We start from the raw sequence: 131,225 nt of genomic DNA, 5'->3' as shown, positions 1-131,225 counted from the left end.
AATCTCCAGGATAGCTTCCCCAGAGTTCTGCCTGCCTTTCCAGTAATAACATCAGAAAAAGTATCTGGCCCCAAGTACCCTAAGGTTGTCAAAGAATATTCATGGGAGCCCATAAATATGACTGATCTAAAGGAAGTTAAACAAGCAATTGTAGCTTATGGACTAAATTTGTCCTTTGTTAGGGAAATGGTCAAAACATGGGCTTTCAGTAATAAACAATGACTCAAGATTGGACTCAGTTAATCTCAGCAGTCCTAGAAAGTGGACCACAATTATTTTGGAGGTACTTTTTAAAAAGGAAGCTTCTTCAGTATGAATGATGTTTAAGTTTTCCACAATGAGCAATAGATTTTCCTACACCTCCTTTTCTTGCAGTAATCGTTGAAGTTTCCAGGAAGAAGATGAAGCCCCATAGCAACAACTCCACCCAGTTGGGATGACATCATTATGCTGACAGTACTACTATAAGACCGTTTTGGGGGTACCAGCTGCTGAAATGGTGCACCTTCTCAGGACGTTCTGGACAGAACTCCAAATAAGAACTTTGAAAAGACAAAACAAAACAAAAGCCTATCAGCTGCTCAGAAATTGTTTGCAACTATACTAGACAGTAATTTTGACACCTAACCATCACTTTACTTTTGCAGAATCCCATTAAGAGAACATCGCCCCCATGACAGCAAGAAGAAATGCTAGAGGACGACACCCCCTATACCAAAAAAGTTTGTCCTTAGGGTTGGGAACACTGTTTAGGGTTGTTTTATTATTACTTGTACTAGGTAGAGGGTTGGGGTGAAAACTATATTTGTTCAAAAAAAAGGATAATAGTGGGTAATAGAGTGAACACTTGTGAGCTATTATTTATGGATAATTTGCATTACATTGATATAGTTTTGCATATTAATACAAGTTCAAATTATATTTGTTATTTTAATTTACATTATTTGTACACCTATGCAAAGTTATTCTGTCAGATTATATATATGCATGTTTCTACCTCTGTTTAGGACATTTTGTATATTGATACAACTTTTAGGATATACTTTCATATTGCATTATATATTACTCCTACCTCTGATCAACATACTTATTGATTGTTTATATTTTGAGGTCATTGTCATCATTTGTTGCACATTTGTTTACAGATTATTTAATATTCTGACATGAAGTTTTAGTCTTTAAGTTATACAGGTATTAATTATTATAGGTCAATAGTTGTTCATGTTTGTTGTACATACAGTTAGATCAATTAGGTTCTTTAGATACATAGAGATTGTATTCTGTCTAGATAGGTAATCTTCAACCACTTCAAGGATCTGTAGAACATGGCATTTAAATAACTTAGGGTTCTGTTGACATGAGACATAATTGCTCCTGACAACACCAATCTATTCCCGAGAGAATGTTGAGCACCAAAGACACTCCGCTTGGAGCTTGTTTTCTTCTTGGTAAAACTGGCCTTTGGGCAAGGAAATAGCTAATTGTCTCCATCATATATTGCTCACTTTGAAAGCTGCTTGATTGCACTTCCTGCCTGCTCAAGTAATATTATCTCCCTTCTCAGGCCTTCGATGGAGTTGAAGATTAGATAGTTGTAGTTACGTAGTCTTATGATCTAGCCAAGCCATTTCCTTTCTTCCTTCCTTCCTTCCTTCCTTCGTTCCTTTTCTTTTCTTTTTTTCTTTTTTTGGTTTTTCGAGACAGGGTTTCTCTGTGGCTTTGGAGCCTGTCCTGGAATTAGCTTTTGTAGACCAGGCTAGCCTCCAACTCACAGAGTTTCACCTGCCTCTGCCTCCCGAGTGCTGGGATTAAAGGCATGTGCCACTACCACCCGGCACCACTTCCTATATAAGACTTAGACTTCATAGGGTAGAATGTTTATTAAAATATTTAGCATATGTTCCTTGCTTAATATTGTTTATGCTGATTATAATTCTAATTATACTTGATATCTGTTCCTAGTGTATATAGTTTTGTATTGGGTTTGGATTTCTCTTATTTAAACCAAAGGGGGAGGTGCACATTTTGCCCCTTCAGCCATTAGTGTTTAAGAGATCAGCCCACTTGGATGTGGTGTCTGATACTGTAAAAAGCAGCTGTAAATGTGTACCTGTTCTTTCTTGCTTCCGGCTCCCTCCAGCTGCTAGACTCTGTTCCTCTTCATGCAGAGGACTGTTATCTAGGGCAGTCCTCTAGTGATCTGTAAGCTTTCCCCTTAAATAAATAAGCCTTTTTATTATTCATCATTCTGATCTGATGTGGGATTGTTTTGTGACTTAAGTGTCTTACCAGTTCTGTTGATGCTAACAGCACTGGCAGAGATATATGCAGGGTGATCAGCTTCTGTGGTGATGTCCGACTGCGCTGGGCCAGAGGACAAGGGCAACGGGGCCTCACTATGACCGCACACGTGGCAGGCGGGGAGGAAACCATAGGAGAAATCTGTGGGGCTGGTATGGAGCACAAGACTGGACTGCCTTGCCTGTTGCTAGTGGCAGCTAGTTGTCACTGCTCAGCATGGCTGGGTAGAAGGCACTGGTGGTGCAAGATGGGGCCCCTTGGCATCTTATGGTGGTGGCAGCAGCAGTAAAATCCTGAGCCCTGATTGGTCTCAAGGTGGCTGAGTTGACCTGAGTTGGCAGCCCAGTGAGGGAGGCTGGGGGAGGCCCACATGGTGGGAAGTGAGGGCTTAGCCAGTGGTGGGGCAGCTAACCCCGCAATGATTTAGAGCTGGGGACAGGCAGCAGCTGAAGGCTGCAACAGAAAACTCTCAAATGTGGAAAAACAAGTGTGGATGTCCTGTGTGGAGGGAGACACAGCTGGATGCTGGTGGCAGTGGTGGCGTGGTTTAATAATACCTCAAATTGGGCACCAGATGTAACAAATATCTAAATTCTTCCAGTATAATAAAATTTGGAGTCAGAAATTGAGATAAAGACCTGATAAATTCAAGGACAAAAGAAAGCCAACTGGTTAATTCTCCCTGTTTTTACAAACCACCTGCCCCAGAAATCCTCTTTCCTCTTCCTGTTCTGAAGATGAAGCAGATATCTTCAGTCCTCCAAGAACTCTATGGCTAATTCCAGCCAGCCAACCATTGACTCTGTCCTTTGACTCAAGGATCCTTTATTGGCACAGTGGAATAGTTGTATAAACAATTCTCCTGCAACAGAGGTCAGCCTGCCTCGGCTTCCTCAGTGCTAGGATTAAAGGCATGTGCCATATTTTTTTTTCTTTTTTTGGTTTTTCAAGATAGGGTTTCTTTATGTAGACCAGGCTGCCTTCAAAGTTACAGAGATCTGCCTGCCTCTCCTTCTCAAGGGCTGGGATTAAAGATGTGAGTTGCCACCTCCTGGCCACATAATTTATTTTTAATTGAAAATATAATTGTTTCTCCCAGATGAGGCTATAGGCCCAGAACATAGCTTTGATAAAATAATCTCTTGGAGTACATAGTGTGAGAAGATATTAAAGAGATACCTGTAGACACGTATTGGGCTCTTTATGGAAGTTACTCCCTTTATAGAACAGAAAGCCATGGGGTTGGCTACAAAGTCATTACTCTCACCGAGACCATTAAATGGGCACCTTTCCTTCCAAGCCCAGGCTCACCTGGCAGAACTGGAGCTCAGCAAAGGTCAGAGTGTTGGTGTCTATGCAGATTTGGAGTGTGCCTTTCTGGTTCTCTGTGCCCCTGTCATGATGTGGAAGGAGAGACATTGTACAGCAGCCTTTGCATCTCCTAGCGCATATCACCAGGACCCTGGCTGATGTGGGAGGGTCTTCTGTTTTAATAAAGAAACTGCCTTGGCCAGCCCTTAGGTGGGTGGAGTAGACAAAACAGGAAGAAGGAAGTGAGGTAGATGGCTCAGACAATTGCCCTGCCTCTACAGCCAGATGCGATGAAGCCAGCCACCAGGTCTGGCATGCTGAATCTTTCCCGGTAAGACACCATTCGTGGTGTTACAAAGATTATTAGATATGGGTTAGTCAAGATGTGAGTAAGAGGCTGAAACTAATGAGCCAGGCAGTATTTAAAAGAATACAATTTGTGTGATGTTATTTCGCGTGTAAAGATAGCCGAGCGGGAGCTGGGTGGGACGAAAAGCAGGCCTGCCCGCAGCACCTCACTACACCTGGCCAACTTTTGGTTGACATCCTCCTTCCTTCCAAGGTTGCAGCAATGTTCTGCAAAGAACCTCAGAAGAGGATGGAAGAGAATGTCAGAGGGGAACAGACTGGATGAGCAGGCAGTCAAAGTTATTGCTAGTAGCACTCCCCCTTCAGAGCCAACAGAGGCATGCCTAAGTTGGGAACATGTTCCAGAGGGGACAGGTCTACAATATTACCAGGAGGAAAGGCCTGGGACCATTCATGGGGATAGGGTGACTTCATAGAGAGAAAAGAAAATTGCTCTTCCCTGGAGCTAATCAATGAAAAATTCCTAAAATTCTTCACCAGCCCTTCTATTGGGGCAGAGTAGACCTATCAGATGGCACAAAACACTTTATCATCAGAGGAAAATAAATCTTTAAAAAAAATCATTAAACAGTTTGTCAGGAAAACAACTCATGAATAATTGTCAGTGGGAGGTAACAGGGGAGGACTGGCAAATAGACTTCACATGCCCAAGCCCAGGGACGTAGGACCCTGCTTAGAATTGGTAGACACCTCCACAACAGTTTTCCCTCCCTCCTTTCCTTCCACCCCTCCCCATTTCCTTTCTCCTCAAAAGAGACTACCATGGGAGTCAACAAAGCATGGCATAAAATCAAGTCATAAAATCAAGCTCCTCCCCCCTGCATCAAGGCTGAATGAGACATCCCACAAGGTGGATATTTCCAATACATGTTCAAAGTGACCCACACCTAGGATGAGTATCTCTTGGCTTATGGAAAAATACTGTCCTCCATGCATCAGAATGATTGGCCGCTGTGGGGCCCGAGGTCAGGTATCTGCTGGACAGCGTCTCAGTGTTGCAGTCTGATGAGGCAACAGGACCAAGGCAACTCTGACAAAAGAAAATCTTTATTTTGGTGCCTGCCTAAAGCTTTGAATGGTTAATCTGTTACTATGTCAGAGAGAACAGGGTATGCATGGTGCTGGAGCACTAGCTAAGAGCTGCATCCTGATATGGAGAGAGAGAGAGAGAGAGAGAGAGAGAGAGAGAGAGAGAGAGAGAGAGAGAGAGAGAGAGAGAGGGGGAGGGAGGGAGAGAGGGAGAGAGAGAGAAGAGAAAAGGAGAAGTGGGGAGAGAGGCAGAAGCGAAGCTGCCTCTCCGAGAGAAATATGGGAAAGAGAGCGAGATCAGGCCGGAAGCTGAAGATCAGTCTGCCTCAGCGGAAGGGGAGGGAGTGGGCGTGGCTTGTCTCATAAAGGGACCAGGAACCAAAACCATAACAGTCTTGAGCCACAAATTGAGAACTGCTGTTCTAATCCTTTCAAAGAGTTCTGTTTCCTGATGACTAAGCATTCAAATATAAGAGCTTATGGGGGTGTTGTCATTCAAACACCACATTCCATTCCTTGACCCCCCATAGGCTTGTAGCACAATACAAAACGCAGTCAGTCCAACATCAAAAGTCCCCATAGTCTGTCACAGTCTCAACACTTTTCAAAAATCCAAAGTGAGATTTTGGTAATCTCTTAACTGAAACCCCATGTAGATTAAAATGAAAAAGCAGACCTCTTCCAACAATGACACAGAGCATTACCATTCCAAAAGAGAGGGCTGAGCAGTGGTGGCACACGCCTTAATATCAGCACTTGTGAGGCAGAGGCAAGTGGATCTTTGTTTGTTCAAGGCTAGCCTGGTCTACAGAGTGAGCTCCAGGATAGCCAGGGCTATCCAGAGAAACCCTGTCTCAAAAAATGAAAGAAGAAGAAGAAGAAACAGAACATAATGAGAGGTACTGGACCAAAACTAGAACAAATGTTAGCAGCGGGCAAATTCTGAATCATCCTTGTCTGATGTCAAAGAGATCTTTAGATCACCATCTTTGTTGATTGGAACACACTTCTCTCTCTTAGGCTGGTTCCCCGCCCAGTCTGCAGCTTCCCATGAAAGGTATCTTATGACTCTGGCATTGTCAACAACTTGGGGTCACCAATGCAATCCAGGTTTTACCTTCATAACTTCATATAACAGCCTCTCTGAGCAGGACTCAAATAATGCAGGGGCACCCCTGACACATACCTGGGCTCAGTGTCTTTCCTTAGCCATGGAGGGAGATTCCATAACCCTCCTATAACTTTCTATCGTTGACTCTAAAGCCAGAACCACATGATGAAAGCTGCCATGTTCTGCTGATTGCTGGGGCTAGAATGTGGCCCCCTTCTTCACTTGCACCTACATAAGCTCTGTTGTAGATGGTTCCCTTCACTGCTTAGGTTTGCCTTTAATTCCGGACAGGTGGTAGTGGCAGCTCACACCTTTAATACCTACACCGAGGAAGCAGAGGCAGGTGGATCTCTTGAGGGGGGAGTTTTCCTTTAATTCCTTTCACCAGTTGGAAGTTTAACTGGGTGGGGTCTTGCCCTGAGGTAATCATTTATTTCATTTAGCATTAGGCTTTTCTTTAAGCGTTTTTTTATCACCTTGAGTCCTGGATCTGACTCTATTACACTCCCTGGTGCTCCTTTTCTCCTCAAACTGTGCATTTTGTATTTCACTTTATCCAGCTTGTTCCTTTTCATTATCACAAGGGTGATTGCTAACAACCTCAGGAGAGAACCGATACTCGACGGTCTTGGAATCTCCTCTGCCAGCACCAAAACTCTGCAAATTTGTAGGACAAGGACAAAAAGCAGCCACATTCTTTGTGAAAAATACTACAAGAATGGTCTCCAGGATACTTACTAATATTTGTCTCCTCTGAACTTGTTGAGCTGAGTCCCTGCTCTTCACATTGCTCTTCCCATCACTGTCTATGCTTCTACTAGGATGGCCCATTAAGCCCCACATGAAGTCTCCTACATTTTTCTAGTCCAAAATCCCAAAATCTTCCATATTCTTCAAACAAATAGTGTGTCAGGACTGTCAAAGCATCATGCCACTTCTGGTACCAAATTCTGTCCTAGTATTCTAAATATAGGAGCCTAGCAAACCATCACAGGCAGCCTCTAAATACATTAACCTTTGGCACCGGCTAACCCTGGAGGATGGATTGGCAGATAAACTCCAGGATTTTCTTGGATACAGGACAGAGAAAGGGAAAACTCTAGATCACCCCGCTGCTTACTAATGCTACAGTGTTGCTGGACTCAAAGTGTTTACTGCTAGTATGCAGTCATATAGCTTCTGTTCTTACTCCCACTACAGGTCTAGACGATGGGATTATTATATTGAAACTCTTACTAAACATACACAAAACCTTTAAGTAACACAGCTCAAGGAAATTCTCTTCTCTTAAAACGTTTTAAAAATTTTAGATTATTATTCATTTTATGTATATGAATGTTGTGCCTTCATGTATATGCACCACCTATGTGCCTGGTGCCTCTGGAAGTCAGAAGAGGGCATTGGATCCCTGGGACTACAGTTAGGATGATGTGAACCACCATGTGGACCACAGGCTAGGAAACAAAGCCTGGTTCTTTGCAAGAAAAGCAAGGGCTCTTTTTGTTTTGTTTTGTTGTTGTTTTGTTTGTTTTTTGCTTTTTACGAGACTGGTTTCTCTGTCTAGCCCTGGCTGTCCTGGAGCTCACTCTGTAGACCAGGCTGGCCACAAACTCACGGAGACCCACCTGCCTCTGCCTCCCAAGTGCTGAGATCAAAGGCGTGTGCCACCATCACCTGGCAAAGGAAGTGCTCTTAATTGCTGAGCATCATCTAGCATCATCTCTAGCCCTTAAAACATTTTAAAAATTACATTTATTTAGTGTGTGTGTGTGTGTGTGTGTTCCTGAGCACCATGGAGCATATGCAGAAGTAAGAGGGTGACTTTGAGGAGTCAATTCTTTCTCTATCATGCAGGTCCCAGGGATTAAAATCAGGTCTTCAGGCTTGGCAGCAAGTGCCTTTACCTGAGCCATCTCACTGACCTGAATTTCCCATAGTTCTGAAGTTCACATGATGAGAAAAACAGTTACACAAACAGTATGGCATCAGCTGTCCCTACTTTAGCTGAATAGACACTTGTGGTATTTTCAAGGTTGAACGCTGTGTATATATTTCTGGTAATTCTGCCAATGTCTTGTCTACAGCAGGCTTTCTCAGACCAACAGTCCCTAAATCATGATATGGAGACTTATTAATAGTTACAAATGCTTTGCCTTATCTTATGCTTGTCTCACTAGCTCTTATAACTTAATTTAACCTGTTTCTCTTTATCTACATTTTGCCTCAGGGCTTTCTACCTTTCATTCTGTCTGTCCTAACCATATCTGCCTGTTCTGCCTGCATGTATGTCTGAATGCCAGAAGAGGGCACCAGATCTCATTATAGATCTCATTATAGGTTGTGAGCCAACACGTAGTTGCTAGGAATTGAACTCAGGACCTCTAGAAGAGCAATCAGTGCTCTTTTTTTAAAAAAAAATTATTTATTTATTTATTTATTTATTTATTTATTATGTATGCAATATTCTATCTGTGTGTATGCCTGCAGGCCAGAAGAGGGCACCAGACCCCATTACAGATGGCTGTGAGCCACCATGTGGTTGCTGGGAATTGAACTCAGGACTTTTGGAAGAGCAGGCAATGCTCTTAACCTCTGAGCCATCTCTCCAGCCCAATAACACATCTTTATATCATTAAACAAATGCAGCTCAGAGTAACTCTAGCCAAACATGTGGAAGACTTGTATGACAAGAAATTTAAATCTTTGAAGAAAGAAATTGAAGAAGACACCAGAAAGTGCTCCTGGGTAGGCAGAATTAATATAGTATAAACGGCAATCTTACCAAAAGCAATCTACAGATTCAATGCAATGCCATCAAAATCCCAGCAAAATTCTTCAAAGACCTGGAAAGAACGGTACTCAACTTCATTTGGAAAAGTAAAAAACCCAGTATAGCCAAAACAATCCTGGGCAATAAAAGAACTTCTGGAGGCATCACAATCCCTGACTTCAAACTCTACTACAGAGTTACAGTACTGAAAACAGCCTGGTACTGGCATAAGAACAGACAGGAGGACCAATGGAACTGAATAGAAGACATGGACATTAATCTACACATCTTTGAACACTTGATACTTGATAAAGAAGCAAAAAATATCAAATGGAAAAAAGAAAGCATATTTAACAAGTGGTGCTGGCATAACTGGATATCAACATGTAGTAAAACGAAAATAGACCCATATCTATCACCATACACAAAACTCAAGTCCAAATGGATCAAAGACCTCAACATAAAGTCAGCCACACTGAACCTTACAGAAGAAAAAGTGGGAACATTTGGAACACATTGGCACAGGGAACCACTTCCTAAATATAACCTCAGCAGCACAGACACTGAGAGAAACAATAAATAAATGGGACCTCCTGAAACTAAAAAGCTTCTGTAAAGCAAAGGACACAGTCAACAAGACAAAACAACAGCCTACAGAATGGGAAAAGATCTTCACTAACCCCACATCAGACAGAGGTCTGATCTCCAAAATATACAAAGAACATAAGAAATTGGACACGTAATCCAATAAAAACTGGAATACAGACCTAGACAGAGAACTCTCAATGGAAGAATCTAAAATGGCCGAGAGAAATGCAAATCAAAACAACTCTGAGATTCCATCTTACACCTGTAAGAATGGCCAAGATTAAAAGCACTGATGACAACTTATGCTGGAGAGGTTGTGGGGAAAAGGGAACACTTCTGCATTGCTAGTGGGAATGCAAGCTGATAAAACCCCTTTGGATGTCAGTGTGGCGATCTCTCAGAAAATTAGGAAACAAACTTCCTCAAGACCCAATAATACCACTTTTGGGTATATATCCAAAGGATGCTCAATTGTGCCACAAGGACATGTGCTCAACTATATTCATAGCAGCTTTGTTTGTCATAGCCAGAACCCAGAAACAACTTAAATGCCCCTCGATCGAAGAATGGATAAGAAAAATGTGGTACATTTACACAGTGGAGTACTATACAGCAGAACAAAATAAGGACAGCTTGAATTTTGCAGGAAAATGGATGGAGCTAGAAAACATTATTTTGAGTGAGGTAACCCAGACCCAGAAAGACAATTATCACACATACTCACTCATAGGTGGATTTTAAATATAAAGCAAAGAAAGCCAGCCTTCAAACCACAATCCCAGAGAACTTAGACAACAAAACAGACACTAAGAGAGACTTACATAGATATAATCTACATGGGAAGTAGAAAGTATAAAAAGACAAGATCTTTTTACAAGAGTAAATTGGGAGCATGGGGACCTTGGGGGAAGTCTGAAGGGGGGGAGGGAAGAGGCAGAGAGGGGAGCAGAAAAAATGTAGAGCTCAATAAATATCAATAAAAAACAAATGCAGCAGAAACAAATCTAACACACACTCCCATAGTTAAGGTAATATTCTGCAACATAAACAAAGGTAACACACCTTTACACACCTCAGCAACACTCCACAGCACTCATCTGTTTAACAAGCTCTACAAAGACAGGTCTCAACCACATTAAACAGCACCATGCTGTCTGGTGAGCAGCTTTGGAAGGGGCTTTCTGGATCTTCACAGCAGAGAGAGGTTACCGCCTATTATAATCTTAGTGGTGAGGCTATCCATCTTTAGGCCTTATATACTCAATTGCTCTTTTAATTTGATCTCCATTTACAGTTCGTCCACACTCAGATGGTTCTGTGTCATTCTAATGCCATCTAGCTGCCCCTTGATTGTCAACTGGAAAGGGAACTCTAAACCTCTCTATGCCCAGTTTATTTGGTGCCATCTCTGACTGTTCTCTCAACTTCACTCCTTCTCCCCTAGTCCTGGAACCAGGCAAATACTTCCTGCTATGCAAGTGCCACCCACCGATGCACTTTTGCGGTCTCTTAGGCACACGTGGAAGGCTCCCTGACTGTCACTGCTCTTGTCCTCAACTTCAGAATTTGAGTCTAAAGATATGATGCTTTGAAAAAGAGGTTCTTTTGTTTTCACAGAGGATGAGACTCTGTGGATTGCTTCTATCCCAATATGGTATGATAGACCACACCCTCCTGAAAGGTTGCTGTGAACACCCTCAAAAAATTACTTCACTCAACTGCCGACTGAGATGAACCTAGCACACAGGTTACACCATGAAAGATCTAAATAACAGCGCCCCCATTCAGCAGGAAGCAGTTTGGAGAGAAATAACTGCGCCCATTTTCCCAAATATTGTTTATAAATGTTCTTTTACATTTAAAGGGGGATATGATATAGATATGAATAATTTGCATTGGTATGGATTTAAAGGTCAATTTGTTATATGTATATGTATTTCTGATCTTGATTAAGGTATTGTAATTGTGTAGTTCATTTAAAAATGTATGTATAATTAGGAAATATAGGTTGTTAATGGATAATCATTGATAATAGTTAAGCTTGTAGTCATGTTAGTTAGATTTTCTAGATATATAGAGATATACTTTAGTTAAATAGGCATTCTTCATATCTTTCAATAGTCAAACTTGTAGTCATGTTAGATTTTCTAGATGTGCATAGATATATTTCAGATAGGCATTCTTCATATCTTTCAAAGACTGCAGAATATGGCATTTAATGTTTTAATAACTTAGGGCTTTTCATGACAATGAGACATGTCTGCTCCTGGCAGCACCAATCTACTTCAAGAGAAGAATGGGCATCGAAGAGGCTCCTTATGGAGTTTGATAGCCATTTGGGCAAGAAACTGCTCTTGCCTGGACTGTTGCATAAACTGGACACAAAGAACCTGCAGAGAGAGGACTGCTGAACTTGCCTAAAGGTGAGATGGTCTCTCAGTGTTCCTGATTCATGAAAGAGTCTGCGAGACGTTCTGCAGAACACAGCAGAAAGTGACTAAACTGTCTTTGGAATTTCCTGCTTCATGGAAATGTCTGCTGGATACTTATGGGCCTGTAGGCTGAAGATGGATGCCCCAACGGTACAGAGGAACTTTGGGTGACTGTCCAGGCAACGAGTTGTCTCTGTCATTTCTAGAGTTTGAAAGTTGCATATGACTTGTTTACTTAGGTAATATTATATCCTTCTGGAGTCTTTGATGGAGTTAAAGAATAAATAGATAGTTATAGCTTTCCTTAGTTATGATAAAAGATAAAATAGATCTTAATATTGTAACTGTAATACTTGCTTGATAACTGTTTTGTTATATGTAATTTTGCTATGTTAAAGTTGAAGCCTTTCTTTTTTGTTTAAACAGAAAAAGGGGAAATGATGGAGGAGAGTTATCTGTCTATGTTACTTTCATTGGTTAATTAATAAAGAAAACTGCCTTGGCCCTTTAAGAGACAGAAAATTAGGTAGGCGGAGTAGACAGAACAGAATTGTGGGAAAAGGGGTAGCAGGCAGTGGGGAGATGCTTCAGGCAGTCGCCATAGTGAGTCTCCATGCTTCTCCTCTCCGAGATGGATGCAGGTTAAGATCTCTCCTGGTAAGCCACACCTCGTGGTGCTACACAGATTACTAAATATGGGTTAAAGGAAGATGTGAGAATTAGCCAATAAGAGGCTGAAACTATGGGCCAGGCAGCGTTTTAAAAGAATACAGTTTCCGTGTAATTATTTTGGGCAAAGCTAGCCGGGTGGCAGGACACAGCCCCTCCGCTCACTTCCATCTACAGGAGAAAGAGGGTGGAGTTGGGGAGAAGCCATGTAGCCCCGCCAGAGACAGATGCCAGAACTTTATCTCTGTATCATGGTGATACACAGATTAATGGAGAAGGGTTAAATTAAGATGTAAGAGTTAGCCAATAAGAAACTAGAGCTAATGGCCAAAGCAGTGATTTAAGTAATACAGTTTCTGTATGGTTATCTCAGGGCTGAGCAGCCAGGAACCAACAAGCTGCCTTCTACAACAATTGGCACGACAACGTGGTTGACTAAAATCCACTTAAAACTTAAAACCTGAGAGAGTTTGGGAAACAATTCTAGGGGGAAAAAAAGCAGAGTTGAGCATGGCTTAACACCATGGCTCCTTTAAGAGAGGTTTTCCTGATTCAATGGTAGCAGAAAAAAGCTGCGGTTTTGAAATGCTGGCTTTTAGGGCCGTGCTGCCAGTAAGAACTCTGACTCTTTCTGGAGGTCCATCTATGGAGCATTTAAATGGGGTTTGTGAGCAGAGTGCTACAACTTGCTTAATGGCAACATAGACCCACTGTGTGCCTAAAAATGAGGCAATATTTGGCTCTCAGAGGCAGCAAACAGCTCCGCCATGCTGGGCTGGGTGGAGTAAGCAGGCAGTGCTGTATATACCCTAGCAATGCTGCAGCTTAGTGTTGAGGCTGTGGACCCCCAGACCCTGAATTTCTTATAAACAACTTCTTTTCCTCTGCTCTGAGCAGCCTGCAGCTAAAAGATCCCAAGAGCTGGGGCATGGCCAGAGCCCTATATAAGCTGCGCCTGAGCACAATAAAGTTGGTATTCTTGGCATTCTAGTATCAAGGATGACCTGTGTCCATGCTGCTCTCTGTCTCTGTCTCTGTCTATGTGTTTAAATCTCCAGCCCCCTTTCCTGAGACTCACGTACCATACTGTAGAGCACAGAACAGATGCAGGGCTTTATAGCTTAGGTTTTTAAGAAGCACTTAGCATTTTAAGAAGCAGTCCTGGTCAGAAAATAATTATAAACACACAATAAAGACAAATTCAGATTTAAAAGACCTCTAAATGGGCCATAGTGTTGGATAAATGTATGTAGGCTTGGGAGAAAGAAAAAAAGGAGTATAGAGTGTTATAAAAAGAAGTAAATGATTTTTTAAAAAGGTAAAGTCTTTAAAGAGACAGAGTACAGACAGTCATAGATTAAAGGAGTAAATATAATAAAATAAATATTAAAAAGAAATAGAGTAAAAACAAATAAGCCATATAAAGATGGAATATACTCAAAGAGTCTGGATTATATATACTATTGTGAGTATTCTTTGAATTTTTTGACTGCAGGGAGATATTTGATTCTGGGGATTGCTGAGCTAAATCAACATATATACATTAAAGGTATTTTGTCTTCAAAATTTGGGTCTAAGGATATGTTGCTTTGGAAAAGAGGTCCTTCTTTTGTTTCAACAGAAGATGAGAACCTATGCATTGCTTCTAGACTAATGTGGTTTGATGGATCAAGACCCCCTAAAAGGTTGCTGTGTAAACCCCCCAAAATTACTTAGCCCAATAAACATCAGAAAGCAGTTTGTGGAGAACTATGCCCATATTCCCAAATATTGTTTATAAATGTTTGTTTACATTTGAAGAGGGATAAGCTATAGAGATTTGCATTGGTATGAATCTTGGTTTATTGATACAAATTTGTGGTCAATTTTGTTATACTGTATATATATACATATACATATATATATATATATATGCTCTTGATTAAGGTATTGTGTTTGTGCAGCTCATTTAGAAATGTAATGTATAATTAAGAAATATAGGTTAATAGATAATCATCTATAATAGTCAAGCTTGTAGTCATGTTAGTTAGATTTTCTAGATGGACAGAGATGTATTTCAGATGGATAGGCATTTTTCAAACCTTTCAAAAACAGAATATGGCATTTGAAATGTTTTAATAACTTAGGACTTTTCATGACAGTGAGGCACATCTGCTCCTGGCAGCACCAATCTACTTCAAGAGGAAGATGGGCACTGAAGAGGTTCCTTATGGAGTTTGCTAGCCATTTGGGCAAGAAACTGCTCTTGCCTGGACTGCTTGATGGTATGCTATATGAACTGGACATGCAGGGCCCACAGAGAAATGACTGCTGAACTTGTCTAAAGATGGGATGGTCCTTCAGGACTCCTGCTTCATAAAAGAGTCTGCCAGACATTTTGCAGGATATAGAAAAAAGTGACTGACAAACTGCTAATGTAGGCACAACTGTTTTTGAAACTTCCTGCTTCATGGAAAAGTCTGCCAGATACTATGGGCCTATGGGCTGAAGATTGGATGCCTCAACAATACAGAAGAACTTTGGGTGACTGTCCGGGAAGCAAGATATCTCTGTCAATTCTAGAGTTTTGGAAGTTGCTTACAATGCACTTTCTGTTTACTTAGGTAATATTCTGGCGTCTTTGATGAAGTTGAAGAATAGATAGAAAGTAGATACAGTTTTTGTTAATTATGATAAAAGATAAAGGGCTGAGAGATGGCTCAGCGGTTAAGAGCATTGCCTGCTCTTCCAAAGGTCCTGAGTTCAATTCCCAGCAACTGCATGGTGGCTCACAACCATCTGTAATGAAGTCTGGTGCCCTCTTCTGGCCTGCAGGCATACATGCAGACAGAATACTGTGAATACTGTATATATAATAAATAAATAAATCTTTAAAAAAATAAAGATAAAATAAATATAAATATTATAACTTTAATTCTTGTTTGATATCTGTTTTGTTATATGTAATTTTACTATGGTAAAGCTAAAACCTTTCTTTTTATTTAAACAAAAAGGGGAGGTGATGTGGGATACCCCTCTGTATGCTGTGAATACCATTGGTTAATAAAAAAAAACTGTCTCGGGCCTGCACAGGGAATAGAGGTAGGTGGGGAAAACTAAACTGAATGCTGGAAGAAAGAGGGTGGAGTCAGGGAGAAGCCATGTAGCCTCGCTGGAGACAGATAGCCAAACTTTATCCGGTAAACCACAGTCTCATAACAATACACAGATTAATGGAGACGGGTTAAATTAAGATGTACGAATTAGCCAACAAGAAGATAGAGCTAATGGGCCAAACAGTGATTTAAATATTATAGTTTCTGTGTAATTATTTCAGGACTGAGCAACTAGGAACCAACAAGCAGTCTCCTTCAACATCACTCTGAGACCAGGCTTGAACTCACAGAAATACATCCGCCTCTGCCTCCTGAGTGCTGGGGTTAAAGGTGTGCGCCACCACCATCCAGTTGATATAAGGACTTTTATGTAGATCTTCTACATAATGATGTTAACTGCGACTGACCTATTTTTTTTTTAAATACAGGGTCTCATTATGTAGTCCTGGCTGACCTGGAACTTGCTAAGACTAGGCTATACTGAGACTCACGGATATCCACCTGTTTCTGCTTCCCAAACATTAGAATTAAAGATGTGGGCTATCACATCCAGCGTGAAAAGTCCCATAGAGTGCTGAACTACATGAAGATGCTCCAGTAGTGAGCATTTTCTACTGATTCCTAATCCTAAATTGGGCTCTCTGGAAATACATTAGATTGAGAAGATACAGGCACAAGATTCACTGAGGAGTGTTAGGACTCAAACACACAAGTGATAGTTAATAGACAGACAGATTCTCTAGCTTGATCTCTGGCTGTGCCTATCAGGGATTGTCTTGATTGGGTTAAGGCCCTCCCTGAGAGGGCAGTACCACCTCAGCTTGAGTCCCGGATGACGTAAAAAGGAGAAAGCTAGCTAAGCGGGACATTCACTGCTCTCTGCTTTTTACTGCAGATGCAATACGACCTACTGCCCCCATCCTCTCGACCAGGACCTTCTAGTCACAATGGACTGTGACTTGGATGGACTGTACCCTTGAACCGTGAGATAAAATAAGCCCTTTTCTCACGCAAGAAGGTAGGTAAGCGTAGTCGGCATATCAAAAAAATTATGCTGAGAGGTATCACATAACATTCATACTCTAAGTCCTCACCATGGTCCTCAGCCTGTCTCCCCAAGGCTGCTCACCTGTGTGTGGCACACCTTAACCGAAGGCCGGGTCCAGTCTCTCATGGTAGTTTTCAGTTCAAGGATCAGGATCCCAGGGGAGACTCTCCAGACAAAGGACAGAGTGTCCCCAGCAGTCCTGAAGATGTGCAGAGAGCTGCGTTGCTCTTGGTCTCCGCCTATATACTGTCTAGTGGGTGTCGTGGAGTTCTAGCCGTGTGTCTGGCTATCTTGAGTGAGTGATGTCCCTGGGATATCAGGTGCAACAGCCAGAGTTAGCGGGGCTCCTGACTCAGCTATGTTCACATGTCTGAGAGGCATTTTTACCCTGCTCCTCACACCCTTTCTCCCTCAAGTTGCTGTAGTCAGCTGTTTTATCACAGCACTGGGAAAAGAAACCACTGCAGTCTATGAGGGAGTTTGAAGGCAGGCTCAGGCCCAGGAGAAACTCAAAGTCATATCAAAAGCCTTGTGTCAATGCAAGTTCCTGTCCCACCCTGTCCCACAGTCATTTGGCCCCAAAGAAACACAGAAGCTAATATTAATTATAAACTGTTTGGCCTATTATCATAGGTTTATTATTAACTAGCTCTTACAACTTAAATTCACCCATAATTCTTGTCTATGTTTAGCCTTGTGGCTTGGTACCTTTTCTCAGGGAGACATTCTCATCTTGCTTCTTCTGCGTCTGGCTGGTGACTGCGTCTCTTCCTTTCCTCTTCCCAGAATTCTCCTAGTCTGGTCACCCCACCTTTACTTCCTGCCAGGCTACTGGCCAATCAACATTTTATTAAACCAGTACTGGTGACACAGCTTCACAATGTCCTGCAGTAGTCTTGGTTGGTCCTATTAACTGCACCCTCTGGCGGTGGAACAGTCCTTTAGAGCTTCCCAAATAGAAGTAACAAAAGAAAGGCTACAATCACTGCCTCAATCAGTCTTGACATGTGGGCCTCGAAGTAGGGCATAAAAGTTTGGGCGACGCAATGTCCTGTCTTAGAAGGCACTGCCCAGTGAGGGAGGGAACTGTGTGGGGTCAGCAGCTGGTATTCCCGGGAGCTGGGTGTATTGGTTCCGAGAAAGGTCTATTAGGAGTGCTGTTAAACAGCACCTCCTGTGATCTGTTTGTTTGCTTGTTTTTGCTTTCGAGACAGGGTTTCTTGGCTATTCTGGAACCAGCTCTGTAGATCAGGCTGGTCTCAGACTCACAGAAATCTGCCTGCCTCTGCCTCCCGAGTGCTGGGTTTAAAGGGGTGCACCACCACACCCAGCCAAACCTGTGATCTTAACACTCAAGAGGCCAAGGTAGTCTGGACTACCTGGAAAGACCTTGTCTTGCTCCTGGACCCAATTCAACAATCATTACCATAACCAACAGTCTTCAGTCCAGTGTCTCTAGATATCTTTCGAGTTCTTCATGCATCCAAGTAGCTCATAGGGCTATCATATTACATATGAGAAGCATTGGAGAAAACCAGACAAATAGAGCTGGATTTGAATTCACTTAGCCACTGTGTAGTCATGAGGGAATGCATGGGTCAGTATTTGTAGACTAGGATCTGTTGTTCTTGATAGTATGAGGAATTTTCTCTAATTTTTTAGTGACCTTGACTGAGATCAAACTAGGATTCATGGTTTTGATACAGAAAAGAATTTCAGTATGCTTTTAATCCCAGCACTAGGGAAGCAGATCAGCTTGATTTCTGTTCAAGGCCAGCCTGGTCTACAGAGTGAGTTCCAGGACAACCAGGGCTAACAGAGAAACCCTGTCTGGAACCACTCCCTAGAAAAAGACAGGGTCTCACTATATATTCCTGGCCAGCCAGCAACTTGATGTATAGACCAGGCTGTCCTCAAATTCACAGAGGTCTGTCTGTCTATGCTGGAATTAAAGGAATGTGTCACTATACTCAGTGAGTTAGAGATTTTATTAAATATTTTTAAATTAATTAATGTATTTTTTGAGACAGAGTCTCACTTTATAGGTTCTTTCTGGTTGTCCTGGAAGTCACTATGGAGACCGAGCTGACCTTAAACACAGAGATCCACATCCTCTGCCTCCCAGTGCTGGGATCCAGGTATGTGCTACCATGCCTGGCTATTAGATATTTTAGCGTGGGTGTGGGCTTCTCAAATAGAGAGTCACAGGAAGTAAGGCATGCTTAGGTGTGGGTTCCTCAAGGTTAGTGCATTTTCTGTAGTGCTCATGTTATATCTCAAAAGGTTGCTATAGAAACTTAACAAAACAATTTCTTTCTCTCTCTTAGTAAGCAAAGTTAGAGCGGCAGAGGAGCCTTGGATGGAATTATAATCTGATAAAGTACAGCCAGGAGCCACCAAGGTTGTACAATAGTGACCGGTTAGAGTCCTAGAAAACGAAGTGTTTTTTAGCTGGGAGGAGATGGGAGCCTTAAGCAATTGCTAATTGTCTTGGGCTCTTGCTGCTTGGTTGTTGAGATGCTCCAACTAGAATCCTGGGTGAAGGGCTGCTTTTCCCTCTCAGGCTCCCTTACTTTGCCTTTCTAGCCTACCTCAGCTCTACTTTACAGTGTTGTCTTCAGGACAAGAGAACTATGTGCGCTGGAGGGTCCCTCCCATCAGCACAGGGGAAGCCAGTCCATGAGGAACGGGGGTGAAGGGCAAAGACAGAGCCTCACCAACCTCTTACACCCTAGCGTCTACATGTCAGATAGAGCCTTTTTTTCTAGGTTACACGTGTCACAGCAGTAACTATTATTTCAAAGCTGAGATAATTGGTTTTAAAGTCTCTCCCTTATCTCTTCCTCTGCAGCAGTTGTGTATCTGAGCAGACGGAGGGAGCAGTGAACTGAGACAGGGGCCCACCATGGCTCGTGCTCTGAGTGAAATCAGGACCCACCTCCAGATCCGGAGCCTCGTGGTCCGACAGTGCCTGGCAGAGTTTCTGGGTGTATTTGTGCTGCTGGTAAGTGGGGTGATTGAGGGAAGTGAGGGTCAGGGTTTCTGGCTCTTCTTGGTGTCATTTCCCCCTGGTAACCCACTTCCTTTCGCCCCAGTTTCTTCTCTTTTCCTTCTCTCAATCTCTTCTTTTCTCTTTTACTCCCTCATCTTGTTTTTAAGGTCTTGCTTTGTATCCTAGACTGGGTCCTCCACATACCTCCCAGCGTAGCCTATTTTCACTCTTTTGAAAGTTTCTTGCCAGGCGATGATGGCGCACGCCTTTAATCCCAGCACTCAGAAGGCAGAGGCAGGCGGATCTCTGTGGGTTCGAGGCCAGCTTGGTCTACATAGAGCTAGTGCCAGAACAGGCTCCAAAGCTACGGAGAAACCCTGTCTCGAAAAACAGAAAAGAAGGAAAGAAAGAAAGAAAGAAAGAAAGAAAGAAAGAAAGAAAGAAAGAAAGAAAGTTTTCTTATTTTTATACTTACCTGGCAGGGGAAAAGCCACGACCATAAAGGTGATTTTCTCAGGGCAAGGCACCCAGGATGTGCTAAACCCTGAGATGTTCCAAAATGTAGGAAACTCAACTGTGTAATTTGTGGTAGTGGTAACTCTGTTCATGCTGTCTCCTAAAGAAAAAAGAAATTACCTATTTTCTTACTATGTAACCTTGGCTGGTGTAGAACTCGCAGACCCTCCCGTGAGACAGGGCGTGGCACCACCACACACACCTGGCTGCTCCTTCTCCCTTTTGATTTTCCTCCTCTCATCCCTCACTTTTCTCTATTTCTCCTATTTCCTTCTTTCTGAGTCTCTCAGATTTGTTTATTTTTCCTAGTGGTTCCCTGCAGCTGTGCGCTCTCTCTCTCTCTCTCTCTCTCTCTCTCTCTCTCTCTCTCTCTCTCTCTCTCTCTCCCCCATTGGTCTCTTGGGAGCTCCCTCCCCATGACCTCTCTCTCCACCAGCTCCTCACTCAGGGTTCTGTGGCCCAGGCTGTCACCAGTGAAGAAGACAAAGGCAACTTCCTTACCATGTTTCTGGCCAGCTCTCTGGCTGTTACAATAGCTATCTACGTGGCAGGCAATGTCTCAGGTGAGTAGGGTGGGACCCAAATGTGGGAGCAGACAACGTGCATAGGAATGAGTGGTGGGAAAGGCAGGTACTTTTGATGACTCAGGACATGGGCATTACCTCCCTGAGCTTGGCCAGTACCCGGGACTGAGATATGCCTTTGACCTCATCAAGTCCTCTCCTAGCTAACTTCCCACCAGGTCTTATGTTAACTTGACACAATCTAGGGTTATCTGAAAGGAGGAAATCTGTTGAGACAACGCCTCCATAAGATCCAGCTGTAAGGCATTTTCTTAATTATTGATGAGGGAGGACCCAGTCCACTGTGGGTGGAAACATCCCTGGGTTGGTGGTCCTGAGTTCTATCAGCAGGCTGAGCAAGCCACGGGGAGCAAACCAGTAATCAGTACCCCTCTCCACGGCCTCTGCATCAGCGCTGCCTCCAGGTTCCCGCCTTGCCTGAGTTCCTGTTCTGACTTCCTTTGGTAGTGAATGAAGCGTGATGTGGAAGTGTGAGCCAAACCCTTTCCTCCCCAAATTGCTTTGGTTATGGTGTTCGGTTGCAACAACAGAAATCCCTACTAAGACTTTTTACAGCAGCCTCCTACCTCGCTCAGGCAGAAATCTATGCAGAGCACTGAGGATAATTACTGTTATTTTGTGTCTCACACCTGAAGCCCTCATCTCTGCTCAGGACCCCATCAACTTGTCTCAATACACGCCATGTTAGCCTGCCTGGCCCTGGCCTTGAGACACAGTGTGCTGCAGGGGAACCAGGAGACCTGCTCAGGTTCAGAACCTGGGGTCACTTAGAGAAATGTATGTTCGGGTGTGTTGCCTGTATGCAGTCTGTGCAAGTGCATGAGGCACCTGAAGAGGACATGGGATCCCCTGGGACTGGAGTTACAGATTGTCTGGAGCTGCCACGTGGGTGCTGATGACCCAAGGTCCTTTTCACAAGCAACCAGAGCTCTTGATCGCTGAGCCATCCCTCCAGTCCCCAAATCATTATCTTTTTAAGACCTAATTGTTTAAACTGTATGATGGAGAGAAGCATCGTAGGAGAAAAGCCTGGCGTTGTGAGAGGGTTGGCAGTGGTACCTAATCCTGTCTTTCCTCCCATTCTGTTGCGAAGGAGCCCACCTAAACCCAGCCTTCTCTCTGGCCATGTGCTTGGTAGGACGCATGCCCTGGACCAAGCTCCCCATCTACTGCTTTGTGCAACTGTTGTCTGCTTTCTGTGCCTCAGGAGCTACCTACATTCTCTACTACGGTAACAGAGGACCACTGCCGGGGCAGTTGCTGTGGGCAGGGGGGCCGTGCAATGGTTTGGGATAAACACAGACAGAAACTCTTGAGTCTCTTTCTCTCTCTCTCCCTCTCCCACCTCTCTCCTGAAGATGCCCTCCAGCACTACACAGGTGGGAACCTGACAGTGACTGGTCCCAAAGAGACAGCCTCCATTTTTGCCACCTATCCTTCCCCCTATCTGTCCCTGAACAATGGCTTCTTGGATCAGGTGAGTGTGGAGGGAAGGGCCCAGGGCACTGAGTCCCAGCCTTTGCCTTGTTTTCTGGGACCCCAGCCCATTATAAGGTTAGTTCTACCTTGGTATCCCTAGCTTCTGTGGGGCAGATGGCACGGAGGCGGTGGCATGAAGAGTTTGAGGGAGGGAGGGCAGGTGGAGCACCTGCCTGGCCGTTGATGGATTTCCTCCTACCACCATCACCCAAGGTTCTGGGCACCTGGATGCTGATTGTGGGGCTGTTAGCCATCCTAGACAGACGCAATAAAGGAGTGCCTCCAGGTCTGGAGCCCGTGGTGGTAGGACTGCTGATCCTCGCCATTGGACTAGCCATGGGTTCTAACTGTGGCTCTCCACTCAACCCTGCCCGGGACCTGGGCCCACGGCTCTTCACCTACTTGGCTGGCTGGGGCCCTGGAGTCTTCAGGTAGGGGACAGTCTCCCTTGGTACAGTCCTCCATTCACCAATATTAATAGCTTTGTCTGGGCTTCTCTCCCCCCTCCCCGTTTTGAAACAGGGTCTCACTATGTACCAGGCTGGCCCCCCTCAGAGATCCTCCTGCCTCCCATGTGCCACCATGCCCAGTCCAAGCTCTCCTCTTAAACTAGTGTTCCTTCAACTGACAAAGTCGCCCTTTCTTCATGGCTCTCCTGCTCCCCAACCCTTTCCATGGGAATAGCGGATTGAGAGGTGTCCTTGGCATGCCATACTAGTTCTTGGGGCTTTAGTGACCCATCCATAAAACAAGTCTATTCAGCTAGCTCCCCTAGAGGCTGGACTAAGCTGTGCTGGGGGTTCCCTCCTAAGTGCTTCCCATTAATGAAGGTGACCCCAAGCTCACTGTGGGACCTGCCTTACTAGTCCCAACTCATAGGGGAGGTGTGCCTGAGAGAAACACCTCTGACATCTCCTGTTTGTCCTTCCATTGCAGTGCTGGTAACGGCTGGTGGTGGGTGCCTGTGGTGGCTCCTATGGTGGGGGCCACCCTTGGCACAGCCACATATCAGCTCTTGGTGGCTCTGCACCACCCTGAGGATCCAGAGCCAGTTCCAAAGGTGGCAGCGGCTCAGCTCGAGGCTTCAGTCTCGGGAACTCTAGCTCAGCTGGAGTGTAAGCTGTGATTACACTTTATCTCACTCTGCAAGAGCACCACGAGCTGGCAGCTTGTGAGACGGATGTTCTCTGTGTTAATATGCCAGATTCCAAGACGCTTAGACTGGGGAGAACCAGAAGACATGATTTGGCGCTTCCTTTTTCAAGCTGGTCTTTGCACCCTGAGGGCTTCTAGGCACACAGTTCCCTAACGTGGCCATCAGGGGGTGTGCTGGCTTTGGGAAGGCTTCTAGAATCTGTTAGGTGGAGGGGTACTACCATCCTTTGAGGGGTAGGGCCCAGGGGCTTTGGGAGAGAAGCTTGTTTTCCACCGCTCTGACTCCCAGCTCCCTCACACCCGCCCTTTTCCCCTTAAGACAAGTCTCCCTATGTAACCCTGTAACTTTCTATGTAGATCATACTGGCCTTGACTTCAGACTCCATTGTAGGAGTACAGCATGTGACCCAACAAGAATGATTCTTTTTTTTTTTTTTAATCAAACAAAAAAACTCAACAAGAGCAATTTAAGCACGAGTCAGGAGTCGGTGGAGCACTCGGATCTCTGAGACGTCCAGGCCTGGCAGAGATACAGAGTGGGACCCCGTCTCAAAATAACAAATAACAACAACACCAAAACACACCAAAACCACTTAAAGTTCTGCGGCACTGGGAACTGAATTCAAGGCCTGGGCAAGTGCTCTTCCTCCGAGCTGTCTGTCTTCTGGCTGCCAGTCCAGACAATCTCAGCGCTTCGATCTTTGGCCAGACAAGGGCGCGCCTCCCCTGTACTCCAAAGACCGCAAGACGGTTCTTAGAGGGTGTGTGTGTGTGTGTGTGTGTGTGTGTGTGTGTGTATGAGCGAGACAGAGAGACAGAGACAGAGAGAGGAGAGAGAGACAGACAGAGAGAGAGAGAGAGAGAGAGAGAGAGAGAGAGAGAGAGAGAGACGGTTCTTAGAAAGGTGTGCTCGCGCGCATCACCCAAGGGGCGTGGTAAGGGCTGAGCCACCTTCCCAGCGTCTGACAACCAGGCAGAGAAACTGAGGCACAAAGCAACACCAGACAATGCGGGGCCGTGCCACTTAAGGAGGTGAAAGGCCAGGAGACGAGCCAGGGCGAGGAGGGAAGCGCGCTAAGGGGCTCCTTCACCGCCGCTCCCGCGTCAGGCTCCTCCCCGCAGATGTTCTCTGGCTGAGACAGCAGCATTCTCTCGGCCTCAGGCTTCCAAAATAAAGAAACAGCATCCCGGCGCTCTCCAGCCTCACCGAACGCCTGCGTGTCCGGGGCTGGAGCGTGGGACCCTCCCCTCCGCACCAAAATGGCGCACGCCGCGCCCCTCACTCCCCAAAGCCCCTCCCGCCCCCCGCCCGCGGCCGCCGCCGTCACTTCCGCCCCGCGGCCGAAACTGACACAAAGTAGCGGGCCGGGGCCCGGGTGGGGAGAAGCCGGGCCGCCGCTGGGGGGCGGGAGCCTGCGGGCAGCGGAGCCGAGCGCCCCCGCCCCAGCCCCCGGCATGGGCTGGACGGGGCCGCCGGGCGGAGCGCCGAGCGCCGCGCGCTGAGGTGAGGCGCCCGCCTTGGGCCGGGGGTGTGGACCCGGAGGGCCGCGGGGCCACGGGGAGCGGCTGGGGGAGGCTGGGGCGAAGGCTTCCCCAGGATGGAGAGAGCCGGTCGTTCTGCGCAGCCTGGGAAGATGGGGCGCGCGGAGAGTTGGGGTGCGAGGAGTTACCCTGGTTCCAGCCTTTAGGTGCCCGGAGAGGGAGTTTGGGGACGATCGGATTTGTCCCGCGAAGGTGGAGGGCTCTGTGCACCAGGAAAACCAAGGGTGCCAGGGGTGTTCGCGTTGGCAGCTCAGAGCTGTGCAGTGGGTCCTGGATACCGTCCTTGGCAGGGAAGGAAAGTGGCCCCTGGCATTCTTGTTTTCTTCTGCCTCGCCGACCTGCTAGCTTTCTCGGGAGAGACTCTTGGTTGGGAAAGAGCGGAGGCCAGACTCAGAGGAGGAGCCCTTTTCCTTAGTGGAGCGTTGCCTCCTTCCCAGGGCTGGCTATTTTTATCCCAGATGTGGCTGCAGAGGGGGCTGGGGTAGGGTGACGGGGCAAGGCGACGTGGCTGATGGGCCTACCCGGTTTAGAAAACCCAGGATATCCTGAGAGGGAGACCCTGTTGCCAGTGATTTCTGTTACTGTGTGTGTCCCCGTCAAGGATTGGGGCCAAACTTGTTTTCAGTCTCCCCAGGGTCTTAGAGGTAAAAGAACTTTCCTGACCCGTGTCGAGTCTTGACTCTTGATGGTCAGTTAGTTCTACTGTTAACTCTTCCAAAGGAGGAAGACTCAGATCTTAGGGCTAACGATGCTTGGTAGCCTCCCACCGGGGTGGGGCTAGGTAGGAACCAGTAATGCCCACCCTGAATCCTCTCCTTTAACCTCTGGCTTCGCTCCCCACCCTCCCATGACTCATGCTCTCGATTGGGTGGAGACCCTGGCTGGGGCCCTGGAAGAGGCCTTGGCATCACCGAAATGCGATTGAGGTTTTCTTCCCGAGCCAAGGGGACAGCACCGTTGCTTGCCACGGTCGTGGAGTGTCAGGCGTGAAAAGGACGTATGCCTCTCAGGATTGTCTGCTCTGAGGTCAAGGAGGGAGTGTGTGTTAGTGAAGGGAGAATTGGTGTGGGTGACTGGGCTGGGACCAGAGTCAGTAATTATAGAGATTGGGCAGACAGGCAATTAGTAGCTCTTGGGGCTGAAAGGAGGGGGAAGATTTTCCATCTAAAGGAAGGGTTTCCTTGGCCAGGACTTGCACCTTTTTAGGAGAAAGTTCATGAAAGGGTGGAAGGAAGCAGAGGCCTCCTGAGCCTGTATCTAGTGTCATACTGGCTGGACTAGACCTGGGGTGGGAGAAAAAGCGGACTCTTCAGCAGGCTTGGGAAGACCTCTCTGATGGCCCAAATTGCTAGGAAGTGGTTTGGGGACTGTCTGCAGGAAGTGGTGACCATGCCTCTGATGCGAACCCCTCTGGGTAGGAGGTGATAATGGGAGTCCCAGTAATGAGAGTGGGGGGCAGGGAAATTATGAACTTTCTAGAAGGGTGGGACGTGCCCACCCTGTTTCCTGATGCTCTGCCAGGTGTTTCCTGGCTCGTGTTATCTACACCCAACCTGCTGGGAAAATTGTTTTCTAGTACAGGCAGTATTCATCTCGACCAGGAGGGCACATGGGACATCCATTGTTCCTGAGGGGGATACCTTGAGGGCTGCGCAGCATTTGTCAATATCTGGTCTCTTCTAGGCCCTTCTCTGTAGGTTTTGGTTTCTATTAATTCTGAGTTTCCTCATGTTATCCAGGACAGAGGGAAGAACACCCCCCCCCACACACACACCCAACACACACAGGTATCCATATCAGCAGGAAGAGGAGAGTTTTAGTGGGTTGCAGGCTGTGGGGGATGGCAGGGCCATAGCTAGAATAAACTCCAGAAGGGAATGCAGAATTCTCGACCACGTGTGTCTGTTGCTTTCTTGCAGGGTCTCCCATGGGATTGCTGGAACCTTGCTGGGTGAGATGGCACTGTGTGCAAAAAAGCGCCCCCCAGGTAAGAGCAGCAAGGAGTGGGTCTCTGGGACCATGATCAAAGTGGCTGGCATTATGACTTAGGGAGCCAAGGGAAGAGGAATTGCTAGTATGGTTCTGAAGGGGGGCGCGGTTAAGGCTGCCAGGGAGTAAGGGGGGTAGCCTGAGAAACCGAATTCTTCATTTCATCCTTGGCTGGAACTCAGCCGTGACTGTTAATCACCAGCCCCTTACTCAGTGAGGAAGCACCTGCAGATTCTACTCTTTGGTCTGGGCTCTTGGGCTCTGGCCTCCTTTGCCTACCCACCGGAGTCCTCCTCAGTTTCCCGCGGAAGGAGGGGGGGTGTGGGAAAGCCGTTGCCCTGGACAACGCGGGCGGTTCTCTCTCCCGCATTGGCTGGGGGAGGGGGCGGGGCCGCGCGCTGGCTTTCGCCTACGCGGCACTGGCAGACTTCAGCTCTGCAGAGGGAGCAGGTGGGGCGGAGCCTGGGGCGTGGGCACCGTTCCGGCCACCCAAAGCTCCACCTCCCGCCTCTGTCCTGGGATTCGGGAGTGGAGCTCCTGCAGAGCTGGTGGTCCCAGGCGCAGGTGGCCGCGAGGATGGTTTGGGCTGCTGCGGGTGGCATGCGCGCCCAGCGGCCGGGGCTCCCCTCTGCGTGGCCGCAGCTCTTGCGCCTCCCCGGGGGACCGCCTATGCCCCATAAGCGCCGCTGAGGCCAACTACAGACAGTGCGGCTTCTTAAAACGGGATCATGACGGTCCCCAAGGAGATGCCTGAGAAGTGGGCCCGGACCGGGGCGCCTCCATCTTGGAGTCAGAAGAAGCCCTCTTGGGGGACAGGTAACGGGAGGCAGTGTCTGGCAGCTCTCACATCCGTGATTTCCCTCCTCTGACCTCCGCATTCCCTTGTCCTCGGCCTCCCTTCCTCGTTGGCCCTTTGGGATCCTCCTTCTTTCTTTGCATGGCCCTTGGCGATTAGAGTCTCAGTAGAAAGGGGACCCTCTGAGAGAAGTTTCTGGTTTTCAAATGGCTCGTTTGTCTGGTGATTCTGTGGCCTGGGGTTTGTTATTGCATTGTGCTTGTTGGGGGAAGAGGTCTGGAATATTACACTGGATTCTCGGTCAGATAGATATAGGGTGGCAGGCTTACTACTCCCTTTTAGGTCTGAGGAGGGAACCCTTCATAGGACATCTCTTATTCTTGCCCTGAAATTGGCACCCGCAGCCTGGGTCCTCAGGGTTTCCGTTAGGTGTAACTAAATAAGGGTCGGTAACAGTGACATTTCCTTTTAAGAAAAATATCTGAAAATGGTTGAAGAAAGATTGCAGTTGCCTCTCATCTTCTCTGTTCTGCTCAGTCTGCATGACCCACATCTCTGACACACACACACCCCCACACTTGAAGATGCGCTTTGCAATAGGATGATGTCATTGTCCACCAGTCAGAAACTGCTTATGGTGACATGTGACAAGAGCTCCTTTGGAGACACTGCACGTGGGCCTAGGATGCTGCCGCAGAGCAGTTCCAGGGCACTGTGACCCTCTGTCTTGGCCCCACCCACCGTGCTCCTCCCCAGATTCGGGTGAGGACAGTGCCAGGAGTAAATTTGCAGTAGTCTCCACATGGGAAGGAACTTCATACCTCAGCCCCACACCTTGACCATGATGATGGATGTGTTATTAACAAGATCAGAGGGACCTGGGGATGTGCATGGCAGTGTGGGGGGGTACACACACACACACACAAACGACTCGACTGAGTTCTCTGAGTGGAAGGCCCTGGCAGTTGGCAGAAACAAAGACTTGTCCCACACTGTGATGGTAGCACAAGGGAGGCTGAGGAGGACCGTGGCCAGCCTGCATGCCACAGTGAGACTTTGTCTCTAAAAGGGAAGTGGGGGAACAGCGTGCAGGGCCATGTGCTCTGAGCTGTTGGCAAACTGTGGACTAGAGCAAAGAGTCTAGTGATACCAAAGCTGTATTCTGGGGAGAGAAGCGTCGCTCAGTGGAACCCTCACAAAGGTTAGTTTGCGCCTTCTGACTGCAGCCTTTTTCTGTTGCAGAAGAAGAGCGGAGGGCGCGAGCTAATGACCGTGAATACAATGAGAAGTTCCAGTACGCGGTAAGTGCTCCCTCTTCCAGAGCTGGGAAAGAAGAATATCAGGAGCTGAGGCTGAGGGAAGGGGACTTGGGCGAGGCAGGGGGAACGGCTTTGGCCAGTTTCCATCTGCTGGGCTAAATTTTCCAGCTCTCACTGGAAATACATTGGTCTGGAGAGACTTTTCCTTTCCTCCTCCTCTCCCCTGTGCCACACCTGGGGTGCTGGCAGGGGTGTGTGCAGAATGTTTGGGAAGTATAAAGAAGGAAGAGGTAGCCCCAGCCTGACAACTAGGTTGGGATGAGGGGTGCCCCCCTCATTTTCTCCCCTCCTACTGCCATAGAGTAACTACATCAAGACCTCCAAGTACAACATCCTTACCTTCCTGCCTGTCAACCTCTTTGAGCAGTTCCAGGAAGTTGCCAACACCTACTTCCTGTTCCTTCTCATTCTGCAGGTAAGTGACCTGTCTTACATCTCCTGTCACTCACAAAACTGAGTTAAGCCAGAGAAGAGGCGGGATCAGGGGAAGAGCCCCTGGACAGGGACTTGAGCGCAGCGTGCCTCTCTTTTCAGTTGATCCCCCAGATCTCGTCCCTGTCCTGGTTCACCACCATTGTGCCTTTGGTTCTCGTCCTCACCATCACAGCTGTTAAAGACGCCACTGATGACTACGTGAGTTGTCACCCCCATCCCAGCCGCCTTTAGGGAGAGTTCCCAGGATGCTCCGAGCTCCTCTGATCTAGTTCCAGGTGGGGGGAGAGGGAAGGTGTCTCACTTTTCTCAGTTCTCTTCCAGTTCCGCCACAAGAGTGATAACCAGGTGAATAACCGGCATTCTCAGGTGCTGATCAATGGCGTGTGAGTGGCTGTTGGCGCCCAGGGCTCGGGGAGGAAGGAGGTTTCCATGGAAACCTTGGTAGTGACTGATGGCCTCTGCTGTCTTCTCTTTGCTGTAGCCTCCAGCGAGAGCAATGGATGAATGTCTGTGTTGGGGACATTATCAAGCTAGAGAATAACCAGTTCGTGGCGGTAAGAGCCTTTTCAGTCTCAGGGTTGTTGGTCCTCTTTGGTTGAAGGGGACAATTCCTTCCTGGTTTTCTCTTGCCTCTTATACTCATGGAAAGAGGTTTTCCAGATGGTGGCTCCTGGATCATGTTTTCATGCTCAGATTAGTTTTTCATGCTCTTTGAATTAAAAACAAAAGAATACAACCTCTATGCCAGTTACAATGGGCATGGACCTTTAATCCCAGGACAGAGGCAAAGGCAGAGACAAGGTCAGCCTGGTCTGCATAATGAATTTCAGACCAAACAGGATTGTATACAATGAGAGACATTGGGGTGATTGCCACTAAGAGCCCACAGAGGGCAGAGGTTTGCGCATGTGAGTTCTCATCGGGCTTTCTGTGTAGGCGGACCTCCTCCTCCTTTCCAGCAGTGAGCCCCATGGGCTGTGCTACATAGAGACCGCAGAACTGGATGGGTGAGTGGCGTGCTTACTGTCAGCATCCTTTCTCCTTGAGCCCTTAGGGGGAAACGACTTGTTTGAAGGCAGTTCCCAGGCCAGGGCTCTGTACCTTTTAGAAAACTGAGGCCTAAGAAAGGCTTTGGATATGTCGAAGTTTTCTAGGCCAAGACATTTAGGATCAGGTGCCCGAGGACTGATTCCAGCTTCTGGGAGAGGCTAGGACTCAAGGGTATTTATTGTTCTTCCAGAGAGACCAACATGAAAGTGCGCCAGGCCATTCCAATCACTTCGGAGCTGGGGGACATCAGTAAGCTGGCCAAGTTTGATGGTGAGTAGTCCTGGAGCAACTTTGGAAGGAGACGGTGGGCTGGGGTTGGAGTCCATTATTGTATCTTCTGGATTCTGGTTGGCTCAAGTCTCTGGACGTTTTCTGGAGGACCATGTCTGGAATGCCAGGTGGTACCCTGAGCTTTTGAACTGATGGTTATTTCAAGTGGGCTTCGTGACTGAAGGCGTGCTGAGAGAAATTCAGCACATTCCTTTTACTTATCAGCCAAGAACAGTGCTTTTCTTCGTTGTAACTCGTCAGCCTGTGTAGATGTGCACGAGAAGTCCATGTTCTCGCTTCCTCTCCAGCTCTGCCTCCTCATAGCCATATTAGCTGACAGTTTACTTACATGTGTAACCCTAAAATCTCTACAACCTGCCTACCTGCCTGTTAAATACATGTGTTTGATATATAAAAGTCTCACTAAGACCTGGCTGGCCTGGACCACCTTATGTAGACCAGAGATCTGCCTGCCTCTGCCCTCGGGGTGCCGGCACCGCCGCAGCTGCTGCACCACCGTGCCTGGCTGCCACATAAGGAATCTGCCTTGTCCTCCTTAGTGGCGGGGTGCTCGTAGATTGGCACTGTTCAGCCATTTAGTCTTTTGTTCCGGTGATGCTTAAGGACAGGTAAAAAGTGTCGTGACCGGTTCTGTATGTAGAATAGCCTCAACTTTGTGGTTTTGGGGAGCCAAGGAAATGAATCAGTTGTCGAAGTCCTTACTGTACAAGCCTGAGGCCCTGAGCTCAGATGCCCGGTCCTCACATTAAAAGCCAGGTGTAGCAGCACACATGCAGTCCCACGCCAGGTGCTCCTTAGGGTTTGTAAACATCTAGGCTGGCCAATCGGTGAGCTCCAGGTTCAGTAAGGGAGAGACCCTGCCCCAGAAAATAGGTAGAGGCTGGTGAGGTGGCTCAGTGGGTGATTTGCTGCCAGGCTTACCTACTTGAGTTGAATTTCTGGGAAGAAAGCACTGAATCCTGCAGTGGACTCTGACCTCCACATGTGCACCATGGTACATATGTGTCCACACATGCTTGTCCACACATATGTGCACACACATGAATAAGTGCAGTAGGAAGGAGTAAAGTGGGAGTGATGGAGGAAGAGACCCCGTGTGGACGTTGGCTCCATGTGCATGTGGGTGGTACATGCCGACATCACACACACACACACACACACACACACACACACACACACGGTATTTCGGGATCTAAGTGTATATTCATTTTTCTGTGCTGCTAGGGATGAACCCAGGACCTAGGCAAATGGTCTTCCATTGAGCTACATCCCTGGCATGAATATGTATATTTTCAATGTTAGTTCATGCCACCCTGTTATTTTTCCCTGTGTTGTGGACCTTGAACTCCTGACTGTCCTTTCCTGCCCTCTAGAGTTCTGGATTATAGGCAGGCACTACCACACCTAGTTTATGTGGTGTTAAGTAAGTCCTATGTATGTCAATAGCTCATGTCTTTAGAGCACACACACACCCGACACACACACACACACACACACACACACAGAGCTACTTTTCCTATTAAAACTTTTTTTTTGTGTGTGAGAAGGTCTCAGTATGGAGCCCCGTGGCCTAGAATTCTATGTAGATCAGGTTATCCCCAAACTCAAGAGATCCGCCTGCCTCTGTCTCCCCAGTGCTGGGATTAAAAGTGTGCACCACTAAGTCTGGATATTTAAATTTTTTTAAAAATTGTATTATTTTAAGATTCATGAGTGTGTGCGCGCATGCATGCGTGTCAGTGTGTGTGTGTGCATGCACGTGTGCCAGGTGTGCAGATGCCTGAAGAGGCCGCAGGGAGTATCAGATCTGGATCTAGATTTATAGGTGGTTATGAGGTACCCAAGGATGCTGGGAAGCACACTCGGGTCCTCTGGAAGAACTGGGAGTGTTCTTTAAGCCTCTCCCAGCCCCCTCACTGCCTTTCCTGTTCCCTTATCATGTGATTGGACTCTGAGCAGTGGCACTTTTGTCTCTCATCCAGGTGAAGTAATCTGTGAACCTCCCAACAACAAGCTGGACAAATTCAGTGGCACGCTGTACTGGAAGGAAAACAAGTTCCCCCTGAGCAACCAGAACATGCTGCTGCGCGGCTGTGTGCTGAGGAACACCGAGTGGTGCTTCGGGCTGGTCATCTTTGCAGGTGAGCCTCCTGGCGTCCCTCAGATGTGGCTGGGAGCACGCATGAGTCGTTCCTGCAGAGCTATGGCCCTTCCCGCCTAGTGCTCTGCTACAATGGCCCCGAACGCCAGTGTTTATTTGACTTCCCATTACTTCCAAGGCCCTGACACCAAGCTGATGCAGAACAGTGGCAGGACAAAGTTCAAGAGAACGAGTATCGACCGCCTGATGAACACGCTGGTCCTCTGGGTGAGCTGCCCAGAGGTTCTCCCGATAGCCCCTTCTGCCCCCTTGGTTTTTTCCTAGGCAGCAGCCAGGCTTGGCTTCTCAGGGGCGGTGTTTGTTTCAGACTCCTTTCAGACTTGGAAGATGTTTTAAAAGCCTTAGGAACACTTAAAGAGAGCTAAGCTAAGCCACCCTCTGTGGCTTGGTTATGGTGGCATCTGGATACGCATGGGACCTCTTAGCTCTTGCCGGGGATGAGGAGGCCTTCGTGGAGATGGAGTCAGAGTTAAAGGAAACTTCCATGGGGAAGATGGCTAGCAGACTTCTTCCCCGGCTTCTAAGAATGCAGGCTCCCAAGAGGAAGTCTCTGGGCTTGCTTTGGCAGTCCCTGGGCTCTCCTGTCTGTCCAGAATTGGGTTTTCTTCTTGGGCTTTCTCTCCCCATTTTGTGCCCCTCCTGCCAGTTGCCTGCTTCCAACACGCCATCTTGGGAAGCCTGGGGACAGCGCAGTTGAGTTGCCCCTCTTAGCTTTAAAATTTCTAGAAACCCCTCCAAGGAGCCATCCGGGTTCCCTACTCTATGTTAAGACCAAGGTCCTCCCGACTCCCCCCAGGTCCAGGAAGGTGATCAACCAAGGAGGGGAGGAGATGGAAATTTTTAAATATAAAAAAATAAACCATAGGCTGGGCGGTGGTGGTGCACGCCTTTAATCCCAGCACTCGGGAGGCAGAGGCAGGCGGATCTCTGAGTTCGAGGCCAGCCTGGTCTACAAGAGCTAGTTCCAGGACAGGCTCTAGAAACTACAGGGAAACCCTGTCTCGAAAAACCAAAAAAAAAACAACAAAAAAAAAACCATATAAGAAAAAGAAAAAAAATTTTCTCTGTTCTTGTAACAGAGTAACATGATTTAATAAAGATATTATTATCATAAAAAACAAACAAAAAATTTCTAGAAACCCAGGCTGAAGTCTGGCTAATTCCTCCAACAAAGGCTCTTCTCGCCCCCTGGTGGCCGCTCACCTGGATGATCCTTGCTTTTTCAGAGTCAGAACATAGGCGCAATTTTGGAAGTACTTGTTGGACATCAGACAGTGGACTCCATTGTTCCCTCCCTGTCCTCTGTGTCACTCAGATAAAGTCTTGCTCGGTAGCCTAGACTTCCCTTGAACTCTCGATCTTCCTAAATTAGGCCTGGTGGCGTACACCCAAAATCTCAGAATTTGAGGGCCTCAAATTGCTACAGATTTGAAGCCAGCCTTGTCTCAAAGCAAAAATGAGAAAAGGCCTTAGGATGTAACTTAGTAGTAGATTGGCTAGCATGCACAAGGCTCTGGGTTTCATTCCCAAGAAGGGGGAAAGGCATTTTATACAATAAATCTGTAGAGTATGCTGTTGGCCTGTGTGGGCTAGCACAGGGAAGAGAGTTTTAACTGTGTCAGAAGTAGCTACCCCAGTTCTAAGTCCTGGCCTTATCTGTGCTTTTAATTCCTTCTCAGATTTTTGGGTTCCTGGTCTGCATGGGAGTGATCCTGGCCATCGGCAATGCCATCTGGGAGCACGAAGTCGGGACACGTTTCCAGGTCTACCTGCCCTGGGATGAGGCAGTGGACAGTGCCTTCTTCTCTGGCTTCCTCTCCTTCTGGTCCTACATCATCATCCTCAACACCGTTGTGCCCATCTCACTCTATGTCAGGTGTGTGCTCTCTGCCGTGGCTCTCCCGTCTCCCTGTCTGTCAGGTGTGTGCTCTCTGCCCATGGCTCTCCCGTCTCCCTGTCTGTCAGGTGTGTGCTCTCTGCGCGTGGCTCTCCCGTCTCCCTGTCTGTCAGGTGTGTGCTCTCTGCCCGTGGCTCTCCCGTCTCCCTGTCTGTCAGGTGTGTGCTCTCTGCCCGTGGCTCTCCCGTCTCCCTGTCTGTCAGGTGTGTGTTCTCTGCCCATGGCTCTCCTGTCTCCCTGTCTTGCCTATCAGGTGTGTGTTCTCTGCCTGTGGTTCTCTCCAGGAGCTCAAGGGCTTCCTTGCCAACTTCTCCAGGAAGATGAAATCCTTGACAAGGAATATGGAGTCCTTTCTATACTGTGGCCATTTAATGTTACCTGTTTATTTTTTTTCTCAAAGTTTCCTGGCTTTGGATTATAGTGGGGGTAGAAACTATATTGATTTATTCAGCACCACACGTTATTACTTGCCTATTCTGGGAAATAAGCACAAAGATGAACAAAAAATTGATCTCCTTCCCTTGTAAAGCTTAAATATGATAGAGGAGGAAAGCCCTAAACATGTCACAGAATAGAAGCTGTTCTCCCATGAGTCCTTTGTGGGTCACTGGGGCTGCTAAGCTGTGCGGGTCTTCTCTGCCCTCAGAGTAGCAGGTTGGCTCACCCGGGACTAGAACCTGAGGTAGCGGCAGGCACCAGTTCTTGAGGGCAGAGAGACATTGCTCCGAGCAGTCAGGCATACTTCTCAGACGCGGAGATGACTGCGGGGGGAATGGGTGGGAGGAGGCTGGAAGCAGGAGGGAAGAGGCTGGAAACAAGGGTGTACAGACGAGAAGCTGGGGTGTTAGGAGCTGTAGGGGAGGGGTTTGGAAACGAGGATATATATCCGAGAAGCTGGGATGTTAAGAGCAGTTAGGAGCTGTAGGGGAGGGGTCTGGAAACAAGTTTCGACTGGATTGATTGGTAAGGGTCTTCAACCTTTGTCTGGGGACCTTTAGGAATGGGTTTTGGAAACACCTGAAGGCTGTGATCTAAAAGTCTTCAGGAAAGCTTTAGCAGTCGCTGGCTGGCTGTGGTGGGCAGCAAGGGTAGAAATTAAAAGGAAGGAGAATGTTAGGCAGAGGCCAGTGAGGACAGAGGAAGGAGAGGGTGGTGGAGGAGGAGTCCCTCCTACAGTGCCTTGCATTTGCAATAAGGGAGCCTGTGATCTTTTGTATTCAAATCAGTCACTATGTATCCTATGCCAGTTTAGAGCTGGCAGTCCTCCTGCCCTAGCCTCTCTAGTGCTGGGGGCGCAGGTCTGTATGCCACACCAGGCTCGGCCTATGTGTTTTTAAGGAGGTATTTATCCAGTTGCTCAGAATTCTTCCTAGCTTTCATTTCACTTAACAAAAATGCCGAGACTGCTCAGCTCTGCTCCCCAGCCCGAATCCTAGTGATGCCAACTGTGAGAAGAGGCAGGGCATCCGAGAGTCTGGGTTGACCGCTGCCTGCTTAGCCATGGGGCCTCAGGCTTGCCCCGTCACCTAGGGCCTCGCATGCTGTCTGTTTTCCTTTCCCAAGTGATGCCTGTGTCTCTTTCTTCATAAGGGTGTTTTGGTAGAAGACACTGGATTGGAAAATGCATATAAAAGGTTAGGTTAGTGTGTCAGTCTGGCCGGGAGCCTCATGCCTGTAGTCACAGCACATGGGAAAGCTGAAGCAGGGGGACTACCACAAATTGGAGGTCAGCCTTGGCTTCAGAACGAGACCCTGCCCCCCCTCCATTGCATCCTCCCAAAAAGTATAAAAAACAAAACCAACCACAACAGCAACAAACCTGGCTATCTCCCTAGCACAGCCTTGGACACTGCTTCTTTGCTAGTATTCAAATGTTTTGCTTCGGCCCTCATTTTGTTTTCCCACTTTGTGCTTTGCTGAACCTGTTCTTGGTAGCTGCCTAAGGAAGTTTTTTCCCGCGTTGTCAGCATTCAGGTTTGGGGGAGGTGGAAGTAGGGTTGGCTAGCTGCCTGGGACAGCCTTGACCACATTCCTACTTATCTCACTTTTCTGCCCAGTAGCAGGATCCTGATAGGAGCCTCAGTCACGTTGAAGGAAGGTTCCAGATGTGTGGCCCACTGCTTGGCCACCCGGGACCAAACACAGGGCTCTTTTCTAGGAATGTGAACAGCCCGGATCATAAAAGTAACGATTAGCTGAAAGTCCCTCGCGCTTATGACGTGCTGTCACTGCCCATGTGTCTAGACTGCTTTCCAGCACGGAAGTGGAGCCCTGCCTGTGCTGGGCAGCGAGGGATGACGGGACTGGGAGCCTCTGGCCCTGTGCGTGCACGGCACCCTCACACGCTCTCTCTTCTCTCTCCCTTCCCTCTTGCATTTTCTCTTATTTTTCTCTGCATGGTTTCTGTGTTTAGTTCTGAGGTAAGAACTGGCCAAGTGTCCTGTGTCCGGTCCCTCTTCCTTCTCTGCCTGTGCCGTCTGTCCTGCCTGCCCGGAGCCTGTGCCCCTTTCTGTGTGGAGAGCATCAGGAGGGTCGGGTTGGAAATTTCCTTTGTCAGTGGTCCATGGTCAGTTCCACCTGCAGGCTTCCCTGCCCCTCCCATCCAGGTTCCCTGCCCAGCTGTCTTCTTCATTCCTTTTCCTCCCAGGGCAAGCGCCTGCAGCTAAGGCCCAGTGAGTGGGATATTTCCTTCCCTTCCTGCTTCCCAGGCCTCACCTCCTGTCCCCTATGCAGTGTGGAAGTCATTCGTTTGGGCCACAGCTACTTCATCAACTGGGACAAGAAGATGTTCTGCATGAAGAAGCGGACGCCTGCAGAGGCCCGTACCACCACTCTGAATGAAGAGCTGGGCCAGGTGGAGTACATCTTCTCTGATAAGACGGGCACCCTCACCCAGAACATCATGGTGTTCAACAAGTGCTCCATCAATGGCCACAGCTATGGTAAAGTGGCACTACTGGGGGCTGGGGCCGTCACTCCTGACACGGGGTTTGACGTCTTTCGTGTTTGGGGTGTACTCTGTCCTGTGCCGGGATTGTACTGAGAATCCCTTTCTTGCCCTCCCTTGAGCCCTTGCACTACTCTTGGGGCTTGCACCATGGGAACGCCTTGGTTATTTGAAATGAGCCCCAAGACACTGGCCTCTGGGCATCCTGGCCAGGGTGGATCTACCTTGGCTGCCCAAAGGAATACAAACTCACTGCTGCTGCAAGGGGCCCTTGTGAATCTCTGGACTGTAACTGCAGTCTTCCTGGTATGGGCCTGTCATAGTGGCCTTGAGGCTGAGCTGCTGGGATGGTGGGGGGCAGGGTGTTTGCAGGTGTGAGACCCTGCAGTAGCTGGTTTTTGTATTAACCTAGACCTTGTTGCCAGGGTATAAGGCTTTATCTGCTTTCTGGCCTTGGAAGGTGCCAGGCGCCTCAGCAGACCTAGAGTGCTGTAGGGTCAGGTAGAGAGCTGGGGCTGCCTTTGTGGGGAGAGCTACTGGGAGGTGGCTGGGATGAGCATGGTGAGCAGGGGGCCCTATGACCCTTGTGGCCAGGCTTCTGGATTCTGGGATCCTGGGTACCTGCAGGATGTGGGCGGGGGCATCTACAGGATGAGTAGGCCTGAGGGTCCTACAGACCATGGGGTCTGCGCTCGAGGCTTTCCGTGCTGCTCTGGAGAAGTCCAGTGCTGATGTGCTTTTCCTTCTTTTGGGGGTATGCAGGTGACGTGTTTGATGTCTTGGGACACAAAGCTGAACTGGGAGAGGTAAGATCCAGTCTCTGAATATTCTATAGGTCAGTTAGATACAGTCTGGGCATCTGGCAGGCAGTAACAGGCATAGATGGGAGCAGTGTGCTATCTGGACAGGAAATGGAAGACACTGGGGAAGCGGATGTTTAGAGGGGACTGGAAGCAGGGTGGGAGTTGCTAGATGAGGCATGGTACACACCCATAATCTCAGCACTCGAGAGGCTGAGGAAGGAGGATCACAAGTTTGAAACCAGGCTGGCTTATATAGAGAATTCTAGGCCATCTCAGGCTCCATAATGAGACCCTGTCTCAAAGAAAAGGAAAAAATAAAAGTAAAGGCCAGCTAGACTTTGGGGGCCCAAGGCAGCCAGGATCTTGGCTCTTTGGCTGAGAGGTGGATAGGTGGGACAGTGACTTCCCTGGGGGTCGCCTGGCAGCTCATGAGGCTTCCTGCCTGTTCCAGAGACCAGCGCCTGTTGACTTCTCCTTTAATCCTCTGGCTGACAAGACATTCTTGTTTTGGGACCCAAGCCTCTTGGAGGCTGTCAAGATGGGGGACCCACACACGCATGAGTTCTTCCGTCTCCTTTCCCTGTGTCACACCGTCATGTCAGAAGAAAAGAACGAAGGTGAGCTGAAGGACGGCTCGGCCTTGGGCACAGCCCATTCATGCTCCTGGGCTGCTGTTCTGCCATGCTGCTGTGCTGGGCTTCCTGGGAAAGGCAGGCGGCTGGGACAGTGGCCACTTTCTGCTCATGCTCCTTTCTCCACCAGGAGAGCTGTACTACAAAGCTCAGTCTCCGGATGAGGGGGCTCTGGTCACCGCAGCCAGGAACTTTGGTTTTGTGTTCCGTTCCCGTACCCCTAAAACAATCACTGTCCATGAGCTTGGTACAGCCATCACCTACCAACTGCTGGCCATACTGGACTTCAACAACATTCGCAAACGGATGTCAGTCATAGGTGAGGCCAGTACTAGGGAGCTGAGGAGACTCGGCAGCAGGCAGGCCTGGGTGGGGAAGGCGCTGGAGGGCTCGTGATGATACATTTAGTTTGGATTTTGTCTGAATTTTCCGGCACTCTTCTCCCTTGCGTTTCACAGTGCGGAATCCAGAGGGTAAGATCCGACTCTACTGCAAAGGGGCTGACACAATCCTGCTAGACAGACTCCACCCCTGCTCGCAGGAGCTGCTCAGCAGTACCACGGACCACCTGAATGTAGGTGTGAAGGCCTGGGCTTCCTCAGTTCTCAGCACTGGGAGGTGGCCAGGGCATGCTCTCCTTATTTATTTAAAATGATTTATTTTATATGCCGTGGTGTATTTTGTGTATTCCTATCTGTGTGAGGGTGTTGGATCCCCCAGAACTGGAATTACAGACAGTTTTAGGCTGCTCTGTGGGTGCTGGAAATTGAACCCAGGTCCTTTGAAAGAGCAACAAGTGCTCTTAACTGCTTAACTATCTCTCCAACCCCATGTTGTCCTTTTTAAAATAAAAATGTGTGTGTATGTATATATACACATACATACGCGTGTTTATGTGCATGTATGTATATATTTTGTAGTTGATGTATGTGCTCATGTCACAGTGTACATGTGGAGGTCAAAGAACAACTGGAAGGAATAGGTTCTGTCTTTCTACCGTGTGGACTCTGGGGATTAAGCTCATATCTTCAAGCTTGATAGCAAGCACCCTTATTTGCTGAGCCATCTCACCAGCCCACAATGTTCATCTGTCCGTCCGTCCTTCCTTCCTTCCTTCCTTCCTTCCTTCCTTCCTTCCTTCCTTCCTTCCTTCCTTCTCTTTCTTTCTTTCTTTCTTTCTTTCTTTCTCCCTCTTTCTCCCCCCCCTCCTCCTCCTCCTCCCCCTCCTCCCCCTCCTCCTCCTCCTCCTCCTCCTCCTCCTCCTCCTCCTTCTTTTGGTTTGTTTTGAGACAGGGTTTCTCTGTAACAGTCCTGGCTATCCTGGAATATCAGCCAGGCCTGGTATTGCATCATGCCTATGAGTCCAGTATTTGGCACATAGAGTCAGGATGAGGAGTTTGGGGCTCGCCTGGCCTACATGAGACTTTGTCTCAACAAACCAACCAGGAAGATCATTAAAATGGCTCATGAGGTCAGGGCACTTGTGGCCAACCCTAGACATGAGTCTGGCCCCAGAACCCATATGGTGGGAGGAGATGGCTTCCTGCCTCAACTTCTACACATGCACACAAATAACAGTCATGTTAAACATTGTCTAAAATCCGACTGAAGGTATCTAAGCTGTCTGTTGAGGTTTGAGTTGCAGTTCTTTGCTGTGTTTTTTAGAATTCCTTTCATCTGACTCCCCCATCTTCATCTAGGAATACGCAGGGGACGGACTGAGGACGCTGCTGCTGGCCTACAAAGACCTGGATGAAGAATACTATGAGGGGTGGGCCAGGAGACGCCTCCAGGCCAGCCTGGCCCACGACAGCCGAGAGGACAGGCTGGCCAGCGTCTACGAAGAGGTTGAGAGTGACCTGATGGTATGCACAGGACAGGCAGGGTGAGGCAAGACGGTGGGGGGCACAGCTCTCCTCAGGGGCCCTTGTGGTATTTTCAGCTGCTGGGTGCCACGGCCATTGAAGACAAGCTTCAGCAGGGAGTTCCAGAGACGATTGCCCTCCTGACTCTGGCCAACATTAAGATTTGGGTGCTCACTGGAGATAAGCAAGGTGAGAATTGGTAGCAGATGGGCACAGTGGTGCTGTCGTGCCCTTGTGTGGAGCTGCCCCCCAGGTGGGAAAGCACGCGGTCCCTGGTAGTCACCTGACTGCGCACCTTTGTTGTCTCTTGGCAGAGACAGCTGTGAACATCGGCTACTCGTGTAAGATGCTGACTGATGACATGACAGAGGTGTTCACAGTCACAGGCCACACTGTTCTGGAGGTGCGAGAGGAGCTCAGGTAAACAAGGAGCGGGGACACAGGTGCCCTGAACGTGCCCGGGGACTGGCAGGCTTTAGTTTCCTCTCTGCCACTGTCCTGGAGCCCCCCACAGTTTCATCCCTGCCTTCACAGGAAAGCCCGGGAGAAGATGGTGGACTCATCCCACACTGTGGGCAATGGCTTCGCCTACCAGGGGAAACTCTCTTCTTCAAAGCTCACTTCTGTCCTGGAGGCTGTTGCTGGGGAGTATGCCCTGGTCATCAATGGGCACAGTCTGGTAAGACTTGCCATCTCTAGCTTGCAGCAGGCTGTCTGACTGGACACTGGCGGTGCCTCTCTCAGTATGGTCTTGCAGTCTTATCTTGCTCACAGCTTCCCTTGACTTGAGGGGTGGGGGTGTAAGCATCAGTGACCGGAAGAGCTGAGGTGTCCCCCGTGTTTCAGGCCCATGCCTTGGAAGCTGACATGGAGCTAGAATTTCTGGAGACAGCATGTGCATGCAAAGCTGTCATCTGCTGCCGGGTGACACCATTGCAGAAGGCACAAGTGGTAGAACTGGTTAAGAAGTACAAGAAGGCTGTGACACTTGCCATTGGGGATGGGGCCAATGATGTCAGCATGATTAAAAGTGAGTGTGGGCTGTGCGGGTGTGTGGGCTGGGCAGGAGGGCTGCAGTGTCCTTAGGAAGAGTTGGGGGCAGTGAGGGGCAGGGCTAGAGCTAGAAGGGAGGACTGAGGGGTGGAGTCTGTAACTAGTGGGATCTGAAGTTTATGGTCATTCTTCATGTCATCTTTGTCTCTGCAGCTGCTCACATTGGTGTGGGCATCAGCGGGCAGGAAGGGATCCAGGCCGTCCTGGCTTCAGATTATTCCTTTTCCCAGTTCAAGTTCCTGCAGCGCCTCCTGCTGGTGCATGGGCGCTGGTCCTACCTGCGCATGTGCAAATTCCTCTGCTATTTCTTCTACAAGAATTTTGCATTCACCATGGTCCACTTCTGGTTTGGCTTCTTCTGTGGCTTCTCAGCCCAGGTAGAAAGAGTTTCTAGAACTTTCTGCTGCATATCTAGGCTGGGGAGAGGCCAGTGCTTGTGCCCCAGAATCTCTATAGAAGCCGCAACGTAGGCCACTGTGCCTATAGGAAGTAGGAGCTGGAGGTGATAGGATCTCTAGAAGCTTGTGGGCCAGCTAACTTGGCTTGCACAGTGGCAGAGACTGTGTCTCAAACAAGGCAGGAAGCTGAGGACTGACACATGGTTGTTCTCTGACCTTCACGCACACGTGTTCCCAGACAGGCACACTTACATCTCTCTTACACACATGATAAATAAATAAACTCCTAGGAGCAGATATTACATATCTCCTGTTAACTGACCTCATGGTTGTTAGTACATGCAGTCAATAAATGTTTGTTTTTCTTTTCTTTCTTTTCTTCTTTTTTTTGGGGGGGGGGCATGGTTTCATGTAACTATTTACTATGTAGCACTGGTTGACCTTGAATTCTGAATCTGGGCATGGTGTGCACACTTAAAATCCAAACACTCAGTAGGTAGAGACAGAAGGATTGAAAGTTTGAGGTCATTTTTGGCTACATAGTGAGTTCCATGTCAAGGTGAACCCTGTCTTAAATAACTAACCTAAGAAGACAATGTTTATTGGGAGAGTCGAGATCTTAGGACCTGGGGGAGTTGTTCGGGCTGCTTGATGGTGTGGAGCTGTCTTTCTGCGCCTGGTTCCTGGAGGAGGGTGGTCGCCTACTGTCTTGCTGTCTTCTCTTCCAGACTGTGTATGACCAGTATTTCATCACCCTGTACAACATCGTGTACACGTCACTCCCAGTGCTGGCCATGGGGGTCTTTGACCAGGTATGGGGGGCAGTGTTCAGACTGGAGGGAAGGTTGTCTGACAGCAGGTGTGGGACAGTGGCCCACGGCCAGTGCACACTTCCGCTTGGGGAGGGCGTCGGATTCTTTCCGTCGTGGCTAGAACCTGTAATTCTCCTGGGTTGCCGAACACTGATAAGGAGAATCTGGCTTGAGCCTGAATCTGTCATCTAAGAGACTAGGAAGGGGGAGCCAGGGCTAGCCTCTGCCCTCCCTCGCAGGACGTCCCTGAGCAGCGAAGCATGGAGTACCCGAAGCTGTACGAGCCGGGCCAGTTGAACCTCCTGTTCAACAAGCGAGAGTTCTTCATCTGCATCGCCCAGGGCATCTACACCTCTGTGCTCATGTTCTTCATCCCCTACGGCGTGTTCGCGGAGGCCACACGGGACGACGGCACCCAGCTGGCAGACTACCAGTCTTTCGCGGTCACCGTGGCCACATCGCTGGTCATTGTGGTCAGTGTGCAGGTATGAGGCCTCCCTCAGCACTCCGTCTCTGCTTCTGACGGGTAGGGTTGGGGTCCTCCTACCTGCGCTGCTCCTTTCCGCAGATCGGGCTGGACACGGGCTACTGGACAGCCATCAACCACTTCTTCATCTGGGGCAGCCTCGCTGTTTACTTTGCCATCCTCTTCGTCATGCACAGCGATGGGCTCTTTGACATGTTTCCGAACCAGTTCCGGTTTGTGGGTGAGTACCTGAGCATCCCCTTCAGTCAGTTCCGGGAACAGCAGGGTAGACAGCACTTACTATACTTGAATGCCAGGTGTCTTGCAAGGTACAATGTATTACCAAGGGTAATTGACCCAGGCTCTGCTGCCAAGGAGCGTCTGTGTCCGAGAGAGTGATGAGCAGCCCTTGCCTGACTATGACCTCCAAGGAAGTCAGGTGTGGCGGGCTTCATGGTTAGCAGAGTGAGAGCCAGTGGGGGTGCCGGGTGTAGCCCTGTAGAGGAAACTGCTGCTAGTGAGCTGAGCAGAGTTCAGGGTCCTTGAGCTAGGGTGGGGCAAGAAGCCTGGGGAAGCAGAGGGAGAAGGAAAGGCCCTGATTGGCAGGCTCCAAGTGTGCCTTGCTCTGCCTTGCCTGAGTCTTCATTTCCTTAGAGCGAGGAGACCACAGCACCAAAGGCCACTTTCTTTTTGTTACTTGTTTTGATCTTTGTAAAGATCCCTTTAGGAAATATGTCAGCTAGCACAGGCCTCCAGTTCCAGCCCCTGAGAGGTGGAGGCCGGAGGGCCAGGAGTTCAAGACCCTTTTCTGCTGCATAACAAGTTTCAGAATAGCCTGATCTGCACGAAGTCCTGTCTCTAAAAAGAAAAAGGGGTGTGTGTATAGAAAAGAGGCGTCTTGGTTTGAGGATAGAACTCAACAGAACCCTTGGCTATTGTGCACAAAGGCCTTCCGTCGGAGGGTTTCATCAGGAGCTACATAGGCCAAGTCCTGCTTTTAAAGAGTCACTGCTTTACTGTATTTGAATAATAAAGTGGAGGCAGGCGCCCAGGAGAAACAGATCAGTTAGGCCCTCTACCAGCAATCTCAGTAGGGCAGGTGGGGTCCTGGAATTGGGTGTTATCTAGAAATGAAGCCAGCAGGTTAGATTGTGGGTGTGAGGGCGAGAGAGGCGTGAGCTGGACGGTGTGGTTTCAGCCCAGGTGGGTGGCAGTACTTCCCTAGCTGGAAAGGGCACAGCACAGATTTGGGGTGGAGGAGGAGACTGTCTATTACTTATGCCTTACTAGCCTAGAGATAGCTTCACTGAGGGGGTTGAGGAAACAGGGCTGGTGTTTGGGGAGAGCTAGAGACCAGAGACAGATTTAGAGATGAGACCAGAAAGGAGAAGTCAAAGGTAGCTTGGGCTTTGAAGTTGAGGACCTGGAACCATCAGAAATAGCAACGGGGAAGTGAAAAGATCTCCTCTGTCAACTTCGTGACTCCTGTCCCCCAGGGAATGCCCAGAACACCTTGGCCCAGCCCACCGTGTGGCTCACCATCGCGCTCACCACGGCTGTCTGCATCATGCCTGTGGTTGCCTTCCGCTTCCTCAGGCTTAGCCTGAAGCCTGATCTCTCCGACACGGTGAGAAGCCTGGCAAAGCTGGCCGTAGACCCTGGGGGGCAGCTGCAGTGTGACAGGAAAAGCCCTTCCTGCTTGGGTGCTGTGGAGCTGTCTGGGCTGCGGGACGCTGGGGGCTCGTGCTGCACATGGCTACGGAGTTCCTGTGATGATCCGCCATGGTACTCTGGGTCCCTGTACATGGCACTGCCTGCTGTTGTGAGCAGACACTGAAGGATTCCCCTTCCCGGTGCCCTCCTCAGGTCCGCTACACCCAGCTGGTAAGGAAGAAACAGAAGGCTCAGCACCGCTGCATGCGGCGAGTGGGCCGCACGGGCTCCAGGCGCTCCGGCTATGCCTTCTCACACCAGGAAGGTTTTGGGGAGCTCATTATGTCTGGCAAGAACATGCGGCTCAGCTCGTTGGCCCTCTCCAGCTTTAGCACACGCTCCAGCTCCAGCTGGATCGAGAGCCTGCGCAGGAAGAAGAGTGATGGTGCCAGCAGCCCCAGTGGAGGGGCTGAGAAGCCCCTCAAGGGCTAAAGACCTGGACTGAGACCCCTTGTGCCCGAAACCAGAGCTCGCGGGCCCATGTCGGGAAACAGCTGGCCCTCCCTCCCAGCAGCCTGCCCCCTCTGCCTGGTGGACTGCCCCGCAGATCTCAGCGGCTTATGGAAGGGGAGGGAGTGGGTCCCAGGGGCAGACCAGGGCTTTGGGCCTTGGACAGGGGCCGCAGTGAGGGACCAGCTGTGGAACCAAACCCATGGAAACTATGAGATTGGGTCCACCCCTGTCCTGCTCTGAGTCCACAGGGAGACTATAATCTCCATATTTTTTTACTCCTACTCCCTAGAGGGGTCCTTGTGCCCTGTTCCTGAATTACACAAGAATGTATCATGCCGGGAAGCCAGAGACCTGCTGGGGCCTCCGAGCCCCTCACATCATCGTGTGTCCTCTTGGTTTGTGTTTGTGTTGTTTGATTTTGTCTTTTTTATTTGGTAAGTGGAGGAGGCCTTCATGTGACTTTATGTTATGGTTAGTGTCTCAACTCTTCTGGGAAGAGGAGACGGGCGCACACTGGGATTCCCTACCTGGTGGAGTGGCTCGAGAGGGGCCACATCTCATGGGTCACCTTTAGGGTGCCGTTGTCCTTATGGGTACAGAGCTAACAGGTAGGGAAGAACTGTCAGGCAGAGTGTGTCGGGAGAATGGAAAGGAAGAGTGTCCTGGCTCCTTCCTCCCCAGGGCACTTGTGAGTTTTTGGATCACCTAAACCTTGTTGGTGCTGGGCGGCAGCCCAGATGGGGGCCCATCGCTCTCAGTGAGCAAGCAGGGAGACGGGCAGTAATGTCCTCGGAATCCAGGTCGAGTCCCCAGTTCCTTAGCCACTTCCCACTTCCCTCCTTCCTGCCCTCTCCTCTCCTCTCCGGTGCTGTTTCTGCCTACCCTGAGGTAGAACTGAGAAGGAAGCTGGCCTCTGCTGCTTTGTCCCAGGATCCTAGGACCCTGCCCTTCTCGAGTAGTTGCTACCTTGTCAGTTCCCAGAAGAGCCCTTCTTCCAGCCGCAGAGTAAGGGGGCAGAACGATGTGGAGCAGGGCGGATGGGAATCTAAATGTTCCATGTAGAAGCCCGGAGGAGCTGGAGGGAGGCTGTAGTGAGGAGGGGCTGCCTGGGTGGGGAGAAGGAAGGGGAAGAAGGCTTGACGGGGGAAATCCCTTTTGGCCACACAGTTTACAAGCCCAGTATCATGTCTGTTTGTGTGTCTCTTAAGGGGAAAGTCTGATTTTTATACCAAAGAGGAAATGAATTTTTTTTGTATTTTGTTTGTCTATATTATATAAATACATATATATATATATAGATAGATAGATAGCTATATATATTATTTTTGGTTCTCTCTCGTTTTTTCAGGGAGGGAGGAAAGTACCATGTTGCATTGAGTGCATTGAGCTGTAATTAAGAAACATTCTGTATAATTTATGACATTTCTATAATTGCAAAAATTATATCATTTTATGGATATAAAAGAAAAATGCCTTTTTATAAAATTCCAATTTCTGAGATGTGGGTAATTTGTCTCTTTTTTGATGTTTGCATAAGACTGAGGGTAAAAAAAAAGCCCAGGCAGAAAGTCTGCAGTAGGATTTTGTGGGTGGTCTGGGGGGGGCAGCTGTACACACTGTTTCGTGAGTTTCAGCAGGACCGTGGGCAGTGCTGAGACAGTGCACGTGGACTTGTGTTCGGCTAGTGGCCACGTGATGCTTCGGACCTTGACTTACTGCCGTCGTAAACAGAGACCAACTTAGTCCACTTCCCTGGCAGACTGACGGCAGACGCACACGGAGATAAGGGTGCTGGAAAATGCCTAGGAAGCGTGAGGTCTAATTTCCAGGGACTACTGAACCTAGGGTCTGAGCATGGTAAAGAGATTAAGATTTGTGTGTGTGTGCACGTATCCGGGAGTGCGGGACCTGAGGTGCACAGGTGTTGTTTCCTATGGGGCTGGACTTCAACGTGGATGTGAGCTGCCCGATGGGGGTGCTCTAAACCGCTGAGCCATGTCTCCAGCCCCTGGCTCTTGATTCTCCCTGCCCACTCATCCTTCATATTCCCTGAGGCTTAGAGGGAGGTGATTCACTTCCTCTTGGTACTTTGGCTAGTTAGGGGTTTCTATGCTAACCACCACCTTAAAGAAGCAACAGCAGGGTCGCCTGTCCCTAGGCTGGCCTCTAGCGTAGCTACAGATGACGTGGAATCGTCCTGCCTCTGCTGTCCCAGCGCTCAGATCCCAGGCTGGACCACTGTCACCTGAGCTACACCCACAGCCCCCAACCTTCCTTTTCAGTTTTAAAACCTTTTCATTTTGAGATGGATAGAATCTCATCAAGTGGCCCAGATAAGCCTCGGTCCTTCTTGAGGTGTCCTCTTCCTTCCCAGCCTCTGAGCAGCTGGGATTGCAGGCTCTCAAGGATTATTCGTTTTAATCTTCTCCTTTGGTTTCTTTTCCTCTGAGAGCATCCTCCTAGCCTCATAGTTAACTGGTTTCTCTGGTGAGTATCAGCCCAACCAAGCACTGTAGGCCATGACTTCAGACTGAGGTAGTAGGCCAAGACGCCTGGCAGCCTCAGCCTGGCAGTCTAACGTGCCCCTGGATCCACCCCTGTGTAACCTGTCTGTGCCCAGGCAGTGCTTTCTCCCGCTCAGGAGTTCCTAGCAGCTGCTAAACTCAGAGGGAAGACAAACAGCAATGTCTTCCTTCAAGAGGGTAGAGGAAGCTTAGGCAGGAGGATTGCTTTGAGACTGAGACAAGTCTTGGCAATATCAGCAAGACTCTGTTACAGACAAATAGTCCAGGACAAGAAGAGGGACCACAAACCTAGGAACAGTCTGGGTTGTTTGTTTGGTCTTTGGTTTTGTTATTGTTGTTATTTATTTTTGTTTTAGACAGGGTCTCATGTAGACCAGGCTGTCCTCGAACTCATGCCTCTACTTCCTGAGTGTTGGGTGTAATGTGTCTGCCTCCAAATGGGAAGAGCCTGCCTGGCCTGCAGCAGCCCCAAAGCTTTAGGCAGCACAGGGTGTCCGGCTGGCCTTACTCCCTCCACCTTCCCTGTGGCGCTTTCACCCTACCTGAAGGCTAACACTCTTGCCACGACCAATGGGCCCTCAGCTCTACCTGATCTTCCTGTCCCTGGACGCCTCTTACCAGACGTGTGGTGAAGTTTTTCAGGGTGGAGGAGGGTTGTCAGCCACAAAGACAATGCCTACCCCCTTGTTTTCTTTTTGGTGAGAGTGCCTTGTGTAGGCCAGGCTGGTCTTAAAATCACAGTGACCCTTCCACCTCAGCTTCCCAAATGCTGGAATTACAGGCATGAGCCACCAGACCTTTTGTTTATTGAGACAGGTTCTTACCAGTAACCTAGGCTGGCCTGGAACTCCCCGAATAGACCTTGAATTTGTAGGAGTCGTCCTGTCCCCCAGTTCAGAGGTGTACGTCCATACCTGGTCCAGGCGCATTTCCCTCATCTGTGTGAGCTGCTGACTTCCTCTCCTTGCCTTAGCCACACTTTGGTTTCCAGGTCCCTTGTGGAAGCCCTGGAACCTTAATGTCTTCTTTGCTGTGGTCCCAGAGCCTGTTGTCACTATGGATGCCACCTTTGATGGCTACACTGTTCTTCAGTGGCACCTGGGTTATTGCTCCTTTTTTACTTTTTTTTTTTTTTTTTTTTTTTTTTTTTGGTTTTTCGAGACAGGGTTTCTCTGCAGCTCTGGAGCCTGTCCTGGAACTAGCTCTTGTAGACCAGGCTGGCCTTGAACTCAGAGATCCGCCTGCCTCTGCCTCCCGAGTGCTGGGATTAAAGGCGTGCGCCACCACTGCCCGGCTCCTTTTTTACTTTTTATTTTATGTGTATATATTTTTTGAGATAGGGTCTTACTCTGTAGCTCAGGCTGGCCTCCTTGATACTGGGAACATTCATCTCAGGTAAACACTCAAATGATCACCCCTAGGCACCCCACTGTGTTCTACAATGGTTCCCTCTCTGAGTTTCAGTCTAGAGCATGACTTTCGGGATCCTGTGGTTGTTCCTAGCGTACACTATGACCTCCCCTTTAAGCACTTCCTTCCATCCCATCATTTCCTGTCCTTATATGATATGTGCATACCTGTATACACATCCACACAGCCAGTGCACGTTAGTACCTATGCATATAGAGAGTCAAAGCAGGCCTTCCTCTGTTGCTCTGTACATTACCGTCTCGAGACAGGGTCTCTCACTGACCCAACCTCGAAGCTTGTTCTTACAGCTGGTCAGAGAGCTCAGGATCTGTCTGTCTCTTCCCGCACCCATGCTGAGTCTCGGACACTCACAGGCTACAGCATTTCCTGTGGTTGCTGGGGAAATAAACTCCTGTCCTTGTCTGACCCAGTGAGCTGTCTCCCAGCTCCTCCTTTATCACAGGGTCTTGCTGGTTGCCTCCTGGGCTCTAGAGTTCCTCCTCCTGGCCTTGAGTACTTCAGCTGTTGGTGACCGCGACACTCAGCTGATGATGACCGCCACCCTCAGCTGTTGGTGACCGCCACACTCAGCTGTTGGTGACCACCACCCTCAGCTGTTGGTGACCACCACACTCAGCTGATGATGACCACCACCCTCAGCTGTTGGTGACCACCACCCTCAGCTGTTGGTGACCGCCACCCTCAGCTGTTGGTGACCGCCACCCTCAGCTGTTGACTTTCCAGCCCAGCTCAGGCTGTGACTATGCAGTGTGAAAGGCTGGTGGGGAGTCCAGAACCTGTGCTCATGTGATGGGCTCCCCTTTCAGCCAGCCTTCAGCACAGCAGCCTTCCCTCCCCTTGCCCTCCCTTTTCCACTCCTCCCCACGCTTCCCACCCTCCCCTCAGCACTTGGTCTGTCCTGTCTCCTGCTTTGCAGAAGTAGCTGTTAAAATTCCTACACCAGTACCTCAGTGATTGGACCCACTAACTCTGTGAAGATGGACTGTTCACTGAATGTGTGCAGCTCCAATTTTTTTTGTCAGCTTGATACAAGCTTGGGGGGGGGGGGTTGGAAAGAGACCCTCAACTGAGAAAATGCCTCCATCAGATTGGCCTGTAGGGAAGCCAGTGGACATTTTCTTGATTAATGATTGATGTCGGAGTGTCTATACAACAGAGGGCAGTGCCACCACACCTGGGCAGGTGGTCTTGGGCTGTATGAAAAGCAGACTGAGCAAGCCATGGGGAGCAAGCCAGTAAGCAGCTCCCCTCCATTGTCTCCGCTTTAGCCTCCACCCTGAGCTCCTGTCCTGACCTCCCCCAGTGGTGAACAGTGATGGAGAAGTGTGAGCCACACCCTCCTTCCCAGGACGGTTTGGCCAGGTGTGAGAAAGCGAGCTGGGACAGTCGAGATGCAAAGGAAATTCTCTAAGCCAGGCCTCGTGGCTCTAACCTGCTGTCCCACTATGAGTTTGAGACCAGCCTAGGCTACATAAAGACTTCAAGGCGAGCCTGGAACAAAGGAACATGACTAAATGGTAACTAGGACTTGATGCACACCTTCCCAGAGAACAGACTAGAGCACCCAGGCCAGCCGGGCAGGCAGCTACAGCAACCCACTGTTGCCACCAAGTAGGCACACAGGAGGCAGTTGCAGAGGAAGAATCAAGACTGTAGACCTTGCTCACCAGCCTAGAGGGAGCTAGATATTGGACAACTGCCACATTGGCTGCTGGAGCTCTGCGGGAGGGAGAGGCAGAATTCTCCCTCACCTCTGGTCCCAATACTGCATCTGCGCCTCTGCTGCTAAGTGGCAGAGTCTGAGTTTTCAGATTTGTGCCTCCAGGGAGGTTGAGGTGAGGGAGACTGGCTCTGCCCAGCAGTAAAGGGTCCAGTGTGCGGCTTCAGAGAGTAGACTCCTCTGACTCACCTCTCTTTGAGACTGTGCTCTGACCTCAGTGAGGACATGGACTTGTCTGACCCTCCCAAAGCTTTCCAGCAAGCTTCCAGTTCACAGAGTTGCCAGGCGCTGCCCCGCCCTGCCCCCAGCTGAGGGGGTAGATAGCTCTGGCTGAGAAAGCCTGCTGTGTGTGTGTGTGTGTGTGTGTGTGTGTGTGTGTGTAGCACACAGGGCCAGGTTGTGTCAGGCCTTGGATTTAATCCTTGTGCCACAAAATAACAGCAAAAAATGTATCAGGTGTTTCTTCTCCAAAGAGTGTGTGGTGGGCTTGATGGGTTTCTAATTCCAAGAATTGGGAGTTTGAGGGTGGAGGGCCAGAAGTTCAGGGTCACCCTCCACTGCATAGTGAGTGAGTTCAGTCAGCATGAGGATTTGTCTCAAAACAGAACTAAAAACAAACCCACAAACAATATAAAGTGTGTGTGTGTGAGAGAAAGAGAGAGAGAGAGAGAGAGAGAGAGAGGTGGGACGCAGTGTGTATTTGTGTGTGTGTGTGAGAGAGAGAGGGGGGGGTGCTGGGTTCTGGGGACGGGGTGTGCATTTGTGTGTGTGTGTGAGAGAGAGGGGGGGTGTGCATTTGCAGTGTAGCTCAATAGCAGACCTAGTTTGAGCTGAGTTCTAGGCTCCATCCCCAGCACCACAGATACCATCAATTTATTTGTGGACAGAGAACAAGGTTTTCTTTGGGCTAAGAGATCCTCAAGTTTGCAGACTGGATGTGCTGTATGTAGTTTTTCAGTGTCTCTCTGGGGCAGGCCTGGGAGACTTAAGCCATCTTGGGAAAGACTTCTCTTGTCTCCAGGCCTCAGTGGGACAGAGAGAAGGGGCAAACATGCTAGGTTTACTCAATATTCTGCAGGAGGTGAGGACGTGGCAGCTGGTGGAAAGAAAAAGGACTTGTCCCACCCTGCGCATGGGCAGGGATGCTGGCCTGGTGCTGCAGTGGCTCAGGCAGGAGTGGGAGGCTGACTGTCCACTGGCGGCAGCAGGCGATGGGGGGCTGGGGCTACTGGCCCTGGCTTCCCCAGGGCAGGGGAGGAGATAACATCTCCAGTTTGATTTGGGTGTTTCCTTCCATCCTTCCCTGCCCATAGCACTGTGAGGCAGCCTGCCTCTGCACAGCCTCAGCCCAGTTCAGAGGTTCACAGGCAGCTGTGCCAACTCTTACTGTTGCTAGGTATACAGCCCTGAGAGTGGGCACAGACTGTTTGCGCACAAAATATCAGTATAGAACACCACCTAGGGTGAATGCTGGCTGAGGTGTGGGTAGAGCAGGGGTTCCATCGCTCCACTGTAGAGTGCTTTTCTTTCTTTTCCCCTTTCTCTCATCTATTACATCCTGTTCACAGTTTCCCTTCCGTACCCTCCCGCCAGTCTTCTCCACACTTCCCTCTACCCCAGATCCACCCCACCCCCGCCTCTGTAGAGCAGACCTCAGAGACATCAAACACGACCTAACGTGCTACAATAACCATACATCAAGACTGGATGAGGAACCCAGTAGGAGGACAAGGGTCCCACTAGTAGGCAAGAGTCAGAGACAGCCTGCCCCCACTGCTGGGAATCCCACAAGACCAAACTACTTAGCCATAACATGTATGCAGAGCATAGGTTAGACCCCTACAGGCGAGCCTCCATGAGTCCCAATCAGTTGATTCTTCCCATTCTTCCTCCCCGTCCTCTGCATGTCTTCTGGAATTCACCTTGTCGACCAGGCTGGCCTCAAATTCACAGAAATCCACCTGTCTCTGCCTCTCTGGCATTAAAGGTGTGTGCCATTATGCCTAGCCTGTATTTTTATTCTGTTTTTGTTTTGTTTGGGGTTTTTTTTGTTGCCGGGTTTCTCTGTGTAGCCCTGGTTGAACTGGAACACTGTATACCAGGCTGGCCTCGAACTCACAGAGATCCGTCTGCCTCTGCCTCTGCCTCTTGAGTGCTGGGATAAGAGGTGTGCGGCTCAGTCTCACTTCTTTTTTTAATATTTATTTATTTATTATGTGTACAATATTCTGTCTGTGTGTATGCCTGCAGGCCAGAAGAGGGCACCAGACCCCATTACAGATGGTTGTGAGCCACCATGTGGTTGCTGGGAATTGAACTCAGGACCTTTGGAAGAGCAGGCAATGCTCTTAACCACTGAGCCATCTCTCCAGCCCCATAAGCAGCTCTTGTGGGCAGAAGGTTGTGAGTTTCGTGGCCAGAGAGAGCAGTGGTGGTGGCAGAGGCCGTGCTCGCCAGGGAGAGTTGCTTCTTTGGGGATAACAGTGTTGACCTCCAGGAGAATTTGTGAAGAGGATTTGGGTTCGATTCCCACACCCACATGGCAGCTCACAACCATCTGTAACTCCAGTTCCAGGGAGCCAGTGCCCTTTGCTGGACTCTGTAGGGAAAAAGCACACTAGCTATAAATATGCCTGAGTCACTGACCGAATATTGTTGTAATTATTTCTGTGTGATTATTCAGGTATGGGAGGCCGGGAAATGAGCAAGCAGTCTCCGTTTACATGTAGTACAAAGATGTACACACAGGCAAACTACCTATATGCACAAATTATTTTTTTTTAAATTTAAAGTAAGACATAGTGTCTAATCCTACCACTTGAGAGGCAGAGACAGACAGATCTCTGTGAGTTCAAGGCCAGCCTGGTCTATATAGCTAAGCTAGCCAGAGCTACACAGGGAGACACTGTCTCAAAAAGGCACTAACTTCAAAAATAAAAATTAAAGTGGTGGATTGGAGAGATGGCTCAGAGGTTAAGAGCACTGACCGCTCTTCCAGAGGTCCTGAGTTCAATTTTTAGCAACCACATGGTGGCTCTCAACCATCTGTAATGAGATCTGGTGCCCTCATCTGGTGTGTAGGCATACATGGAGGCAGAGCACTGTATACTAATATATATATATATATATATATATATATATATATATATATATATTTGTGTGTGTGTGTGTGTGTGTGAGTGTTGCTGTACCGAGCACCTCTGACCCTCTCTATGTGTTGGATGTGTTCAAAGGCTTCTCTCTTCTACCTATAATTGCTGGAACACTTGGTGGGGTTAAACCTTACAGTTCCATGATGAAAGACCAGCATTGTGTTGCTTTGGACCTCATATCTGAAGCCTATCACTTCCCTAAGGAAACACTGGAGTTTTGGCTGAGACATATAGAAGATGAAGCTGCTGTGTTGCAAAGGCCCAAATCAGATAAATTGTGGAGCATAATTATATTAGATGTCATTGAGCCGTTTGGCCTCATGCAGCAAGAAATAATGGAAGAAGCTGCAATATCCAGATGTTTATTGCAGTCTCGATGCTCGGGATGCTCATGGCATTGCAGACACTGGTGGAAGAGCGTGCTGTCCAAGGAGCAGAGCACACTCTTGGGCTAAGCATAGCACCTTTATTAGCCAGTGCCGGGGGCCTGTCCATGTGTTTGGATTTCTCTTCATTGCCATGTGTCCCTTTAAGCCAGCCAGTGGGACTCTTAAGATTAGATCTGATGACGCTGTATCTGAACACTTCCAGTAGAGAAGTGAAGGTCCACACGTGTAGATCTGGATGAGTGACCGCTGTCCCATTTTGGTTTCATTTGTGCCTTGATGAAGAGGTCAGGCTGGACACTTCAGGTGAAGCTCCCACTGAGGCAAGCCGCCGTGGTTCTGGACACCCCCATCCGGGTGCACGCAGGAGAGGAGCTTGTGGTCAGTGCGCAGCATCACAAGAGCAATGTCAGCATCACAGGAAGCAGTGAGAGGCTGGAATCATGGGACGAGTGTAAATTTCCTTGTCCTTGTCAAAGTAAAGCGTTAATAGAACACATGGTAATGGGCTTTAAAAAATGAAATAAAAATGGAGGGGCTGGGGAGGTGGCTCTGTGGTTAAGAGCACTGACTGCTTCCAGAGTACCCGGGGTTCAATTCCCAGCACCCCACACAGCAGCTCACAACTGTCTGTAACTCCAGTTCAAGAGGACCTGACACCCATGGCAAAACACCAATACACATAAAATAAAAAATAAATAAATTTAAAAAATAAAAAAGAAGGCACTATAGTTAGACTTTTCTGTCCTGCCTGCCAGCTTCCAAATAACCACATGGAGACTTCTTATTAATTAGGAAAGCTCGGCTGATAGCTTAGGCTTGCTCCTAACTAGTTCTTATGACTTAACCCGTTTCTATTAATTTACTTTCTGCCTCATGGCTTCATTACCTCACCTCCGTATGGCCCATCTTGCTTTCTCTCCGTCTGGATGGCGACTCCACAGTCTTCCCAGTGTTCTCTCTGTCCCCCAAATTCTCCATAGCTGCTGACTGTTTAGCTTTTTATGAAACCAATCACAGTGACACAGTGTAAAGGAATATTTCACAACCGGGAACTGGGGCACAAACCTTTAATTTCAGAACCCAGGAGGTAGAGACAGGTGGATCTCTGTGAGTTCAAGTATAGACTGGTTATATAGGGAGTCCCAGGGCAGCCAGGGCTTCATAGTGAGACTCTGTCTCAAGAAATGAATAAATAGTGAGTAATTAAATAAAGTAAAAACGGACTAGAGAGAAAAGTTGATAGGTGGAAAAGGCTGGGGATGAGCTACGGGGCTAGAGTGCCCACATAAACATTCCCCCAGAGCAGGAAGGGATGCCTGCCTCCAGAGCCGGCCTTCTCGAGCTGAGCAGGCATTTCCAAAATGTGACGCTTTTCCAATGACCTTTTTGTTCCCACTTCCATTCCTGCCTTCCTGCCTTGGTCAAGGTTCTGCAGAGAGGCATATCATTTTGTCTGTCTGTCTGTCTGTCTGTCTGTCTGTCTGTCTCTTTCTGTCTCACACACACATTCTCTCTCACACACACATTCTCTCTTTCTCACACACACATACACACATTCTCTCACGCATGCACGCACATGTGTGCTCACATACACACACACACACACTCATTCAAGTGCACAATAAATTGTCTTGTCCTTTTTTGGAAGCTAAACCCAGACAGCTTTAGGTGAGTCAGCATGCAGAACACATGTCACAGAAGGTGTCACTTCTGGCAGGTCCAGTGGTCTGAGTCATGAGAACAGACAGTCCCACTTCAGTCTGAGGGTTCTGAAGGTGCTCACGGGTCATTTCAAGGCAGCTGTGGGTGGAAGAAGTCTCTTTCTCAGCTCTGAGGTGCATAGGCAGGAGCAATGCTGTCTTCCTTGGGAGAGTTTCAGCCTCCTGCCTTGCTGAGACGGTCCATGGGTTAGATGAGATGCATCCACTGCAGGGGAGACCTGCTGCACTCAGTCTGTTGAGTCATTGCATCCCAAACATGCCACAGATGCACTCAGAACAATGCCCGGCCCACAGCCAGGGCGCCCCAGGGTAGACATGAAGATCAGAGCATCAAAGCCCTTTCTCGCTGCGGTGCACAGTAGGTGTTGAGAGCTGACTCTTTCCAGTTGGCTACTGATTGCTACAGTGGAAGTCATGGTGGCCGACTGGATGGAAAACTAGAGAAAGACATGCTTTCCTCTCCTCTTGACTTGTGGCATTCTTGCACCGGTGGTGATGGTGGCAGGCATGTGTGTCCTCGGTACGGGTTTGGCGGCAATGGCAGTGGCTGTTCAACATCACAGTGACTGCATGGGGTCCAGGCCTGAAGGAATTACCACAGTGACAGGTGTTTGGGGCCCTGTGTTCCTGCAACAAGAGCAGGAACGCAGGCTCCTGACACCCTGCAAAGTGCCAGCTCATAACTTCATCAGAACTAACAACAGTGGAGGCCCCGGCAGCTTTGATGGAATAAACATCGTTGGCTTGGGCTGACACCCTTTCCTCTTCATCCTTACAGTCTCTATGGCAACGCTGGGACTTCATTGCAGCTGTCTCCCCTACGGTCAGGAAGTAGGTACCAAGACCTCCAGGAGATGCTTAAAAGTCAATTCTGAGCTCTATATGGATGTGTTTTTCTCTATGTGGATACTTATGATACAGTTTGACTTATAAATTAGGACCGACTGTTGCCACAAGTAGCACAACCAAGTAGCTAGGGGAGGAAAGGCTTACAGGTTCCAGCCCACCAAGGGAAGCCAAGGTAGGAACTCAAGGTTGGCTTGTTTCTCATGGCCTCCTCGGCTACCTTTCTGCCTAGGGATGGCACTGCCCATAGTGGGCTGGGCTCTCCCACATCAATAATAAATTAAGAAAGTTCTCCACAGACATGTCCACAGGCCAATTTGATAGAGGCAATTTCTCAGTTAAGGCTCACTCCTCCTCGTCCTCCTCCTCATCCTCTTCTTTTTTTCTTTCGTTTTTTTGGCTTTCTGCCACAGGGTTTCTCTGTGTGGCCCTGGCTTTCCTGGAAGGGTTACTCTTCTTAGGTGATACTCGTTGTATCAAATTGACAACAAATAAACAAACAAGCACAACCCCAATCCATACAAATGGTAAGAACTCAACAGTGAGCCGGGCGGCGGTGGTGCACACCTTTAATCCCAGCACTCGGGGGGCAGAGGCAGGTAGATCTCTGAGTTTGAGGGCAAACTGGTCTACAGAGTGAGTTCTAGGACAGCCAGGACTACACAGAGAAACCCTGACCCAAAAACAAACAAAAAAGAATTATGTATTCTTGGAATTTCTTACTTAGTATTTTTAGTCAAGGCTGACTTTTGGCCACAGAAGTAAAACTGTGGCTGCGGGGAGGGTAGGACTTTTTTCAGTGTTAGGGGGTCAAACCTAGGCCTCACACACGCTAGAGAAGCGCTCTGTCACTGTGCGGTGCCCTCATCCTAGATTCTTTTTTAACTTTTTTTGGGAAGTAGAATCTCTTAAGTAGTTCAGGCTGGTTTACAATTTGAGGAAATCTTGCCTTTGCCTCCCAAGTGTGAGGATTACAGGTGTGAGCTGCCATCTGGATTATTATTTTTAATTTTTAAAATTTATTTTTATTTTGTATTATGTATATTTTATTTTGTACTATATATATGACTGTTTTCCTAAACAATGAAGTTATGGATGGTTGTGAGCCACCAAGTTGACTTTGATTCCCCAGAATTCACATAGCAGAAGGAGAGAGTCTCCCTCTTACCTCCGTACATAATCATCGTTATGGAATAATCTTTTTGTACACTGTGAAGATGTATCTTTGCCAAGGCACCTTCTGGTTGGATTAATAAAGAGCTGAATGGCAAATAGCTAGACAGGAAGAGGTTAAGTGGAACTTCCGAGCAGAGAGAGAAGAAGAGGAGATGAATTCAGGTGGGGGAGAGACACCAGAGGGCATGGCGAGGAAACAGGAGGTGCAAGGTGGAAGAGAGACAAAAAGTCGTGAGGCAAAATGTGGATTAAGATATGTTGCTAATTAGGTAGGTACAATAAATAACCAGGCCAGCTCAAGAATAACAATTATACTTTAATGCCACAAGAATGGGAGGTCCAACTTCCTATCCGTCCGGCGTGATCCGCGCAGAGAGCGTGCACACCTGGATTCTCCCAGTATTTCTATCTGGGCCCCAGGTAACCACAATTAGATGTGATTGGTTGATAGAGTTTCCCCATCATCTCCCCCTTTTGTCTAAACAAAATTGATCCAACCCAATACAACTATATACAATAGGAACAGATACCAAATATAAAATTACAAATAATAAATGATATTAAGCAAGGAACGCATAACAAAAGTTTTACTAAACATTTTATTTCAAGGAGTCTAAATATTGCATTGAAATTAAGCTTGGCTAAATCATGAGGAAGGTAACTACAATTATCTAATCTTCAACTCCATCAAAGATCTGAGAAGGGAAACAATATTACTGAGTAAACAGAAGTGCAATCGAGAAACTTCCAAAATGTACAACAAATGACAGAGACAACTGACTACCTGGGTAATCACCCAAAGTCTTATTTGCAATGTTGAAGCAACCAACTTTGGCTAAGGTCTAAAGTAACTGACATACCATTTTCTTTTTTTAATATTTATTTATTATGGATACAATATTCTGTCTCTATGTTTGCCTGAAGGCCAGAAGAGGGCACCAGACCTCATTACAGATGGTTGTGAACCACCATGTGGTTGTTGGGAATTGAACTCAGGACCTTTGGAAGAGCAGGCAATGCTCTTAACCGCTGAGCCATCTCTCTAGCCCCCTGAAATACCACTTTCAAAGGCAAGAAACTTTTCAAAACTATCTTACCTTGTCTTGGCAGGATATGACAGTCCTGTTTTTTTTTTGTTGTTGTTGTTGTTTTGTTTTTGTTTTTTTGAGACAGGGTTTCCCTGTAGTTTCTAGAGCCTGTCCTGGAACTAGCTCTTGTAGACCAGGCTGGCCTCGAACTCAGAGATCCGCCTGCCTCTGCCTCCCGAGTGCTGGGATTAAAGGTGTGCGCCACCACCGCCCGGCATGACAGTCCTGTTTTATCCATTTATGGATACTCTGTATCTCTGTCAGTGGTCGAGGTATGGGCATTTCTTTGCCCAAAGGCCAGTTCTGCCAAGAACAAAGGCTCCAGGTGGAGTATCTTTGGTGCTCAACATTCTCTCGGGAATAGATCGGTTGCCAGGAGCAATTGTGTCTCACTAACATGGAACTCTAAATTAGATTAAAGACCATTTTCTACAGCTCTTTGAAGAGGTTGAAGATTATACTATCTATACTGAATATAATCTTTATGTATCTAAAGAACCTGATTAGCCTAATTATAAATATGACAAACATAGATGACTATTGATCTATAATTTTTAATACCTATCTAACTTAAAGACTAAGACAATTAAACAGCTGGATCCTAGGGTCTCACAAGGTGAGACAGCTGCAACACAGAGCAGAATCCCTGGCCCTTACATCCCATGGCCCTTACATCCCATGGCCCTTACACCCCATGGCCCTTACATCCCATGGCCCTTACATCCCTGGCCCTTACATCCCATGGCCCTTACATCCCATGGCCCTTACATCACTGGCCCTTACATCCCATGGCCCTTACATCCCATGGCCATTACATCCCATGGCCTTTACATCACTGGTCCTTACATCCCATGGCCCTTACACCCCATGGCCCTTACATCCCATGGCCCTTACATTCCATGGTTCTTACATCTTTGGTCTTGGACCCAGAACCTGGACCCAGCATGCACGTGCTGGGGGAATGAGTGCATTGAATATCACAGACATAAAATGGAAATTAGCACAGAGTTCTGGAAACAACAAAAGGGAAATGAGAATGAAAAATGTTACATGTATGTATTTATTTATTGTGTGGGGTGTGTGTTGGATGTGCACCACAGCATGTATATGGAGGTCAGAGGACAACCTGTGGGAGTCAATTCTTTCCCTCCACCATGTGCAAGGATCAAACTCAGGTCATCAGGTTTGGCAGCAAGCACCTTAATGTAGTGGCATTTCATTTGTATTTTAATAAATAAAGCTTGCCTGAAGGTCAGAAAAGCAAATCCAGGAGTGCTTTTTTAAAAATGCTAAGTGGGTGTGGCTAAGACCGATGCTGCAGCTTTGCCTGTTGACTCCACCCCATCCAATACGGTGGAGGTATATTCACTACCTCTGTGAGCCGTGCTTACCACCCCAGCTCCACGAACGCAGCAGGTCTATATTGCCATTAAGCAACTAGTAGCATGCTTCTCACAAACTCTATTTAAGTGCTCTGTAGCAGGACCTCCCAAAATAACCAGAGTCATTAAAACTACCAGCATGAACCAGAAAGCTATCTCTTAAAGAAGCTGCACCTCTGCTGGCAGCCTGATAACAGAGCCTATCTGAAAGAATGCTGCTACTAAGAAGCTGCAATTGGCTCCTATTTTTGTAGATCTAGAAGCACTATTTTTAAAGCTTTCTCAGGCTTTATATGGGAACTCTTGCCCCATATTGGGCGCCATTCCTAAACTGAAAATATACTTTTGTTTCCCAGTTGCCCAGACCCAAATAATCACACAGAAACTATATTAATTATAATATTGTTTGGCAGATAGCTCAGGAATATCTCTAGCCAGCTGTTACATCTTAAATTAACCCATTTCTATTAGTCCATGCATTGCCATGTGACTGTGGTGTTACCTCATTTTCTACGTGTCTTGTTTCCTTAGCAGCTGGCTGGAGTCTGATCTGACTTTGCCTTCTTTTTCTCTGTATCTCTGCTCAGATTACCTGCCTGGCTTTACTCTGCTAAGCCACTGACTTAAACAGCTTTATTCATTAGCAATTAAAACAACACATATACAGAACGTCCCACATAACTTTACCCACCTCATTGGCCCAAAGATGACTATTTTAAGCCAGAAGTGGTGACACACATCATAATTCCAGCATTCAAGAGGCTAAAGCAAGAGGAACGCAGTAATCTGGAGCCAGCCTCAGCTATCCAGTAAAATTGCTTTCAAAAACAAAAAGGAAAAATAAAACTAATTCTTTGTGAAAAGAAATTGTTCATTGAGTGCAGTGGCCTGGCAATGCCTTAAAAATAAAAGAGTATCCTCCTTTACTTACTTCTTATATTTTTTTTGTAAGTCTAGCCTTTAATGGATGAGCCATCTGTCCAGCCCTCCTTTATTCACTTCTGTATCTGATATCTAAAACTGCCTATGACTCTTAGATTCTAACTACATTTGGGGTGGGGGTTGAGACAAGGTTTCTCTGTGTAGCTGTGGCTGTCTTGAAACTTGCTCTGTAGACCAGGTTGGCTTCCAACTCAGAGATCCACCTGCCTCTGCCTCTCAAGTGCTGGGACTAAAGGTGTGCACCACCACTACCCAGCTCTAGCTACATTCTTTTTTAACACATTTTATTGATTATTTGGGAATTTTACATCATGCACCCTAGTCACACTCACTTCCCAATTCTCTAACGACCTCCCTTTACCCTTGTGACCTCCTACACAAAAAGAAGAAGAAAAGTCATAGAAGAACAACAACAAAAAACTTCCAAAAGTCTAATTTGAGTTGCCCATATGTTCACTGGTGCATGGTTAAACCCCAGTAGCCAGCCCTGTAGAGAAAACAGAAACCTTCCCCACTGGCACCCCACCAGAAGCCTTCAACTGTGGAGAGGTACACTTTAGTATCCTTATCACAATTATTAAGAGTTCTCTTAACCAGGTAGTGGTGGCACACACCTTTAATCCCAGTACTCAAGAGGCAGAGACAGGCAGAGCTCAGTAAGTTCAAGGCCAGCTTAGTCTACAAAGTGAGTTCCAGGACAGCCAGGACTGTTACACAGAGAAACCTTGTCTTGAAACAAACAAACAAGCAAGCAAAAACAAAAAAGTTATCTTCAATGGTTTTCTATCTAGGCTGTTACTTTTTGGGGTTGGGGTGGAATGGTGGTTGTTGCAGAAACCTTTTATGTTATGGAATGTTACTTTAACTAGGCAAAGATATGCTGCATTTGTTTTTGCTGCATGTGTTTAGCTATGTAAAGATGTGTTACATTTGCTTAATTATGTAAAGATGTTTTGCAGTGTCTCCTTGCCTGCCTAAGGCACCTGATAGGTCTAATACAAAAATGAACCCCCAATAACTAGGTAGTAGTGGGATAGGTGGGGCTGGTAGGCAGACAGAATATGTAGAAGGAGGAATCTAGGCTAGAGGGGAAGGAGATGAGAACAAGGGAAAAAGAGAAGGATGATGCCTGGGCCCAGCCAGCCAGACACAGAAGAAGCAGAAAAGGTAGGACATACAGAATGAAAGAAAGGTAAAAAGCCCTGAGGCAAAATATAGATGAAGAGAAACAGGTTAAAATAAGTTACAAGAGCTGACAAGAAGTGAACCTAACTTTGCTTTATGGAAGGTCCAAGGCCCTCCCTACTATATCTAGGCTGAGCAAGGTATACATTCAAAGAGAATAGGATCCCAAAAAGCCAGTACATGCAGTAGAGATACGTTGACTGAGTTTTTTTTTTTTTTTCTGCCCAGTTCCCACAGTCGTTAGGTCCCAAAGAAATCACACAGAGGTCTATATTAATGATATAGAACCCTATCCCAACTTTACTCTGCATCAGGGGATCCATCCAATTGGTCAAGTTTTGGGGTAAAAGCCTTATGCAGGGTCCCTTCCCCTCAAGGGAGAAGTACATAGTCCCATTTAGGGCTATCTTTGTACCATTAAACAACTCCTGCTTGGCGTCTGAGTTAGGCAGACAGGGTGCCTCCAGATCGCAGGAGGTGGAAAACAATGTGGGCAATATGGAGGGGTTAGCATGAACAGGCATCGGCATGGGCCAGGCCTTCGTTACCGCCCATAACGTCATTGGACTCGTGTTCAGCAGGGCTGTCGCCATTGCCAGGATCAGCATCCATGTTGTTGCAGCCCTCATCTTCAGCTGTTGGTCTCAGGCTCCTTGTCAGCCATGTCGGTACCCAATGAGGGACTTCTTGACTCTGTGGGAAAACACAAACAGCTCCCCTGGATCTCGCAATGACTGGGTCCGGTCCATATCATTTGTTATCCAACATATCTTTCCACATAATAGACACTCCCTTATCTTCGGGGGTCATGTTAGCATGTCTATCAGCCGCCGTTTTTCCGTGGCCATCAGAGATTAGAAAATTGAGCGTAAAGAGTGCCAGGGCGATTCTATCCCTGGGGGACGCTGTTTCTGCTATTCCCCCTTTTTGTTTTGTTAGAATATCTTTAAGGCTTCTGTTAGCCCTTTCAACGATCCCCTGGCCTTGGGGATGATTAACTTGGTTTCCAGCAAACTGCCCTTATCCCAAAAGCATCTCGGCAGTCCAATCTGGGTGGCCATTTTGTGCATTAAGCCAAGCCTGAACCTGTGCCTTGTCAGCGGCCAGGGATTTAAACTCCAAAAACTGTCCTCGGGACAGGCATGCCCTAGCAATCTCTGTCCAGTCTGTGGGTGTTAGGACCTGGGTACAGATCCTGTGCAACAACACAATGGTATAGTTTGTGGTGGGCCCAAAGTCCCTAGCCGCGGCCACTATGTCTTTCAGCTGTTTATAGGGCACCGGCTCATACCACCTATGATGTATATCAGCATCCTCAAACACTGGGAAGGCTGAGGCCAAACGAGCCCAAGTATTACTGGTAATGAAATGATAGCCTTCGTCAGGCTGTGCTGCCTGCGCATAAGGTGGCAGCGCTGTGGGTCGAGACTCACCCAGCAGTTGCCCAGGCCCTCCTCTGGCCCCGGGGGGATTATATTTCTTATATATTATATTATATATATTATATTATATATTATATTGTATATATATTATATTATATATTATATTATATTAATTATATTATATTATATATTATATTATATTATATTATATTATATTTCTCTGCCCAAGGGCTCTCTTTGGCCCTTTTTCTTGGGCTAAAGTTTTGGATCCTTTTCCTTTTTCTTTTCCTTTTTTCTTTTAGGCCTGTCCAAGTCTCCCCCTTTTGATTTTGATTTTGATAAGCTGTCCTGGTGTGTCATTAATGTCTCTCTACCTTTTCTAATTAGATCTGTATAATCACCCTCCCGTAAGCAGTTCCTCACTAGTCGCCATTGTGGCATAGTGCTGTGGCCTATTTTGTCCTCATGTTTAGCTCTTTCCAAGTCCCATCCTAATTTTTCCCATGAGGGCAAGGTGAAATCCTCAAAGACCTCGAACCACGGTGCGTTTTGGTCAATGTCCTTCATGACCGTATCAATCATGCTCCGAGAGACCTTCAGGCCACGTTGTTTAAGCAGTGCCTGCAAGGGACTAATCAAGCCAATGGTACCAGGACCAGCGCCATGAGTGTTGCCCATAATGCGCACTTATGTATGGGCGCCCTACCGGGGAGCCGCTTAACTTACAGAGGTCTTACCCCCCTCATAGAGAAAAGCCGCTTTACCTACAACGGACTTACTTTCGATTCTAACTAGGCGCAGTCGCAACAACAGAGGCACTCTTGACCAGGCTTATGGCAGCGCAACCAAAAACAACACAGGAACACACAGATCACAATCACCACAAAAGCGAGGCAGAACACTCCAGGCTCAATTCCAGCAATCATTATATCTGGGAGACTTGCTTACCAACGTGGCCGCTCCGCATGTCGAGTTCTGAATCCTCTTTGGCCCCTTGTCCGGTGACCGAAAGGTGTCCTGGCGTCCCGGGGTTCTGGCACCAGTTGCAGCGAACCCCCCTGGCCAGCAGGGAAGAACAACCACCAGTTGAGGATTCTTCTCAAATCACGCTTTATTGGAGCCTCTTGGTTGAAGGGAGAGCAGGAAGCGAGGGGCCCCAGGACTAAGCGGCAGCTGCTTATATAGGGGGAATGGACACGGGTCGTGCCTGCGGGAGGTTCTGTCTAGAGTCTTGCCTAATATGGAGTTGTTTACTTGGCACTGCAGGGGCTTGGCGCCATCTTGTGATGGTGGCCGGCAAATCGGCTCCCTGCATTAACCCATTATTCTTATCTATGTTAGCCACATGGCTCGGTACCCTTTTTGGCAGGACAGGTTACATCTTCTGTCCTCTGTGTCTGGGCAGGACTGTAAAGGAATGGGCTTCTTCCTTCCCAGAATTCTCCTGTTCTCATTGACCCGCCTCTACTTCCTGTCTGGTTACCCACCTCTACTTCCTGCTTAGCTACTGGCCAATCAGCGTTTATTGAAAACATAATTAACAGAATATAAACAATTGTCCCGCACCACTTCCCCCTCTTAAAAAAATAACAAGAACATTACAAACTGCAGGCTTCAGAAAAAAAAAAAAAAAAACAAGAATATCCATAGTCCATTTTTTGGGGAATGTGGGCATAGTTTTCCAGGCTACTTCCTGCTGATTGATGGTGTTGATAATCTTATGGGACCTAAAGAAAATTTAGATTTTTTTTTTGTTTTTTTTTGGTTTTTTTTGATTTGTTTTTTTTTTTTTTTGAGACAGGGTTTCTCTGTTGCTTTGGAGCCTGTCGTGGAACTAGCTTAGCTCTTGTAGACCAGGCTGGTCTCGAACTCACAAAGATCCACCTGCCTCTGCCTCCCGAGTGCTGGGATTAAAGGTGTGCACCACCACCACCCGGCGAAAATTTAGAATTATGATCAAGTCCTGACTGGAGTATCCTGTGAGTCTTGATCACCTCGGGTAGCAGTCTTGAATCTGTTCTGGATGTAGAACTCAGACATCTGGGCCATCTGTTCCTACTGGAGATTTCTCAGGTGGTCTTCCTTGATCAAACCTGATTTTTCTTAAATCAGAATGAATCCACAGCCTCTCATTTCCTGTGGAAACAAAAGCAAAACCTCTTCTCCAAAGTAACATACTTTTTGACTTCAATTTTGAAGTCAAGGTATTTTCAAAATACCTATCTTGGATTAATTTAGCAGGATTTATAAACAAGTATCTTTTAGCAGCTGTTGCTCTTTCCTCAGCATTCAAGCAACTCAAAGGGAGCATAATAACATACAGTATCAAGATTCTCTGTGTATTTTTCATCTTTATGTGGCTTTATTTTAACCTCTATTACTTTTATTTTTACTTTTACTTTTTAGACAGGTTCTCTGTATATCTTCGGCTGTTCTGGAACTCCCTCTGTAGACCAGGCTATCTTTGAACTCACAGAGATCCACCTGCCTCTGCCTCCCAAGCTTTGGGATTAAAGGTGTGTGCCACCACACCTTGAACTCACAGAAGTCTCTCTGCCTCTGCCTCCCAAGCTTTGGGATTAAAGGTGTGTGCCACCACACCTTGAACTCACAGAAGTCTCTCTGCCTCTGCCTCCCAAGCATTGGGATTAAAGCATGTGCCACCATGCCTTGAATTTACAGAGGTCTGCCTGCCTCTGTCTACAAGTGTTGGGATTAAAGGTGTGTACCACCACACCCAACTACTCTCTTTCCTTTTTATTTCAAGGACTTTAACCTTTAGTCTGCATATATTTTTAACACACTGTAAAACATTTAGAGGTTTTCTTCATCTTTGACTCTCTTTATTGTATATCTTTCTTTTTTTCTGACCACATGAGTCTTTAATTTGCTAAGCAATATGAAGAGTATTAAAGCCATGGCTTTGACAGCTGGATCCAGCCCATTCCTTAGTTTTCTGAAATTCCAGGCTTATGGCAGAGGTACCTGCTAGAACCATGTTTGCCACAACTCTATGGCATTTCAAGGTCCTTGCCAACAAGCAAGCTGCAACAGTGTGTCCACAAACAACACTCAAATGCTCTCTTTGTAGCCGGGCCTCCTGCCTCAAAGAGTCAGAGTTTGCACTGGCAGGATGGCTCAGAAAGCCAGCATTTTAAAACAGTGGCTTTTTTCCTGATATCGCCGAAAACCAAAAAGCATGCGGTCAGCTTTTATCAACACCATTTAAATGTTTCGTGGCAGGTTTTAAATTTAAGAAACATTTAAATGTTTCTTAAAGAGCTGCAGGGTTTTGCAGCTAAAGCTGAGTCAGGAAGCCTCTCTTAAATGAGAGCTCTTGCCTCTAGCAATCAGAGCAGATCTGAGAGATTGCTGCTACCAAGAAGCCATGCTTTATTCTTTTCTGTCTAGAATTACTTCCCAAGCTCTCTCAGGTTTTTTGTGGATATAGTTGTCCATGTGGGCGCCATTTGTTGACTGAGTTTTCTGTTCTGCCCAGTTCCCACAGTCATTAGTTTCCCCCCAAAAAATCACACAGAGGTCTATATTAATGACAAACTGATTGGGCCATTAGGTCAGGCTTCTTATTAACTCTTATACCTTATATTAACCCATTATTCATTTTTCTTTTTTTCTTTTTTCTTTTTTCTTTTTTTTTTTTTTTGTTTTTCAAGACAAGGTTTCTCTGTAGCTTTGGAGCCTGTCCTGGAAGTAGTTCTTGTAGACCAGGTTGGCCTTGAACTCACAGAGATCCTCCTGCCTCTGCCTCCTGAGTTCTGGGATTAAAGGCGTGTACCACTACTGCCTAGTTTAACCCATTATTCTTATCTATGTTAGCCACCTGGCTCAGTACCTTTTTCGGTGGGGCAGGTCACATCTTTTTTCTTCTGTGTCTGGGCAGGACTGCAGAGGAATGGGCTTCCTCTTTCCCAGAATTCTGTTGACCCACCTCTACTTCCTGTCTGGTTGTCCCACCTATATTTCCTGCCTGGCTACTGGCCAATCAGCATTTATTTAAAACATAATTGACAGAATATAGACAATTGTCCTGCACCAGAGATAAATCCCAGTGCCACTGCCAGTGGCCCCTCAGTCTGCTCCAGACATACAACTGTCAACCACATTCAGAGGGACTAGTTAGATCCTATGCTTGTTCCTTTTCATTCCAGCTGGAGTTGGTGAGTTCCCATCCACTCAAGTAAACTGTTTCAGTGTTTGAATCCTTCATGGTCTTACTTCTTTGGTCATATTCTCATTCCTTCCTCTCTTCAACTGGACCATGGGAGCTCAGTCTAGTGCTCCAATGTGGGTCTCTGCCTCTGTTTCCATCTGTTGTTGGATGAAGGTTCTATGGTGATATTTAAGATAATCATCAGTCTGGCTACAGGGCAAAGCCAGTTCAGGCATCCTCTCCTCTATTGCTTAGGGTCTTAGCTGGAGTCATCTTTGTGGATTCCTGGGAAGTTTTCTAGAGCCAGGTTTGTATTTTGAAAATACCTTGACTTCAAAATTGAAGTCAAAATGTATGTTACCTTGGAGAAGAGGTTTTGCTTTTGTTTCCACAGGAAACGAGAGACTGTGGATTCATTCCATGTTAAAGAAAATCAGGTTTGATCAGGGAAGATCCCCTGAGAAATGGATGGCCCAGAAGTCTGAGTTCTACATCCAGATCAGATTCAAGACTGCTACCTGATATAATCAAGCTTCATCAGATGCTCCAGTCAGGACTTGATCATAATTCAAAATTTTCTTTAGGTACCCATAAGATTATCAGTGCCCCCAATCAGCAGGAAGTAGCTTAAAAAGCTATGCCCACTTTCCCAAAAACTGGATTATGGATATTTGCCTTTGTTTAGAATGTTGGTTACAAGTTGTTATGGATAACGATCAGGAGTAAAGCTAAACAAAGGAAATTTGATTCAGAGTTCTTGTTTTAAAAAAGGTGTGTGGGGGGGGGGGAGTGCTGTGGTACAAAGGTTTGTACCCTGCCAATTGTACTTTAATAAAATGCTGATTGATCACTAGCCAGGCAGGAAGTATAGGCGGGACAACAAGGCAGGAAGTAGAGGCGGGTGATGAGAACAGGAGAATTCTGGGAGAGGAAAGCTCAGTCTGCGGTCATGACCCAGCTGTAGAGCAAGCAAGATGTGACTGCCTTGCCAAAAAAGGTACCAAGCCACATGGCTAACATAGACAAGAATAATGGGCTAATATAAGTTATAAGTGTTAATAAGAAGCCTGAGCTAATGGGCCAATCAGATTATATTTAAAAAAAAAAAGAAATGAGCCTAAGCTAAGGCCAAGCATTCATAACTAATAACAAGTCTCTGTGTCATGATTTGGGAGCTGTTGGTGTCCTACAAAGAAAGCTTGTTACACCTCTATGTCCTACTTTCTCAACTGTGAGTCTGCAGTCTTTGATGCTACTATAAAAGTAGCATCCCTGCCAGGCAGTGGTGGCACATACCTTTAATCCCAGCACTAGGGAGGCAAAGGTAGGTGGATCTCTGAGTTTGATGCCAGCCTGGTCAGTTCCAGGACAGCCAAGACTGCATAGAGAAATCCTGTCTTGAAAAACAAAGCAAAAGTCAGAAGAGAGAAACAGGCAGGTTCTTCCATCTGTCCAGCCTGCACTAGGCCAACATCCCATTACCACCCGGTGACCAGAGATGGAGAGAGGAGGCCCAGAAAACAGCTCCCAACTGTGTACGCACTTGATCCTACATTTGTTGTGACTGTCTGGGGATTGCAGCACCAAGAGCCAAGGTAGAGAGAGAGGTAGCAGATGAGTTGACCCTGTGGACAGGGATAAAGTAGAGGCAACAATAAGCCAGGCATGAAGCTCTAAGCCACAAGGCCTAGGCTTTGACTGTTGGCTTTGTCCCTATGTGACTGGCTGTGGGGACAGATACTTTGACCATTGCCCACTGGGACAGAGAAGGGAGAGATGTGAGGATAACCACCTCCTAGAGTGGAGGCTTTGAGTTTTGACATGGGAGAGTCCTTACCAGACCCTGGCCGGAGTAATAACAGTCTCCCCTAGTTCCTGGGGTTGGGAGTGTGGATATGGGGACACAGGATGGCTCCTAGTGCATGTTCAATGGGTTAAAGCCTCAGTTGGGTGGCAGATGATGGTGTGCCAGGGATTGTGGGCAAGCATGTCTGGCTTCTATTCTGAACTTCCATAGTAATGGACTCAGGATATGTCTACAATTGTTGGTGACTACTTTCAGTCAATGTTTTCAAAGTTCTTTCAGGTGGACTGGCACATTTGGCTGCTTATATAATCCTCCATAACTCCTTACAGACTGGGGATCTGATGCCCTCTTCTGGTTTCTATAGGTACTAGGAACATACCTGGTGTGTGGATGAACATGCAGACAAAACACATACACATAAATAAACGAAATGAAAAAAAAACCCATTCATGTTATGGCCCAGTATTATCCTATTGTAAACATAGACTACGTGCTTCCATGTTTGTGGACATCATGGGTTTCTGTTTTGACCGTTGAGCAACACTGCTTTGGGCAATCTTGTGCAAGTTGGTGTGTCTAGGTTTTCAGTCCTTTCAGGCATATACCTGGAGGTGTTGTTTGGTCATATGGTGACTGACTCCACGTTTAGTCATGACAGGAACTTCCACTGTTTGGGGCCATTTTGTATTCCCACCAGCAGTGGCTAAGTGTTCCTCTTTTGCACTTTTATTGGGTTGTTTTTGTTTGTTGGTGCTACAGAACCAGGGCCTTGAGCCAGCAAAGCACACCCTCTCCTGCTGAGCTGTCCCCCAGCTCCTATCTGACTGAGCTTGGCTTCCCACCTGAGTTTTTGAGTCTAGCTATCTGAACGTCTCTAATTACGACTGCACATTACTTCAAAGTTAATGAAGTTATGGTCGATATGACCATTTTATAAGTCAGAAAACTATATAGTTCATTTAAGAAAGGCACTTCTGATATTGGTTAATTAAATTAATTTTTAAATAATGGTTAATGTAAATCACAAAATTTCGTCTGTTTTTTTCCTTTTGGTCTGGCAGGTGTTCTTGTTTTTGAAGCTGGATCCTGGCAGTCTGGAATGGCTGCGGCCTTGAGTGCTGGCATTAGAGGCTCACATCATCACACCCCTCTCCTTTGTTCATCTTGCTGGTACGGCAGGAACTGGTAAAACCACTGTTTGGAAAGTGGGAGATGAGGAGTTTAAAGTCATCCTCAACCACACTGTGAATTCAAGGCCAGTCTGGGTTATATAACACCTCATCTCAAAAACTCATAAATAAATATTAGAAAATAAAGGGTTTTTCCCTACAATGGGGATTTCAGCTGATAAGGAAAAACTAGAGAGTAAATGCCACCCAACTTCTGCTGTTTGCTGGGATGATTTTTTTTAATTACTTTCTTTATTCTGTATTTGTTCCAGATGGCATTTATTGAACGTTTATTGAATGATGCCAGGACTGAGCTGGCCATGTTTCCAGTCATTTTGTAGAGACTCCTTACAGCACGTCCATGCAGGTAAGAGCCCTTACGATTTCCACTTTGCAGACAGGAAAGTAAGGCTTAGTGAGTTTATGAGGTGTGTGACGTCCCTAGTGTTATGGTAAAAATAAAATGGCGCTGCAGTTCCCTGAGTGGCAGCAGTGGGCCATGAGGAGCAGCAAGTCCCAGGCAGGAAGCTGCTTGGCTGGTGAAGACGGAGGTGGATAGGCACTCCAAGCAGAGTGAGGATGGATATTTATTTAGTGGGCTATGGAAGGGAAGGGGAAAGGAAGGGAGGGAGAAGGGGGATGAGGAGAAAGAGGCAGAGAGAGAGAAAGAAAGAGAGGAGGGAGAGAGAGGAGCCACGGCAGCAGCTACCTCTGCAGGAGAGATGGAAAGAAAGGAACTAAGGCTGGAAGCAGAAGGAAGATCTGTTTGCCTCAGTGGCCTCTTGTTTCTTCCTCTCAAGGGCTAGGGTTACAGGTGTGAAGACCACGCCTGGCGTTCCTTTGTTGTTGTTTGTTTGTTTGTTTGTTTGTTGTTTGTTTTTTCAAGACAGGGTTTCTCTGTAGCCTTGGCTGTCCTGAAACTAACTCTGTAAACTATGCTGGCCTCCAACTCACAGAGATCTGCCTGCCTCTGCTTCCCAAGTGCTGGGATTAAAGGTGTGAGACCCCACCACCTGGCTTCTTGTTGTTTTCTAAGATAGGGTGTCACTGTGTAGCCAGAATATTTGACCCTTTATGAGGTCGGGGAAATCTACAAGCAAGTTCTGCTTGAGCAGTAAGTCCATCTATGTTTAAGTTTAGGTGTGATGCTTTGCTGCAGTTATAAAAACTTAACAGTCCAGGTCATCCAGCTACATGGTGAGACCCTCTTTCAAACGAAATAAAATGATAAAAACATAACATTCCGTAATTATTATGGGAGGATCTTTATAACAACATAACATTCTATAATTATTATGGGGGATGCTTATAACTTCTTTTTGAGAAAGGTCTTAGCAGCCCCGTCTCTGGGGTGGCCTCGGCTGGTGATGGTAGACTATGGGTCAAGATTGCTGAGAAGGTTGCCACCTCCATTGTGAGCTTCAGTCTCCTCGGCAGGCACTCGGAGCTCTGGGTACTGCCCCCATGTTTGTCTACATTGTCCCCTCCCGGGGAGAAATCCCAGAGAAGCTGTACCTCCTGTGCAGGGCAGACTGCAGCATCAGACCATCGGGTCCCTGTGACAGAGCCACAGGTGAACAGAGAAAACACTGTCCCTTGCCAAGAATGGGACCCAGACTGGAGGTCAGTGTGTGTTCTTATCAGAGCTCAGATCAGTTCTGGAGGAGGGCGTTGGGAAGAGATTTATTTAAAAAAAACCAAAAAACTGGTGGTGTAGGGTGTGGTGATGCATACTTCTAACCCCAGCAGGGCCAAGTGGAGGCAGGATCTTGAATCAAAAAGAGCTCCAGGGCTGGACGGTGGTGTTGCAGGCCTTTAATCCCAGCACTCAGGAGGCAGATCTCTGTTAGTTCAAGACTCGCCCGTCCCACAAGAGTTAGTGCCTTGAAAAAACAAACAGCAACAACAACAAAGAGCTCAAGGCCAGCCTCAGCTATGGGAGAACCTGTTGCAAAAATAAACAAATAACAACAAAACTAAAAAAACAACAAAAAACAAAACACGGAAAACAGCACACCCACCTCAGCCAGGACAGCGGGGACCTTGCTGTCCACACTTGTCCCCATCTTTAGTTCACCTCCGGGGTCTCAGTTTTCTTGTCTAGAAAGCAAGAGAAGTGGAGCCCATGACTGCAAAGGAGCTTAATGAGCCAGACCTGGGGTAAGCAACCTGAAGTCCCACTGCTGGGGAGGTGGCGGCGGTAGGGCTGTATGTTTGAGCCTGCCTGGGCTACACGGTCCTGTTCTGTCCCTAAAAAGCAGGTTAATCTATTCAGGTCAAAGGTAAGAGAGGGCTTGCTTGCTGGTTGTCAGCCAGGGCTTTTCCCTCTAGGGGACAAGGAGAGTAACTGCAGCAACACTGATACTAGGGACCTGAAGAGGCAAGTGTTCCTAACTCGAGTCTGCCACTGCACAATCCCTTCCTGCCTGTGCAGTCCCTTAGTGTCTACTGTGATGGGGTAGACAAAGTTGGCCCTGGGTCTGCTGAGACCTCTCTCAGTGAGAGTCCTGGGCCAGACCTCAGCCCGCAGTTGACAGAGGAGAAACAACTTCACCTCTCTGAGCCTATTTGGCATGCGCCAATGCTTCCTAGCTCTTAGGGCTGAGAATTTCCAAGGTGTTTGGTTGTGTTCTTGAGAGAATGTGCCAAGAGAGGTGCCTGTTTCAGATGCGAAGTCTTCCGTTCCTTTGCTGCAGCTGTGGTGGCTTGTCTGAATGCCCTGTACTTCAGCCTCAGCTGCCACTCAGCTGCTTCCTGGAAGCCAGATGTCTCCATTCCCAAGTTGAGATGTGCCTGCTGTTTCTGCCACGACACCAATAGGGGCTCTTCCTGGGGTTGGCAGTCACACAAGAGGAGCTGCTAACTCAGCCTGATTTGGAGTGGGAGGTTAGGAGATTGTGGGAGTTGTCAGCAAGGCTAACATCCACAGATATGTTTTCTTCTCTGCTTATCAGTGTTTGTCCTATCAACCTGGAATGTTGGCTCACAAACTGAACCTCCACTAAGAGGGGAGTTCAGGCAGGCAGGCCTATAGGAGATCTACTCAGAGCCCCGAGGAATCTCTTTTCTCACCTAGGACAAAGCGTGCTAGGCCCTGGTCAGCGGAAGGATGCAGGGTGGCAGAGAAGGCATGGTGGTAAACAAAGTCACATGGAGCTTTGGAGGAGCACAGAGACCTGGGACCTAGTTTACCCTGTGGATGACAGGCTTCTAGGAATCATTCAGTTTTCTGGAGAAGACAACCAAGCCCAGGCTTGACGTGCCCGCACCACCTGGAACCATGGTCGGGCAAGGGTCTGGAGATTAAAGAACACACAGAGACACGGGTCACTCTTGAAACAAGAATGCCAATTTTATTGTGTTCCAGGGCAGCTTATATGAGGGCTCTCCTTGACTAATGGCCACGTCCTAGCTCTTGGGATTTTTCAGCTGCAAGCCCACCAGAAACCACTTCGCTGCCATCAGGAACTCATGAGGGTCTCGTGCTCAGAGCAGCTGCAAGCACAGGAAAACTGTTCACTCTGGCAGGCAAGGGGTCATAGAAAATTCAGGGCCTAAGGGTCCACAGTCCTCAACACAGGCTTTGACTCCTCTCTCTCTCTCTCTCTCTCTCTCTCTCTCTCTCTCTCTCTCCTTCCTTCCTTTCTTTTTTACTGGCTATGTAGATCAGGTTGGCCTCAAACTTGGGGAAATCCTCTCCCTCCCTCCTGAATATTGGGAACACATGTGCTCACAGCCATGCTTGGCTTTTTTTCTTTTTTTTAAATAGGGTCTTGTTCAGCTTGTCCTTGGCCTTGCCAAGGTTTCCCCTCAGCCTCTTGAGTGCTAGGATTATAAGCATCCACCAGCACATCTGTCGGGGGCAAGCGTTAAGGCTGAGTAAGGTGTAGGGCAAAGGGAGGGAGGGCCTGGCCAAAGGAAAAACTTGAACAAGACGGCATGCAGACGAGAAGCCATGAACAACACATGCATGGCTTTGGTGCAGGAAAGAGTGGGAAAGTAAAGGTGGTCTCACCTGGATGACCTCAAACTCACTCTGTAGACCAGGCTGGCCTCGAACTCACAGAGATCTGCTTGCCTCTGCCTCCCAAGTGCTGGGATTAAAGGCAGGAGCTATCCTATCTGGCTTTGAAACATATTGCAAGATCTTCCTTTAGAAGTCAGTAAGTAAGGCTCAAGGAGATTAATGATAATTTGCCCAGATCCTACACCCAGCAAGCAACAGACTATTAGACCTGCTTGACCGTAGAACACAGTGCCCCCCACACTCCCTACCCCCTTCCTAGGATCAAAACAGGGAGAAGCCACTTGGGCACAGATGCCAGGCCATTCCTGAGATGCTTGTTCTTGCCTTCAACATTCCTTTATTATACTTTCCTATCTGGGCTGGCAGAATCTGCAGCCTTCCTGCCTCAGACCAGCAACTTGTCTCTCCACAATTATTTTCAGGTCTCCATGTCCCACAGAAAGGAAGGGGCCACCACAAGAGAGCCTGCTAGAAATTAATTTTATTTTTGAGATAGGGAGCACGTCAACTATGCTTGCCTCGAACTCTGGATCTTCCTGCTTCAGCCTCCAGAGTGCTGGGACTACAGGCAGGTATGTCACCACAGGCCGGTAGGCACGCCACCACACCCACCTGCAACCCATTTCTAATGGCAGGGGAAAGAAGGATTGCTTGGGTTTTGTTTTGCGTTGTTTTTAAGACAGGGTCTCTATGTGTAGACGGGCTGCTCTGGCATTTGCTGTGTAGACTGGGCTGGCCTCGAACTCACAGATATCCACCTGCCTCTGCTTCCCAAGTCCTTGCACCACCACAGGGAGAGGGGGACATGACTGAAACAAGGGCCATCCAATCCAGTCCCATTGTCCTGGGCACGGATTTGGTTCTGCCATTGCTTAAAGGTGGTTCAGTGTGGATACATAGGTCTGAGGCCTGCATGTTGGATGTTGTCCTGCCATATCATGTCTTATTTAGGGGTTCAGTCAGGACACACCCGTTCCAATTGCCCCATGGACTCTAGACAGTCTGAAGCCCAAAGTGGAAGAGCACATGATAACGCGCAGGTGCAAGTCCAGGCGCCTCTCGTCTAAATTTTATTTTCAGTGTTTTTTCTTCCCTCTGCATTTGCATGTGAAGCTGTCCCATAGCTTGAAGCTCTGTGGGGAACCTTGCCGGTCCCGGTAAATACAATGCGCCAGTTCCTTTCTGTCCAGTCAAGTCACGAGGGTAGCAAGGCCCGACTCATTGAGTACTTGAGGTTCAGGTACTTAGAGATGGTGTCTCCAGGAATCTTCAATATAACACGGGCTTTAAAAAAAATCTCTTATCTTCATGGGCCTAAGCAAAACAAAACAAAGTAAAAACAACAACACACACAACAACAACAATTCTATTCAACAGGTGAGAAAACTGAGACGCCCGGATTCGGAATTGTAATCTTGAGGATGGTGGTCCAGGTCTCTGTTTCGGACTCCAAAGCGCACACTGCTTGGCTGCTTCTGCAACAGCCTTCAAAGGGCTGCTGGAAGGCGAAAGGAAACCTTTTCCTCAGATAGGTTTCGGATGCCTAAGTCTTCCATCACACCAATTAAATCACAGCCTCTGGGGTCGACGCAAACATCGGTGTCTTTCCGGACTCCCCATAGAGATTGTGAAAGCACGGGGAGGTGGGGAGGGGGTGTGCTGCCCTGCGCTCTACTTTAACCGCCAGAGGCACTTAACCTCCAGAGTTCTGTTAAGGAAAGCAAAACCTAAACCCCGAGCGCTATTTCCCCTGCACTCAGCGTCACGAGCTGGGGAGGGGCCCTGGTGGGGGTCCCTCGCCGGCTCGGCTCAGGTGTGGCGTGGCCGCAGGAAGTTACCCCCTCCGGTGGCCCGGAGCGCCGGGCGGTTGCGCCATCAAGCCCGGCTTTCGTAACAGCGAGCTGGGGCTGCCAAGAGGAGCTTCTGCACCGGTTCCTCAAATGTTTCGCGGTTGCCAGGACGGCCCGCTGCTCCGCGTCACGTGCGAGTGGGAAGTCGCGGCGACACCAAGCTGAGCCGCACCAGGCCGAGCGCTCGCTCACAGTCGGAGCTGAGTGCGGAGCCCAAGGCGGACGGCTACAGCTCTCGGGGCCCCAGCCGTCCCCACCCCCGGTCCCCCTCTCTCGGCCTCCTCCCCCAGTCCGGGCTGCCGAGCCGCCCGGCGCAGAAGGAAGCATGCTGGCCGTCGGCTGCGCGCTGCTGGCCGCCCTGCTGGCCGCGCCCGCGGTCGCGCTGGTCCTCGGGAGCTGCCGCCCGCTGGGTAAGACAACCTGGGGCGGGCAGAGGGGTGTGTGACATGGGCTCGTTCCGTGGGCAGCGAGAGCCCACGCGGACACCGGGTGCCCGCCCGGGGCTGGCCCACCTGTGCGGACGCGGTGGTGGTTCGCGCGCCCCCTGCTGCGTCTAGCACCTTTGGCTGCCCGCTCCTGTCTGGGCAGTTGCCTAAAGTCTGACTGTGTACAGGACTGTGTTTTCCCGAAACCTGACTCTGGTGTCTGGTTCCCAGTGTCCCCATGTGTCTTACTCAGTTGCATCCCGGGTCACTCCGAAGGGAGATACCCAAAGGGCGCGCCCTAGCGGAGTAGTAGTCCCTCTGGAGAGTTCTTTGTGCCACTAGCTCCGTCCTCTTTAGCTGTGGCACCTCGATTGACTCTCAGTGCCACTGCTTGTCGTGTCGTGTGTACTGACAGTGACCTGATTGTGAAGGGTCTGACATCATGGGTCTGAGTCACGGGTGCTCCCGCCTCACTCCTTAGCCAGTACTAGCCCTGGCACGGAGAGTGCCAACACCCACCCCCACCCCAATCCTGTGAGTCCGACAGTAAGGGATGTGAGACCTTTTGGAGCTGTGCTCCCGCCCCAGCCCCATCCCTTCCGGATAAGCGGGTAGACCAGGCACAGGGTAGGGGCACTGGGCTACCGTGCTCGGCTTCACGGCACTCTGGCTCCAGGGTCTAGGCCTTTCTGTGGGCTCCGGCTTCAGGCCTAGCGGCCTGCCTGCTGTCTCCTGGAGGAACTGGTCGACTGGCTCTCTGCTCGTTATTTTAGGGGCTGAGGACTTCTGTGAGGCGAGGACATGGAGTCAAGGGTCACTGGGGATATTTCCACTGTGCTGTTTGTGGAGGCCATGGCTAGAGACATAGCTCTCTCTCTCTCTCTCTCTCTCTCTCTCTCTCTCTCTCTCTCTCTCTCTCTCTCTCTCTCTCTCTACCTCTCTCTCAGGCAGAACTTCACCTGCTCTGCTTGGCACCACTGCCTATATTTTTTTTTCTTTCTTTTTAGGCCGGACTGGCCTCAAACTTGTGTCTTTCCTGCCTCCATCTCTTGAGTGCTGGGATTTAAAGGCATGTTACACCCGCACGCGGCTCTACACGTATTTTTAATCCTCTACTGAATTGACATAAAGCTTTGAGAGGAGCCTGAGGTGCAGAAGGTGCGTCGGGAAGCTTTCGGGCCAGTTGTTGGATCCCCAGCCCTTCATGATTCAGCATTCCCTAGGTCCCTAATACTTCTCCCTGACCAGCAGGCAGAGCCGAGGGCATCTGGGGCAAGCTGAGCATTCTGGGGCAGAAGGCACCGATGGAAGAGAAGGTCCCCACTTGGCTTCTCATAGTGCCAGGCAGGACTGAGGCCTTTTCTCTTCTGTCCTGGTCTAAGGAGAGCAGGCGTGGGCCCCTCTGCCTGCCTCAGTTTCTATTTCCCCACCCATCCCAGCACCATGCCATTTCCCTTTGTTCCTGAGGAGTCACAAGGCACTTGGGGGCCGAGTTCTGTTTTCCTGTGGTTCGGAAAGGACCCCCAAGGGTGGGGTATCTTCTGACCAAAACAGCCTTTAGGAGGCAGAACTGGGAGTCTGGGGAGGAAGTGAAAGCTCCCATCTCAGAAGGAAAATGCAGAGAAGTACCAGCCCGTCTCCCACACCCACACTTGCACAGTGCAGACCAGAGTGACAATCAAGAAACAAACATCAAACAGGAAGTGTGGAGCAGATGACTGAGATATTTGGCTTTGGAGAAGTGAGGCCAGCTGGGGCTGGCTCACAGGGGAAACCCATCGGTGGGATTCAGTCTCCCTGCTAGGGCCGGCCAGAACGCCTCAAGTGTCCTGCTACCTGGGATTGAGACTTCCTCTAGGTCAACATTCTAGGGGCTGCAGCTAAGGACAGTCTGGGAATTGGGTGGCTTCAGCTCCCCTTCCCTTCTGCAAGGCCTAAGTATCTAAACCACCTCTCCTCTCGACTTCTGAATTCCCTTTGGAATTCCTCTTTCTGTCCATAAAACCCACCTGCATTCCTATCAGTGTTTTTTTCTGAAGAATACTATTTTGTCTAGCCTTGGATTTTGACTAGGAAGGATGAACTTTTGTAAAAATGACAATTAAAACTTTGTTGTTATTGTTGTTGTTTTGGTGTTGTGAGATAAGGTTTCTCTGTATAACCCTGGCTGTCTTGGAACTCACTCTGTAGACCCAGGCTAGCTCCGAATTCAGATATCTACCTGCATCTGCCTCTGCTTCCTGAGTGCTGGGACCAAAGTTGTGCATCACTATACGCAACCCAAAATGACGATTCTTGATCCTCAACCATTCATTGAGCTTGTATCAGAGCTTCCGAGAGTAAGCTCTAGATTTTTAAAAATCAAACTGTTGCTCGTGATTCGCTGCCAGGGTTGAGAACATTTGCCTACATGGTTGAAGAGCTGAGTAAAGGCTCTCCCTCTCTCATCAGCTCCCTGTTACCAGAAGCCTCTCCCCACTTTGGCTCCCCCCCTTGTTTATTCACTCTGCACACATTTTGGATTCCCTTTAAAGCCCTTGGGGACTGTGTGAGATCCGTCATTCAGACTCCACCCTAAAAGGATCCTGAGCATGGCCAAGAGCAAATCCTGGAGAGAGATGGTTCAGTCTCTCTGACTTTAGCACTGGGTGCCAACGCTCCAGGGACACGTTGTCTCAGGAGGCAGCTAGACAGAGGGACCATCTCTGGGACCCGAGGGCAACAAGAGCCTGCCTGTTCTCTGCCTCATCTGACCCTCATCAAACTGTAGACAAGTGTGGCCCTTGCTGTGTTACATAAGCAAAGTAACCTCAGAGTTCCTGGCTGCAAACACACGTTCCCTCCCTCTGCAGGCCTTTCATCTGTCCCTGCAGGCCTGAGTGCCACAAACCCAGTCACCAGATTGAATCAAGGGCTAAAACTGTCTCAGATGGGCCAGTGGCCATTGGTAGCTATTACAGCCTGAGTTAATAGAAAAGTCAAATGGGCAGGTGGAATGGCTCAGTAGGAGAGAAAAGCACTTGCTAGCAAGCCTGACGATCCAGGGACCCAGAAGGTAGCATTACTCCCAAGGGCTGTTTCTCTGGCTTCCACATGTGTACTGTGGCTTGCTAATGCACATAAACAAACAAACAAATGTAATTTTTTAAAAAGCTAATGTATAGCGGCATATTCCCTTAGGCCCAGTACTCAGGAGGCAGAGGCACGTGGATCTCTGTGAGTTTGAGGTCAGCCTGATCTACAAAAATTCAAGAAAGAGAAGAAGTAATCTCTAGATATGCTTGATGGTGCAATTCTAACATATAAGAAGTTGATGTAAGCAGATTGCAAGTTCTAGTCCAGCCTAAGCTACAGAGACAGAAAGGGGATGGGGTAGAGGGAGGATCCTTAAAATAAAAAACAAAACAGAACAAGCCTGGACTTCTTCACCCTCAGTCATTTTCAGTGCTGTGGCTAGCGGTGGCTAGTGGTGGCCAGCATGGCTTTGCGGGGCTGCTCATAAGGATTCCCATAATCAAGGAAAGTGGGCGGACAGTGCAGGCTAGAGAACTGTGCAGGGTCTTCCACAGCTCTCTGCTGCTCTCCTCGTTCTGCCTTGACCCTGTCGCTCCTCCATTTGAATTCTCTGTTTTTGTGATGGCCGAGGCTTTGGAGCCAGGCAGATGTCACCCCACGATAACTATATGGGGCTTTAAGGTTTGTTTATTTTTATTTTGTGTGTATGAGTGTTTTGACTGCATGTATATCTGTTTATATACGAGTGCCCTGATAGGCCAGAAGCGGGGTGCTGGAACCCCTGTAGCTAGACTGACAGATGGTTGTGGGCCCTGTGGAAAAGTATCTAGTACCCTAAGCCGCTGGACCGCCTCTTCAGCCCGAGACTTTGTGTTTTCATCTAGGAAAAACAAAGATAGGGAGATAGATAAAATTGGACTTGGAGGGGTCTGGAGGGACGCTCAACACTTAAGATCACTTGTTACTCTTGCAGAGGACCCACATGGTGGTTCATATGTATCTGTAACTCCAGAATCCAGTGCCCTCTTCTGATCTTCTCAGGCACCAGGCATGTATACGGTGTGAATACATACACACAGGCAAAGCATTCATACATGGTCTACACAGTGAAATCCTGTCTCAAAATGGCTTACAGATTTGGCCTGCAGGTTCTGCATCCTGACAGCCCATGTTGAAGGTACCAGAGAGAGAGAGGAAAAAAAAACCTGTATGTTCAGGATGTACACAGACTTTTCCTCTTTAGAGAGCACACGATGCCCACTGTCCTGGGCATTTACAGTGTATTAGGCAGTGTCAGCACTCGAGAAATGATGGGAAAATAAGCGGATGTGCCGGGCTACCCATGGTGACTGCGTCGTTCTGTAGGAGGCCAAGAGCAGCCTTGTGTTTGGTTGGGTATCTGGGAGGATGACCCTGAAACCAGTGGCAGTCCTGAGGACGGCTGCTGCCTCTCAGGTGGCTATGGGGATTGAATGGGCTAAGTCAGGTGCGACACAGTGTCCACAACAGTTTCTGGTACAGAGTGAGTGCCCAAATGTGTGTGACTGAGGATCCGTTTAGTCTTGAATGTAGTTTGAGTTCCTACTGAGTTGCAGTAACTATTATAAGAAGTAAGATATAGCCGTGAACAAGATAGACACACACTCCTGGCTCGCTGGAGCAGCCTCCTGGCAGAGCGACACGGGATGAAAGTGGCAGTGACTGCTGTGGAGGGCAGAAGTACGGGGGAGCTGTGGGACTGTGCATGGCAGGTAGGTGTAGGATGGGTGCAGAACTGGTACTTTAGCGGGAGTCTCCCTGACAACATATCTCAGTGGATGCCTGAAGGAAGTAGGGAGATATTTAGAGACTGTGTGCATCCCCCCGGACACCAAGGTCCAGAATCTTGAGTAAAGTCTTGATTTCCATTTTATTCATTTATATGTTTTGCCTGCATGTATGTCTGTGCTGCACTGGCACGCACGGTGCTCAAAGAGGGGGCCATCGGAGCCTGTCGAGGACCGGCCTCAACAAAAGTACTTCTTACCAGGGTAGGGGCGTGGGAATTGAAGAAATATAAGTAAAGAATATGAAGATGTATAAAAAATAACAGGACAGAAACCTTAGAAAGTATCGGGAGGGCATTCCAGTGACTGAAATCCTGAAATTCACCTCCCCCCCCCCCCCCCCCCGTTTATTTTTCTACCCAACATAAACCGGGTTGGGAGTGGGTGGGGAGGTAACAAAAGGCTTTATTAACATGATACAAAGGATAGCTCACACAATCAATGGCTTTATCACTCTGAGACATCAAATCATTAGCATTCTATTGTCTAGGTAGCTAAGGTGCTCTAGGTCACAGGTTGCAGATTCTGAAGACCTCCCTCCCCTAGGTGAGCTCATAGTAAAGAAGGAGCAGAAGTATGTTTGCACATCCCTGACCTCCTATCAGGAGGGTACAGACTTGCTAGAATGAGCTATCTTAATTTCAAAAGAATCAAGCAATCGCCTCTTGAGTTGGGATCTGCAGCTATGCTTGTCAGTCTCCAGACTCCCTCCACCATCAGACAAGGTGGAAATGGCCTGCATTTTTCGGCCTCCACAGGAGCCTCTGGAACTGCAGTTGCAGATGGTGTGAGCCATGGGTGCTAGGAATCAAATCCTTCTCCTCTGGAAAAAACTCCCTCTTTTTAGAGACAAGGTCTCACTGCAACCCTGGCTGTCTTGGAACTCTCTGTGTAGACCAGGCTGACCTCAAACTCACAGAGATCCTCCTGCCTCTGCCTCCCTAGTGCTAGGACTAAGTGGACTTGGGAGGAGCTCTAATCAGGGACCTATCTCTCTAGTTCCGGCTTAGATGCTTTAGCTGAACTCTCTCTACTCTGCGTGTCCCTTGCCAGCTCTGCCTGGCGGCTTCTAGCCAGTGTGCTCCATAGGCCCCAAATGCAAGCTGTCTCCCCAGTGCCTGCTCCTTCCCTACCTCCTTCCAGAGAATCATTATTTGGTCTTCCAATAGTGGCTACAGTAACTGTGGCACAGAGTGGCAATTTCATTCAAGAAACTGTCGGACCCTTGCACACAGGATGACTTTAGGTGAGTGGAGCAGCAGCCAGCTCTTGTCTGGGCAGGGTAGCTACAGCAGCCGGTGCTGTTGGATGAGTGGATCAGAGGCACTGAGACACCTATAGCAAGCCAGGAAAGGACGCGGAACCAGGGCTGGTGCTGTACCTTTGCCATCTCAGTACTTGGGAGGTAGAGGCAGAAGTGCAAGGCCTGCGTAGGCTACATGAGACCCCCCGTGGTGAGGTGGGGGAGAAATTGGGAGTGAAAGAATGACTGGATCCTGATGAGTCGGCTGCTTGGGAACAAAACCTGAACTTGAGAGCCGGCTACAGGCAGATTCCTCCTCCCCCCACCTCCTTTTTCTTTCTGAAACAGGGTCTCTCTGTGTATCCCTCCCCCCCAATCTCCGGACTGGTCCCGAACTCACACAAATCTGCCTCTGCCTCCTGAGTGTTCAGATTACATGTGGGCAGACTTTAGACTTTTAGACTTGCCCAGATCGGCCTGGACGACAGTGGAAAGAAGATGGTCAGGGGCCTGAGCTGGGAGGCACTGGGGTCTCCTGATCAGAGGAGACAAGATTAGGGAAGACCGAGAGCAGGAGGACAGTGTGCTTCTCATCCAATACTCCTGGAAAACCAGGCAGGATGACCTGGCTTTGACCAGTGAATTTAAGAGCAGGTAGGACATCGGTGGTGACTTTGGCCTGTAGAGCTTTGGAGGCATGTTGGGAGCCAAAGACAGGCAAAGAGACAACAGCTGGTCTGGCCAGCCCTTTTGAGATCTCAGAAAGTACTTGTTGGCTAAAGTAGACAGAGGAGTTTTAAACAGACTGTTGAAATGTGTGTGCTTGTACAAGTTGATGGTAAAGATCTAGAGACCACGTAGTAAAGACAGATGGGGCAGTGTCCTTGAATAAGCAGGAAGGAGAGAGCCACCCAGAGAGACTAAGAAACTGACCCATAGTTATACAGCAAGGCTGTGACAGACCAAGGTATGTGTGTGCAGGCAGGTTCACAAGCACATATGTGCATATGCGTGTGGAGGGCATACACAACACACATGTGAAAGAAGTCCCAGACATTAGATGTCTTCCTCTAATGTTCTCCAGCTTAGTTTTTTTGAGACAGGGTCTCTCAGAACTTAGTGCTTCCCAGCTGAGCAGATTGGCTGGCAGCAAGCGTAGGGAGTCTGCTTGCCTTCGCCCTAGCCCCTGTACCTTCTCTTGGATTACAGACGCATACTGTGTGCCCAGCTTTTTACGTGAGTGCTGGGGACCTGAAGTCCGGCTTGTGTGCACGCTTTACTGACTGAGCCATTCCCCAGTCCCCCTTTTATTGTATGTATTTGTCAACAATCCTGAGACACAGGGACAAGATCACCTCTCTTCCCAGTGTCCTCATTCTATACTGACTAGTGTGACCTAGTGTCCCCTTCCTGCCCCTAGAAGTTTCCACTGCCTTCTCCTAAGAGCTGAAGAATACTCCAGGCCGTGGTGCGGTATTAGCCAGCCCAGGGTAGTCAGTCTCTCTCTCTCTCTCTCCCCGCCACCACCCCCTCAAGATCTAGTCACACCACATCTCTCTCTTCCATCCAAGAGAGGCACCTGAGTTTTAGGGCTCGGCCGTCCAGGAGCCTCTGGGGACACCACTTCATACCTTCCAAGATACAACAGTACTTTCTGATACAGACAAAACTGGGGGCTCAGTGGCTGCTGATCTTAGAATCCTGTGCTGGTAGGAGGTGGAAGGCCATGGTGTGAAGGCTTTGTCACACAGTAGGAAAGAGGCAGAAGTGCAGGAAATGGTCATCGCAGTTTACAGCAGCTCACGTTGGTGGGATTAGGTGTGTTGCGAAGGCAGGGGGCTTCACCTCAGATATTGGTTGCTGTCCTCACAGCAGCCATTCAAAGTGACAGAAGTTGTGGTTTCCACTCTGAGCAGGAAGAGCCGTGTGTCCTTGCTGTGGAAACCAGGATGGCCTTGAACTTGCGATGATCCTCCTGTGCTTCCTAAATCTGGGGTTACAGATGTGCACCACCTAAACAGCCTTATTTGTTTATTCTCCTTGGCCATTTCATTCTATGACTATACCCACCTTATTTGCCCGTGCCCTCTGCAGATGGAAGCTGGGGCCTTGCAAACACTCTGCCAACTGAGCTATGTCCCCACACTCACTATCCTTTGGTGGACACTACAGCACACCCCACCTCGCTGCTGCGGACAGTGTTGTGGGGAATGACTTTGGCACCCTTCATACTTCAGAAGCACATCCACAGGATAAAGTCCTCCAGGGTCAAATGCCATGAGTTTTGTAATTTGAGAGAGGGGTAGTTGTGCCAGTTTATACTCCAGTAAAATACAAGCCTATGTCTGCACACCTGCGAGCATGCTATTAAAGTGACCCCAGCCAGGTGTGGTGGCACACACCCCAGCACTCAGGAGGCAGAGGCAGGAGGATCTCTGTGATTTTGAGACCAGCCTGGTCTACAGAGTGAATTCCAAGCCAGCAGGCTACATAGAGACCCTGTCTCAACAAAACAACAAAATCAAATAAACAAACAAAAAATGACCTCTGCAAAGAACAGTGTGTCTGTGAAGGGTTAATTTGCACACAGCTTCTCCAAGTGAGGCTGGATGGGTATTTCTCTCTGAAACAGGCGTTTAGTAATTAATTTGGTGGTGGCACACGCCTTTAATCCCAGCACTCAGAAGGCAGAGGCAGGCGGGTCTCTGTGAGTTCGAGGCCAGCCTGGTCTATAAGAGCTAGTTCCAGGACAGGCTCCAAAGCTACAAAGAAACCCTGTCTCGAACCCCCCCACCACACATAAATCACATCTATACTCCTAGGATTTGGGAAACAGGATTGCTGGGAGTTCAAGGCCAGTCAAGTTAAAGTGTGAGGCCCTGTCTCCAAAAACCTAACACACACACACACACACACACACACACACACACACACTTATTTTAAAGGGACTGGAGAGATGGCTTAGTGGTTACAAGAATGTACTGCTCTTGCAGAGGACCCAGGTTGCCAGTACCCATGACTGGTGGCTCACATCTGCCTGTAATGCTAATTCAGGGGATCTGACCAGTGTCCTCTCTGGAGTCTCTGGGCACCTGTACTCGTGAGCATGCACACACACATACACACACACACACACACACACACACTCAGACACAGACACACAAATACACAATTTTCTAAAAAATCTTAAAAGAATTTAGAGCCGTTGAGATGACTCAGTGGGTAAAGGTACCAGAGACACAAGCCTGGTGACTTGAGTTTGATCCTCCGAGCCCACATAGAAGTGGACAAAGAGAACCAACTTCGCAGAGTTGTCCTCTGACCTCCATACATGTACGGTGGCAGTTACACACCAATGTCAGGCGCCCTCATACACATAATAAGAAAATGCATTTAAGCCAGGCGGTGGTGGTGCACACCTTTAATCCCAGCACTCGGAGGCAGAGGCAGGCAGATCTCTGCATATCTCTGTGAGTCCAAGGCCAGCCTGGTCTACAAGAGCTAGTTCCAGGACAGGCTCCAAAGCTACAGAGAAACCCTGTCTCGAAAACAAACAAACAAAAAAACAAAAAAGAAAGAAAGAAAGAAAAAAAGAAAGAAAGAAGGAAAGAAAGAAAGAAAGAAAACGCATTAAAAATAATAATGTTTGATTCATTTTGAATTAGTCAAAGAATGACGTGTAAGGTTTGCCGTTTTTCCAGTTGTCACTGATATCCCTTTATTGTTTATTGAATATGCCGCTTTTCCTCCACTGGTTTGAATTAGTTAATTGCAGTACTGGGGATTAAGCTTTACAAACGCTAGGCAAGTGCTCTCTCTACAGAGATACATATCTTCTCTTTTGATCCCTCTCTCCCTGCCTCCCTCTCTTCCTTTCTCTCGGTTAAGACAAGCTGTCATGTAGCACAGGCTGGCCTGGAACTTGATGTATCCCCTTAACCACTTTTGAGTGAGCCTTTCAGTAGCACACAGTAACACCCCACCCCCGTGCTGGCATTGAACCCGGAGATTGAGCATTTTGAGTATGCTGGACAAGTGATCTGCCCTTGAGCTACAGCCTCCGCGTTGAGTTCTGTGTTTATAGTTTAGGTCTCCAGTCACGTGACATGGCCGCACTCTTCATTGTTGTGCCTCTGTAGATTGGGCAGGATTACTCCCACTCTCACTTTTTTCTTTTTCAAATTTCCTGGCCATCTGAACTTTGTTTACTTTTCCATGTGAACTTTGCGATCAACTTGCCTACTTACCTTCCTTTTAAAACGTCCTGTGTGTCCTCTCCACCCACACCCACAGGGTTTCATTCTGTAGCCGTAGCTGGTCACACGCTGTAGAGCCAAGTGCAGGAGCACGTGACTATAATCTCAGCGCTCAGGAGATGGGGACAGAGGATCAGGAGTTTAAGGTCATCTTTAGCTGCACAGCAAGGCCAACCATGAAATCCTGTCCCAGACAAACAGACGTCTAAATAGACGAAAGAACTTACTTTGTAGACCGACCAGGCTGTCCTTGTACCTTTGCTGGCTTTAGGAAAGCCTGTCGTCACAGTCCACCTTTTTATTAGGGTAAACCTTCCAGCTCAAGGAGCGTTACTGTTCTGTAACGCGATGTTCTTGCTTTTGGAGCCCCGCTGGGACTTACCATAAAGAGGCTGAGTTGGGGCCGCAGAGCCAGACACCTCGATTCCACCAACAGCAGGTGTCCCACTGTCCCAAGGCTTCCTTTCTGGTGACAGGGAGTGGGTGTGTGCACATAAAAAAACTCGCGGCACATAGAGTGAGGAACATAGGGTGTGGTGGGAACTTGGGAACCTGTATGCAGCTGTGTGGTGGCGGTGAGTTAGGTCCCTGAAAGAGCAGAAATCCAACTGTCCTTGGACCCTCACAGATGTACTCACAGAACCATGCCGAACCAAAGGCAGCTGCAGAAGCACCTCAGGGCCAGGGGAGGAGCCCTTTTGTGCCTTTTTTTAAGGACCGGATCTCACACTGTAATCCATGCTGCTTTGGCCTCCTAAGTGCTGCTGTTATAAATGCTATCTACTGTTCCTTTGTTGTTGTTTAAGTGTGTGTGTGTGTGTGTGTGTGTGTTTGTGTGTTTGTTTTGTGTGGTATATGTTACTGTAGGCATGTGCACATATGTATACAGAAATGTGTGCAGTTGTTCATGTAAAAGATGGACTGGTATGTGTCTTTCCTTGGTGATTTTGCAATTATTATTATTATTAATTATTATTATTATTATTATTATTATTATTATTATTATGGTTTTTTTGAGATAGGATTTCTCTGCATAGCCCTGGCTGTCCTGGAAACTGCTTTGTAGACCAAGCTAACCTCAAACTCAGAGATTTGCCTGCCTCTGCCCCCCCGAGTGCTGCATTGCCACACCTGGCTGATTTTGCACCTTTTTTGAGATGGTGGCTCACTGAATCAAAACTCAGTTCTGCTGGGCTGACTGGGCCCATGAGCTTCAGGTATTCCCCACCCAATGCTAGGATTGCAGGCACATGCCACCTTGCTGGCTTTTTATGGGGATCCAAACTCATGTCCTTATGTAGACACTTTACTGATTGAGCCATCTTCCCGAACCCAAGGCTTTTTCTTGTGCCCCCCAATATTGTTCTTTATTGAAGACCTACAACCTGGTGACCTTTTGTTTCCTTCTTTTCTTTTCATGAAATGACAGCAGGGAAGGGAAATGCCGGGTGTGTATCCATCTTGCTGGGGTCGGATCGGAGGGGACTCTGGAGATGGACACTGAGCTGTGGCTCCCTCCGTCCTTGGCCCCAGGTCAGCAGACCAAGGGAGCTGGGCAGGAGGATCCACCTTCAGATCAGCGGAGGCTATGGAGTGCCTGTGCCAGCCACCGTGCTCGGAAACACTGCTAACTCCCATGTTTGGAGACTGTTGATGGAGCACAGCCGGGCCTGCAGAGCCTCGGTAGAAGGGAGGGCCACTGAGGGAAAGTGCTGTTGTTGGGCTTTCTTTTGGGACCTCTAACTCTCAAATAACGACAGGGAGACTTCTTATTAATTGTAAAAGCTCGGCCTTAGCTTAGGCTCATCCCCAACTAAGTGAATTTATAAATTAAATTAGCCTGTCACGTGGCTCATTACCTCTTCTCCATAATGTACTTCTGACTTTCCGTGTGTCTCACTGGTGAATCCGCCTCTTTTCATCCCAGAGTTCCTATCTCTGACCAGACGTCCTGCCTAGTCTCCCCTGCCTAGCTATTGGCTGCCCAGCTCTTTATTAAACCAGTGCCTTAGGCAGGCAAGGCAAAACAGCAACACATCTTCACACAGCATGGTAAAATATCCCACAACATGGTGAGGACATTTCATCTGTGACTTTGCCTATGTTCCTTCAGCCCATTAGAAGGCCTCATGAGGACCCGAGTGTCCCCAGCACAGTATGTGGTGGTCAGTGTCTACCTTAGCCACCACCACCTTCTTTTTTTTTCAAATTTTATTTTTATTTTATGTATATGAGTGCTTTGTATATATCCCTGCAGGCCAAAAGAGGGCATCAAGTCCTAAACAATGGTTGTGAGCCACCATATGGTTACTGGGAATTGAACTCAGGACCTCTGGAAGAGCAGCCAGTGCTCTTAACCTCTGAGCCATCTCTCCAGCCCTCCATTACCACCTTCTAAGGTTGCTTGGCTATTATTCTTCCTAACCTTGGGCCCAGGGTTTTTCAGGGCCACACACTGGACAGAAATTCACAGCCATTGTGTAACTCCATCCTGGATGTTACAAGGGTTTTGTTTTCTGACAGTCCCATGCTGTGTATTTTCTGAGCTGGACTGAGTGTTATTGTCAGCCTACAGGACTGCTCTGTGGGGTCCATTGGGCTCTGGAGGTGAGGGGAGCCTGTGACCCTGAGGGAGCTTTCTGGAGCTGATGGGAGATGAAGCCCTTCGGCAGAAACTGCAGCCTGAGCAGAGACTTCCTCTTTGAGGGCACTCCTATCTCTTTCTGCCCCCTTCGCTCTAGAGCTGGCTTCCTCTTTCCAAAAGGGGTGGATGTGGGGGCTGGGGGAGGGTGGGGTTGGTGGATTTACCTTGGGATGGCTTTAGGGAGATACATAGGTTCCTCTTGACCACTTTCTTCCCACCTTCCAGAAATATGAAAACCCTGACTATGGGTCAGGGTCCTGGTCAGGCCCTAAGACCAGATTGTCAGATTGGGAAGAGCCCTTTAATGTTGTACTGCTGGGAAGGCTGACAGCTGTGTGGCTGACAGGGACTGAGGCCCGGGAACCTGTGAAAGCTGGGAGCTGTGGGGTGGACACCTGCTGAGACCTGGGAGCCTGGGAAGGCTGTGGACTGAGAGCCGGGAGCCTGGGAAGGCTGGTAGCTGTGGGGTGGACGTGGACCAAGAGCTGCGAGCCCAGGGCTTAGTTTTAACCACACTGTGACTTCTGGGTCTGACTCTCTGTGGAGCGAGCAGCAGGCCTCCTTAGGTTTTGAGTGATGACTGTCCCAGCATCTGCTTCCTGATGCAGCTCCTCCCTACAGCGGCTTTCTAGACAAAGTCCCCAGAGGCCCTGTGAGGGGGAAGTAGTGCCAGGGCCTCCTCTGGCTTCTAAATTCTTCATTCCTTAATACACCTCAGGTGGGGATGTGGTGGCACTGCTCTCCTCAGATATCTTTCCTCTAATTAGTTTATAATCTTGGAGAGTTGGCCTGCCCAGACCTTCCTGGCCTGGGGCCTTGTGATTTTCTTTGGTGAAGCCGGGGAGGACCCAGTGTTTTTCTGTTTTGGAGCTGGTCACACTGTGAGTCTCTGAGTCAGAACCCACCCAGAGTTACTTTTCGGTGGGACCAGAGGAGTTTCTCTCACAGGCCTCCCTCCCATGGGGGTATGGTCCACTGGGTAGATGGGAGGAAGGCCTAGCCAAGGTAAATACTGGCTCTGCCAAATACAAGGCAAATACAAGCAGGTACAAGGAGTACAGCCCATTAGTGGGCTGCAGGGCTGATGTCCTGCCAGGAGCCATTCATTTGAGAAGCATTTGGGAGCTGACTCAGATCTGGGGTATGAACTATGACACAGAGCCTGGAAATATTGCCTGGCTGTGATCTGTGGGCCATAAAAGCCTCTCTTGGCATGTATGTCTTGGAGAAATCAAGAGGCGCAGGTGTGTGGCAACTAGGTCGAGCAGGAGATCCAGAGGTAGAGGGGGAGGCATCGCACAGTCACTGTTAGTGCAGGGCAGGGAGGGAGAGCCTGAGCCCCACTCCCAGGGTCCACTCGGTATGGCGCACACTGAAGAAAAGGTGCCCTCCCCCCTTCATTAGAACTCAGGCCTGCACAGACACCGAAGCTGGGAAGGTGTGAGGAGAGGTATGACAGGGGAGGGGAGGTGTGTGTGTGTGTGTCTGTCGGGGTCAGAGAGAAGCCCCTGAGGTACAATGGGAGGATGACTAACACCCACCCCCCCATGCCTAGTGTGCATGCCCCGCTCACTAGCTGTAGGATTTGGGGCCAATTCCTATTTCCTTTTTTCCTATTTTCCTTTCCTATTTCATTTTTTGAGACAGGTCTTCACTATGTTTCTCAGGCTGGACTTAAACTCGTAATTCTCCTACCTGGGACTCCTGAGTGTTGGGTTTATAGGCTGTATTATTCCTTGCTTGGTTCCTTACCTTCTCTGATCCTCGCTGCCTCAACAGTGTGACCAGGGATGGGGATGGTATGGATGGCACCTCTTTGCCCTACAGGCCTTCTGAGAGCTCGGAGAAACACCCAGTATGCAGCGAGCATTCCATAAAGATGGCTTAAATGTCATCACCCCAGAAGATGGTGATAGGTTCTAGCCCTAGTGTGGAAAATACAAGGACAGACTGGGAACACTGGGGGGGGGGGAGGCTGCCCAACCCCTGAGACCTAAGCTTGAATTTGCTTCTGCTTGAACGTGAGTTGCCCAGGGCCTCCTGGCACCCCCGTCACCTGCCAGCTCCTCCACACCTACCTCCCTTTTATCTTTTTCTGTTGCTCTGATCCTTTTCCTTTCTTTTTGTTTTGATTGAAAAAAATGTTTTCATATAATATATCTGATCATGCTTTTCCACTTTCCCAGCCACTTTCAGATCCTCCTACCCACCCAACTCCCTTTTTTCTCCTCCCTCCTTAAAAAGCAAATAGCCTGCCAGGTGGTGGTAGCCTTTACTCCTAGCACTGGGGAGGCAGAGGCAGACGGATCTCTGTGAGTTCAAGGACAGCCTGGTCTACAGAGTGAGTTCCAGGACAGCCAGGGCTACACAGAGAACCCTGTCTTAAACAAACACAAACCAAGAAAGCGCAAACAAACAAAACAAATAACTAAGAAAACAAAACAAAAACAATGCACACTCAGAATCTCAAAAACGCAAAATCAGAAGCCAAATATGCAAGCACGAAACCAATAAGACAAACAAAACAAAGGCAAAAACCTCAAGCAGAGCTAACTACGTAAGACAAAGAGTTCATCTGTGTTATCTATTGCTGAGCGTGGACCTGTCCCAACGAGACTCCACTGGAGAAGACTAGTTTTTCCTTTGCAATAGGGTACCCATTACAGCTAGCTGTTGGTTAGAGGCGGGAGCCCGGTCCACTTTCCCCTCCCAGCACTGGGACCCATCAGGCTTGGCCCCGTGCTGGCCCTGTGCCTGCTGCCACAGTCTCTGTGAGTTCAGCAGAGCCTCAGTCCGCTGGGTCCAGACTGCACTGTTTCCTTGGAGTTGTCTGTCCCCTCCGGCTCTTCCCCTCTCCTCACTTCCTCTCTGCACACTCCCTGAGCCCTGAGGGGAGGGATTTCATGAAGGTGTCCCATTTAGGACAGAGTGCTCCAAAGTCTCTCACTCTCTCACATTATCCAATTGTGTGCCCACGCCCTGTAGATCCAATGCTTTAGTGCCTCAAGAGGAGTTTCAGTGTTGGGTCCTACACCCAAGAGGCTGGAGGCCACCCTGAGGTGGGACAGTGGGATGGGATTAGCAGGCACATGGTAAGCTCTTGTCCTCGTGACAGGCCGCCAGTCGGTTTACTGCTTACATAAACAGGGTCAGGAAGCTGAACTTGTTTTTACTGGCAAGAGCAGCTGTAGCTTCAGGAGAAATTGAGAAATATGTCGTATGCATACTTCTGTCTGGCTATTGACATTTGCAAGTTTACATGAGCAGGGATGAGGAGCAGGGCAAGAGCACCAGCAGAGCTCTGGCTTTCTGGAACCAGACTGAGGTTGAGATGGGGAAGAACTCCACTTTCCAGAGCTGGGGTGTCTGGGTGGTGGTGGGGCTAGTGTCCCAGAGAGTAGGCTGACGGAGGCCACACAGGTCTGGTTCCAGAGGAAATGTCCTTGCCCTAGAGCTGTCCAGGGAGGGGAAAGTATCATTCTGAGGCCCCTGGGGTGACCTGACCATCAACCGTCCCCCGACCCAGTGGTCACCTGATAACCATCCGCAGATGAAGTGTATGTTTCAAGTTGGGCATTGCCCATGGGAAACAGAGCTGCTTCCTGCCCTCTGGGAAGGGATGAGGTACCAGACTTCAGGAGAGGAACTCTCGGAGGCCTCCTGACCACAGTCTGAACTCATTTTGCTCAAAGGCAAGTGGGTCCTGCTAGGAGTACCCACACTCCCTGTAACTCATGGGTACTACATGCTTTTAACTTCAGCCCCTTGAAGTCTGAGGCAGGAGGATGACTATCATTTTGAGGACAGCAGCTTAGTCTTTATGAGTTCTAAGTCAACCAAAGACACATAACAAGAACCTGTTTCAAAAATGGACAAGGCCAGGCAAGGCACTATGGAAGCCTAACCACAACCAGCCAGCCAGCAGCTAAGCTTACGGCTAGGTCAGACACCCAGTGCCCCTGAAGGGCAAGGCCACACTCTGGGAGATTGGCAGGGGCATTCTGCCTTCTTTCCTGATTTTACTCCCAACCTCTGTCTTTCTGTCCTCCCTGCAATGTCTTGTCAAGAGCCTGGGGTAAAGGTTCCCTTTCTGCGTGTGACACACCTTGGCAAACCCAGGACGACCACTCCTCCGCTGCTCCTCCTTCCTCCTGCCTGTGGTGCTCTCGATGCTCTAGGAGTTGGGTGTGGGGAGCTGGTTCCTTCTCAAGGTTATTGAAGAAACAGGAAAAAAAAAATGTGGCAGCTGGTGTGCGAGGCGGGATGGCACCGAGCTTGAACGTTTTGTATCTTAGCCGGGGCCTCCTTGCCAGCAGGGCCAGTGCTGAACCTCTTGGAGGCTGCTCACGCACCCCACTCCCTGTTCCCTGTGGGGCTCCCTTGTTTCCTTGCTGTATAAGAAGGTTCAGACCCCAGCCGCCACCAGGATTCACACTGCTTAGATGTACTGTCCCTTTCTGTAAGCTGATTCTCTGGGGTCTGCTTATCAAACTCCTGGTGATTTCTCAAGTTTCTCTTTGCCCCTTAGAACAAATGACTTCTCTCTCCTCCGGTCTCAGCATCAGGAACATTTTATTTCAGGGTAGCCAGATTATGGGTCGTTTTCAGGAATCAGGAGGTTAAACAAGATAGTGGTTTGGAAGAGGTAGGGATCACGCGGCTCAGAGCAGGTGTTCGGTAGCTGCTGGTTCTCTCTCCTCAGGGAACCTGTGGCCTTACGTGTTCTGCCGCACACAAGTTTTTGAATTCTTCAGGAGGAGACAGGCACAAGCTTGCTGCGTGACTCTCTGAGGCTGAGCAATTGCTTAAGGGCAGATGTTGTGTGCTCTCTGCTGAATTTCAGTCTGTGTAGCAGCGACCACACCCTGCACTGCCTTCCGGGTTTGGGAGGGAGCCTATGGTCACTGGGGCAATCTCACAGGAAGGGTGTTCCCCGGGTACCTACCCACCTGATTACCTGCTCTGCCTCCTCCACTGAGGCCTACTGAGGCAGAGGCCTGGCCACCTTCCTAGGATGAGATGCTCAGATGGGGAAAATGGAGGCTGTTTCCCCTGGGGAGTCAAACCTGCTGGGAAGTGTGGGCTTGGGGTGCAGTCTGAAAAGAGCTACTACATACAAAGATGGGGTGGACACGCCAGTCTGAAAGTGTTTGAGTCCACTCTGTCACCGGCACTCCACGTGGGCCGCACCCCTCTAAACCTAATAACCCAGATTAGTTTAATGTGCCTTTGGTTCTTTTCTTTCCTCTTTTTTCTTCTTTTTTTGGTTTTTCAAGACAGGGTTTCTCTGTAGCTTTGGAGCCTGTCTAATTCTAGCTCTTGTAGACCAGGCTGACCTCGAACTCACAGAGATCCGCCTGCCTCTTCTTCTCGAGGTCTGGGATTAAAGGTATGCGCCACCACCACCCAGTGATGTGTCTTTGTTTAAAGAAAAAGAATATGAAAGAATAAGGCAGACACTGGTAGAACTTTAAACCCGGAAAGTCATTTATGCCCATTGTCCCAGTTCCTACTGAAGCAGATGGATCTCTTTAGCCAGGGATTCAAGGCCAGTTTGGGAAGTTTAGTGACAGAACCTAAGCAAAGCTGACTGGAAGGTAAAGGGAAGGGGAAGAACTCACTGGTAGTCCGTCCTCTGGCTAGGCAGACAGAGATCCAGGGAGGATGCTTCCAAGACCATCACTTCCTCCCCTTCATAAAGCCGCCACTGAGGATGCTGCAACACTGCCCATGACCTGGCACTGGCTGAGCAGTGGTGGGGTGGGGCGGTCAGGCAACCCTTAGACTGGCACTAGGCTCTTTTGTCCCGGCCTCCTCAGTAAGAGCGTCTTCTGATCGCCAGGTATGACATGCTTCTGAGATCACAGTCCACACAGCCTTTTTCATGGTCCTAGAAGAAAGATGTTTTGAAGCAGGGTTGGCTGGCACCACTTACAGATGGGTGTTTTATAACTAATTGTTTCTGATTTTTTTTTTTTAAAAAAAAAGGAAAACCCAGAGCCTGGGCTTAAAGACGCAGGAGACCATTAGTCAGGGTTCTTGGCAGAGGAAGTGGCCATTATGTTGCGCCTTACATCTGCCCTGCTTTTGTGGAGGAGAAAATAAAGGTTCTGGGGAAGGGGTTGGTGTGTCTCCAAGTTGCCTAAATATATTAGCCATTGTCTGCAAGTGCCGTAAGCGAGCTGCTCACCCAACAGCAAAGGTTTCTGTTGGAAGGAAAGGGGACAGGGAAGAGGCCAGAGCAACATTTTTCTTGGAACTGACAAGGACAGAAACAGGAGAGAGCTCCCTCCCCCCACACTTGTTCTGCTGCTGCTGCTGCTGCTGCTCCTGGCTGGTCCCCAGTGCAGGATCTGCCCGCTGCACCTCAAGAAGGTGGGCCACTTTGTCGTCCACCACTGGTCCTCCTGGGAGTGCGGTGGGGAGACCCTGGCTGTGAGAGTCCTATTGCAGACAGGCATCCGACAGGCACCCATTGTGTTTGCTGGACCTTACAGTCTTGGAGCCGTGACCTACATATGCCATGTATATGTAGTTATGAACCTGTCTGTGTGGTTATAAGCACTTGATAATGGGGACATGTTCTGAAATGGCTGATGGTTTTGTTGATGAGCAGATAGAGTTGCACAATCCTAGAAATTATGTGCCAATCACTTGACGTAGTCTCTTGATATTATCAAGAGATGCGGTAAGCAGATGTGTCTCCTGCAAGCATAACACGGCATACTGTTTTATAGTAAAATTTTATCTTATTTAAAACAGTATGTGTGCATATGCATGTGGAGGCCAGAGGGTGGCATAGGGTGTTTTCTTTAGTTACTTTTCACCTTATTAATTTATTTTTCATTAAAAAAATAAACTACATCTAAAGCCAGGCGGTGATTGTGTACACCTTTTATCCCAGAGCTTGGGAGGCAGAGGCTGGCAGATCTCTGAGTTCAAGGCCAGCCTCATCTACAGAGTAAGTTCCAGGACAGCCAAAGCTACACAGAGAAACCGTGTCTCAGAATTAAAACAAAAATGACAAAATCATGTCTGTTTTTATTTAGTGTGGGGTGCACATATCCCGTGGCGTGAACATGGAGGTGAGAGAACAGCTTTCAGGAGTTGGCTCTCCTTCCACCACGTGGATTCCAGGGGTCAAACCAGGTTCTCAGGCTCGTTAGCAAGGGCCTTCCCCAGCTGAGGCTGCTTATTGGCTCTTGCCGTCTTTTTTTTTTTTTTTTTTTTTTTTAGACAGGGTGTTTCACTGAATCTGGAGCTTGCCAATTCAGCGAGGTTGACTAACTAGGGTTCTCATGCTTCTGCCTCCTTAGCACTGGGTTACAGACACCTCCTGCTATGCCCAGCTGTCACATGGGTGCTGGGTGTCTGGTAAACATACAGATGCAGCCATTTCCCCAGCTCTATTTTCTTAAATTGTGTGTGTGTTTTATGTGTGTGTTAGATACACACACGTAGACACTAGAGGACAAATCTTGAGAGGTCAGTTCTGTCCTGCCAACTTGGATCCAGGGATGAAGCTCGGGTTGTCAGGACTTTGTGCAAGCGTTTCTGTCCACTGAGCCCTTTTGCTGACCTGCTGTGTCTGTCTTACTGAGTCAGTCTCTCATAACCCAGGATGGCCTACGGCTGGATCCATAGGAGAGCAGGTCTAGAATCCCTGGTCCCCCTGCCCCCACCTCAAAAGTGCTTGGATTACAGATGCTGTGGAGCTTGAATGGGAATGACCCCCATTGGCTGGTGTGTTTGCACACTCAGTCTTCAGTTAGTGGCACTGCTGGGGAAGGGTTAAGTCACACATATTCCTAAGGTGTGGCCTTGGAGGAGGTGTGGCTTTGTTGGAGAAATTGTGTCATCAGGGGTAGGTTTTGAGGCTTCAAAAGTCCACACCAGGTGTGGCCCCCCCACCTCCCCTCCAGGTCAGTATAGGAAGCTCTCTGCTGCTGCTCCAGGACCTGCTGGTATGATGGTAATGGATTAACTCTGAAACTGTAAGCAAGCCCCCAGTTAGATGCTCTCTTTTATAAGAGTCTCTATAGCAATAGAGCACTATGCCTGGCTAAAACTTGAAAGGGAGATGGGAGGTAAACACACCATAAGCCTTCCCTCAGCCAGACCCGATCCCCGAGCCACCTTTATCTGACTCAGCAGTTGGGGCACGCCAACAGCACTGCAAACATGTACGTATCGTGTGTGGTGTGACCTCATGATGGCTACATCCCTGGCCACGAAACACTCTAATTATCTTAAGGAGCCCTTACTCTCTGTGGCCTGTGGTTGACCAAGACATCTTGTGACAGTTCGGGACAGTGGCGTGTGCAGATGCCAAAGAAAGCATGAGCTGTCCATGGCTGTCGGGCTTTCGTGAGCACTACTTTGCATCTGTTCAGCCCCGGCACTGCCATGCTGCCCTGGGAATTCTGTTTTCTCTTCTGCTGGCCGAGGGCCGTTGCCGGCACTGCAGCGGAGCCCTCGGCCAGCAGGGAGCTCTCTCTTGTCAGCGTTTCTATCTGAGCTCCTGCATGTGGAAAATAAATGCATGAACTCAATGCCTGTGCTAAGTTTTATCCTTATAGCAGCTTTATCCAATGGAAAATGGAAGGCTGAGAATATTGATTGGTCATTTGGTGAGTCATTGGGCCAGCTAAACTTCACCTCATTCAGGCCAGGCGTGGAAGTACTTGCCTGTAATCCTAGCCCTCAGAAGGTGGAGCCGTGTATCAAGGTCATCCCCAGCTGCTTGAGGCCAGCCTGGGCTGCAGGAGACCCTGTCTCAAACACAAGACAAAACAAAGCCCAGCGATTTTGTTTGGGAAGCTCAGAGGGTTACTTGTAAGAGCAGTAACAGCCATACTCTGTCTATGACAGAATGCTTGCATAGTCACTGTTCTGTTGCTGCGAGAAGGCTCTGTGACTAAGGCGACTTAGAGGAGAAAAGCATTTAACTGGGGCTTGCTTACAGTTTCAGAGGGTGAGTCCATGACCATCATGGTGAGAAGTGCGGTGACAACCAGCATGGTGCTGGAGCAGTAGCTGAGAGCTCACAGCCTGATTGGCAGGCAGCAGGGAGGAGCCTGGCCCGTGTGGGCTTTTGAAACCTCAAAGTCCACCCTCAGTAACACAACTCCTCCTAACAAGGCCACACCTTCTGATCCTTTCCAAACAGTTACACTAACCGGAGATCAAGCACTCAAACACAGGAGCCTATGGGGCCATTCTCATTCAAACGCCACAGCCTGCTGGGCGGTGGTGTGGTGGCACGAGCCTTTAATCCTAGCAGTAGGGAGGCAGAGACAGGTCTCTGTGGGTTCGAGGCCAGCCTGGTCTACAGAACGAGTGCCAGGACAAGCACCAAAGCCACAGAGAAACTCTGTCTCGAAAAATCAAAACAAAACAAAACAAAAAAGAAACACCACAGCTCTGGAAACAACTTGAAAGCTCAGAGAGTGGACTTCCACGCTGAGATGAGAGCAGGTAAATTACACCCACATGCCATGGAAACATGACTGAAAAAAAGCACAGCATAGAACACATAGAAACCATTTAGGAAGCTCAGAGACCAAGTCAGGTCACAAAAGAAGAGGCCAGTGGGGAGGGGGTGGGAGTGGGGGCTTGTCTCTTAAAGGGGCAGGACAGACCATTACACTAGCTTCAAGGGCAGTTCTGGGTGGTTTATGCTTTATAACTCTCATGAATACTGCACATATTAATTTGCATGTGTACCCTGTGTAAATATGAAATGCTAAGAGTATGTCATTGAAGAGTTCGCATGAATGTTTGCTAGGCCTTTGGAGACTCTGGGGAGCCTTCCCTCACACTGTCAGGGGGCTTGGGCTCCTGCGGTTCTGGGTGTCACCACTCAGGTATCGCTGTGGGCACTGTGTGAACCCTGCCGCAGAAGCTGCATTTCCCACAGGTGGAGGCCCTCTGGTGCCCAGGCATGCCCGCCTCCCAACCTGGTGTTGGAACCTTGAATGCTGGTTGACACAGGGAAGGCTTCCTTACACACTATGGGCCAGAGAGGTCTAGGGAACCTCCTCAGACTCAACTGGCTACAAGGTGACAAGCTGCTATTTTTAAAAAATTTAATTTAATTTTAGCTTATTGAGACAAGGTCTGCGACTTTGAAACTCTGGCTGTTCTAGAGCTCACAGAGGTCCTCTTTGCCTCTATTTAAGGTTAACCTGGGTGGTATGGTCCACGCCTTTGATCCCAGCACTCTGGAGGCAGAAGGCAGGTGGATCTCTGAGTTCCAGGACAGCCAGGGACACAAAGAGAAACACTGTCTTAAAAAAATCGAAGAAGGTAGAGGAGAAGGAAGGAGGTGGATGGAGGAGGATAGAGGAGGAAGATTAACGGTGTCCTCTTATTTCTTTAAAATTATTTATTTTATTTTTCTTCATGCATACATGTCTAAAGTGTATGTCATGTGCACGTGTGTGCGTGTGTGGGGGGGGGGTTCATTTGAAGCCGGCTCAAGTTATAGGCAGTTGTGAGCTGCCCTAAGTGGGTGCTAGGAGAACTTGGGTCCTCAGAAGAGCAGCCAGTACTCTTAACCGCTGAGCCATCTCTCCAGCCAAAGTCTAAGACTCAAGAGGTAAAGAGAGAAAAGCAAAGTGTCCTGCCATCCTCCAGGTGGTAACGTTGGAAGGAGGCATGAACGACATCCGTGTAGCCAGGCAGAAGCCCTGATTCTCTGATGCAGGGTACTTGAACATGGCTGCTGGCTGCTGGGGACAGTCAGGTTGCCCTGGCTTGACAGCTGTAGTCTACTTGTGTGAGAAAGAACAGGCCAAGCACCAGAGAAAACCTCTTTCCAAGGAAGAAACCTTTGGAGGTCAAAGAGAGACTCTTGTGTTTATCCTCAGTGTCTGGAACACATGGAGGGACATGAGGTCAGGGACTCTGGCAGTGGGTGGCTTTTTTGAACCCTTGGCTGTTGGGAGCTATAGATCCCTGGCCCCTTGACTTGAGACCCTGATGGCAGGCTGGTGGGCCAGCAGCTGAAGGATCCCAAGAGCTGTGCGTGGCTAAGGATCCCTATACACGTTGCCCCTGAGTGTTCTTGTGTCAAGGATAAACCGTGTCCCTGTCTCACCCCCCACCCCCCCCACCCCCCCGTGTCTCTGTCTGTCTGTGTGTGGTTTTCAGTCTCCCGCTTAGTTCCTGGCAGTCCTGTAGCGGCGCGGGAGCTACAGGACCATCTTTGTTTGGCGTTTACCACTTGGCCAGAAGTGCCGCTGCTGCTTGGTGATATGACGTTAGACATTTGGTTTGAAGAGTCACATATGCCTAACCTGAAAAGGCCATGTTTCCTAGACTCTGTCTCCTCAGCCAGTGCGGTTAATTTATACCAGACCCTTGGTCTCATTTTTGTGTTAGATTCTCTGAGTTCTTAATCTGAACTAAGAAATAAGTGGGCTGAGACTCCCCAGGCTAGCCGTTGGTGATCTCCCTGCCTCAGGCTCCCAACTGTGGGGTTTACGGTGAGTCACGGTGCCTGCCGTGTTTCTTGAATCTTTGAAGAAACACGGTGACTCAGTGTTTCTTGAATCTTTAATCTCTTTTTTCCTTGTGTGTAGCCCATGATTTTTTTTTTCAGGGAATTAAAGATATGTTGTTAGTTTTTACTTCCCAACTTGGTTCCTAGAAAAAAACAACTGTGCCCCGATGTTTATAAGATAAGTGGGTGTTTAGATTCCTGGTTGGAGCCAAGAGAGTCCAAAGCCTGTCCAAAGCCTTGGCTCTTTTCTCCTTGCCAATACGAATTCTCTATGTTGGTGTCCACCTATAGACTGGGCCCATGTGCACCCTGAGACACTGAGACTTCTTTTGTGTTTGTGCATGCCGGATTCCTGCTTGGTATTCTTCCCTAGGTGAATTCATTTGTGCGTTTTGTCAGTTTGCAAGAGGGCGACCGCCGCGTGCCGGGCGCTATTCTAGACAACTCACATAAAATAGAGTGCTTGTTTTTGTGGTACCTGGAGTCTTTTCTCTTTCTTTTCTTTTTTAAGTTAGGGAGTAGTTTTCTTTTCTTTATTGTGTGTGTTTTGTTATTTTATTTTGAGACAGGGTTTCTCTGTGTAGTCCTGGCTGTCCTGGAACTCACTCTGTAGACCAGGCTGGCCGCTGACCTTGAACTCAGAGATCTGCCTACCTCTACCTCTTGAGTGCAGAGATTAAAGGCATATACCACCACCGATCAACTTATTTTTAATGTTTATTTAATAATAAAACATGAATAACAATATTATTGTGCGTATGGGGTGTGTGCCAACCATAGCATAGATGTGCTCAGAGGACGACTTTGGGAGTTGGTTCTCTTTGTCCATCTCTGGTCCTCGGGCTTGCATGACAAGCGTTTGTAGCTTCTGTACCATCTTGCTGGCTCTGTGGTAAAGTCTTGAGGTAAAGACAGATTTGCATTTGGTTGTGTGACCTGTGTGATGGGTGACAGAGTGGGAAGCTGATACAAATACGGGCTTAAGTCCAGCTAGGACTAGGGAAGAGCGCTTAGGGAAGGGTGTGAGGCTGAGACCTGAAATACACATGATATTCTGCTGTGGGGATAGCTTGGGACAAGGAAGGGGAGTATTAGGACCCAGGCAGAGCACAGCAGAGAGAGCGACACTCTGGACCTTCCCTGATGGTGGCAAAAGGAGGCCCAGAGGCCGGGAATAGGTGGAAGGCGCCCTAGGCCCTACGGAGTATCTGGATCTTCATTCTGTGGCCAGGGTCATGCTCTTGTTTGTTGGTTTTCTCTTTCAACAGTAGCTCTGACTGACTCAGAACTTGCTATGTAGACCAATTTGAGACCTCAGCCTCAATCTCACAGAGATCCACCTGCCTCTGACTTCCAAGTGCTGGGATTAAAGGTGTGCCACCACAGCTGTCTCCATGAAGGGTTTTCTAATCAAGGGAGCTGGGTTGCTGGGTCATGGCTTGAGAAGGTACACTCTAGCAGACAGCTGGGTGGTCTGAGAAGCCAGGCAGATGTGATGTAGGCTGGACCAAGGGAGGCCTTTGACATCTCTCCAAATCACAAGCGACGTCCCATTTTCTGGTTGCTGTGGCTCATTCTGTGTATTTTCTTTTCCAGAGGTGGCAAACGATACGGTGATTAGCCTTCCCGGGGCCACCGTCACCCTGATCTGCCCTGGGAAGGAAGCAGAAGGCAATGCCACCATTCAGTGGGTGCACTCTGGCTCACAGCACAGACGGTGGACTACCGCAGGGAACTCACTGCTTCTGAGGGCAGTGCAGCTCAACGATACGGGCAACTACTCATGCTTCCTGGATGATCACCTGGTTGGGACTGTGCCCTTGCTGGTAGATGGTGAGTTTTGCCCTCAGTGACCTTGGAATTGGCTCCAGGGCAGCTCCAATGTCCTTAAACATGCCCCTGCACTCCAGAGAGGTTCCCCGATTTATCCTTTAAGTTAGTTGCTCTGGGAAAGAGGCCATTGCTCTGCCTGTGATTTGACGATGTGGCTGGTGGTGGACGCTGGCTGGCAGATTTATTAGTGCTGGACTCGCAGCCAGGCATCCGGGCTCACCTCCTGCTGCCTCCCTCAGATGCCTCTGGCAAAATAAAGTGAGCATCATCGTGTTTGTGTGGAGTGTTGACAGGATTGAGCGTGAGTGTGGAGATTCTGCCCAGCCACACATGAAGGCCTCAGACGGCATACCCCAAGGTATCGGGGTAGGGACTCCCTGGCCTCCAGTGAAGCCTGTAGGATCCATGCCCTCTGTGCAGGCCCCTACCCTCAGCCACATCCTCCCTTGCATCTCATGTAGTCCTTCCAGTGTCCCTGTTCATGTCATGTCAAAATTAGATAACTTCAGGTGAGGAAACTGAAGGGACTGAGTCTGTGTGAGGCCAAAGGTAAAAGTTCTGTGTCATCTTCTCGACCCTCTGGAACAGTGCTCCCAACCTTCCTAATGCCGAGACCCCTTATCACAGAGCAGTGCTCCCAACCTTCCTAGTGCCGAGACCCTTTAACACAGAGCAGTGCTCCCAACCTTCCTAATGCCGAGACCCCTTATCACAGAGCAGTGCTCCCAACCTTCCTAATGCCGAGACCCTTTAACACAGAGCAGTGCTCCCAACCTTCCTAGTGCCGAGACCCTTTAACGCAGCTCCTCATGCTGCGCGAACCCCCAACCATAACGTTGTTCCATTGCTACTTCTTAACTGTAGCTTTGTTACTGTTATGAATCGTAATGTAAATATTTTTGGAGATGGAGGATTGGCAGAGGGGTCGTGACCCATAGTTTGAGAACCACTGCTTTAGACAGAAGCCCCAAAGGTGACGGTGCCTTTCTTCCCTCGCTGGGGATCTGCTGGCCAGTGTGTCCCTGTCTGTGGCTCCAGGGTGAACGAGTAGCCCCTCAGGCGGGAGGAGTGATGTACGTATCAGATGTGCCCAGGAAGCGCTGCACCCCCTTCATCCTGCTGAACTCTCTTTCAGTTCCTCCTGAGGAGCCTAAGCTCTCCTGCTCCCGGAAGAACCCCCTTGTAAGTGCAACTTGTGAGTGGTTCCCAAGCAGCCCCCCTTCTCCTACGACCAAGGCTGTGCTGTTCGTGAAAAAAATGTAAGTGATGGGTGGGGCTGAGTGTTCACAGGGCCCAGAGCTGGGGGCACAGGTTGGGGGGCCGCAAGGAACCGACGGATTGACTGGACAGGGACCACTTTTTTCTTTTTAGGTTTATTTTACTTTGTGCGTATGAATGTTTTGCCTCCATGCATGTATTTGTACGACACGCATGCCTATCAAATCCCGTGTGTTGGGTCCGGGCGGGGGGGTTGTGCAAAGATGAGAACACCACCAAGTCTAATAAACCAGAAGCAAACTTTATTTCAGAAACCAGATCCTAGGAAAACCAGAAGCAAACATAAAAATGAAAAATAAAAAACACCGCAGGCACAGAAGCTTATCAGCTAGCTGAGACCACAGCCAGAGATGGTGTTTGTTAGGCTGTGGCCAAAGGCCGGTTTCTAAACCCACCTTTTATAGTAGGGGCACCAAGCATTAGCTCTGAATAAAGGAATTTTTATGTTCTTGCCCTGACCCGTGGGCCAGTCAACAGAGACCCTAAGGAGGGGAGTGAGTTCTAATGCCAGTGGGTAACTAGGCAGCTATCATAAAATATGTTTTATTTTTTTTTTATTTTTTTATTTTTTTTTGGTTTTTCGAGACAGGGTTTCTCTGTGGCTTTGGAGCCTGTCCTGGAACTAGTTCTTGTAGACCAGGCTGGTCTCGAACTCACAGAGATCCGCCTGCCTCTGCCTCCCGAGTGCTGGGATTAAAGGCGTGCGCCACCACCGCCCGGCATAAAATATGTTTTAGAGTAGATTACAGTGAAAGTCACTAATTGCAAAAAAACTAATTGCAAAAAAGATGTCTTTAGCAATTAGTCATAAAGGGACTGCCAGTAATACTAGAAGGCTGATAAACCAGAATAATTGGTTCCTAAGCTGAGAACTTAGAAGATAGCAGAAAGTTCTTCACACTATCTCAAGGTAAAACTCAGATACAGACTGCCATACTTTACAACCTCCATTATCAGAGCTCATCAGTCAAATCCGTGTTTCTACCTTGTCCACTGTCTCTCCTGGAACCTCCAGGCAGTGTATACTGAAGCCCCAAGCCTCCCCTTTGGTGGTGCCAGTTTCCCATAGCAGAGACAGTGCCTAAAAGGTTAACTCAGTTCACATCTGTCGTTTATCAAGGATGGCCAGGACACTACCCTCAATTTGCAGGGTGAAGCTCTGGCCTTGTAAATAGAACAACCAGTTGTAAAATGGAATGACCTAGGCTGATGGAGGGTTCCAGGCATCCGAGAAAATAGCTCACTGTGAATGACTGATCCTTGATCTGCTGAGAAAGCTGCTGACAGCCTGCTCTCATTCTCCTAGACTTATAACTTTATATATTTTTTATTTCTACATTCTTATTTTTGGAGTCTACATTTTTATTTTCTTATTCTTGGACTCTTCACCGTGGAACTGGGGTTATGGATGGATGTGAGCCACCATGTGGATGCTAGGAGTTGAATCCAGGTTCCTCTGCAAGAGCAACAAGTGCCTTTAACCACTGAACCATCTCTCCAGCCCCAGGACCAATGTTTTAGCAGTAGAAAGTTATTCCAAACCTGTCACATGACCTGTGTAAGGCCTTGTCTTTGATCCTCACTCCAGAATTTAAAAAAATAAATAAATGAAAGAATTCCTCTGGAATGATGGAACTTAGCCCTCTGCCAGACATGGCCTTCATTCAGTTTAGCCAACCCAACTGTTACGGGAAATGGGTGCTGGGGTCAGTGGTGCGGGTTCATTTGCTTAAGGTTGTCTAGCTAGGAAGTGGTTCTAGTTGGTCAGGAAGAGAACCCAATCTCAGGAAGGGCTGCCCAATTTCCATCAAGATCCAAAGGTTTGGGGCATTTCCCTAAAGAAAGTGCAAATGGCCCCGGGGGGTGGGGGTGGTAGGGTGTGGGATGGAAGACTGTAATGGAAGCCTTGACCCTGGGAACCTTATAAAGGCAGAAAACAGGGAGTGGTCATGGGTGGGAGGTGGGCGCTACCCATCCGGGCGTGAAGTTGGGACCTGGACTGGCTTCAGCCAGGGAGGTAGAAGTGTTATCCCTACCCGAGCTGAGTCTGTTAAATCCAGATATTTGTGATAAAATTTGAGTGCTCAGAGTATGGTCCTCTATTTATTGGTCCTTTCTGTGGGTTCAGTTGCCATCGGTCAACTACGACCCCAGAACATTAAGTGGAAATTCCAGAAGAAAACAAATACATGTTTTACGTTGTGTCATTCTGAGTAACCTTATGTAATCCCTTGCTGACCCACCCAAGCTACCTGTGCTATTGCACAGAGCACTTAGTCACCTATTTGTCAGTGTTTGTGATCACCAAGCCTGGCGCAAACAAGAGCAGAAGGAGCAGGCAGTGATGGGGAGCAGGTAGTGATGGGGAGCAGGCAGTGGTCGGGAGCAGGCAGTGATGGGGAGCAGGCAGTGATGGGGAGCAGGCAGTGATCAGGAGCAGGCACCAGAGCAGAGTCACCTGGGAGGGTGGCTCTACAGCTGGACATCAGAAGCCTTGGTGTGCCTTGGCAGGGTCTGGTACTCTCAGGTCTCAGGTTTCTCAGTGAAGGGCCTGGGAAAACCCCAACACACGTGGAAGAACTGCCATATTACAGAACCAATGTGGTGACCAGCAAGGGTGGTCACAAGGTACACCTGAGTCTGAGTTGGTTACTTGCTTTCTGGTGGCAGGGAAAGAGGAAGTGGGGGGAGGGGTGCCTCAGTTGGAAGGTCAGGCAGGAGGGTCTCAGACCTTCCTTGACCTTCTTCAATCTTCAGAATTCTTTCTTATTCTGTCTTCTCCCTTCTGTTTTGTGAGGTTTGGTAACCTGAGAACACATCTAAAGCCTGCTGCTTGACCTGAGGGCAGATCTTTTTGAGCCCTGGGACAGGGAAGGACTTTTTTTAATTTTTTTATTTTTTAGATTCTGTTTCCTTTATAGTGTGGAGGACAAGACCCAGGAAGTAATTCAGAGGTCCTGAACACTCACTAGGGAGAGAGACAGAGGGAGGGAGGGAGGGAGGGAGGGAGGGAGGGAGGGGGGGAGGGGGAAGGGGGGGGGGGGGACAGAGCACGCTCTAGAGAGTCCTTCCCCTCACCCCTCCTGCATTGGCTGGGCTCTGGTTTGACCTTATCAGATGAGAAGGGTATTGGTGCCATCAGCAATTCTCATTTTCCTGGGAGAAAAACAAACACTTGGGTTGAAAAACCAATAGGAGCAGATGTCAGCTGAGTTGAAGCCCGGAAGCTAACCATCAGTTCCCAAGCTTTCAGGCCAGACTTATTTCTCTTGAGAAAGAACAGAACTTGCTAGAATGTTTGTGCCCCTTCTGTTGTATCACCAGCAACACCACCAACCCGAACAGTGGCTTCCAGTTGCCCTGCCAGTATTCTCAGAAGTCCAGAAGCTTCTCCTGCCAGGTGGAAATCCTAGAGGGTGACAAAAATTACCACGTGGTGTCACTGTGCGTTTCAAACAGTGTCGGAAGCAAGTCCAGCAGCAACGTGGCATTTCATAGTTTAAAAATTGGTAAGCAAGTCCCAACCCCGCAGCTGCTTCTGTCTACCTCTGGGAGAGGTAGGGGAGGTGTGCAGAGGGGCTCGGGAACTGGGTTTTTAAGGGTATTGCTGACAAACGGATGGGGTCTTCTCAAGATGAACATAGGAGTGATCCATTGAATGAGTTCTTGCCTTACTAGGTGCAAGCATCTAGGTTCCATTTTCACTAAATAAATACAATTTAAACATTTCCGGGGAGTGGTGTATGCCGTATGCCTGGGGGTGGTGTGTCTGCAGAACCTTTGAGGGTTTCTTCTGTACCATGCTTGCTGCTGCTTAGAAGCCCTGTTCCCACTCCACAGTGCGGCCTGACCCCCCTGTGAATCTTAAGGTGTCCGCCATACCTGGAAGGCCTCGCTGGCTCAAAGTCAGCTGGCAAGACCCTGAGTCCTGGGACTCACGCTACTACATGTTGAAGTTTGAGCTTCGATACCGACCTGTGTGGTCAAAGACGTTCACAGTGTGGCTGGTAATTCATTCTCTTCTTTTGGAGACGAGTTTTACCCAGTAGTAGTAGCCTTGAACTCATGACGATGCTCCCACCTTAACCTCCTAAGTGCTGTAATTACTAAAGTGCCCAGAGCAAAACTATTTATAAACAGAAAAATGCCCCCTAGATCCCTGGGGAAGTAGGACACTAGAAAAGAAATGGGTTCTGGGTCTAACTTCGTACCTTTCTCTTCTTCATAGTCTTGGGTGAGCCGTGTCCTTATAAAATGAGGCTCATAATGCCAGGCCAGACTCCTGACCTGTCTACTCATGAGGACTGTGCTGGGCTCTATGTAAAGCAAGGCTGCAGCTTGTAGGGCTCTGGAACCCACAGTGACTTCAGCCTGTGGCTGAGGACAGTTCCATGTCCCTGAGCTTCCCGGGTGGTGTGAGCCTGTCTGCCAAGTAGAGCATAGGGCGGTCAAGGGTGCTCTCTCCCTGTAGCGCTGCCCCCACCAGGGCCGCTGGGACTCACCGTGTGTCTGTCCTCTGCTCCAGGTGGCCCAGCACCAGTGCATCATCCATGATGCCTTGCGAGGAGTGAAGCACGCGGTGCAGCTCCGTGGGAAGGAGGACCTTGAGACTGGCCAGTGGAGCGAGTGGTCCGCAGAGGTCACCGGCACTCCTTGGATAGGTACCTGGGGCTGTGGGGGAGGGAGCTTGGTGCGCGTCTCATCGCGCAGTTGCGAGTTTAATATGGCTAGCCGTGCTGAATCAGCCTCCCCACCCCTTCATTTCATTTCGTTGAGAGAGTGCTTCATTTGGTCATGGCAGTCCTAGAACTTACAATATGGTCAAGAAAACCCTGAATTTCTGATTCTCTGGCCTCCATCTCCCAAGCACTGGGTCACTCGGTGTGTCCCTGTCCCAAGTCTGCCAGCTTGTCTGCAAGTCGCTAATGCAGCTGCTCTCAGGCCTGGAGGGTCAGGGTCTAGCTGCACTCCTGTGTTGTTGGCCCTTTTCTCCTTGCGCTCCCTCCTTCCTAGTAGGTGCGCCTCAGTTGAAGGCAGCAGGGAGGGGGGTGAGGGGAGAAGGATGGGAGGCTCTCCAAAGAATTATAGGCGTGATGCTCTTTATCTTTAGGAAATGACAAGGTGATAATGCTTTGGGAGAATTATTGAAAGCTCCCAAAGCAAGTTTGTGAGTCCCCGCTCCCTGCTATGCCAAAAGTCTGAACAAATCAGCTTAAGGGAAAAAGAATTCTTTTGATTCAGGGTTTCAGAGGACAGGGGCCCGTTGGCTGGTTCCATTGCTTTGGGTCTGAGGTGGGACAGAACACAATGGCAGAGAAGGTGTGACAGACCCGAGCTGCGGATCTCTGGGCACGGAAGCAGGAGAAACCAACTAGGACAGGATGTCCCCTTCAAGGGGGTACCCAGAATTGCTTTCTCCAATTAGTTCCCACCTCCCAGTAATATTATGATTCCAAGTCAGGCGTGTTGGTGCATGCCTTTAATCCCAATACTTGGATGTAGAGGCAAGTGGATCTCTGAGGCCAGCCTGGTCTACAGAGTTGAGTTCCAGGACAGCCAGGGCTGCATAGTGAGGCCCTGTCTTGAAAAACAACTGTAATAATTTGAAGAAGTTAAGTCAGAGGCAGAGCCTCAGCCGTGTGTACCGCACTGTATTAAGACTAGCCCGCGGCAGGTGAGTGTCAGCTGTGCTTCCTAGCCAGCCCTAATGGCGTAAACTCCAGGAAGACGCGAGGGAGACAGTCAGTATCAGCAGTTTGCTTTGCTTCAGGACTCAATAGGTAACCCAAACGGGGCTCAAAGTCAGACTAGGCCTCCCAGTTTGAGAGGTTACAGGCAAGTGCCACCACTCCCATCTCCTGAGATTTTTATCAATTAGTACGTGCCCGTGGGAAAGAGTTCAAAAGGACTCATGATTCTGCCCGTCAGCTGGTACCCGCTTTCCTGAACCAGTGCTAGTTAGAGTGCTTCTATGTCTGCTAATGTCCTTATTAATGCCATACCTCAAAAGCCATTACTATAACCAGAGAGAGATAGAGAGAGAGAGAGAGAGAGAGATCACACTACTTCTATGATGACACTTCCCAGAGATGCGTGGCTCACCATCCCTTGCAGCAGGGCATCTCGTTGTCCTCAGCATTTGCTCTAGAATGGGTCTGGGTTCACTTTGGGGTTACATCTCCCCAGTCCGGTAGCATACTTGAACCAAACTAGTCATGCTTACGTTTTAGCCAGAAAACCCTTATCTTCAGTGCCACTGATTAGCAATTTCCCAACCACAGCTCCCACCCTCCTACCATGGTCAACAATACTCCCTACCCTCACCCCACCTTTTTTGTTTGTTTGATTTGGGTTTTGTTTTGTTTTTCTAGACAGGGTTTCTCTCTGTAGCTTTGGAGCCTGTCCTGAACTCACTCTGTAGACCAGGCTGGCCTCTAACTCACAGAGATCCAGAGTGCTGGGATTAAGGGTGTGTACCTTCACCAGCCCTGACACATCTCTTTTGTGAACGTGGGCACAATGTCGTCTTAGTCACTTTGTGAGGGGTGTAGCTTATGGCACTGTGCAAAGGCATCCCCATACAGGCCAATAGTCGTTTTGCCTTCTGTCTCAACAACTTTCCAGGTTAATCTTGAACTCACTTTGTAGCTCAGGGTGATGTTGAACTTCTTGTTTCTATGTCTGAAGTGCTGGGATCACAAGTGTATCTCACCACACATAGGGCCTCGTGCATGTTAGACAAGGACACTAAAGATTATGCTACACTCCCTGCCCCAGTCATCAGCTTTAGATAGTCATAAGCAGCTCTAAGAATTGTTGTTTTCAGGCTGGAGAGATGGCTCAAGCGTTAAAGGCTAAGCTCTCAACCAAAAATACAAGAATTCCTGTTTGGGCAGTGTGTGTTGATGCATACCTTTAATCCCAGTACTTGGGAGGTGGAGGCAGGTGAATCTCTGTGAGTTCCAAGCCAGCCTAGTCTACAGAGTGAGTTCCATGACAGCCAGGGCTACACAGAGAATCCGTCTGGGAGAAAAAAAAAAGACTTCCTGTTTGAGGACTAGTGAGGTTATTCAGTGGATAAAAGTGCTTTTCTAGAGAATTCCAGTTTACTTCCAACACCCACATCTGGTGACTAACAGCCAACCTGTAACACCAGCGCCCTCTTCTGGCTTCTGCACAGCATGGACACACACACACACACACACACACACACGCACACGCACATGCGCACACATACACACACGCGCACACAGGCACATATACATACATGCACATGCACACACATACACCCACGCACACATGCATGCACATACACACACATACACATGCACGTGAACACAGGCACACCTGATTTTTAAGAACCTTAACCCCTGTTGTTTTCTTTGCTGTGCTAGGAGGCCCAGAGCTTTGATTTACCACTGATTTACATTCCTGGGCTCAGTCCACAAACAGCTTCTTCAAAAAAAAAATTTTTTTTTTGGCTAGGTGTGGTGGAGGCAGGGGCACTCTGTGAGTTCAAGGCCAGCCTGATCTACACAGTGAGATCCTGTTTCAAAACAGCTACAACAAAAGTCCGCAGATTTTTCTTGATTGTGGCACAAGGTTCATGACATAAAATTTACTTTGAAAGCTCTTGCAGGAGATTTTTGAGGTAGGGCCTCGTTTGTTCCAGGCTGTCCTGAACTCTAGCTCCGAGTACTGGGATTGCAGGCTCACGCCCCCACCCCTTGTTGTTATAACTCGTGTGTGTGTGTGTGTCTGTGTAGGCCACAGGTCAACCTGCTGTGTTTTTCCTCATGTACTGCGCCCCCTCATTTTTTGCTATAAGTTTTCTCGTTGGCCCCCGTGCTTGCTGAGTGGGTTATTCTGGCAGAGCAGAGAGCCCCTGGGATGTTCCTGCCCCCATCCCCTTACCCCCAAGGCACACCCTACACCTGTTTTGTTTTTGTCCTTTTTTTTTTTTTTTTTTGGTTTTATGAGACAGGGTTTCTCTGTAGCTTTGGAGCCTGTCCTGGAACTAGCTCTTGTTGACCAAGCTGGCCTTGAACTCACAGAGATCTGCCTGCCTCTGCTTCCTGGGTGCTGGGATTAAATGTGTGCACCACCACTGCCTGGCTTGTTTTGGTTTTCTCTAACATGGGTTCTGGGGGATTGAACTCAGGTCCTCAGGCTTGGAAGGCCAGCCCTGATCTTGCCCGTTGTTCAGTGGCATTAAGTACATTCATAAGGCTGCCCACCAGTCTCTACCACCCACCTCCAGACCCTACACCCCTAAACGGTCTCTTTCCACTCCCCTCCCTCTTCCCTAGCTGCTAGCAATGTGAATTCTACTTTCTGTTTCCGAATTTGACTATTTTAAACACTTCAAGTTAGTGGGGTTGTAGGAAACCTTTTGTGTATGGCTTATCTCACTCAGCACCATGCCTTGACTTATCTCACTCAAAAGCCGTGGGTCAGCCTTTCCTTCCTGGTAGAGACTGGGGAGTGTCTTGTTTCTCTGAATTTGACAGTGGACCCGTGGTGTGTGAGTTATCTGCTGTGAACAGTCTGTTGACTGCTGGAGTTTAGTTCTGTGTATGTGCCCAGATGTGGGATTCCCCACTGTGTCCACGGTGACTCTGTTTGCAGCATTTAAGGAATGTCACACTGCTTTCTATAGTGGCTGCTCCACTTTAGGTTACTTGAGAGTTCACAATGGTTCCCCCATTCTTTTTGAGATAGGGTATAATTCTTTCTGACTTAGAATGTATGATGTAGACCAGGCTGGCCTCAAACTCATAGAGATCCACCTACCTCTGCCTCCAATGTGCTGGGATTAAAAACCTTCCATTTTCCCTTTAGCTTATTGACACTAGTGTTCTGCCTATGTAAATCTCTCTCTCTCTCTCTCTCTCTCTCTCTCTCTCTCTCTCTCTCTCTCTCTCTCTCTCTCTCTCCCCTCTTTCTCGTGTGTGTGTGCATGTGCGCGTGTGTGCATGCGCGCGCGCGTGCATTTCCTAGTCTGGCCTCTGTCTTTTTGTCTCAGCCTCTCTAGTAGCTAGGGCTTAGGGCTACAGGTACCTAGTATACGTAGTGTCCATTTTTCTCTAGTCATTGCCATTTCTGATTTATTTTGTTGAGACGGAGACTACAAGCACGAACCATCACACTCCACTATTATCGCTTTTAGAAAAATGTTGTTCAGGCAGAAAGGCCTTTCTTATGTGAGACCAGCATTGGCCTGGTTGACCTCACTCCGCCCTTGGGAGTAACCGCAGGAAGCCGCCCTGTACACTCTGCTCTCTGAACTCTCCTGGGGTTCCTAGAAAACCTGCATCCGTTTGGGCTGCTCCCACTCACGGGCTGTTTGCTGCCTGGGAGGGTTTGTGGGTTCCTCACCTGTTTACTCTCAGCCTTGAATCCCTGGTGGAATTGGTGTCCAGTGATGTCGGGGGTGGAGAGCACCTGGCCAGCTCTGGGTCTTGGACTTCCCAGCTTTGGGCTCCAGCACAAGTGACCCCGTGAGCTTGTACAGAGCCCATGCCTCCTCACTCAAGCCAGAGACTGAGCTCCTGTCCAAGGCGGGAATGGGGAGCCACTCTGACCTGGCAGTATGTCTAAGAGAGAAGCCTCTGCCATCCTGCACTGGGGTACAGCGGAGGGGCTCGGATGCTTCTCAGGCCAGAGGGGTTAGGTTGGAAATTGGCAACTGGTTTTGTAAGATGAGACAGAGGCTGGAGTGGGAAGTGAGGCCCACCAGCGGTGCAAAGGCTCCTTGACGTTTGAGCTGCGCTGAAGCCTTAGGTGCTCCCTGTCACAGTCCCCAAGAGGGGAACCACACGGGCCAGAGGCTTGCACTTCAGGACACGTGGGGCGGGCACTTCTTAGGCTATGAGCCCACTGCCTCAGTTTCCCTGTATCAGGAAACAAAAATTGACCAAGGAAAATGGAGAAGGGGAGTCTAAATCACACCGCCCCCATTTGTAAAGGTTTTAAACGCCCACTTTGGATCTCGAGATGTAACTCAGATTGGCCCAGCACTGCTTGGGGGGACAGGGCACTGGCTGGGGACGCTCCTGTAATCCTAGCACTGGGGAGGTTGGCAGCAGAAGAAGAGAGGAAGATGTCTTGGAGTCCTGGGGAAAGCCAGCGCACAGCCGGCCCTTACTGCCACTTCCCAGGCGCTGGAGCCTCCAGGCGCTGGAGCCTCCAGGCGCTGGAGCCTCCAGGCGCTGGGAGGCAGGTGCTGGGTTTGGGTTTCTTAGGCAGGTGTCAGTACTCCTAAGTGACAAAATAAGCTAACGGGCTGGCTGAGCTAGGTACTTCCCCAAAGTTGTACTAGCAAGGGACAGACCCAAACCCAGCACCTGCCTCCCAGCCCCTGGAGGCTCCAGTGACGTAGGAAGTGGCAGTAAGGGCCGGCTGTGTGCTGGCTTTTCCCAGGACTCCAAGACATCTTTTTCACTTCTGTTGTTTGTTTTTTGAGACAGGGTTTCTCTGCAGCTTTGAAGCCTGTCCTGGAACTAGCTCTTGTAGACCAGGCTGGCCTCAAATTCATTCACAGAGATCCACCTGCCTCTGCCTCCAGAGTACTGGGATTAAAGGCGTGCGCCACCACCGCCTGGCATCTTCCTCTCTTCTCAGGCCCCCAACCTCCCCAGTAGGATTACAGGAGTGTCCCTAGCCAGAGCCACCCAAAGCAGTGCTGAGGGCCAATCTGAGTTACATCACGAGATCCAAAGTGGGCATTTAAAACCTTTAAAAATGTTCATTATTGGAGCCAAACAGCCTTGGTTTAAATGCCTCTTTGGGAGCTGAGGGGATGCTTGCTGGGAGAGACAAGGGGACGGTTGGGGCTGCTGGCTGTCAGCCTAGCTCTGGTTTCAGTGAGGGACGCTGTCTCCAGGGAAGCAGACAGTGGCAGAGCAGGGAAGGGAGGGAGTAGGAGGTGAGAGAACAGGATGCTTGATGTTTTCTGGCCTTCACACACACACACACACACACACACACACACACACACACACACACAGGAACATATACAAAAATTACAGCTTTGCCACTTTCTACGAACTTTGAGAAAGTTATTTTCCTTTTTTTGCCTCAGTTTCCCCATCTTTAAATTTTTTTAAAAAAAATGTTTTTCCCTCCAGCATAGGATGTGTATGTGAGAGTAGGCATGTTTGCCACGGCACACATGTAGAGGTCAGAGGACAACTTCCGGGAATTTATTCCCCCACCTCCCCAGCTCTGTAGATGGAACTCAGGTCTTCTGGCTTGTATTACTAGAGCTTTTACTGAGTGGTCTTGCCAGCACACTCCATGCTATGTGTATAAGTGTTTTGCCTGCATGTATGTTTGTGCACCATATGGGTGCCTGGTGCCCAGGGAGGTCAGAAAAACATATTGGATTCTCTGGAACTAGATTTACAGCTGATTTGGGGCTGCGGTGTGGGTGCTGGGAACAGAACCCAGGTCCTCAGCAAGTACAACAAGGGCTCTTAACTGCTGAGCTATCTCTCCAGCCACCCCCATCTTTAAATACCCCAGCCAGGTGTGATGGCTCACATCTATAATTAAGCACCCGAGAGGCTGAAACAGGAGGATTGCTCTAAGTTCCAAGCCAGCCTCGGCTTCAGAATGAGACCCTGTCTCAAAGATCCAAACAATGACAAAACACCAGGCTTGGTGTCTTTCTCTGCAATCCCAGAGGCGGAGCGGGAGAAGCAATCCAAGCTTGCGGTCGGCCTGAGTTATATCGTGGGTTCCAGGACAGTTTAACCAAAATGTGAGATTTTGTTTCAAAACCAAACAACAACAAACACGAGAGGAAATGGTGTGGTGGTTCACACCTGCAATCCCAGCATGCTAAAACAGGAATCCAAGGTCAGAAGTCAGCCTGTCATCTAATATAAATTCCAAGCCACCATGGGCAACAGAGAGACCCTGTCTCACAAAGCCAGTCCATCCATGCACATGTACAGTCTCTGGTGGGATTCGATGAGGCTTATTCCCGGGGTTCTGACGGATGGGCCTGAGAGGTTCCATGTAAGGTTGATCTTGCCTGGATCTGGAGACCTCTGGGCTGGATGGCCATCAGTAGTTGGATTTATTTTTCTGTTTACTGCTGCCCTCCTGGCTTTAGCTTTTTGTTGTTGTTGTTGTTGTTTTATTTCCAGACAGGGTTTCTTTGTATAGTCCAGGCTGTCCCGTAACTGGCCTTGTAGACCAGGCTGTCCTTGAACTCAGAGATCTGCCTTACCCTGCCCGGGTGCTGAGATAGGTGTGCCCCACCACTGCCCAGCTGAACTGCTCGCCTTAGGCTCAGCTGGGAGGTGCACACAGGTAGGAGATACTGAGTCCTTGCCACAGTTTGAGGTTCGTTTTTGAGTTAACTTGCTGTGTGAACTTAGACAAATTGCTTTCCCTCTCTGGGCCCATTTCCTTTTTATACGATGAAGCGGGTGAGTGGGTTCTTTTCCAACACCTTCAGTGTTGCTGTGTGGTTTTCTCTCCTTGGAGACGGCATAGCCTTTGAAATTTCTCTCCCAAGCAGAACCGGGCTCACCCTGTCCTCCACCCCTTAGTGATTTGTTGATCTGTTCCTGGGTTGGGGATGCCTGATGTCTTATACTTGGTGATATTTTTAACTTCTTGGTGGAAAAAGAAGAGACGACAAGAAAATTTGAGTCATTTCACCGTTTGCCTGCCGAGGGTCAGAGCCAGGTCCCTTGGGTCCCAGCTCAGCTTCGATTTTGGGCTTACTCTTGGGTCAGCAATTTCTGTATAAAGCAGTTCCCAGGAGAGTGTGACCTCTGCCACTCTGTCCCCACCCCTCTCTATCAGGGTGCCCTTCATCTATCCCAGGCATAATCCTTCATGCATTTTATTGCAAAAAGCTGACCTTAAGGAATTATTGTTAATAGTGCTTATATCTTGTGATATGTATCCTTCTGGCCTTGCCCTTCCTGCATGTATATTATACTATGTAATATATAATAATATAAACATGAGTTTTAGAAACTTTGGATCAAAGCATGTCTTCCTTCTACACAATACATCATATCTTCAACGTTTTTCTAAAATATACATTCTGAAGTTTTATTTTTAAAGATTTATTCCACCTCTTCTCATTTTTAACTTTTTCGTTTCTGTTTTATGTCTGTGGGTGTTCTGCCTGCACCTGTGGCTGTCCACCACATGTCTGCGGTACCCACAGAAGCCAGAGCTTCAGGCGGGTTGGAGCTGATGTGGGTGCTGGGATCAAACCCGGGTCCCCTGGAGGAGCAGCTGGTACTCAGCCTCTGTGCTGCCTCTCCAGCCCGCTTGAAGTTTTAGTTTTTTGTTTTTGTTTTTAAGTCCTGGTTGGCGTGGGATGCTCTGTGTAGATCAGTCTGGCTTTTATTTCCAAAGGTCTGGGCTTAAAGGCATGTACCCTGAACTTTTATTTTTAGTAGATACAGAGTAATCAGGCACATTATGGGTACATGTAATGCTTTGTTACACATTTATATAGTGTAACATAAAATACTCTCTTAAATGACTATCAATATAGACATAGCTAGTCCTCTAGTGTTGGAGAATTCCTTATTCCCAGCATCTCTGCTTTTTAAAGATAACATTGTGTTTCCCAGCGGTGGTGGTGCACGCCGCCTTTAATCCCAGTACTAGAGAGGCAGAGGTAGGCGGATCTCTGAATTTCAGGCTAGCTTGGTCTACAGGGCAAGTTCCAGGACAGCTGAAGCTATACAGAGAACCTTGCCTTGAAAAACTCAAAACCAACCAACCAACCAAAAAAAAAAAAAAAAAAAAAAAGTCTATTTATTTTTTTTCTTTTCTTTTTTCTTTCTTCCTTCCTTTCTTTCTTTTCTTTTCTTTTCTTCTTTCTTTCTTTCTTTCTTTCTTTCTTTCTTTTTTTTTTGACAGGGTTTCCTAGTACTAGCCTTGAACTTGAGACACTTCTTTCTCCTCGGGTCTGAGTGTTAGGGTTCAGATGAGCTCTTTGTATTGCTCTGTGCTGAGCTGACTGGATTCCCCAGTCCACGAGTCACCCCTAACACAGCCCTTCTTTGTACCTGCAGAGCCCCCGAGCACTCCCACAGGGATCCTGGAGGACCCCACACAGGTGAGCTTGTGCCCCACCCGTCCCCGCCCGTCCCCCCACCGCGTGCACGAGTGCCAAGGACTGCACTGCTCCAGGCTGGAATCTGGTTTCCTGCCAGCTGGATCTTCTATAGTGTGACCGTGGGCCAGTTCCCTGTCCCTTGAAGCTGTAAGGCGCCATCTGCCTGGCTCTGGTGGCTACTGTTTCATCCTTGAGCTGTTTGGACACCGCTGATGGCTTGGTCTGAGACCAGATTCAATTTATCCATGGCCTCCCCTGTGGCAGCCTGGTATCATGAAGTATTGGAAAGAGGATTACGTCTGAAGCTGCTTAACAAATCCCTTTACTAATCCAATTTCCCACCCAACTCTATCTCCTTGCGTGGTCTTTAATTCCCTCAGTGCTGAGCTGGGGCCTTTGTTCCTCTTCCCCCCAAGCACAGAGAAAGAGGCAGAGGTCTGGGCCTCACATGCTGGCTTCCCAGGTCATTCTAGATGGGATGTCTTCAGGGGCCTGTCCTTGTGGGGCTCAACAGGCAAAAAGCAGCTGAGTTCTTGCCTCTTGGGCCAGAGAGTTCCAGGCGGGTCCTGAGGAACTGACAGTAGCTGAGAACTGGCCACCTCCACTGTGTGGGTAAAATCTCAAAACTGGATCCAGAGGCAGAACTTCAGCCTATCTGAGCTCAGAGATCTGCCCGTCATGTAGCTAGCTAGCGAGCAGTGGAGTTGGGATGCTGGGACGAGCTTTTCCCAGGACAACTGCTTTGTTTACCAACCACGTCCTCTGTGCCTTTGGCAGAGCCATGGGCACCTGGGAAGGGGAAGGGAGCACAGGAACAATGGCAGCCACAGGTTGGCGGTTGACCTCGGCTCGGAGAGGCTCAGGAGACAGGTGGTGGCTTTGTAGAAGTGTGTATGGATGTTAACAGCTGATGATGGTCATTTCATGTCTCCCAGGTCTCTGATGAAGACTATGACGAGGAGGAGGATCTGTACAACCAGCCTGTAAAAGCGACAAGCTTCCCGGGTAAGCGCTACTGTCTTGGTATTCCTCTGGCCTGCAGAGGAGCGCGCGCTCCGACACTGAGCAAAGCAACAGTCTTCCATTGTTTTACGTAACTCGATGCAGCATTTAGGACTGAACCCAGGGCCTTGAGCATGGCAAGCCCCTGCCAGTGAGCTACAGCACAGCTCATCTTTCATTACTTCATATGCTCGTTTGATCTTGTCTGCTAAGAAGCAATGAGGCCTATGAAAAGAGTGGCCAGGTCAGTAAGCCAACTACAGTCTGGCTGAGCATTGACATCATTGCTAGAGACTGCAATGGAGGATCTGCGGGGGAAGCCTGCTTAGGGAGCTGCTGGCCCAGCCAAGGATGAGAGTGTGGGTTCTCATTCATCAGGAAGGTTTCTAGGGACTGGGCGGCAAAGGGAGACAGAACATTCTGGGCAGGAAGGCAGAAGGAGAGCCCTGCAGGAGAAGAGACATGGCATGTCTGGGGCTTGAATGCCACGTTGGGGATAGAGAAGCGATGGCACCCCAGTGGAGAAATGGCTCCAAGGTACTTGTTGGAAGTCCTCGCGCCTCGCTCACCCAGCCCTAGAGGATCTACCACCACAGGGTCCTCAGACCGATTTCTCTCGAGTGCCCTCTGCCTGATAAAGGACACCAGGAAAGTTACTCTGAGAGTAAATGGCCAGAGAGTTGGCTGCTGGCTGAGAATCTGCCTGTCTCAGCCTGTGAGTGGTTATTATGCTAGGAGCCTGGCCTTGGCCTGCATGTGGAGTCTGCGCTGTGGCTCCAGAAGCTGGCAGTTTTGCTGCCTTCCAGAGCAGCATCTGCTTCTGTACTCGCTGACTGACTTTATTTTCTCTCCTCCCATCTCTCCTTACTTCCCTCCTTCCCTTTTCTCTACCCCACTCCCCACAGCCTTAGGGCAAGATTCTTCCTCGATATCGCTGCCCACATTCCTGGTGGCTGGAGGAAGCCTGGTGTTTGGGTTGCTCCTCTGTGTCTTCATCATCCTGAGGTGAGAGGGGTCCGGGGCTGTGTCCTGCACTCTGTCTTAGCTCTCATCTGCTCTTGTGGTTGTCAGAACCTCACTCATTTCTTTATTCAACAAATGAACACACACCACACCCCCACATACACACATACACCATGCATGCACACACACACCACACACCACGCATGCACGCATGCAGACGCACACACCACACATGTGAACGCACACACACATGCAGACGCACACACCACACATGTGAACGTATGCACGCATGCACACACATACACACGCATACACACATGCACAAACATACACACACACACACACACACACACCACGCATGCACACATACACACATACAGCTACTCTGAGCCCTGGGTCGGGTGCTGCAGAAGGCAGGGGATAGGCTAGGTACTGTCTAGTGAGGAAGCCAGTCCCTGACAGGGAAGAGCTGACGTGGCCATGGAAGGGAGGAAGAGGAGGACTTTTGGCAGAAAGCTCTCTACACGCTAGCTCCCGAGGTCCTCACAGTGGCCCTGAGCCGGCTTGACTGACAGCTAACCCAGCGAAAGCATCAGGCTGTGCTAGCCCAGGATTTATTCTTCCTTCCTTTCCTTGTTTTTAGTGTTGGTTCAAATCCTAGGCTAGGCAGGGCTCTGGCACTGAGCTGTATCACTGGTCCAGGGAAGTAGGGAGCAGACCATCCAATGACTGCGCAGAAGAGAAGGGTCTGACCCGGTTGGGACAGCCTTATACCTTGGGGTCAAAGAGGAGTGTGTCAACACTTGGGGACTGCATACTTTCTCCAACAAGGCCACTCCTCTCAATCCTTTCAAACAGTGCTACTCTCTGGTGACTAAGCATTCGAATATATGAGTCTGTGGGGGCTGTTCTTATTCAAACCACCAGTCATTTTTAGGGTATTTCCTCAGAGCATGAATTCCTGGGCCAGAGGGGCTGAGTGCTTTGCAGTGCACGGGGCAGCAAGCGGTGTGTCCTCTCACAGGGAGAGTGCCCTCAGTGGCCGGCTGGGCTCTCTCCTTGCATCCATGTAGCTGTCTGCAGATTGTTTATGCCGTTTGGCTAACAGGCCAAGCGCCAACGGCGGATTCAGAGCCAGCTGTCAATCATCTATTATATCAAGAACAAGAATAGTCTGCTGGTACAGAAAGCCCAGGAAAATGCCCAGATCTTGTTTTTGGTGTTGGCTTTCGTTCCTCCCTCACCACCCTTCCTTGGGTAATTGGCATGTAATGAGATTGTCGGGGGAGTCAGCCATAGAGAAGGAGGTCAAAGGGAGAAGAGGAGGCCCTGGTCTAGCACACCTAGCAAAGGCCCCTTGGGAAGGAGCCCCCCCCCCACGCCCCCACCTTCGCAGATCGGATCGGTATCTGCAGCTCAGCTTTCTTCAGGCCGTCAGCTGACTTTCTCTTGGTTGCTGAGTCTGGCCTCAGGCCCAGCCAGCACGCTGAGGAGCTGTGATCTGAGCGATGTCTATCTCCTTCCTGCCCACATCGGCTTTCCTGTCAGATGAATCAACACGTGCCCGGTGGGGCCTTCTCCCTCCTGGGGATGGGGTGGGTGGAGGTGGATGGAGACCTGACTGCACGGGACGGGGGAGGGTACAGGGACCACACAGCCTGTTTCTGCCATCCATGGCGGGCTGTGACTGAGCTGCCCCCTGCCTGCCTTAGCTGGACCCAGTTCCAGTTTCCCTCCCCACGGAAAGAATATTCTCCTTTTTGTGTGTGAATGGATGGAGAACAGCAGATGCGGGCCTCGTGTCTGGCACAGGGCTGATCACCGGCCATCAGGGGACATTTGGAGTGCATAGAGGAACACGCGTCTTTCCCTTTGTAAATGGGGTGAATGAGATGCGGTCTTGTTAGGACACCTCTGGTGATGATATAAGATCTGAATCGTCAGCATTTTTGTAAGCTGAACCTGGGCACACCCAGCAACCAGGGCAGACAGCTGCTGCTGGTGTTTTTCACCCTGACATTGACCTGAGAGGAAGCTCACGTCTGTGTGTTTGTTTTTGTGTGTTTGCATAAAGGCTCAAGAAGACGTGGAAGTCACCGGCTGTGCGGGAAAGCAAGACGAGTTCTCCCCCGCCATATTCCTTGGGACAGCTGAAGCCGGCCTTCATACTGGTTCCTCTCCTCACCTCAGCAGGGTCCCACAGCAGCTCCAGGCCTGACAACACCTTACACCACAGCTGTCCGGGTGTCAGAGACCCGCAGAGCCCTTACGACACCAGCCATAGGGACGGCTTATTCCACAGCTAGTTGTCTGGATGGGACCTGCAGCTGGTGTCAGATCAGCTCGGCCACTCCAGCTTACCTGGGCTGGGAGTGGCGGGTGGGGTGCAGCTTCCCTTTCGCACAAGAGCCTTGCAGAAGATGCGGAGGGGTCAGGACTGTGTACTGCACATGCTCCGAAGGCAGGGGTTGTGAGGGACGCGGGCCACCGTGAGGACCTAGCCTCCACACCCTCAGGATAGCCTCAGGTAGGGGTGCCAAAGGTTGCCCTAATTGCCTAGCTCTGACTCACTCCCCCAACCCACCTTTTAGTTGAACTCTTGAAATCCAAGCACCTTTGGCCTTCTCTTTTCCTAGGCCGCTAAGGCTGGGGAGGAACTCATGCCCACTCTCCTTCTCAATACCTGGAAAGCCACTGGATAAAGCAGCTGGCATCCCGCTTGTGACGAATCTCTCAGGGCCTGATGGTTTAAGCAGAATGATATTAATCTCTTGTAAGAAGATACGAATGATAATTCTAGGCACTGCTGACTGCAGAAGTTTTATTTTCTTATTTGAACTCAGGACTTCAGAAGAGAAGCAGGAAGGAAGGGGAAGGACGGGTCTCCACTGTGCCCGTTGTAGTCCAGGGGACACAGCCTCTGAAAACATGTTTTATGTCCCCCGCTACTCTCCCAGGGGAGGGTGCTGTTAGTGAGTTCCTCTGCTAGGGCAGGGAGTATAGCTACTTTACTCCAGCCTTGCTCATACTGGCTTCAACTGGACCTGAGCTACTGGGAAGGACAACATTCGTGAAAAAAGAAAAACCTAACTAGCAAGAATGCATTTTCAGTTTGCTTTTACAAAACTGTTGCCTGAGCCGCGTGGTGGCGCACACCTTTAATTCCAGCACACCTTTAATTCCAGCGTACGGGAGGCAGAGGCAGGTGGATGTTTCTGAGTTCAAGGCCAGCCCTTAACAGAGTGAGTACCGGGACAGCCAGAGCTACACAGAGAAACCTTGTCTTGGAAAACAAAACAAACAAGGAAAGAAAACTGTTGCCTGTTTCTCTTGACCCTGGAAGAGACCACTCACTGTGTGTTGGTGTATGAACCACCTGGGGGGGGGGCGATGCTAGCGGGGTGGGGGATGGCAAGGTGATACAGTAGCTTTGTTTAGCACAAAAGCCAAGTCAAGTGAAAATCGAGAAAAATGTTTCCTGTAACAGAGAAGACTTCGGTTTCGTTCTGTGTCTTGTTTCTGTCTTAAAAAGTGTACAAATAGTCTGTGCTCGGCTCCAGGGAATGAGCGCGTGCCAGGCTTAGGAAAGAAGAGTGTCCACTTCCTGTTACACCTCACTGCCTCCGTGGCCTTCCTCACTTCACAGTCCCCGCAGAAGCGCTGGTCCCCTTGTCACTTCCTTCACTGATGTTACTGGTCACCCAGGAGACCGCAGAGTGGGTGCTGGGATTAAAGTGAGCCTTGCAATCATTTACCAGATCCCAACACTTTGCTAGTAGCTTACCTTTTCAGAAAATGCCACCCCCAGGGGTCAGGAGGTGGCTCCTGGAGGCTGTGCTTGTGCTGTCTGCTCCACAGATCCAGGTGCCACTGCCCTAAGCTGCTAGTTAATTCTCTTTTTCTAGGCTTTGTGTGTCTCAGGGCCTGTGCTGTCGTAGAAAAGGGTTTGTAAGTTGACAAAATCCAGGCAGGTATTCATGTTTTTTCCCCCTTTGTTAAGTTTCTGGGACTCAAGAGCAGCAAAGATGCTGCGAAAGGGAGTATTAGAAATAGCGATCTGCAGGAGCAGGCGACTGAGCCCACGCGAGGCTGTTCTTCACCTGGCTTTGCCAGCACGCCGTTACCAAAGCCAGGCAGAATAAGCTGGTGGAAGATTGAAATCCAAATAACTCATTATCTCCAAAAGCTAATTAGCTCTAATCCCCAAGTTGTTATTGCTTTCACTATTATTATAAAAGGCTAGCCCTCCCCCCTTTTCCCTTTTGACTTTTAATAAGCTAATGTCAATGAAGTCTGTTTCATCTGAGCCCCAGCTTCGCTCAGAGACACAGGTTTGGGCCCTCAGCTGCTTCTGGCCTCCAGTCTGTGTCACTGGAGTTTCTGCAGCCCACAGGCCGCCTGTCAATAGCCTGTCAACAGTCACTTGACACCTGCAGTCAGGGATCCGGCAGGCAGATGTGGCGGCTTTAGGCAGGGTTTAAACATGACCTTCGCTGCACGGTGGGAAGAGTAGAACACAGACCAGCTCAAGTTCTAAGCTGATCTTTGATTCTTAAGGCATTAGTAAAGCAGCTTTAAAATATTTCAAGGGAGTAGCAGGGGCTGTGCACCCAAGATGTTTGGAGACCCAGTGTTTTCTCTCCTTGAGCATGGTCTCTGCAGTTTCTCACCTGGCTGTACTGAGTCTTGGGAGAAGGAAACTGGTGTGAAGTTCATGGCTGGAATTGGGCTGGAGCCAGTGGGGCGCAGAGCCCAGCAGGGTAGCCCAGCTGTGGCCGTGTTCTGCAGGTTTAAGGATGCCTGGCTTGCTGCCTTTTTCTCCCTAGCAGCTCTTTATGCCTGACCTAGTTGGAGAGGATTCCCACACTCAGCTGCAGGTGGAGGTGCTGAGAAACCCATCTTCAGGGTTACAGGGTCACCCCAAGAACCTTTCCCATGCTGCAGCCTCTGGTGAGGTTGTGGCTGGAAGTGGCAGGCCAGCTGGCTCAGGTCATAGTGCTGGTGCTGGGGAGGGTGTGCCAAAGGTCTTTCCAGCCTCTAGTCCTCACAAGGTTGGGTACCAGTTCCAGGAGTTTCTATGGCAACCTTGATGCTTATTAAGGAAAATTGTCATTTTTGTGAACGTATCCTCAATGGAGATCTAGTTTGCAGGGGAAGGACTGGGACTGTGGAGCAAGCTGGAACGACAGAGACTTTCTTGGCTAGAGATCATATCCGTTAAGCAGAATACCTCAATGCTACATGCTTTTGTTTCGAGACAATGTTTTTAAAGTTTTTTTTTTTACCCGTGTTACCAGCAAGTTGATACCTAAGGTCTTTCTGCAAAGTAGTGTAATATGTTTTTTCAAATTTTTTTTGGGGGGGGAACCACTGTTTTTTAAAAGTGAAAATTGTAACTGAAATAAATACTTTTTTCAAACTGCACTTGATGTATCTTGCTTTGGGAACCTTTTCATTGAAAGGAAAACCACTTGTGATTAACGGGAGTACAGAGCGCGGAAGGTTAAATGATTAAGTATAATTAAGTAGGAGTATCCAAGGGGCATGGTGGCTCACTCGTAAAATCCTGACACTAGAAAGGAAGAGGTGTGACAATTTCTCCAAATTTGAGGCTAGTGAGACCCTGTTTCACTTACACACACACACACACAAAAGCAAACAAAAAACCAGGACCAGAAACTAGCAATTTCTCAAAAGGCTTTAGTTAAGTTTCTCCCATACCAAGCCTTGAAATTTCTGGAAGGAGGCTCGTGTATCTGACGCGTTCATAACGTTCGTCATTACTGGATCGTGGGCCTGTTGAAAGAAGGAAGACCCACGACTTAGGCGTCCACTGGATCGTGGAGGTGACAATGGCGTCCTGAGAGCCACCCTGAACTCTTGGTTATCAGGTGACTGAGTCTGTTCCACACTGAGAAGGGTCTTGGACCAGAAAAACCTGGGCCCCAGTCATCCCAATGTTCTAAACTGAAGAAAAGCCATCATGTGGATGCTTTGTAGGTGGAGGGAGAAGACACCAGGGAGAGGCCTCCACTCAGGCACTGCTCTGTCCCCCTCTGCAGCCCTTCTTCCCCCCCTCCCCCAGGCCGGGAAAGCAGCACAGGAGCCACGTGCCCCCTTGGTGGCCAGGTCCCCCCAACCCCAGCCCTGCATTCTCCAGATGACACAGGGAGCAGATGGCAACTCTACAAAGAGCTGGAAGTCTCTGCTAAGAAGTAATTTTTTTTCCCTTGAAGGCATAAGGGAAGTAACATTTTCTGTAGATCTATGGGAATTGCAGGCCCCACTGCAGTGGTCGCGATTGTGTGGCGGTGGGGGGGGGGGAAGTGTGCTGTGTGAGGGCTTAGGTGGGATGGGGGTGGAGCAGGGTGAAAATACAGAGCTGAAGAAAATGGTATCGGGAATGTGGCCCAGTTGGCAGACTGTAGTCCCCGCATGCCCAGGACCCTGGGTTTGACCCTTGGGGATGCATACATTGGTAGTGGTGGTGCAAAGCTGCACAGACACCTTAATGGGGGGGGTCAGTAAGGCCATGAAATGCTCACACCCCCAGCCTAGGAAATACTCTATCAAGATCAGTTGAATATTCCCCTTGAGGGTGAATGTGTGTCTCAGCCACGTGAACTCTCCAGATGGCTCTCCTGGGGCAATGACGGGCTGCAGAGTGACGTGACAGCGAGACTTCCACGACGAGCCTTTCCAGGTGTGGCTGGTTGGGGGGTGCAGGTTCATCCCCCCCCCCGTAAGCACCCCTCCCTGAGACTCTGTAGGGAAACCCAATAAATTAACTGGTCCCCAGAGTAAACTTTGCCAGACTCCTGCATGCCTTGGTTTGGGTTTGTGGTGGGGACCTTGAGAGGAGGGGCAGACGTTGCTTTACTCTCTGCCAAGGAAGGAATTTTGGCCACAGTAGTTAATAGCTAGGAAACACGCATGGGTACTGAAAAGGTCTATCATCGACCTTGTTGGCATCCAGAAGTCTACAGCTTTCGGCAGAGCTGACCTATCAGAACCCACTCAGGAGGGCTAGAGGTGGCGGAAAAGCCTTCTCAGCACACGCCCTGGTTTCCATTCCCAGCCTCTTAAAAGATCCGTAACGTTAACTGATGATAATGGCTGCCCTGCATCAGTTCCTCTCCGAGTTGCTTATAAGCAACTCTTCGCCTCAGCCTGGGGCTGCTTCCAGATAAACACTTCACACACTTCAAGATGGGGCAGTTGAGACTCATTTCATGTAACGAGTGATCCAGGAGACCCAGGCTAGTGAGGATGTCTAATAAGACCCCAAAGTTAGGTCTTCTCCACCCCAAGGCAGGTGCTGTTTCCTCGCCACGGGCTCAGGTCCCATAGCTGTTGGTGACTTTGATAGGTCTTTTCTGCAGGCCATGTGCTCTCCCATTTTGCCACAGTCGAGGCCTGGACCACGCACTCCAGCCAGTATCCCTGATTTCTTATTTGGTTTGTCAAGCCGAGGCCAACAGCTGAGCCTACTGGAAGTCTAGTCCCACGGGAAAGGCGTGGCCTAGGGTTGACCTTGAAGAGTCAGAACCGGAGAGAAGGGGCGGAAATCACTTCCTTAAACTCATTATGGGTTGCCAGGGGCTTCCCTTTCAACTGGACTCATCCTGGTGAGATTTGCTCCTTGCTAGCTGCCTATTTTTCCATATACTTTACGGACTTTAACCCCCCCCCCCCCTCCGATTCTGCTCTGGGTCGCAGGGCCCCATCACATGGCGGCCCAGAAAGGCCAGCAACCTAAGAGGCCAACCTCAACATCTGAGTTGAACTTTATATAAGCAGAAGATAGTTTTGGTTTGTTTGTTTTGGGTTTTTTGAGACAGGGTTTCTCTGTGTGACAGTTCTAGCCGTCCTGGAACTAGCTCTTGTAGATCAGGCTGGCCTTGATCCGCCTGCCTCCCAAGTGCTGGGATTAAAGGCGTGCGCCACCACCACCCGGCAACACAGAAGTTCTGATTCGGAAAATTTCTAATAATTTTTCTAACTCTGTTCCCAGCTCTCCTGGCCTCTTTGGGGACATGCACATATGTGATTGACCACACACACAATAAAATAAAATGCATTAAAATCTGGGACTGAAAAGGCGGCTCCATGGCTAAGAAGCACCAGGCGCTCTCGCAGAAGGTTAAAGTCATTCACGGAAAACCCAGAAATCTCGGAAATGTTCACACGGAGCACTCAGGATAAAATCACAGCCGTTTCTGAGAACCGTCTCTCAGTTTCTTGAAACGCCTTACTGAGAAGGGGGGGAAGAGCCTTCACCACTGGCTTCCTGTGGGTGGGACTCACGCGGGGACTTACAAACTTGGGATCTTTTAGATCTCACTAGATGAAAGCAACGGAGCGCCCCTTAGGAGGCTTTTGTTTTAGCTCCTCCGAGACAGAGTCTTTCTACGTAGCCCAGGCTGGCCTCCAGTTCACAGTTCTTCCCTCGCAGCCTGCCGTGTTTGGGAGTTACACCCAGTTTTAAGACAAACAAGTGCTTGGCTTTAAGGGCTTGTCCCTCAGCTCACTAGGCCACTTCTAGTCTCAGGAGTTCCCCACTCCCTTTTAAATAAATGATCTCTGTTTCTATTTCCAACCAACTGTCCCTGGTGCAATCCTTTGGCCTAGGCTGCAAAAGCCTGAACACCCGTGTCCTCTTAATTCTGATATGCCGTCTGGAACTAAGCATGGTTTTCTTATTTTCTTATCTCTTTTTTGGATTCAGGCTAAGGCTAAATATAGTTTTTCCTGACATGTTGGGCTTTCTCAATGTTCCCTGACCTCCAAGCCTAATTAAAGGCCAGGACTTCCTCCTCCTGGCAGCAGCTGGGACTTCAGCTTCCCTCCTTTTTCTTTCTTATTTTTATTTTTATTGAGACAGGGTCTCTCTACAGAGCCCTGGCTGTCCTGGAACTCGCTATGTAGACCAGATTGGTCTTGAACTCACAGAGATTCACCTGCCTCTGCTTTCCCAGTGCTGGGATTAAAGGCGTGCGCCACACCTGGCCTGGTCTTGCTCTTCTTCCTTCCACTTCTTCCTCTTTCCTTTCCTTTCCTTTCTCTCTCTCTCTCTCTCTCTCTCTCTCTCTCTCTCTC

General features: G+C 48.8%; 3 protein-coding genes, 2 long non-coding RNA genes and 1 pseudogene across 8 annotated transcripts; 4 read left to right on the top strand and 2 right to left on the bottom strand.

Moving 5' to 3' along the window:
- Nucleotides 1–19,628: 19,628 nt before the first annotated feature.
- Aqp10 (aquaporin 10) lies at nt 19,629–23,420 on the top strand. The gene is made up of 6 exons (XM_038311632.2): nt 19,629–19,727; nt 20,668–20,794; nt 21,909–22,046; nt 22,174–22,292; nt 22,508–22,725; nt 23,231–23,420. Exons 1-6 carry the CDS (start codon nt 19,629–19,631, stop codon nt 23,418–23,420), a joined length of 891 nt encoding a protein of 296 aa, XP_038167560.2.
- Nucleotides 20,183–20,334, top strand: LOC119801536 (annotated as a pseudogene).
- Nucleotides 23,421–24,822: 1,402 nt separating the features above from the next.
- Atp8b2 (ATPase phospholipid transporting 8B2) lies at nt 24,823–47,571 on the top strand. Of its 3 annotated transcripts, XM_038311860.2 has the most exons (28): nt 24,823–24,953; nt 26,911–26,978; nt 29,019–29,077; nt 29,397–29,510; nt 29,630–29,728; nt 29,852–29,913; nt 30,012–30,084; nt 30,467–30,537; nt 30,771–30,850; nt 32,854–33,012; nt 33,151–33,239; nt 34,712–34,908; nt 37,663–37,871; nt 38,639–38,682; nt 39,131–39,296; nt 39,442–39,630; nt 39,770–39,885; nt 41,012–41,176; nt 41,254–41,365; nt 41,491–41,596; nt 41,711–41,855; nt 42,023–42,206; nt 42,383–42,606; nt 43,356–43,439; nt 43,679–43,924; nt 44,008–44,146; nt 45,402–45,532; nt 45,772–47,571. In XM_038311860.2, the coding sequence occupies exons 2-28, from the start codon at nt 26,948–26,950 to the stop codon at nt 46,048–46,050; spliced, it is 3,573 nt and encodes a 1,190-aa protein (XP_038167788.1). In that variant the 5' UTR covers nt 24,823–24,953; nt 26,911–26,947; the 3' UTR covers nt 46,051–47,571. The 3 variants fall into 3 exon arrangements, with proteins under 3 accessions (XP_038167788.1, XP_038167787.1, XP_038167789.1); XM_038311859.2 differs by lacking the exons at nt 24,823–24,953; nt 26,911–26,978 and adding an exon at nt 27,465–27,796; XM_038311861.1 differs by lacking the exons at nt 24,823–24,953; nt 26,911–26,978; nt 29,019–29,077; nt 29,397–29,510 and having other exon boundaries at nt 29,674–29,728; nt 29,852–29,896.
- Nucleotides 47,572–71,554: 23,983 nt separating this feature from the next.
- On the bottom strand, nt 71,555–74,369 carry LOC119801395. Its single transcript, XR_005283179.1, has 2 exons — nt 74,179–74,369; nt 71,555–72,182 (listed from the first exon to the last, which is right to left on the bottom strand). It is a non-coding gene; the product is annotated as an uncharacterized LOC119801395 (long non-coding RNA).
- A 2,281-nt stretch (nt 74,370–76,650) lies between these two features.
- Nucleotides 76,651–78,966, bottom strand: LOC119800735. The gene is made up of 2 exons (XR_005283082.1): nt 78,709–78,966; nt 76,651–77,498 (listed from the first exon to the last, which is right to left on the bottom strand). It is a non-coding gene; the product is annotated as an uncharacterized LOC119800735 (long non-coding RNA).
- Il6r (interleukin 6 receptor) lies at nt 78,173–127,550 on the top strand. 2 transcript variants are annotated; one of them, XM_038310934.2, is made up of 10 exons: nt 78,173–78,444; nt 104,546–104,782; nt 105,918–106,041; nt 109,385–109,569; nt 109,901–110,067; nt 110,586–110,721; nt 120,118–120,161; nt 121,097–121,166; nt 122,069–122,168; nt 124,201–127,550. In XM_038310934.2, exons 1-10 carry the CDS (start codon nt 78,360–78,362, stop codon nt 124,430–124,432), a joined length of 1,380 nt encoding a protein of 459 aa, XP_038166862.1. In that variant the 5' UTR covers nt 78,173–78,359; the 3' UTR covers nt 124,433–127,550. The 2 variants fall into 2 exon arrangements, with proteins under 2 accessions (XP_038166862.1, XP_038166863.1); XM_038310935.2 differs by lacking the exon at nt 78,173–78,444 and adding an exon at nt 100,791–100,920.
- Nucleotides 127,551–131,225: the final 3,675 nt, after the last annotated feature.

The sequence above is a fragment of the Arvicola amphibius genome, chromosome 14, assembly GCF_903992535.2.
Source record: "Arvicola amphibius chromosome 14, mArvAmp1.2, whole genome shotgun sequence".
NCBI classification, from domain to species: Eukaryota; Metazoa; Chordata; class Mammalia; order Rodentia; family Cricetidae; genus Arvicola; species Arvicola amphibius.
Note: the sequence above shows the minus strand (reverse complement) of the source record. Positions and strands in the feature narration are given on the sequence as shown.

What these genes read in the sequence shown, in the direction of transcription:
- Aqp10 (XM_038311632.2), top strand. Translation starts at nt 19,629, where the DNA reads ATGGCTCGTGCTCTGAGTGAAATCAGGACCCACCTCCAGATCCGGAGC. An exon ending in CGTGGCAGGCAATGTCTCAG is followed by an intron (nt 20,795 to 21,908) that starts GTGAGTAGGGTG and finishes TCTGTTGCGAAG; the next exon opens with GAGCCCACCTAAACCCAGCC. An exon ending in ACAATGGCTTCTTGGATCAG is followed by an intron (nt 22,293 to 22,507) that starts GTGAGTGTGGAG and finishes CCATCACCCAAG; the next exon opens with GTTCTGGGCACCTGGATGCT.
- Atp8b2 (XM_038311859.2), top strand. Translation starts at nt 27,709, where the DNA reads ATGACGGTCCCCAAGGAGATGCCTGAGAAGTGGGCCCGGACCGGGGCG. An exon ending in GAGACCGCAGAACTGGATGG is followed by an intron (nt 30,538 to 30,770) that starts GTGAGTGGCGTG and finishes TTGTTCTTCCAG; the next exon opens with AGAGACCAACATGAAAGTGC. An exon ending in AGGTTGAGAGTGACCTGATG is followed by an intron (nt 41,177 to 41,253) that starts GTATGCACAGGA and finishes TGGTATTTTCAG; the next exon opens with CTGCTGGGTGCCACGGCCAT.
- Il6r (XM_038310934.2), top strand. Translation starts at nt 78,360, where the DNA reads ATGCTGGCCGTCGGCTGCGCGCTGCTGGCCGCCCTGCTGGCCGCGCCC. An exon ending in AAAAGCGACAAGCTTCCCGG is followed by an intron (nt 121,167 to 122,068) that starts GTAAGCGCTACT and finishes CACTCCCCACAG; the next exon opens with CCTTAGGGCAAGATTCTTCC. An exon ending in TGTGTCTTCATCATCCTGAG is followed by an intron (nt 122,169 to 124,200) that starts GTGAGAGGGGTC and finishes GTTTGCATAAAG; the next exon opens with GCTCAAGAAGACGTGGAAGT.